At 40.3% G+C, this 144,179-nt stretch overlaps 3 protein-coding genes across 3 annotated transcripts in view; 2 read left to right on the plus strand and 1 right to left on the minus strand.

Annotated features, from left to right (window-relative positions):
- The first annotated feature begins 11,573 nt into the window (after nucleotides 1-11,573).
- Nucleotides 11,574-25,022, plus strand: med1 (mediator complex subunit 1). The gene is made up of 16 exons (XM_036573289.1): nucleotides 11,574-11,680; nucleotides 13,602-13,708; nucleotides 13,819-13,897; nucleotides 14,822-14,876; nucleotides 15,301-15,433; nucleotides 15,553-15,581; nucleotides 15,980-16,051; nucleotides 16,194-16,268; nucleotides 16,365-16,528; nucleotides 17,285-17,396; nucleotides 18,068-18,192; nucleotides 18,292-18,416; nucleotides 18,967-19,168; nucleotides 19,724-19,819; nucleotides 19,973-20,078; nucleotides 20,458-25,022. Exons 1-16 carry the CDS (start codon nucleotides 11,578-11,580, stop codon nucleotides 24,269-24,271), a joined length of 5,397 nt encoding a protein of 1,798 aa, XP_036429182.1. The 5' UTR covers nucleotides 11,574-11,577; the 3' UTR covers nucleotides 24,272-25,022.
- Nucleotides 25,023-41,147: 16,125 nt separating this feature from the next.
- LOC118809743 (SH3 and cysteine-rich domain-containing protein 2-like) lies at nucleotides 41,148-98,030 on the plus strand. The gene is made up of 12 exons (XM_036573290.1): nucleotides 41,148-41,399; nucleotides 44,150-44,261; nucleotides 70,530-70,908; nucleotides 74,364-74,458; nucleotides 82,529-82,613; nucleotides 84,250-84,362; nucleotides 84,653-84,719; nucleotides 84,913-84,968; nucleotides 87,261-87,349; nucleotides 90,887-90,938; nucleotides 95,183-95,320; nucleotides 96,801-98,030. Exons 1-12 carry the CDS (start codon nucleotides 41,389-41,391, stop codon nucleotides 96,897-96,899), a joined length of 1,296 nt encoding a protein of 431 aa, XP_036429183.1. The 5' UTR covers nucleotides 41,148-41,388; the 3' UTR covers nucleotides 96,900-98,030.
- A 43,333-nt stretch (nucleotides 98,031-141,363) lies between these two features.
- The window catches only part of LOC118809744 (60S ribosomal protein L19), a 3,944-nt gene continuing 1,128 nt past the window's right edge, over nucleotides 141,364-144,179 (minus strand). Inside the window, exons 2-6 of the mRNA XM_036573292.1 lie at nucleotides 143,718-143,824; nucleotides 143,472-143,594; nucleotides 142,689-142,809; nucleotides 142,071-142,181; nucleotides 141,364-141,537 (exon numbers count right to left, since the gene is read on the minus strand). Of these exons, the coding sequence (XP_036429185.1) occupies nucleotides 141,414-141,537; nucleotides 142,071-142,181; nucleotides 142,689-142,809; nucleotides 143,472-143,594; nucleotides 143,718-143,824 (586 nt within the window). The 3' untranslated portion in view covers nucleotides 141,364-141,413. The remainder of the gene's footprint in view (nucleotides 141,538-142,070; nucleotides 142,182-142,688; nucleotides 142,810-143,471; nucleotides 143,595-143,717; nucleotides 143,825-144,179) is intronic.

Below are 144,179 nucleotides of genomic sequence, written 5' to 3' on the forward strand. Positions count from 1 at the left end.
TATCACTTTACGTGGGATTAGTTTGGGAACAACACAGGATTGATGACGAGCATATGCTTACGTTTCATGCGTTTCATTCAAAATGACAAAAAAAGACTCGCGTGTGATTCAGGCCTAATTGAGTTTCACTGCACACAAATGTTCTTTCAACATTTTCTAAAAAAGAATCTAAGACAGAAAGTTACGAAGCTGTTTGTTTGCCTATATGAACTATATGAACCATTCTACCAGCTATGCATCATTCAGAGCTCAGATATTTACGGGGATTGTGTTATGATCTATTTAAAATGAAGGAATTAGTAGAGATAGTAATAAGCAAAATATTGCATTGTGAAAATATTTCTTTAAATAATATATTTTTTTTCATTTCTTTCAAAGTTGAACATTTTCGATTTAGCATGAATTTAAATTTTATGTAAAAAGCTTTGTGCAAAAAATGCTGTCCTGGGTTTTCGTCACTATCAAAACATATGGAGTTTTGGTCTGTAGGCGGAGCCTTGTTTTAGCCACGCCCCTGTATTTTAGAGCAGGAAGTGAGGCTGCATCCCTTTCCCTCATGGCCACATGGTGAGCAGTTAGATCCCATAGTTTTGAAGTTAATGTGTCCCAAAGTCTGAAAATCAGTGTGGAATATAAGAATTGTCACTACCGGAACACAGATTTGCACCAGTTAAATGCATTTTTTGTGTTTTGATGAAAAATTTTATGTGTTACAGCTGTTCAAAGCTGTGTTTGCTGGTCATGTACTGGCTAGCATTTTGAGTTCTGCTCAAAATTAGCTAAAATTTTCACTACTGAAACATTTGGTAAAGTTTTGTTTTGGTAGTGACAAAATGGAATGTTAGACAAAGTTATTATTTTTTCAGTGTCATAAAAAGCAGAAAACATAATGGAAAATTACACAATAACTAAATATAATTATCCTTTTTCAGTGTTCAGTGAGTCTCTCTTACCTTTATTCCAGCCTCCATTCTTTTCAGGAGACTCACTTTCAGTTCCTCATAGAATCTGCAGACACACCTCCAAAGTTCAGTCTTAGAAGCTGGTTGATCATTTTCTGAAGTAATCAAACACATTCAGTGGTGTTGAGGTCTGGACTCTGGGGTGGTCAGTCCATCGTTCAGCTTCTTTGTTTGATGTGTCCGTCTCCTTTTCTCAGTGAGGTTCTTCTTGATCAGCTACACATCCTTTCAGACCCACAGCGCTGAGTCGTCTTCTCACAGTGGAAGGATGGACAGAAACACCTGTGGATGTTTTCAGATCTGAAGCAGCTTGATTTTCTCCTCTCTCTCAGAGATGAAAGCTTTAAGTGCTGTTTATCTGATGGGGGCAGTTTTGGGGTCTACCAGGGTCTTCCAGGTGGTTGTTAGGAGCCACATTTTCTCTGTAGCTTTTAAAGACTCAGAGAACCTAAATCTGTCGTTTCGTTCGAATTTGAAAAAGGGTAACACTGCCCTTTTTCTCCCGACCAATCACAAGGCTGTATTTCTTGCCCCACCCACACAGAACAGTTTCAGAATCAGAGACACTTAGTGAGCTACAACTAACCCAACATAACCAAAAGCTACCAAGTTAGACCCCCTGTCTGTAGCTGCCTGTCGCCTGTTCATTCGTTTATCCAAGACCAAAATTTTTCCTCCATTACTTCATTCACGTGTTGCTTCATCTGCCCGTTTGTTCGTCCATCCATCCGTCTGCCTCTTTTTCCATTCAGTTAGTGTCACATAAAAGCTGGATAATGATTTCAGTTCTGTATGAGGGGCGGAGCAGGCTAGGAGTGATGGACAGAGAGCTGTTAATCAAGCTGCTCATTAGCCACGCCCACACAGATATTTTACTCAGCGTTCTCTGGAACTTCAATCAAATTTTTGAACTCCAGTTTTGGAAACTCCTGTTTTTTTCACTTATTTTCCTTTGACTTTCACCTTCATTATGCAATTAGATCACCTTATATCAAATTACCTCTATCTCTTCAATGAATAAATAACTTACTCAACAGCTATTTTATCTGGAGGCTAAATAACAGAAGGGTGGTCTCTGACTTTTGCACAGTACTGTATAGTCATATGCAAAAGTTTGGGCGTCCCTTGTTAAATGACAGGTTTGGCTGATTTTCTATCATTCCTAAAAAAGACACTTCTGCACATTTTAAAGGCCCAAATGCTGCATTTTTTATTCAATTTTATTTTTATCTTTTCCCTCCGGTCCAATTAGGACATTTGCTTTTATGCACCCAAAACCATCATAATACATTTTTAAATAACCATTTTTCAATCTCTCTTTACTGCTTAGAATTGTACAGGATTTTTTTGTTACTGTGCCTTTAAAACTGATAGCTCTGTCCTGATCGGCTGCCCTGTATTGGGCCTCATTCCGAAAGCAGTCCGGGCTGAAACACTCTTTATAACTTCATCACAAAAACACAAATTTAAAATGGGCTGTTCTCACATAGTTTTTCATGTATAGACTCATCGACTGGGGTGTGAATATGTGTTTTTGAAGCTTTAACCATGTTTACATACTACATCAAACACTCTCCAAATCAGTTTCCATGAGATGGGCCCTTTAATGCACAATTACTGCTTATTTCCTGAATTGTTCATGTAAAAAATAAATAAATAAAACACATGGCCTGTACAAAGTTATGGTACATGTTCTATTGTATGTATTATTTTTTATATGTTAAACTCAGCAAATAAATAGAAACTGAAAAACAGAAATATGTCATATTGAATTGTGTTCTAGAGGACGTTTTAACTTTATTTCACTTAGAAAATCAACAATGTACTTAACAGGTAATCTGGCCAGGGGCGCCCAAACTTCTGCACACAACTGTATTTAAGAGAGAATTCTGCAGCTACCCAAAAAAATGACTGTGTGGGTATCCAGACCAGATAGATAAGCCCTGGAATATTCCTTTGACCCCTTAAATGACCAGAGTCCACTGGCAGGCCCACGTTTTATTACACAACCCTCCCTGTAGTTACTGTATAATAAGCCTTATTATGTAATAAGCCTTGGATTTTAAGGAGTTAAACCTTTAAAATAATTTTCAACAAGCCACTGGCCTCTGGTCAGCTACTGGTCACTGACCTGTGCTTATTAATTTGAAAGAGCCACATATCTACGGCCTGTTAGTCCAGCCTTATAGCAGATTAAAAGGTCATGTGGTGGTCAGGAAGATGCCAGTTGGCTATAAACTTGATACTGAATGAAACTATTAAGCAATTAATTTGTTTTGGCACCGTACATAAGAAGCATAAAGCTAAAGAACACGCGAATGCATGCGCTGAGTTCAGCGTACGGCTGCTTTCCACTGAACTACGACCGCGTTTCTGCCACTTTGACCACATTTCAGCTTTTATTTTGAACATTTGACTATGTAGGCTGAGGCCAACGGGCCGTATTCCAGTAAAGCCTGACTGAATCACTTGCTTCTCTGCTTTTCACTATCACAGCAAATAGTGGAGTCAAAAAACCTTCAGCTATTGAGTCCATGAAGGACTCATATGAATAAAACTGCCCCATCTTTGAACTTCTTCTGACCAGCCCTGACCTATGAATCTTTTACAGCAGTGCAATGCATCTATATATGTACTTTCAGCACTGCAGAACTGCATAGAAATCATTCCAGAATATTTATCTATATGTCAATAAACTTGACAGAGGTCCATTTAAGAATCACAGCATTTGGCCTTATTACACTTACACTGCATGTTTCTGAACTGCCACTAATGCAACAGCATTTCAGCTCAACACACCTGGAGGAGAACGCTAACTGCTAATTCTTTTACATAAGCTTAGAGATGCTGCATTGGCTTGCATTGTGCTGAGTGATGGGGGAAGAGGGAGGACCATCCTACACACCCAGAGAAAAACAATGAAACTTTCTTGGACATCTGTCCACGGCTGGCTGTGGCACTGCTGGGGATCGAACTCACAATTTTCCAATGATGGGGCCAAAATGAATGGAAGATCATAGAGCCTACACAAAAGTACATGGACACCTTTCTTTATCATTGAGTTTAGGTGTTTCCACCACACCCGTAACAAACTGAGTTCCAAACTGCCTCTTGGAGCAACATCAGCACGAGAACTCTGTGTTGGGAGCTTCATGAATTGGGTTTCAATGGCTGAGCAGCTGCTCACAAGCCCAAGATCACTATGCGCAATGCCAAGTGTCAGGTGGAGTGGTATAAAGTGCCGCCACTGGATTCTGGAGCAGTGGAAACGGAGTGATGAGTCATGCTTCACTATCTGTCAGTCTGATGGATGAATCTGGGTTTGGTGGATGCCAGGAGAACGTTACCTAACAGAATGCATAGTGCCAACAGTAAAGTTTGGTGGAGGAGGGATGATGAGCTGGGGCTGTTTTTCAGGGTTTGGGCCCCTTAGTTCCAGTGAAGGGTGATGTTAATACGACAGCACACGGCTGGAAAGGCAACAAAGCTACAAAGGCAGCTTAATCAAGTTTTCACTCCTTGCTTTTAAAAACAAAATTCACTGCCCCCATCGTTTCAGTCGTAGACTCGCGAGTGACTGGTGTGAAAAGCTGTGTTCTAGAAACATTCCACTTTATTTGCCACCACTCTGCCTGATTATGAAAGCTTATTTTAGCCTAATCCTTTGATATTTCATGTTTACAGATACACATCAAATATTGCATGTGGGCACTCAAACATACGTGTGTCTAAAATTTCCCAAAAGTGACATTTTTAAGCATAAACGTTGTGCTTTGTTTTCTGTGGGCCTTCATGCTTTCTTAGGATGAAGTGGTGGGCCTTGAGGTGGGAAAAATATTGTACGTTCATATTTTCCACTAAAATGGCTCAATGTATTTTAAAAAGCTGCAACATGACATTTGGGTTTTATGTTATGTTTATGTCGTGTTTTATTCTGTGAGTTTATTGGTTGGTTGTAAAGCAGAAATCAGATTACTGTGTCACTCATGAAGACCCGATTTCCTCTAGGTCTTATTTATTGGTGCTATCACTGCTGCAGCACATCTGGACGCCATTTTCGTGTTGTTTTGGTGTATTGGTGGGTCTTCTTCTGCGTGCAGTCAGAGAGGAATGTACTTTGACTCAGTATTTATTAAATATATGGCAATATATGGATTTTAAATATGATATATATTAGCTTATATGCGTTTCCTTTGTATTCGACCAATCACATATGGACATATATGTGACATATATGCTAACTTATTTGAAATTGGCCATTTTCAAATATGGGACAAATATTTCAGCCATATATCAACATTTCGCTGCTGTCGGAACAAAACCTTGTATCTCCAAATTAGTAACTTTACAGGAGAAGGAAAAAACCTACTTTACCTTTAATGTAAGTCAATGGAACCAGACTTTTTTCCAAGTAATTCTGGGCTGTTTCTTTTAGACCAATCATCCTGAAATTTACACACAATGTAAAGAACAGCAGGCATTTTCAAATTATGTCAAAAACTGAAAAACGACTAAAATGGAGATACAAGGTTTTCTTCCGACAGCAGGGATATACAAACATATATAACATGTAATGTAATGTAACACTTACATTTAACAATATATGATAGTTATCATATATATTCATATATGGGTGGCATATATTACTCATATATCTTAGCTTCAGATTTTAAGGTTTTTATGTATATTTCTTCCACATACTTCCTAATAAAGTGACAATTAGTATAATAGCATCGCAACTAAACTCTAAAACATGCACACTGTCAGCTATGCAATAAAATCATTAAGATATTAAATAAATGAAAATATTGTTCCCCAACACATTTAAATAATTTAAAAGCAAACAAATAACATAGTAAGAATTATAACTGTGCTGGGAGGTACAATTCAACCATGTCTACCTGTATGATCCATATACTGTGCATATATGTCCCATATTTGATACTTACATATATGTACACAACATATATGTACATATATTTTGAAATATAAGCCTGACTCTTTATGATGGATGTACATACACGGCCAAATATCAGATTTCTGTATGAGCCATTGCATTTTTTGGCACCAAATTGGCACTGAAGTACTGGTTCTTGTACTTCAATCTTATAAAAGCAAAGCTATGGCAACGCTAAATGCTAAGTATAGTAGTATATTTATAGTAGCAGTCATCAGTTCTAATTTCTGAACAGCAAATCAGATAATGAAGACCCACAGTCTACTTAAAAACACAATAGCCCAACTTTTTCATGGACATAAAGTCAGCTAAGCAGTGCTAAGTGGCGGCTAAGTAGCATTTTCCCAATGTGGTTGGAAAAAACTTCAATTCCTTCATTTTTGTAACAAGACTCTGCTTAATTAACTCATTTTAGGTTAAAATACTCCAGTGTCTCTCTTGGTAAACCAGTCTTTTAATAGAATGTCATTAATTAGTGACGCTGATGTCTATTAAAATTATCATAAACACAAAACACTGAAGGCAAACAGTTTCCATCAGGTAGAACTGAGTGGCTCTGAAATCACTTTTTACAAACAAGCAAAGTTTCAGTTTAAGATTTATTTGAACTTAGTTACAAGTTTAAGTTTAATAAAAACTTTAAACTCAGATTCACAAATGAGTTTCCTTTACTAAACTGCATCTGTAGGTCTCTGTTCATAAACATAAACTAGCCAAAACTAATTTACTATAAAATGAAATGTGTTTGTATAAATTCAGAAAAAGACACGTCAGTCACAACTGCATATGAGTACATATTTCTATATTGTGGTCTATTTACACAAAGTTAGGTTAGTTCATCATTTATGTTGAATAGACTCTCCCAAAATTTTACGCTGCTGCACTGACGTTGAACCGTGTGCTGCACTGGGTCAGTATGACCAACAGGTCAAAACAAGCTCAAAACAAAGTGCGCGCTGTGCCCTGATTGGTGTTCTTGCTTTGCGCTTCTTTTGTTTTTACATGTTACGTTTTTATACACACATAAACCAAAAGGAACGACAGATTTCTCATAATGTAACGGAGTAAAAAGTGAGATATTTGACTTTGAAATGTAGTGGAGTGAAAGTAAAAAGTCGCCCAAAATGGAAAAACTTCAGTAAAGTACAGATACACGAAAAAACTACTTAAGTACAGCAACGAATTACATTTACTGTCCACCACTGCATATCTGTATAACCTGGCAGGGAAAATTGTAAGTAAACTGACTCAAAAACATTTTACTCACCCACCTACCAACAAGCTTGCACCCTGAACCCAATTCACATTAGACAGAAGACTGGCGGTGGAGCCAAGATGGCGGCTTACGGCGCATGGGTGGTGCCAGCATGCGCTAGACTCAGAACCAAAATGGCGGATCAATGAAGATCTTGATGGCACGGAATGAAAGAGATTGCTGGTTTTTCCGTGCCCACTGTATAACAGGACGGGTGGGGCAGGAGAGGGTTATTTAGCACCACTGAATGTGCCCCTCTAACCCACCCCACGGCCCAATAGGGGGGTCCCTGCTGCCATGGCGGGGTGAAGTACCCTCTGATTGATGGCACGGCTTCAGCTCGAAGCCTCTGTGCCCATGTGCAGTGCCCCCTCCTTCCTTTATTCTACTGATATGCTGGCACTCATGCCAAGCCCATCCCCTGCCAGCTCCCAGCAGACACATCAATTATAGCGGGCAGCTCTTCTATCGCTCTTCTCCCTCCTTTCCTTCCGCACAACCACACACAAACACACCTTTTCAGGCTGTTTCGTGTTTCCTAACTTTGCGTAGGCCGCGTTCTCATTTTCTCATTACCATTTTGAATCACAGCATCACTATATTTAAAAAAATGTCGATGGCTTTTTAAAAGCATATGCTTATTTGTTATCTGATGATCATTTTATGGGATGGTTGTTCTGAAAAAAAAATTCCAAGCTTCTTCATACTCAGGAGCTTCCACTCAACCGTGGCATAACAGTCTGGACATGACTGTCTATGCTGCCCTCTGCTGTTTGAATCATGTTACTACAATATGCAGAACAGAAGGCAGATCAGTCCCCAAATGAAAGACTTTTTCAGATTTATCACTTTTCAACCTTTATCAACATTAAATCTAAACACTCAGAGGACGTGTGTACGTTCACCAGTTATTCTGATAATAAATACAATGGCTATGTTGGTGTTGTAGACGTTGCAACCCCTGGTTTCTATCACCACCACTATAAAGAAACCAGAGGTGGTAGATTTTTCTACAATGCAATTTCACATCGAAACACTTTATGGCTTTGTTTACCTCTTAACTACTGAATTATACCAAAATTCTGAAAAAGTGGTGGAATTTGTAAACCAAATATGCTAACTTGGCTAACAATAATAGAAACCTGTTAGCCATCAGTTAGCATGGTTCCATTTTCATAATGCTAACTGGTATTTGCTTTCATTCACTCTTAGCAAGATTACATTATTTGGACTTTATTTACTTATTACTGAATTATTCCAGCATTCGAAAAATGGTGGAATTTCTCAACCAAATATGCTAACTTGGCTAACAATAATAGAAAGCTGTTAGCCATCCATTAGCATGGTTCCATTTTCATGCTAACTGGTATTTGCTTTCATTCACTGTTTTGTAGTTTTGGGGGTTGAGTGAAGACCGAACATGCTAAGATCTCTTTGTTATGTTACAGACTCTGCATCCAAAATACAACATACAGTCAGGTCCATAAGTATTTGGACAGTGACACAATTTTTGTAATTTTGCCTCTGTGCACCACCACGATGGATTTGAAATGAAGCAGTCAATATGTGATTGAAGTGCAGACACTCAGCTATAATTCAAGGGGGTTAGCAAAAACATTGCATTAACCATTTGGGAATTACAGCCATTTTTACACAGTTCCCTCTTTTTCACCGGCTCAAAAGTAATTGGACAGTTGACTGATAAGCAGTTTCATGGCCTGGAGTTGATTCTGAGTGTTAATGTGGTAGCTGTTCATGGGAACTCAATATGTGGTCCAAAGAGGTGTTGATGCAAATGAAGGGGGGCATCATTAGACTGAAAAAACAAAACAAACCCATCAGAGAGACAGCAGAACTTTAGGAAATCAACAGTCTTAAAAAGGAGGAATGCGCTGGTGAACTCAGCAGCACCAAAAGGCCCGGGAAACCACAGAAGACAACTAAAGTGGTCAGAGAATTCTTTCTGTAGTGAAGAAAAACCTCATCCCAACATCTAGTCAAGTCAAGACTATTCTAGGGGAGGCTGGAGTATCACTGTCAAAGTCTACAATCAAGAGACGCCTTCATGAATGTAAATGCAGAGGGTTTATATCAAGATGCAAACCACAGGTAACACTCAAGCTCAGAAAGGACAGATTGGACTTTGCTAGAAAGTTCTGGGACAAGATTCTTTGGACAGACGAAACCAAGATTAACTTGTTCCAGAATGATGGGAAGAGAAGACTATGGAGAAGGAAAGGAAGGGCTCATGATCCAAAGCATACCACATCATCTGTGAAACATGGTGGAGGTAGTGTTATGGCATGGGCCTGTACGGCTGCCAGTGGAACTGGGTCACTGGTGGTTATTGGTGATGTGGCTGCTGATAGAAGAAGCAGGATGAATTCTTAAGTGTATAAAGCTGAACCTTCTGCTTAGATTCAGTCAAATGCTGCTAAAATTGGTAGGACAGTAGATACCACAAAAGCAACTCAAGAGCTTCTTAAGGCAAAGAAACAGAATGTCCTCAAATGACCAAATCAGTCACCTGACATGAACCCAACTGAGCAGCTTTTCATTTAGTGAAGACAAAACTGAAGGCAGAAAGACCCACAAACAAGCAGCAACTGAAGGCAGCTGCAGTAAAGACGAGGCAAAGCATCTCAAAGGAGAAACTCAGCATTTGGTGATGTCCATAGGTTCCAGATGTCAGGAAGTCATTGACTGCAAAGATGCAGAAAAAGAAGCATCCAAGCATTAAAATTAATCCGTGTATTTATAATTATTAGCATGTCCGAACACTTTTGGGCCTGATTTCTTCTAGCAAGTAATTTTACCACAGATCTAAGCTCAGCTCATTTAATGCAATGTGTTAAGTACAACTCCAATGGTGGTTCCTGATATGATATTATCAAATTATTCCTCTTCCTCAAGCTTTTGTAAGAAAAATAATCTACTTTTTTCCTAAGTTCCATTTCAGTCATTACTGTTCAATACCTCCTTTTTGGTTTAATTTAATTCCCTTGTGTCGCTTCAGCTTCTGCTTTGGTGTTTCTTAAACCTCTGAAATGGAGCTTCAGTGATTTATTTATATATCACTGATTGATATATATATATATATATATATATATATATATATATCTATATAACTAACTTCAGTTCCTATGCTTGAGGAGATTTTGGACACTGTCTGTTGTATCAAATAGCACTAGATTTATACTGCTGCAGCAAAAGAAAATGAAAATAACCATTTTCTGAGCTAACCCAAAGTCCTAATTTGAACATAGTGTTTAATTAGCTAATAGCTTTCTCTCTTAGTTTTTTACAAGTAATAATTAGTGATTGCACATTACAAACATTTTTTGTTTTCCCATTGGAATGAATGGGGTGGAAAAGGTTGCACACCCAGCTTATATCACAATGATACAAGTCCATTAGCAGCACCCTATTAACTGTATGGATATCATAACAACCACCAGCACCCACTTAGCAACACCCTAACAACCACCTTGGATATTATAGCAACTGCCTAGCAACCCCTTGCAACCATCTAGGAAACCAAAGCAACCACCTAGCAACACCTTAGCAACCATCTGGAATACAATAGTAACAACCTAGCAACACCCTAACAACCACCTGGGATGAAATAACAACCACTCAACAACCACTTGAGATACCACAGCAACAACCAAGCAACCATCTGGGATACCATAGCAACCACCTAGTAACACGCTTGCAAATACCTGGGACATCTTAGCAACCACCTAACAACACCCTAACAACCACCTTGGATATTATAGCAACTGCCTAGCAAGCCCTTGCAACCATCTAGGAAACCAAAGCAACCACCTTGCAACACCTTAGCAACCAGCTAGCAACACCCTAACAACCACCTGGAATACCATAACAACTGCTCAACAACTACTTGAGATACCACAGCAACCTTATAGCAACAATCAAGCAACCATCTGGGATACCATAGCAACTACATAGCAACATCTTAGCAAGCTTAAGCTGCGCACGCTGCATTTTCTCCAAAAAAAATGCACTTTTCAAGTTTAGCTATTACAAAATTACTGTTTGAGCTTTCTTCTTTTCTTTTGCGGAAAAACGAACCGTTTTGAACTCAAAGTCACTTTACAGAAGCATCATACACAAAATCAAATAATTAAAAACACAAGGCAACATTTTGCCCCAAATCAACAAAAGGTCCACTCACCTTGATTTACTTACTCACTCTTAGACAATTTAACGAGCTGAGTGACTGAAAACCTTCCCAGGGTGAAAATGAGGGAGAGACTGTCACTCCAGTGCTCCCTTAGTGTGAAATTCGAGACAAGGCCCAACACGGTTTGGTGTGCGATTTGGGACAGAGCCAAACACAGGCGCCCTCGTTGCGTCACATCTGCCGTGAGGGAGCGAAGATGGCGGCGGTGCCGATGGCCGGCTGCAGCCCCGCCGCGGAGCCCGCAAACCCCGCCGCGGTCCCGGGGCCCCCGGACCGACCCAAACTGGAGGAGGGAACCGGTACGTCTGTTCGGCTCACATTGACCCGACTGAACAAAAATAAAAAGCGTTCTTTAGAGCGGTTTTGTGCGCTAAGCTCAGCTCCGTTAGCCGCGTAGCGTCGTTAGCATTAGCTGTTTTTATTGCGACTACATTAGCAGAGCGGCTAGTTAGCGTTAGCTTCTTTAGTTGTAGTTAATCTTCTTTACTTGCTTAATTAAAGTTCACACAACTTTTAATAGTAATGTGTGATCTTTATGAGGGAGTTAGCTACAAGCTAACTTAACGTCAAACTGCTAAGTTGGTAACTGACGGCAAAGTAGAGGCAGCTAACTCGAGTCAAACAGCTAACTGCAATATTACTGGCCAGCACTTTAGTTTATTAGCTTACTGTTATGGTCACTGCTACACTCTTAGAGATGGTTCTTCAACAGTTCTTCAGTAAAGAAAATGGTTCTGTATAGAACCGTGAACATTTAAAGAACACTTCGCATGATTGAGGAGCTGTTTGCATCACGAAATGGTTCTTCAGATAGATGGAGAATGTTCTGTAGATAATTCTATGTAGAACCTTTTTGAAAAGTGTTGTGTGTAGCACCCAGAAAGGGTTCTTCTATTGATACAAGCGTGACATCGTCACAACCCTTTTGGGTGCTGTATAGAACCCTTTTCAAAAAAGTTGTATATAGACCCATTTACAGCACATTCTCCCTCAGTCTGAAGAACCCTTTCATGATGCATAGAACCTTTTTATCATGCAAAGGGTTCTTTGAGTGTTCATGGTTCTGTGTAGATCCATTTTCTTTACTAATGAACCCTTGAAGAACCTTCTTTTTTAATAGTGTGCAGTCTGGCTGCTGGGACTGCATCAGCTGGACAAAGTACAAATTTTGGCATCAGGGCTTTTTCTAGAACTTGAAAGCATCTGGTGCTTTGGACAAAACATCCAGGGCTAGTATGGAGATCTAAAATGGTCCTTTATTACACTTTAATATGTACGAGCAATATTTTTACACCATGGTAAAATCATCATTTAGGACCTATGTCAACCTAGATAACCTAGGCTTGTTTCTTATTACATTATATTACCTAGTAATGTGGGCGTCTGAGACATAACTATAGTCTCACGCTCTACAGGCTGCAATGCACATCAGCTTCATAAACAGAGGATTTCGTCTGCCAAGCACATAAAAAAGTAGCAGAATTTGTGAATGGTATACATTGAATGATATCTAGGAGCAGGATGACGCAATAAGTGTTTTGGAATACATATACATATGTTTAAAATGATGATCATAGGCTCATGTAAATATTAATCCCATCAAAATAACATACCTATTTATTTCTAACATGCACACATACATATACATGACCCTTTCTGGATGGTTCTGTCTCTGCATATCTAATTTCTGTCACTGCTGTGGTCACAATCTGATTTACCTTCTAGAAAACCATGAATAAACATAACTAGTTATAAAGGCAACATTCCCTACTTCATGAGAATGCAGTTTTTGGCATCACTTCCTTTATATTCATGTAATGTTCTTCATTCAGTTAAACTTTTATGTGGTTTCAAAATTGTCACAGTTTATTGTCACCAAAAATCAGACAGAAACATTTGTGTTCAGGAGAGAATGTTTTAACTGTATTCAAATAATCTTCACTTTCTAGTTCACTCAATAACCCTTCCTTATCAGGAAGTGAATAAATAACGACAACCAACATTTCAGTAACAGTAACAGGCAGCTAGTTATAGTCGGTTTATCTGTGGCTTGAAGAGAAACATGAGGCCACTCTGTGAGGTCCAGCCATTCTACTGTGCTCTTGAGTGCAGTTTCAACAGGGTTTTGGAACGACTGACATATGTATGAACATGTTTGGGCACATGTGAGGTCATGTGAAAGACGTCTGTGATGGTTGACGAGATCTTTGTTGTTTTCAGAGGCGGAGAAGCAAAGTCGGGTGGCTGCTCTGTTGGAGAGGCTGCATGCCAAGCACAACGCCTCTCGGCCCTGGCAGGAGACCAGCAAGATCGTCAGGCAGGCCATGGTGAGAGCAGAGAGGCTGAGGGGGCTGGAGTGGTGGGCTACACTGAGCAGACAGTACGGTCTCTTATTCCCTGTCTATTCCTAACTGTCGCTGTTACTCTCTTCGCTCAGGAAAAGCGGGGAGTGATGAATTCAGCCGGACACCAGCTCTTGCTCAACTGCTTAGAGACACTACAGAGGGCACTAAAAGGTAAGGGCTCGAAAGCACCTAGTGGGCATTACATACCATATATACACCGATCAGGCATAACATTATGACCACCTCCTTGTTTCTACGCTCATTGTCCATTTTATCAGCTCCACTTACTATATAGGTGCACTTTGTAGTTCTACAGTTACAGACTGTAGTCCATCTGTTTCTCTGATACTTTGTTAGCCCCCTTTTACCCTGTTCTTCAGTGGTCAGGACCCCCATGGACCCTCACAGAGCAGGTACTATTTGGGTGGTGGATCATTCTCAGCACTGCAGTAACACTGACGAGGTGGTGGTGTGTTAGTGTGTGTTGCCCTGGTCTGAGTGGATCAGACACAGCAGTGCTGCTGGAGTTTTTAAACACCTCAGTGTCGCTGCTGGACTGAGAATAGTCCACCAACCAAAAACATCCAGCCAACAGCGTCCTGTGGGCAGCGTCCTGTGACCACTGACGAAGGACTAGAGGATACAATAGAGTGTCTAATAGAGTGGACAGTGAGTGGACACAGTGTTTAAAAACTCCAGCAGCACTGCTGTGTCTGATCCACTCGTACCAGCACAACACACACTAACACACCACCACCTCGTCAGTGTTACTGCTGAGAATGACCCACCACCCAAATAGTACCTGCTCTGTGAGGGTCCATGGGGGTCCTGACCACTGAAGAACAGGGTAAAAGGGGGCTAACAAAGTATGCAGAGAAACAGATGGACTACAGTCTGTAACTGTAGAACTACAAAGTGAACCTATATAGTAAGTGGAGCTGATAAAATGGACAATGAGCATAGAAACAAGGAGGTGGTCAGAATGTTATGCCTGATCGGTGTACATACATAATATAAAAATATAAACACTGCAAAATATGTGCGAACTTCATATTCATGTTTTCTTCTGTGTCTATTTAATTTCCACTTGGACAGTGTCCTCGCTGGCCTCAATGACCGATCGTCTAGAGTCTATTGCCCGTCAGAACATGTAAGTTTGTCTTTATGCTGTTTGTTTATACGCTGCTTTTTATTTTTCCCTGAAATTGACACCTTCATTAACTTATAGAATTATTAAAAATTATCATTTTTGCTATATGTTTAAAGTTTGGAAGTAAATTTACTTTCTGCATTGTCAGGTTAAACTTTTTTCTGTTTGTTTCAGTTTCAAACAGTGAAAAAGTGGCTAAAATTTAAAGGCTGATTTTCCTTTCCACAATACAAGACTACAAGAACTTCAGTCACAATAAAAATATCTCCTCTTGTACTTAGAAACACAAATGTGGTGTGGATTTAATTCTGCACTTCCACATAATTTCTCTGTTTTAATGAGATGTAGTTAAGCAAACTGCAAGAAGAGGAATTTGGAGGTTTAAGCCTATAAAGGTGCATTTTATCCCCCTCGCCCCCTGCAGGTTAGGCTCTCACCTCAGCCCTTCAGAAACGGAGTGCTACATCACCTCCGACATGTTCTACGTGGAAGTGCAGCTGGACACGACGGGACAGCTGGTGGACGTCAAAGTGGCCCACCATGGCGAAAACCCTGCGGTGAGAGAGAGGCTGACACAGATATACAGAAGTACAGCATGGATTGGATCAGGCAGAATAAAGATATTTTTTGCTTTTTTAGCTTTTATCTTAACATACATTGTTTTTGTTTACTGTAGAGTTGTCCGGAGATGATACAGCACCTAAGGTAAGCAAATTTGGCCTGGATATGCAGACTGGGCAAATAATTGTTTGTCAAAAGTACTTGAAATAATGTGCATAGAGGTTTGATTTATCGTAATTAGTTCTAAACTACACAGTAAAAGTGGTTCTGCTATTTTTGTGTAGCTTTTCAGATGACGGCCCATTATGCAATGATCATATTTTATTAATTTTACAGGATGTTTTTCTCCTGTTCTTTCTAGAATAGACTGTTTTTCAGGCACTGATTGTAAAGAAGTATTTATAGTTTCAAACCTTAGTAAACTAAATGTCACAACACTTAGTGTTTCTTGTATTTTCTATTTTAAATTATGTCTTCAGTTTTGTTATTTTTTGCCATATTGCCCAACTTGACTATGTGGTGATTGTATTGGATTTTCACAGGGAGAAAAAGTTTGAGGAATTCTCCAAACACCTTAAGGGTTTGGTCAACCTGTACAAGCTTCCTGGAGACAAGTAAGTTTATTATTATTAGTATTAATATTATTTATTTATTCATTTATTTTAACTGTTCCATGTTTATTCCATAGTACACTGTTCATTAAGCTCATCACAGTTCAGAAGTGAACCTGCAGACTTTTTTGGTTTTCTTTTCAAGTAAACTGAAGACAAAGATGTACTTGGCCCTCCAGTCTCTTGAGATGGATCTTACTAAGATGAATCACATGTTCAGGTATGTAGAATCCTTTTGGAAATATAGGTAAACTTAATTTAACATATACAGTAAAATTCATATATATTAAATTCTGTAGTTTTATTTTTGCTTCAGGTTGGCCACCAACGCTAACACTGTCGAGACTATACTGCATGGCAGTGTTGGTCTGCTGACTGCGAGGAGTGGTGGTCATCTCCTGTCCCTGCAGTGTTACGTCTCTCCATATGACATCTTTGAGGAGGGCACTGGAACCCAGCTCAGTTTCACAGATTCATCCAGTGAGTAATCCAGTGAGTCATTAGCAGGACAGAACGGTTTGAGTAGGGCTGTTTCCAACTATGGATTATCTTCCAAAAGACCTGATTTTTAAGTCATATGAAACATTGAACTGTAGAATGCGTGGGCAATATGGCAAAAATACCATGACAGTGCAAGACATTTTCACAGTTCCCAGTATGCATCACAATATTTAGTTTTTCAGAGGTTTAATAAGTTGGAACAGGTTATAAAACATGCACTGCACCACGTTTTTAATAAGGCACGCAGCTGTTGCAGTTGTTCAGTGATCTTAAAGTACTAACAAAATCCACTCTGAAAAGCGTATTGTGACATAATGTGGTGTTTATCATGATCATCATATTGCCCACCCCTAGCTTGCACCATAAATGAAAATATTTCCAAATATTTGGGGAAAAAACATCCATCACATTAAGGTACATTCGAAGTTAAGAGCGTCATGTTTTATTATAGTTTACATTCTACATTCTTGGAAGCATCTTCACAAATTTCATATATGCTCCCAAATAGAGGATTTTTCCACATTATAAAAATAAAGCAAATAAATCAGAGTAAATTAATGCAACAGAATCTTTATTGGCCAAAAACATTATGACTGATGAGTCAGCTTAGAGGGAAAAGCCCTACTTTAGAGTGCTGTGGGTTTGAAACTCATCTGGTTGAGCATGGTTATATGAAAAGCTTATTTTGTTTCTTCTTTTTTCCCCCCTTTGTGATTCCTTTCTTCTTCGGTGCAGTCCCTCGTTCACTGGGAGTGAGTGTGTCCGTGACTGTTGAGGGAACGTCATCTGTCTATAAGCTTCCCATCGCTCCTCTCATCACTGGATCACACCCAGTGGACAACAAAGGGTGAGTTACACGACATACTGTTTTACAACACTGCCGAATTTCAATCAGTGACTCTTCTGCAATCTCCATGTTGTCTGAGAGGTATATGTTGTTATCATTGATGCAGATGTTGTGCATTTGATGCAGAAAGGCAGTGTACTGATTGTGGCTCAGGATATGTCTATCCATATGTCTGGGTGTAATTCTGTTTTGTAAAAACTTAGGACAGTTCAGCAAGGGATGAACAAAATTATGGAAACCGTGATTAAGAAATTGTTGTCAGCAACTGGCCATTGGGCAGTTTTAGAGCAACTATAGTCATTTTAGGAAATGCTGTACGTATTATTAACAGTATGGAGAAATTGAGCCGTTCTTGAAGAATAAGTGGCCACCAAGGATATTCACTAATTAAGAGCAAGCACACTTAATATAAACACATTTATAATATCCTTTCATATGCATATTTTTCTTGTGCGAACAGAGACATAAAGAGAGATCCAAGGCAGCTTTTCTTCATTGAAATAGGGCGGCAATTGTTTTGGACAAGTTTGTTTGACGCGTTTGTCAATTTTTTTGTTGTCTGATTGTGCTTTGTTGTCTGCTTGGGCTGGAATTTTTTTTTTTTGTTTCTGAAAGCCTCAAAGGGATAAAAAGTTCTTTTAAAGTTATTTTCCTTGCTGTGTTTCTCTCAGGACTCCAACGTTTTCTCCAGTGACAAACTCAAACTGTGTCGACTTGCCAGCCTGTTTCTTCCTGAAGATGAACTGCCCCATGCCTTTCTCACTGTCTTTCATTCAGAAAATGGGCAACGTTACAGGTAGGAAAGCCAGAAAAAGTTCATTAAACAAATAGGAAGATGTTTGTTCTGTGTAAGTCGATGTGTGTTTTCTCTTTTTGACTATGCGTTATGTCTCAGGTATCCCTGTGTTTGAGGCTGCCCCTACCTTGTCCTCACTTTACGATCTCATAATTAAAAGCCAACTCAATGAAGAAGAGGGAGTCAGTCCTCCAGCTTCTGCCCGATCTATGCGCTTCTATGCAGTAAGTTCTGATCTCTTTATCAGTCTAATGTAAAGGTATTCAAACCTGAATCTCAATTTTTTTTTTTCTTTCATTACTGGAAGTGTTTAGTGCACAATTAATGTAAGGTTAGTGTAATATAGGTTAACTAACTTCAAGGTAGAGCGAGGGTGAATAACGCTTAAGGGCTGTAATTAGGGCAGGACGATGTCTAAAAATAATTATTGCATTTTTTGCTGGGACTATGTTGTTTGCTGTACAGTAGCCTTATAGCTTATTCATTTTCTATGACAGTGCATTATTTTTTATTGTCCTTGGTCAGTAACAGTAAAAGAGAATAAAATGCTACATGTAAATATTATTTAATGAATATGGTGAACAATTTAAATTAAATTATATTAAATCTGGTTATTAGTCATCGCCTGTTCAAAAGATCATCACTCAGTTGCTATGACTTACTCCTGTCTTTTGAGCTGATATGCACCTGTAGAATTTCTGATTTAATGATTCTCCTTTTTGTTCTTTTCGACTCTTTTTTGTATTTATTAATTTAATCTTTGTGCTTTGTAAGTCATTGCCAGGACAACAGCATTGTTACTTCCTGAATGGAGACGCCCCTGTGCAGGATGGGAGATCTCTGCAAGGAGCACTAGTATCCAAAATTCCCTTCAGACACCCCGCTCACGTGCCCCCTCTCTTAGACATCATACGACACCAGGCAGCTTACAACACATTGATTGGCAGCTGTGTCAAAAAGACTTTTATAAAAGAAGGTGGGTGTCCCTGCTTAAAGAATTTGTTGAAAAACTTTGTGTTGGCTAGTTTTGTTGTTGCAGCTCTCATCCAGGTCACTGTACACAACTTAAATTTTAGCTACTAGGAGACAAAACTTAAGTTAAACAAGTAAGCAAAGCAGTGAAAGTACACGGTACAATAACTGGCTACAAGTGGGTGCTCTTTTGAAAAGTACATGCCTAAAATGTAGGTTCTCAGAATTAAGCCCTCCTTCATACTTTCACCTGCCCTTTATGCATATTGCTAAGTGTCCTGTGAACTTTATTTTGCTTGGTTCCAGCCCACAGGTGGGCTACTGCTGTCCATCTCATTTGTAGTAGACTGAGTAGTGTAGTACTTTATTAGGCCCTTGTCTGTTTTGGACTGAAATATTTGTGCAAGATTGACTTTTGGATGCTTTAATGTTTCATTATCATATTCATTCATTACGAAATAAGTGTTATGTAGTTCTATATAAATCTGTTTTACAGTTCCTTAAAAATATGCTGTAGTCATGTATGTGTTACTGTAAATTGTCTTGTTCTTTACTATAGATACCCCAGGGCTTCTGCAGTTTGAGGTCTGCCCACTGACAGACTCCAGTTTCAGTGTGTCCTTCCAACACCCTGTGAATGAGTCACTTGTTTGTGGTGAGAACATGTTTAATCCACTTTATTTCCATAAAAATTTAATCGTCTGATTTTAAATTTACAAAATTAGAGGTAGGTGTGGTACCTCAGATTGGTTGTTCTTATGATCTTTCCATGTCTTTTTCCCTTACTCCCTTCTTCTCCCCGTCTTAGTGGTGATGGAAGTGATTGACTCTAGGCAGGTGGCCTGTAAGCTGTACAAGGGCTTGTCGGATGCTTTGATCTGTACTGATGAATTCATTACTAAGGTGGTTCAGAGGTAAGTACAGCAGTCTGCTTGTGCTGAAGGCTTTCAATTTGCCTTTAACCGTAGAACAGGGGTGTGCAGTTTTACTCTCAAAGGGTCAAAGCAGGAGCACATATGATCAGTTGTTTAAAGACTGACACCAGCTGATTTAACGAGTGGAATCAGGAATGCACCAGCTTGCTAGGAATGAAAACCTGCAGCCGCATTGGTTCTTTGCGATTTGTACACCCCTGCCATAGAATTAGGACAGCTGAGCAGAAAAATTGCTGCAGTGCTTTTGTATGAGTATTAGAGAATTATAAGTGTCTATAGAGAGGTACAAGATAGTGGTAAGGATGTCTGTTTATATGTGTTCAGACATTATTTCCTTCTTTAATTTTTGCCTCCTTAGATGCATGTCCATTCCTGTGACAATGCGAGCTATTCGACGCAAGGCAGAGACCATTCAGGCAGACACCCCTGCTTTGTCCCTGATTGCTGAAACTGTGGAGATAATGGTAAAGAAGAACTTACCTCCTACGGGCAGCCCAGGTTATATGGGAATGGGCCCAGGTCCTGACGGGAATAATCCCATGGGCCTCCCGGGTGTTGGAGGAGGTACTACACCTACAGGAAGCAGCAGTGCTGGAGGTATGGGTGCAGGTGGGACATTCCAAGGCCCAATCACCTCACTGTTCAACATGAGCCGTCAGGGCAGTTCAGTTGTGGATAATATGGGACAAGTGGGAGGTCAACAACAGATGCAGCAGCAGGCATCCCAGCACAGTCATAGTTCAGATGACTTCAGTAAAGTGACTCAGAACCCAATATTGACCAGCCTGTTGCAGATAACAGGAAGTGTGGGCTCTAGTCCCACTCCCCAAGCCCCTGCAGGTTCGCAGCCGCACCAGACACCTCCACCAACCACCTCACCAGCTAGCAACACCAAAAACCATCCCATGCTGATGAACTTGCTGAAGGACAACCCCTCACAAGACTTTGCTGCGTTGTATGGTAGTAGCCCTCTGGAGAGGCAGAATTCTTCTGGGTCTCCTCGCACAGACAGCCAAGGTCAGCCTTGTCCAGTAGGAGGCACTAAGGGCAAGAAAAAGCGTCCAAGGGCCTCAGACAAAGGTGTGATGGGAGGAGGAGGGATAGGGATGAAGCAGCAATCTCAGCAGCAAGTGGGAAGTTTGAGTCAACAGCACCATCACATGCACCACCCTACTGAAGATGACTTCCACCGTGAGCTCTTCTCCATGGATGTTGATGCCTCTCAAAATCCTATCTTCGATGTCAATCTTCCAGGTGACGGACTAGACACTCCTCACAGTATCACACCAGCCCCAAGCCAATGTGGGACCCCACCCTCTGGTCCTGGAATGCCATATCACCCACAGTCTCATGTCCAAGCTCAGACACAAGCTCAGTCCCAGCCACCAGGACCTTTACCTCGCATGGTTCGCCTCTCTAGTTCTGACAGTATTGGGCCTGACATTAATGACATTTTGTCTGATATTCCTGACCAGGCCACTAAAGGAAGCAGTGGCAGCCATGGGCAGCATCACATGGGTGGGGAAGACGGTGGTTCTTTGGGCACCCCATTACGGGATTCATCCAGTTCAGGTCAGGGTAGCGCAGTATTTGAGGCTGACCTGTTTAATGCCAACAGCAATGAGAATCCCTTTGCTGATGCAGCAGATTTAATTGCAGAGGCCACTACTGCAGCAACACCAAATAGTGATGCCTCCTCAAGTAACTTCTTCCCTGACACAGACTTCAATCCAGAGTTGCTTCCTGGACAGGGAACCTTCTCACAGAGCTACTTTGAGGACAGTTCACCCAGCCCAGAACCAGATCTTGACCTTGTCAAAGGCTTTAGTGGGGGAAGTCAACAGAACACTCCTTCAGGCACTCCACAGAATCCCACCTCGCATGGACGTAGCACACCTGATGCCTCGTTAAAAGACCCTTTTGACATGGGCTTGGTTTTCGGTGGGAATAGTGGAGGAGGAAAGCCTCTGCTGGGTCCAGCACCAGACATGGGAGATTCACATTCTTCTCATGGTGGTGGTAGCCAAAGTCCACTCTTGACTGGCTTGGGAGGAGTGGGCACTGACTTCAAGAGTAGTGAAGTAAAAGTCAAACAGCAGCAAATGAGGCCAAAAGAAGATAATGGGGGAGGAAGCTCTGGAATGGTGATGGGAGGAACAGGCTCTTCTGAAGGGAAACAGATGAAGCGCAGCCGCACACCTTCTAGTGAAGGAAAATCAAAAGAGAAACCACCCAAACGTAAGAAGCTGGATCCCGATGGCAAGTCTCCCTCACACAGCTCAGGAGGTAGACCCTATACTCCTCCGAGTGGGAGTGCCAGTTCAGGTGGATCATTGAGTGGAGGGGGATCCAAATCACCAGGAAGCTCTGGTCGTTCTCAGACTCCACCAGGAGGTGCCACACCACCTATACCTAAAATCACAATACAGATCCCCAGGACTTTAACTGGGGGAAAAACATCATCTCACGGAGGTTATACATCAAGCAGCTCAACAAGTGGAAGTACTAGTGGGGCCAGTGGCACAAGTAGCAGCAAAAGCCACCATTCTCACTCCTCCTCGTCCTCGGGAAAGATAAAGAGTAGCAAGATGGAAGGATCCATGGGGCAAGGAAATAGTTCCAAGCCTTCCAGTGGAGGAGGAGGTGGGAGTGGCATGCCTTCTCAGTCAAAAAGCTCTTCCCTAGGCATGGGCTCAGGCAAACCAGGCTCCTCTCCAATTACCAAGCATGGTATGTCAGGTTCAGGTAGTGGTAGTAGTAGTGGATCAGTTAGTGGGAATAAAATGAAGCCCCAAGGAGGCAAACCTCCTGGATCAATGATGAACCCGAATATTAAGCCTAACATCTCTCCTTCACACTCTCGATCTGGTAGCTCTGACAAACTTTCCTCCCCAATGAAACTTCAGCAGGGTCAGGTGCCTGGGACACCACCATCCTCAAAAGCTAAGTCACCAATTGGTTCTGGAAGTGGGAGTTCAGGGGGGTCCAAGTCCTCTTCCAGTGGTGGGATGAGTTCCCAAAAGCAGTTAGGAGGTGGGTCTTCCTCTGGCTCTTCCTCATCCTCCTCTTCTGCTAGCTCCTCCTCTTCCTCAGGTTCCATGTCTTTTTCCTCCAGTGGCCAGTCCCAATACGGAGGCAGTTCAGGTAGTGGTGGAGGTGGCGGGGGTGGTGGAGGAGGAGGGGGTGGAAACAACCCTAATGCCAAGGGTAAGTCCCCAAGTCGAAACAAAAAGCCCTCTTTGACTGCTGTCATAGACAAGCTGAAAAGTGTAGGTAGTGGTGGCATTGGAGGTGAAGAGTGTGAAGGAGGCGGAGGGGGTGGCAGTGGCGGCAATGCTGGGAGTGGAAGTGGGGGAGTACCTCCAAATGCTGGCTCTGCTTCCTCCAAGGGAGGAGAGTACCTAAGCAAGCGAGAAAAGGTAGAGAAAGAAGGCAAGTCTAAAGTGTCTGTTTCAGGGGGCTCGGGTGAGAAAAAGATGATGGACCCAAAGGGTAGTGGGGTGAGTAGCACTGGCGTGGCTAAGATTATCATCAGCAAGCCAGACGGAGGTTCTCCAAGCATCAAGTCCAAAGTAACCCTCCAGAAACCTGGAGAAGGGGCAGGAGAAGGATCAATGCGCCCCCAGCATTCAGGCCTAAAAGCGTCACCTCTTTTCAGTGGTTCAACCCCGAAACATGACCGCAGTTCCCCAAGCCATAGTCGCTCCCCAGGGTGCACCCCTCTGAACCAAGACAGCGAAAGTGAATCGGGCAGCAGTTCCGTTGCAGAGAAGTCCCATCAGAATAGCCCCAGCTCGGACGATGATCAGACCATGAGGCCACTCCAGCCACCGCAAGACTACATGAGCTCCATGTCCGTCAGCCAGGGTGAGAAACACAAGAAGCACAAAAAAGAGAAGAAAAAGCAGAAGGACAAGGAACGGGAAAGGGATCGGGACCGAGACCGAGAAAGGGATCGGGAGAAGGAGAAGAAGAAATTGATGTCCTGCGGACCCTCCTCTCACCCAATGAAGGCAGATAGCTGGTCCAGATCCCCCATGTCTTCCTCAGAACCCTCCATGTCTATGCTGGGCTCCGAGCGCCCCTCACGGCCGAGTCCTATGTATATGCACACAGAGGATGATGATCTCATGGATTCAGCCCTAACTGGCAACCTTGAACCGTTCAAATAGACAGAACTGTTACCATGTGGCTCACATGGGCCATGAACGTTTACCATCGTTGTGTTATTTTGTTTGTTCTTTGCGTTAAGAATTTCTGAAACTCAAAGAAGATTTTAATGTTACACTCGCCGCTTTTTTATGTATACTAAATGTAAGTTTCCCATTTTTTAAGAGGGGAGGTTTTTAATGCTCTGAAATGGAAAGAATTTCAAAACCACTGGAAAATATGATGTAAGATTTTGAATCGCCATTAGCTTTTTTTCGTTCTGACTCTGTCAGCCTCTGCCAATGATTATCGAAACTCAGATGAACGTCCTGAACCTGTTAATCAAAACATACACTGTGAAATTGGGCCTGATTGGGCTGTCTGTCTAAAATGATCTAAATTATTCGTAATGACTGGTTCGCATGTTGGTTGAACTAGCTTTTTTGTTTTTATTGTAATCTGTTAACTTTTTAATCTGAAGAAGAAAGTCCATGTATTTTTAAAAGAGACTGTAAAGGAGCTGCCTTGTCACTTCAAATGCTCTCCAAGTGTTGAAACAATTTCTTTTATACTATTAGGCCTAATTGCCTTAAATTTTGTTAAAGTATTTTAATACATTCTTTATTCATTTCACCATGTTTATTTAACAGTGTAATTTTACATGTAGCTTTAGGTGTGTAGAGGAGCATCGTACATTAGACGATTGTTTTCCTTCTTGTGTAAATAGGCCGATAATTTTACAGGATTGAAATAAACATTTCTGAGAAATGTAAATCTTTTTTGGAAGTGCTTTACTGAACACAGCCTACCAGCAGGTGTCACTGTTGAATCACTGAAAAAAAGACAGCCCAGTTGAGGCTGGTGTGATGACAATATGAAAGCGCGTTCTGATGACACATTACCCTGGAGTTGCAAGCTCATGCATATCAAGCACATCCCAGCTGAAGACTGCAAGTGCAGAATCAGTTTCCTTGCAAATGGAATCGCAGTAACGGTATGAAAACGAAATAACTGATACTTATAATCTCTGGTCAGTTTGTCTTTGTCTACTAATAACTTACACCAATCAGGCATAGCATTATGACCACCTCCTCGTTTCTACACTCATTGTCCATTTTATCAGCTCCACTTACTATATAGGTGCACTTTGTAGTTCTACAGTTACAGACTGTAGTCCATCTGTTTCTCTGCATACTTTGTTAGCCCCCTTTTACCCTGTTCTTCAGTGGTCAGGACCCCCATGGACCCTCACAGAGCAGGTACTATTTAGGTAGTGGGTCATTCTCAGCACTGCAGTGACACTGATGTGGTGGTGGTGTATTATTGTGTGGTGCACTGGTGCGAGTGGATCAGTGACAGCAGAGCTGCTGGAGGTTTTAAACCCCTCAATGTCACTGCTGGACAGAATAGTCCACCAACCAAAAACACCCAGCCAACAGCGTCCTGTGGGCAGCGTCCTGTGACCACTGATGAAGGACTAGAGGATGACCAACACAAACTGTGCAGCAGCAGATGAGCTGTCGTCTCTGACTTTACATCTACAAGATGGACTGACAAGGTAGGAGTGTCTAATAGAGTGGACAGTGAGTGGACACAGTTTTTAAAACCTCCGGCAGCACTGCTGTGTCTGATCCACTCCATGGAGTCCCATGGAGCACAGTGTAAAATGTTCAGCATGTTTATATGATACTAAAATTAAGTGTTGTATTAAAAAATCAGGAATGTAAAATATACAAATAGACAAATATAATAAAACACAGCTTAAAACACGCTGATCAGTTCTAAGAACTGTGGGTGTGGCCTAATATTCTGTTGAGCTCGTGTAACTGACAGCCCTCCGTCCAACCACACTGAAGCAGTACTAAACAACACAAGTGAAGAGAAATGAGTGAAACAGGCCCATATATACATATATGTGTACATAGACAGGTATTGACTGTCCCCTCGCTGCGTCCATGGCTCACTAAAAACAATGCTCTACTTTTTACATGGTGGTGTCTTGAAGTTCTAATTGACTTTACTGCTAGACGTGCATCCAGGGAATGCTGGCGTAGCTGTTTGAACGAACGGACAGACACTACAGAAACATGTCGGTATAAAAAATTTAAATCTGTGTAAAACAGCAATGCATTTATATGTTTTACATTTAAATTTCCTGCACAAATATTGAGCTCAAAATGAAAATTCTGATTCAATACTACAATTAAGATTCACTAATATTTAAATGCATGCAGGTTTAAACGTTACACTGTTAGTAATGAAGGTCCTGTGCTGGTACATTTTTCGTTCATCAAGGTACAAACAGTGTAAATGTTCCCTCAAAGCTACAACAGTGGTTTTAAGGTCTGATTGTGAACCTTAAATAAGTTTCTCCAGGTGAAAAGTTCGTATTTGTACCTTTTCATAACCGAATGTTTTGAAACAGAACAGTAAAATAAAAGCCTGGAGACGAGACGGGGTGTGTGGAGTCAGTACAGCTTAGAACATATCATTTCAGTGGATTATGGTTCAGTTATGTTCCCTGACTAAAGGTACTGAGATGTACCCTTGACGGAACCACCCCAGTGACAGTCTAGTACCTTTAATTCTGAGAGTGTAGGTTGTGAAAAGGTACAAATACGTTCTTTTTAAAACTTGTTTGAGGTTCACAACTGGACCTTAAAATCACTGTTGTAGCTTTGAGGGAACATTTACATTGTTTGTACCTTGATGAATGAAAAATGTACCACCACAGAACCTTTATTAACAGTGTACAGTGTTCCTGACCTAAAGGTACTGAAGGTACCACCCCAGTGACATAATATGGCTGTTTTTGTTAAGTGCTCTTTAAAACAGGTACTAAATTTTGTTGATTGAGACGTCCCTTCATTTTCAAGGTGTATAAACGTTGCTGCCATGGAAAATCACTGCATTTTAGTTTTCATGCATTCAAATATGTTGATAATAATCATGATGAAGTGACATAAATAGTGAAGTGAATAACTTCTATACTCTGTTTTCTTTTGTCCTGTTTGTGTTGATGTGTCAGAGGCAGCTGTTCAGATTTCTCTGAGCAAAAGCAGAGGTTTTTGTGTTTTAAGCCTTTTTTTGGATCAAACATGGTCTGTTTTTAGAACCTTCCTGTTTCTTTCATTTTTGCTTCCTTTTCAGCTCCTTTGAGCTGAAAATAAGCTATTTTAACACATGCCAACTCCACAGAGGGCGAAGACCATGACATTTAATAGTGAGATTTTATTTTAGCCCTGTGGGAAAGTAAGTGTGACATTTTTGTGGCAGCATTTTTGGTGCTGTTGTATTCATGTCACCAATAATGACGAATTGTTTCTGATCTTCAGTATTATTGTGCTGATCATATAATCATTTCTACACTCTTAAAAAGCTGGTTCTTCAAACGTTCTTTAGTAAAGAACTGTCTAGATAGAACCAGGAACACTCAAAAGAACCCTTTGCATGATTAAGTGGTTCTTTGCATGGTGAAATGATTCTTGTGAGTGGTGGAGAGTGTGTTGGATATGGTTCTATATAGAACCTTTTTGAAAGGGGTTCTGCTATTGTTGCGATGTCAAACTTGTCACAGCACACTCTTAAAAACGATGGTTCTTCAAGGGTTCTTTAGTAAAGAAAATGGTTCTATATAGAACAATGAATGCTCCACGAACCCTTCATCATGAAGTGGTTCTTCAGATTGATGGAGAATGTGCTGTAGATGGTTGTATCTAGAATCTTTCTGGAAACAGTTCTGCTCTTTTAACAACGTCAAGCTTGTAACAATAGAAGAACCCTTTTCAAAAAGGTTCTTTATAGAACCACATCATGATGCAAAGAACCCTTTAATCATGCAAACATGAATGTTTGTGGTTCTATATAGAACCATTTTCTTTACTAGAAAACCTTGATGAGCCATATTTTAAGTGTGTAGAAGAACACTTTTCAAAAAGGTTCTATATAGAACCATCATTTACATCAACCTTTCGTCATGCAAAGAACGCTTTAATCATGCAAAGGCTTCTTTGTTTATGTTTCTCTATCGAACCACTTTCTTTACTAAAGAACCCTTGAAGAACCATATTTTTAAAGAGTGTAGGCCAGCTGTAACTTCTGGGGGAAATAATTGGAAGTGTCAAATGTAAGTTTGTGTCGTTTTAACTCAGGATAAGGTTTCTGTTTTCAGTTTATTAGAAACAAATGCTGTGATGTCCTGATAGAGTGTTTGGGCCATAAGCTAACATGTAGCTAGTCATGATGTTAAAATACAATACGATACGCTGTGTTTTATCCAGAGACCCAGACTTAACCGAACACGCTATTCATTGGCTACAAATTCAGACCTGCTCACCAAAACCATTTACGAATGTATGTCATATTTTGTTGTTGAGGCTTTGTGCAGATTTCTGTAAAATATGTTTTCTGTTTTTTTCTGATAACTCTGAAAAATGAATAACTTGTACTTAATGCACATTGTGACTGGAAATTATATAAATGAAGGGGGGTCTCTGACTTCAGCACAGTACATTATTGCTAAGGACATTTTTCCTTCTAAAGTTGCCAACTTGGAGACATAGATGTTTTGTACCGATAGGATTGATAAATAATCTATCTTTTTACTCAAGCACACATTTGTGAACACATCATGTTGTTTAAGCCTCTTGTGTCTCGTAAACTGACTTGCAGTTCTTGTTTCTTATTGCTCTGCAATAACAGTTGAGGTTAATTAAGCTTTTCTCTGTCTATAAATCAATTTATTGATCTATCTATCTACGTAGAAATGGCTGATGAAGCACCTCTGGGCCAATTCGTCTCCCATCCTCCTCCTTAAACCCTCAGCCTTCTTCCGCACCTCTCACTTTTGGCCATCTTCTGGCTTTGGTCCACTCTTTTAATTAGTTCACACCCCCCCACCCTCCCTGCTATGTATTTTCCTCTCTCCTTGCCGTCCTTTCTTCTGGGTGGCTGCTTTCTCTGCCTCCGCTCTGCTCGCAGTGCCTGGGGCTGGTTGTGGTTGAGTGGGACTCCGCCTGGCTGGCTGCTCGTCTGCTGGAGCTTTGATAAGCCGCTCTGTCCTCAATCCTAGCAAAGGCCTGGCAGAGCCCATGGCCATCCTTACGTGGCCTTTAAATCTCGTCTGCATGTGTTTCGCCCTGTATTTTCAAGCCTGTCAAAAACGATGGAGAATAATGGCATAACAGCCAATCTAAAGCCTGAATTGTTGCACTTTTGATCACTACTGACAATTTAATGGCCTAAAAGACACAACAAGGCTGCTTATTGAAGATTTTAACACCACTTACAGGTACAGATCCAGTGTGTTCAACTTACCTGTCTATTCTCTATGGTCTCCCATAGCAACTGTTGTGAGGAACACTAGTAAAACAAAACATTCAACCTAATAAGAAACTGTGGCACAACTGAAACGCGTTATGAATTTCAAATGAAACTGTTGACACAAAGTTGGACGCATATAATCGTCGACAATGTATACTGTAGCATTAACATTACCCTACACTAAAACCTTTAAAGACAGCCCCAGCCCATTATCCCTCCTCATCCAAACTTTACTGTCAGAACTATGCATTCCGGTAGGCAGCGTTTTCCTGGCATCCACCAAACACAGATTCATCCATCAGACTGACAGATAGAGAAGCTGATTCATCACTCCAGAGAACACGTTTCCACTGCTCCAGAGTCCAGTGGCGGCGCTTTACACCACTCCAGCCGACACTTGGCATTGTGCATTGTGATCTTAGGCCTTTGTGCAGCTGCTCGGCCATTCGTGAAGCTCCTAACACACAGTTCTTGTGCTGATGTTGCTTCCAGAGGCAGTTTGGAACTGTTTTTGCTCCTAGACACTTCCAGTAATAGCACTTACAGTTGTCTGGGGCAGATCTAGCATGGCAGAAACTTCACTAATTAACTAGAGGTAAAGGTGGCATCCTATGACAGTGCCGCATATAAAATCAGCTGTTCAGTACGATCCATTTACTGTCAGTGTTTGTCTACGGAGACTGTAATTAGGAAGGGTGTCCACATACTTTTGGCCATATGGTGTATAGCAGTAAAGTCAAGGTAGTAGGGGTGGGAATCTTTAGGCACCTCACGATTCGATTCGATTACGATTCAGAGGGCTGCGATGCGATTATAAAACGATTATCAATGCATCTCGATGCATCTTTTTTCTCTATGCAGGATTTCTGTCTTCCTACTGTCTGAGGACTTGGTAGTTTTTAATGATCCATAATGTAAATGCATTATGGATCATTACAAATACTTTGCATTAAATATCTAAAATATCTTTAATTAATAAATCAAATGGAAGTGATGTGGCAAGTGAACTAGAAGGCTCTCATTCAGAGACGCTGCTGCCACTCATCTGCGATAAAATGCACTGTTACCCTGAAATAAGATCCAGTGGTGATGGGTGTCCACGCAGCGCTACAGCCGTCCTTCCCGTTTTCTTTAGTGATCTTATAACTTCGGTATTTTCGAGACTGGACGCTGAATCTCAGCTCAAAAGTGTGCAGCATAGCGCGAAAGCCCTGGTTCTCAACGACCGAAAACAGACCGCAGACAGCAGGTCACACAGCACCGAGGTCTGGCCTTGCCAGTAGCGAACGAAAAAACAGAGATCAAGACGAACATTTGGAGGACTTATTCGCATTTATAAGCAGCGCGGTTGGTTAAATCTGCAATGAGAGTTAAAAAAAAGTTGCGAAAATGAACTCGCTTCTCTTTCGAATTTTCCCGTTCCACCTTAAATGGTGCAGCAGTTACATTCGGCGCCTAAGGCAGAATTTAAGGTGGAACGGGAAAATGGGAACGAGAAGCTGGCGAATGAAAAGCAACTTCAGCCTCGTAAAACAGCCGGACGCTGAGACGTTTTACAAGAAACTCTTCTAGTTTTGAAGAAAAGTTTTCTGGCGGAGATGGGAGGAAAGCGGCTAAAGCTGAAGCTTAAAGCAGAGCGGAGTAAATCTGCGCTCTCGTTTATATTGTTTAGCCCATACTAGGACATTAACACGTACTGGACATTAAATGTTGTGGCTCCCAAGCTGGTTTGACTTTGTTGAAAGGCAAAATGTCTCTTCTTATCATTTGTGTTGTGACTCCTGACCTAACCTGGCTTTTAATGCAGAGGGAGCCGGTCGGATTTCTCACTCATCCAGTTGTGTTTTTGTTATGTACCGTCACAGACTGCCCGGGCGCCGCACTTTCAAGCTCCGCCTTTTGCGTTCCGCCAACATTACGTTATAAATTACATATTTAGAAAATCAATTTTTGACATTTGTGAATCGATTCAGAATCGTCCACGTCCGCATCGCGATGCATCTAAGAATCGAGTTTTTCCCGCACCCCTACAAGGTAGAGAGATGAAATCAAAACATCCCAATGAAAACACAATAAAGTCAGAAGATGGTTTAGTCACAGATGCTCAACAAGCTACACCACATCTAATTTAACTTAATAACAGACTCTAAATTGAATTTGACAAACTGCAGTTTCTCGTTAGGTTTAAAGGGATTTTTGCCAGCGTTCTGTCCAACCTCACAACAGTCGCTTGGAAAGAATGCGTTTGTGGGCGGAGCCTGGACAAATCAGTTGTCTTTAGTCAGCTAGGTTGTGTCAGCAGCATGGATATAAAAAGACTCTCTAACAGGCACACTGAGGAAGCAGATTTGCATGTCAAATAAAGTGCTGAAGTGCACCAAAACAGCGTAGTGTTTACTGCGAGAGATTTACGCTGGCAGCAGTGATCAACTCCGCAGCAAAGGATTGCTACAGTGGCAGATTAACCTGCGCGTGCTGAACAGACGCATTTCAAACGCCTCACTGTGGCTCTACGGCCTCTCGCTAATGAGCTGTTTGGTACGAAAATAACTTCCGTGCACCCACAGTTGGCTTAGAGCAGGAATAACGAAGCAGTCTGCCAGGTAAGCTTGAGGCTACAGAGAACTGTCTTCAGGGAGGAGGAAGAGTGAGGATGGTATTTTTGTCCCTGCGTTGAGGAGAAATCGTTAAGAATGTTGGGACACACAGAGGCTCAGTTGCCTGTTTATTAGCAAGAGGACTGACATTTTATAGTGAGACTTAATTTGGAGTGCAGCGAGAGTGTAAGCATACAGACAGGTGACGAAATCTGTGCCACGTTCTGAAGGCCTTCTAATTTGAAATAAATATTTCTGAGGTTTGTACATTAGAGCAATTCGTTCAATTCAAATAGTATTTTTTTGCAATTAGGCGGTTATTTTCTACTCTACTACATTACAGTATGACTTGCTTCAACATTATTATGCAGTGCTCTGCGCAGAACATCACAGATTCCTTTCAAATTCCTCACGCACTTGGCGTCAACGCTACAACCTACAATCAAGGACACAACACAATCTGTGGCATTTAGCTGGAGATGACAGACACTTTTCAGACATGAAGGACCTTTTACTGGGTGCAGTGAAGAATTTGACTCCTACAGCTCACACCTTTAGCTAAAAGCGTGTGAAATGTGTTTAAAATAGAAGCAGAGTAGCTGAAGCGAAGCTTAAATGAAGCTGTGACTCTATGATGCTAACATGACCTTAAATGTGACCTCCACAGACAAAGCACAAACCCTTAAACCACCTCCTTGTTTCTATGCTCATTGTCCATTTTATCAGCTCCACTTACTATATAGGTGCACTTTGTAGTTCTACAGTTACAGACTGTAGTCCATCTGTTTCTCTGATACTTTGTTAGCCCCCTTTTACCCTGTTCTTCAGTAGTCAGGACCCCCATGGACCCTCACAGAGCAGGTACTATTTGGGTAGTGGGTCATTCTCAGCACTGCAGTAACACTGACGTGGTGGTGGTATGTTAGTGTGTGTTGTGCTGGTACAAGTGGATCAGACACAGCAGTGCTACTGGAGTTTTTAAACACCGTGTCCACTCACTGTCCACTCTATTAGACACTCCTACCTTGTCAGTCCACCTTGTAGATGTAAAGTCAGAGACGATAGCTCATCTGCTGCTGCACAGTTTGTGTTGGTCATCCTCTAGTCCTTCATCAGTGGTCACAGGACGCTGTTGGCTGGATATGTTTGGTTGGTGGACTATTCTCAGTCCAGCAGCGACACTGAGGTGTTTAAAAACTCCAGTAGCACTGCTGTGTCTGATCCACTCAGACCAGCGCAACACACACTAACACACCACCACCACGTCAGTGTCACTGCAGTGCTGAGAATGATCCACCACCCAAATAGTACCTGCTCTGTGAGGGTCCATGGGGGTCCTGACCACTGAAGAACAGGGTAAAAGGGGGCTAACAAAGTATCAGAGAAACAGATGGACTACAGTCTGTAACTGTAGAACTACAAAGTGCACCTATATAGTAAGTGGAGCTGATAAAATGGACACTGAGTGTAGAAACAAGGAGGTGGTCAGAATGTTATGCCTGATTGGTGTATAGTTTCTAAATTCTTTCATTTAGGCCTTGTTGACCATGCTGGTAGTAGCTCACCAGTACAGAATAAATATCTTTCTCACACAAACACAAAACCCACCTTTTCTGCACACCAACTGCAGCACACTGTTCATCTCCGCTCAGCAGTAGAAATGGGCCACACAGTCCCATGTGAAAGGCCCCAGAAGATGAAAAATTCTTCAAAGCTGTAAATAAAAAATCTGCACGCTCTGCTATTTTGTACAGCGCGTTGTTTTATAAATGAGGCTTGAGTGCTTTTTTCCACTTTTCTTTCATGTACTGGAATGTACTGAATTGACCGGGGAGAAAGCAATTACTTACCACACGCAGATTTAATGAGGAATTCAGTGGCGCAGAAGCTGAAGCTCAATAGCTTTGACTTTTGATGTGGTTCCTTCTGGTTCCTCTCCGTGGAGCTTGGACATGATTTTTAGCTTTTAACTTTATGAAGTCCTTCACCTTCAGTATGACTGCTACTTGTTGCGGAAATCCCCTCAACCAATGGCAGTAGTTTTCTGCTCATTTGTTCAAAAGACTTGTGTAAATATGAAGTGGACATACGTCAATTCTCCTACAGTCCCACAGTAAAAAAACAACCTTAGATATTTACAAGGATAGTGTTATGATCTGTTTAATGGCATTGATAGAGATAATAATAAGACTAAATATATACAAAATGATCATTTATAGGGTACTTTCTATTCAGAGGTACTAAATTTCAACTAAAAATAATATTTTTGTTTCTTTGGATTTATTATTATTTTTTTAATGTTTTTTATTTAAATAATTTCTTATAAAGTTAAAAGATTTAGATCTATAATTAAAAATAAAAAATTTTAAATGCGGTCCCATGTTTTCATGTCACTACCGAAACACAGCGAGTCTTATTTTAGCCACACCCCTGCATTTTAGAGCAGGAAGTGAGGCTGCATCCCTGTGTCTAATGGCCACATGGTGAGCAGTTAAATCCCATTGTATTGCAGTAAATGTGTCCCAAAGTCTAAAAACCAGTGTGGAACATTAAGAATTGTCACTACCGAAACACAGATTTTGTGTAATTAAGTCAATCTTTTTGTGTTTTATATGATTTTATGTGTGTACAACTGTTCAAAGCTGTGTTTGTTAGTCATGTAACGGCTAGCATTTTGAGTTTTGCTCAAAATGAGTTAAAATTGTCACTACCGAAACGGTCACTACTGAAACATCTGGTTTTGTTTTGGTAGTGACAAAATGGAATGTGCAATCGCTTGTTTTAATAAAGTAAACACAATTAAGTTATAGAGTCACTCAAAGCAAAGCACTTAAGTCTAAAATCTAGGTCAGTTAAAAGTCCAAAATGTAGTTTCAGTACTGACTTTGAACCAGTTCAGTAGAATATGCACTATAAATCCTAACTGCACATGGAATATATATTCAAATGGGACACAGATTAGTAGAAGCCGTGTGGTTATAAATAAAGAATAATACATGCACGGGGAAAAAAAAGGATGTGCAGGAGGGCCGGGAAAACAATGCAGATGGAAAAAGGTGAATTAATTCAAGTGATATGGGTATAAAAGACCATTAGGTAATAGAGGTTCAGAGATAAAGAAGGGATTCAGAAAAAAATTAGGGCAATGCAGGGACAGAACAGCGGAGACTGACAAAGGAAAAGGCACAAATAAATATGGAAATCAGACGCCAACAAAAAAGGAGGACGTGCGAGTTTGGAGCGAGAGTGAGCGACTGAGAGAAAACGAAAAGGTGATGGAAGAGCAAGAGATGGAGCAGAAAGAGGGGAGCGAAGAAGAAGAGAGGGTGGAGAGCGAGCGAGAGAGTAAAGCATGTATGCAAATTCAGCAGGGAAGAGGATCAGGTGTTTTCAAAGGTTCAGCAGGATGCTCCTGCTCCGTGAGCTGAGAGTCTAATCCCGCATCTCTTCCCACTGCGACGCCACACATCCGAAAACGCCCAGTCCACATCCTCTGACACATACAAATGCACACTCTAACTGCTCGACAGCACATGCAAGACTTTCCATTGCCTTTTCTCTCGCTAAGCTGATCAACACTCAGCTTAGAGAGAGAGAGAGAGACATAGACGGTAGGCAACAACGAAGAAGGTGAAAAATGACAGTTAAATAGAACCACAAATGATATCTGTCGAGCAGAAGTGGGATTTGTTCACTGTTTTTGCAAGCAAGGCGCCAGAGCTGCAGCCTTTCTGCAGTCGAGTAGGTTGCAGGGAAGCACAACTTGAGTTTCACCTCTAGAAAAACGCAAAATGATCCTACACTAATCTGTTATCAAGCACATAGCCGTGCAATCTCCATCTAACCTCTCATACTGGCAGTAGAACGGATCGTACTGAAGAGCTTAGTGACTTAAAACATGGTGCTGTCATAGGATGACACAAGTCAGTTAATAATATTTCTGCCCCGCTAGATCTGCCCCAGACAACTGTAAGTGCTGATATTGGAAGTGTCTAGGAGCAACAACAGCTCAGACCATGGAAACGCACAGGCTGTCGTAAAATCACCTAACTTCTGGTGGATCACTCACTACAGAGTTCCAAACTGCCTCTGGAAGCAACATCAGCACAAGAACTGTGTGTCTGGATCTTCATGAAATGGGTTTCTATGACTGAGCAGCTGCACACAAGCCTAAGATCACTATGCGCAATGGCTGGAGTGGTGTAAAGCGCCTCCACTGGACTCTGGAGTCATGAATCAGCTTCATTATCTGTCAGTCTGATGGATCAATCTGTGTTTGGTGGATGCCAGGAGACACTACCTACCGGAATACACAGTGCCAACAGTGAGGTTTGGTGGAGGAGGGATGATGGGCTGGAGCTGTTTTTCAGGGTTTGGACCCCTTAGTTCCAGTGAAGTGTGATGTTAATGCTACAACATACAAAGACATTTTAGACAATTACATGCCCCAACAGTTTAGGGGGTTTGGTGTGGAGGAACTCCAGTGGCCTGCACAGAGCCTTGACCTCAACTCCACTGAACACCTTCTGAATGAATTGCAAGCCAGGCCTTTTTGTGCAACATCAGTACCTGACATTAAAAATGCTTTTTTTGATTGAATGTAAGCAAATTCCCAGACAAACTCCAAAATACTGTGGAAAGCCTTTTGTAACCAGAAAATGGGGAGGCGACCAAAGCCATGTTAATGCCCATGTCCAACAAGCTCTTATAGGTGTGATGGTCAGGGGTCCACATACGTTTGGCCATATAGTGTATGTCTCAGCCATGTTAATGCTATGTAAACAAGAGTTTTGAGTTTGAGTTATTAAGCACACTCTTTTTAACGTATCCATATATTTGTGCATAATCTATATATCTATATCTGTATAAGTTGTTTACTATATATTTTGTATCTGTTGTATGTTAAAAATTAAAAATTCACATTTTATTAGCCATTATGTTTACAGCATACTTGATGCCTCGCAAATCCTGTCGTAGATGCAGATCGCAGACCGTGTTTCAAACTCCTCTTCTTTAATAATTTTCATCTTTTGAAATCCCAAATAAATCTGAGCTGTAAAATTAGAGGCAATCAAATCTAGAAAATGAAGCTAGCAATGTGGCTGGCTAAAGCATTAGCTGAATAATAAACAAAGCTGGTTACAGAAACATTGGACTGGCTTTACACAGCAAAGCTTTCACGCAACTAGTTGTTGCATGTTGGGAGTTGCCTGAAACATCATTTCCATGCAACTTGACAGTTACACAAGCAACAATTTTACAACAAAGTCAACAATACATTTGTTACTCCACTCGATAGTCAAATTACTTTAAGTACTTTTTGGTGTACCGTATCATTTTCACAATATAAACTCATCCACATCCAAATTTACATATTTGCAGTGTTTTTAAAGCCTTCACCTAACGCTGATTTTTTCAGTTCTGACTGCTCTGTGTACGTTAAGCCTTTGAAAACTGACATTCAAAGAGCCATTATGGTTCTTGATCGAGAGTGGAGTGAATGAATCTAGACACGTAGATCAGGATAACAGCAGCCTAAGAAAAAATAGAGACATAATCCGCCATTTAACCAGCTGTTAGCATTAGCTGGCTAGCTAAAGCAGCTGGTTACAGAAACGTTAGTTGCGAGAAACTCACATTTGTAGTTGTGGCTCAGGAAAAAAAACAACCAATCTTGGGTCTGTCCTGAGGGTCTGCCTTTCAACCGGCCCAAAAAGGCAAATCAATGGTTGAAAGTATGTCATTTGATGTATTCATGTGATACATTTTTGTCATTTTAGTTGGCTGTTTCAGAAACTTTTTCCATGAAGTGAAGATGCTTGCCACTGTTTCAGCTGAGTTTCAAATGAGTTGCAGTGTGCTTTACATAATGCGTCACAAGTACGATGTTGTTTCATGTAAGGTTGCATGACATAAAAAGTCATTCAGAGTGCTTTGACCATGAGAAATGATACAGAAACATCCCGAGTCAGAATTATTCCCAACTGTGATCATATGAACCAGATGTCTGAAGACGTGTAAATGCATTAAAAGCTGCCTCACTGAAAGGTGCAACATGAAATGGTTTCGAACTGAATTGTGCAAAAATCTTCTTAAAAAATGAATGAATTTAGATTCCCCTCTAAAGCTATTCTACTGTAGATGACCTCTGTATGACCTTTCACCCAGACTGTACTGAACTGCTTTAACATTAGCCATCATGGCAGGATAGCCAAGAGTTCACCATCAGTCCAGTCATCAGTCCAAGCCAACCCCGCTAGCACATTAGCGGTTTCAGCGGATTAGAATAGCCTATAAATAAACGAGTTTCTCAAAAGAGCCGTTATCCAAGAAGTGGCCCTCTGGGGACTTCATACAAAGCACCACTCTCTTCCTTCTATTGTCGTAAAGGACAAACTGATACAAAAAGCATTTTAAATCCACGCAGCATGTTGACAGAAGAAAAGCTTGATGTGTTTGCTCCAAAATTAGCTTGGGACGTTTGCCAACGAGCTAATTTTAAACCTTAAGTAAAGGAGGACAGGTGACGGTGGACACATCGGGATCTATAACGAGAACTGCACACTCTTGATCTTTTGTAATCCCTGGTTAAGCCTACAACACATAGTGTTCTGGAGAAAGTCCTATATCTGATTATAGCAGTCTGATCTGCCTCCATTAGAGCAAATCCAGACACGCCACCCTTCCCAAAGCCTCCTATACCTTAATACATTCACTTCCACTCAAGCATATTTGTAGGGAAAGTAATCTGCTTCCTCGGTTCCATTTCAGCCCCTGGCGCTTAGTTTCTAAGTCTCTTTTTTGGGTTTTGTTTCATTCTGCTCTGTTGGTAACAGCACCTTGGTTGCTATGCTGTTGCTCACACCTCACATGTTGGAGCTTTGGCATTTTATTTTATACCAAAATGATCCAAAAGGAAGAACAGAGCCCAAAACACTTCAGTTCATACGCTGATAGATGCTCAATGTACAAAAGACGGGTTCTTCAAGGGTTCTTTAGTAAAGACCATGGTTCAGTATAGAACCATGAACACTCAAATAACCATTTGCATGCATAAAGAGTTCTTTGCATGGGGAAATGGTTCTTCAGATTGATGAAAACTGTGTTGTATATGGTTCTGCACAGAAATGGTTCTGCTATGGTTACGATGTCAAGCTTGTTGCCATAGTGGAACCCTTTTTTGCGGCTATACTGAACCATTTATAAAAGATGCATCTCATTCCATCGTAAAGAAAAACTTGTAACCATGCAAAGAACCGTTTACGCATTCAAATGGTTCTTTGAGTTGTCACGGTTCTGTATAACCACTGCCTTTACTAAGCAACATTTGACGAAGCCCTTTTTTAAGGGTGTAAAGAAAGTGATCCTATATAGAACCATGAACACTCTTGCATGATTCAAGGTTCTTTGCATCATGACAGGGTTCTTCAGACTGATTGAGAATGTGCTGTTCATGGTTCTATGTAGAACCTTTTTGAAAAAAAGGGGTTCGCTAGTGCTTCGATGTCAAGCTTGTAAGAATAGAAGAAGAAGAACCCTTTTTGGTCCTATATAGAACCCTTTTCAAAAAGGTTCTATATAGAACCATCTACAGCACAAAAAAAAACAGTCAGTGGTGATACTGAGATAGAAACGTACAAACTTAAAAATGGTTTTTCAAGGGTTCTTTAGTAAAGGCAATGGTTCTATTTAGAATAATGAGTCATATACAGAAACATTTCATGCTTTAACGGTTCTTTGCATGGTGTATTGATGGAGATTGATGGTAGATTGATGGAGAATTTGAAAATGGTTCTATATAGTACAATGTCAAGCTTGTAATGACAGAAGAACTCTTTTTGGTGCTAAATGGAACCATTTTTAAAAAGGAGGAATGTACTCCACCGGCTGAGGGGTTTTAAAGGAGACCATCAAGCGGAGAACCGAATTTCATGGTTAAATCTCATTTTTCCTTTCTAAAGAGCCCATTTTGGAGGCGTTTTCGGCTGACCTTTTTGACGCCTCCCTGACAGGACGCGCAAGCTAGTGGAGTGGCCGCTGGTGCAGTAAATGCTGATAAGGTAAATGTTGGCCCTGCTGAAATAACAATAGGCGCTATTAAGTGTTTCAAGGGTTCTTTAGTAAAGGCAATGGTTCTATTTAGAACAATGAGTTATTTATAAAAGCATTTCATGCTTTAATGGTTCTTTGCATGGTGTAATGGTTCTTCAGGTTGATGTAGAATTTGAAAATGGTTCTATATAGTACCAAATACAGCACATTCTCCATCAATCTGGAGAACTATTTCACCATGCAAAGAACCATTTAAGCATGCAGATGGTTCTAGATAGATTTCATGGTTGTAGAACAATTACCTTTACTAAAAACCCATAAAGAGCCATGTTTTAAAGGATGTGTAGTGATGCTGTAAGAAACTACACGATTTATACTTTTATAAAAATACATCATGTATTCGTCTCTGTACTGTACAGTAATGATCTACACGGTTACTATAAGGTTCTAATAGGAACCCTACAGAAATGTCTGTGATATTATTTGTAAGGGAGGCTTTGGCTTTGAAGATTGTAGCTACTGAATCATGACGTGCGTAAAAAGACACACAAACACGAAATTAAAGTGTCATTTACTGAGCTCGGGTGCAGAAATGATATATAAAGTGTGTAAAGCAACATTAGACTCACTCACAGCGCGACAGAGCACATAAACAGTAATTTAATAAGCACATAAACAGGAATTCAATAGAGTTAACGCAGCCCGGATTAAGAAACGCGCAGCCGTTGACAACTGATTTCTTTGCGTCATCCCAAAACAAAGTGCGCAATGATCCCGCCCCTTCTGGGTACGTCACCGGCCTGGACCAATCCGATCACAGCGCTCCAGCGACGCGGTGGAGCTCCGTCCAATCAGAGCCGAGGTCTCGGGCAAATCAAAGTTCTGAGAGCGCGAGAGCGAGGCAGTGCGGTGTAGCAGTGGGGCTGAGAGCGCGCACCGTAACGGTAAATAACGGTCGCTGAGAGCTCGCGTTTTAAACGAGCGGATGGAAGGGAAGTACTCGACCGGCTGAGGGGCTTTAAAGGAGACCACCGAAGGGAGAACCGAATTTCACTGTTAAATCGGATTTCTGTTCTCTAAAGAGCCCGTTTTGGAGGCGTTTTCAGCGGACTTTTTGGCGCCACCCTGACAGGACGCGCGAGCTGGTGGAGTGGCCGCTGGTGCAGTAAATGCTGATAAGGTGAATGTTGGCCCTGCTGAAAAACCCAGTAGGCACTGATAAGTATTTCTGTTGGTCCCTACAGGTTTTGTAAGGCTGTTTTAATGGGTCGATATCACCGTGTAAAGGATCTTAATGGTTTAACAGGTGACCGGTGGCTGATTCTAAATGCATTTGATGGTTTCCTAATGGGATCTAAAGGTGCTCTACAGGAAACTAGTGGTCTCTGTTGGAAGCCATTAAGCCAATTCCCATTAGAAAGCAAAGCCATTAGGTTTTAATGGCAGTTGTTTTCTAATGGTCCTTTTTCAGCAGGGAGGTAATGTTAAATACTGAATGGAGTAAATGTTGGTAACGTAAATGTAGGTGAGATAAATGTTGGTGAAGTAAATTATGATGGTGAGGTAAATGTAGGTGAGATAAATGTTGGTGAAGTAAATTATGATGGTGAGGTAAATGTAGGTGAGATAAATGTTGGTGTTGGTGAGGTAAATGGTGTTGATGAGGTAAATGTTGGTGATGGTGAGGTAAATGTTGGTGATAGTGAGATAAGTGTTGGTGATGGTGAGATAAATGTTGGTGATGGTGAGGTAAATGGTGTTGGTGAGGTAAATGTTGGTGATGGTGAGGTAAATGGTGATAGTGAGATAAATGTTGGTGTTGTTGAGGTAAATGTTGGTGATAGTGAGATAAGTGTTGGTGTTGGTGAGGTAAATGTTGGTGATGGTGAGATAAATGGTGTTGGTGAGGTAAATGTTGGTGATGGTGAGATAAATGGTGTTGGTGAGGTAAATGTTGGTGATGGTGAGGTAAATGGTGTTGGTGAGGTAAATGGTGTTGAGGTAAATGTTGGTGATGGTGAGATAAATGGTGTTGGTGAGGTAAATGTTGGTGATGGTGAGGTAAATGTTGGTGATAGGTAAATGTTGGTGTTGGTGAGGTAAATGGTGTTGGTGAGGTAAATGTTGGTGATGGTGAGGTAAATGGTGTTGGTGAGGTAAATGTTGGTGATGGTGAGGTAAATGGTGATAGTGAGATAAATGTTGGTGTTGTTGAGGTAAATGTTGGTGATAGTGAGATAAGTGTTGGTGTTGGTGAGGTAAATGTTGGTGATGGTGAGATAAATGGTGTTGGTGAGGTAAATGTTGGTGATGGTGAGATAAATGGTGTTGGTGAGGTAAATGTTGGTGATGGTGAGGTAAATGGTGTTGGTGAGGTAAATGGTGTTGAGGTAAATGTTGGTGATGGTGAGATAAATGGTGTTGGTGAGGTAAATGTTGGTGATGGTGAGGTAAATGTTGGTGATAGGTAAATGTTGGTGTTGGTGAGGTAAATGGTGTTGGTGAGGTAAATGTTGGTGATGGTGAGGTAAATGTTGGTGAGATAAATGTTGGTGTTGGTGAGGTTAATGTAGGTGAGATAATTGTTGGTGTTGTTGAGGTTAATGTTGGTGTTGGTGAGGTAAATGTAGGTGAGATAAATGTTGGTGAGATAAATTATGATAGTGAGGTAAATGTAGGTGAGATAAATATTGGTGTTGGTGAGATAAATGTAGGTGAGATAAATGTTGGTGAGATAAATTATGATAGTGAGGTAAATGTAGGTGAGATAAATATTGGTGTTGGTGAGGTAAATGTAGGTGAGATAAATGTTGGTGAGATAAATGTAGGTGAGGTAAATGGCGATGGTGAGGTAAATGTAGGTGGGATAAATGGTGGTGTCGGTGAGGTAAATATGAGGTAAATGTTGGTGAGATAAGTGTTGGTGAGGTTAATGTAGGTGAGATAATGTTGGTGATGGTGAGGTAAATGTAGGTGAGATAAATGTTGGTGAGATAAATTATGATAGTGAGGTAAATGTAGGTGAGATAAATATTGGTGTTGGTGAGGTAAATGTAGGTGAGATAAATGTTGGTGATGGTGAGGTAAATGTTGGTGAGGTTAATGTTGGTGTTGGTGAGGTAAATGTAGGTGAGATAAATGTTGGTGAGATAAATGTAGGTGAGGTAAATGGCGATGGTGAGGTAAATGTAGGTGGGATAAATGGCGATGGTGAGGTAAATGTAGGTGGGATAAATGGTGGTGTCGGTAAGGTAAATATGAGGTAAATGTTGGTGTTGGTGAGGTAAATGTAGGTACGTTAACCGTTGGTGAGGTAAACGTTAAAAGCGAATTCCACCGCCACTGATTTTTCAGAATGTCTGCATAATTACATGGTTAACACGTCAACAAAGTCATTCAGAGTGGTTTGGTGTGAAATGATCTGTTTTAGAGAAACTTACAGTCAGAATTTATCACAGTGGTGGTGACAGGAACCAAACGTCCACCTCTGAAAACTCCCTCTGATTTGAGTCTAAAACATATTTTATTCAGTTTATTTTAATCCATTCTTGGTGGAAGGATACAATAAGGGTAGTCTAAGGCAAATAGCCCCCACTTTTCAGATTTTCCACTATTATCAGGAGGCACGTGTAGGTTCACTGGTGGCTCTGGATAGTAAATAAAATGGCTATATATATATATGTTTGTAATCATCGAGACTCCTGGTTTCTATCGCCAAATCTAAGTCAGTAAGTTTGTCTATAATAAACCATTTCACATTAAACCACTCTGAATGCCTTTGTTTACATCTCAACCACTGAATTATGCAGAAATGTTGAACAATCGGCAGAATTCCTTCAATGGTAATGAAGTGAGGTAACCATTGGTGAGGTGAGGTAACCGTTGGTGAGGTAACTGCTGATGACTTAACTGTTTCTTTATCAAACACAGCCTGTCTGATTTGGAGAAAATGACGGAAATCAGTGAGAAGGAGAATGAACCTCAGAACCAGCGAGACTTCCAGCGCTCCCCTGGGACTGTCACCGGCCAGCCTGAGTCTAAGGTGAGCCAGAGCCATCAGACTCACAAAACGCTGCTTACACAGTGAGTGGGGTGAGCACTGCTGTAAAAATGGTGAAAATCTGTGACTTTATTCCCATTGGTTACTTTAGGGAAGTCGATAGTGCATGATTTGCCTCGCTGGCAGACGAGCGACTGATAATCAATGGCTGTGGTCCGTGCACTGTGAATATCTGCAGAAATGAAAGTGTTGAAGAGCTCTGTAAGTCTGAAACGTGGGCATGAAGAGAGGAAGCAGTAATGGAGTCCTGGCTATTGTAAGAGTTCATGATAGATAAACTACAAAGCTGAAACTTACACAATACAACAGAGTAGAACAGAATGAAGTGAACAGAATAGTTTAAAATATAATATAATATATTTTATACAACAGTGGGTTCCGGCCACGCAAGCTGATTGGTTGAGAAGTGTTCTAACCGTGCTGTTATTTCACCATAACGTCACAGGTTTTTCACAAACACTGTATCACTCTGCTGAGACGCCAACGCAACGACTCTGACAGCTGTAGGAGACGCTCGAGCCATTTGAACGTTTTTACTTCTTACTTTGCCACAAACAGAAAATGGACACTTTTAAGATCACATTTGACCGACAGCCGATTTGGTCAGACTCTGAAGATGAGACGACACTAAATTCCCAAACTGTCATCACCACTGAGCAGCTTTTCAGTCGGCAGCTGTGACAGAAGAACAGCTAAACAACCTGGAATCACCAGAAATGAACCCAAAACCATTCGCCAAACTAAATGGGCTGTAAGATGCTTTACAGACTGGCTGGAATAAAACAACACTAATATTGATCAGCAAAAATTGACAAAACTGAGCTAAACTTGATATTGCGGCAGTTTTATGGCTCAGTCCGATTTGGTCAGACTCTGAAGATCAGACTACACATTTGGCGAATGGTATTCGGTTCATTTCTGGCTGATTATTTCTGACATTATGATGTTCCGGACCTTTGCTTGAGATTTTCACTAATTGGTCCTTATTGAATTTTAATTAAATCATTTAATTGAATTGGATAGCTCAAAATGACAGAACCGAATTGAAAGGGGGGTAAGATAGAATGGAGTAGAATTTAGTATGATTGGATAATAATCAGTGAAACAACAGAATAGAACAGAATGGGATAGAATAAAACAGAATCAAATGGGATAAGATAGAATTAAGTAGAACTGCATAGTATACACTTTAAAAAGACTTTGAGGGATCTTTAGTAAGGAAAATAGTTCTATATAGAACCATGAACACTCAAAGAACCTTTTGCATGATTAAAGTGTTCTTTGCATCATGAAAGTGTTCTTCAGATTGATGGAGAACGCGCAATAATTGATTCTTTATAGAACTTTCTTGAAGATGGTTCTATATAGCACCCAAAAGTGTTCTTCTATTGTTACGATGTCAAGCTTCTAACAATAGAAGAACCCTTTTGGGTGCTATATAGAACCTTATTAATATAGATTCTGTATAGAACCATCTATAGCACATTCATGGACATTTTCCATCAATCTGAAGAACGTTTTCATGATGCAAAGAACACTTTAATCACATAAAGGGTTCTTTGAGTGTTTATCATTCTATAAAGAACCATTTTCTTTACTAAAGAACACTTGAAGAACCATCTATTTTAAGATTGTAGAATAATAGATCTGAATAGATTGGCGTAGAATAGAGCAGATTAAAATATGTAACTTAATAACTAAATATGTAATGGAACAGTATGAAATACAGCGCCTTCTAGACTTATCAGCCTTGAAAAAAGTGCAGGAATGCCAATAATTGAGATGTGTTTTTGAGAAAATGTTCATTTTTATATATAGATTTTTTTTTATTTGAATAAACTTAACTCAGTTTTCGTCAAGCTGATGAAATACATTTCTTTGTAAGATATTTGCCTCGAGGGTGCTAATAATTGTGGAGGGCACTGCAGAATATCATATAATAGACCCCAAAGTGCAGTAATGCCATAAAACCCGTCAGGGGTTTCAGTTCGTTATTCTGACCCTGAGTCTTTAGCCATCAATCCCAGTCTCAGTGTGACAGTTCTATCAGCCTGTAACACTGGAAGACCGATACGCTGCTATGCCTCATGGCTTCTTACGTAACAGGGCATATCTGCTGATGGTAGGGATGCAGAGAGAAGGGTTAGGGCCAGAGCTCTGTGGCTTCTTGTGGAGAAGTTGGCCTAAAACTGTTTGCATGTTCATTGTCGGCTGCTCTGCGTTAAACTTACCAGTTTATTAGTTACGTCTGCTTTGTACTCTCATGTACACATTTTGTCAGAATCACCTGTCATATAGTTGCACTTTGTAGGTATTAAATTAAGAACTCTTTTAGCCACCTCCTTCTTTCTTGTCCACGAATAGAATGGACCACCATATGACCACCACTGACCAGACATTGTGAGTGGTTGACCACTCACAGCACAGCAGTAATACAAATATGGCAGTGACATATCAGAGGGTCAGTGAGTGAATATGGTAGGTTTACCAAAAAAACAGTAGCTATGTTTATTAATTGCACAGTCAGAATAGAATATGTTCATGTATACACTTGAATCAGACTGGACTAGTCCAATTGAGGCCATTCCGAATACGGTTTCTATGGGATTGAACAAGATGGGTAATCTTGTAAAATAATCAGTTAAATACACTTCTCAGAAATAAAGGTACTAATCTGTCACTGGGGTGGAACCCTCAAGGGTACATCTCAGTACCTTTAGTCAGGGAACATAATATCATAATCTATAACCCCGTCTCGTCTCCAGGCTTTTTATTTTACTGTTCTGATTTATAACATTTGGTTATGAAAAGGTACAAATCCGTACTTTTCACCTGGAAAAACTTGAGGGAACATTTACATTGTTTGTACCATGATGAACAAAAAATGTACCCGAACAGAACCTTTATTTCTAACAGTGTAGAAGAATAATATCCTAAATGCCTGTATCTGATTACATTCCCAATCGGAAAGTTTAAGTCCGTTCTGATCATGTTCGTCGCATCATAGTGAAAGTTTATACCGTTCAACATGGCGGAGCAGAAACTGGTCTGCAGAGGAGACGAAGTTTATGCTCTGATCTTTAAAAGACGGCGGTGGGACGGACGTCCAGCTTATGTGTCTCAGAACACGACGTCTTCCTCTCGGCCTTCTTTAATAAGGACATGTGAAGGACGTTTTTCCTGAGTCTGACATCATTTTAAAGTCATTAAAAACACAAGCACTGCTCACTGCTGCTCGTCTCACTCTGACTGGACTCACGTGATGCTGGTTGTCATGGTAACATCTATGCTGAGTGGTTCTCTACTCATGTTTGTAATTTGCCCTTCGCATATGTATGTAGTTAACTTTTTAACTCAGCTAACATTACTTACTACCTACTACACTTAAAAAAGATGGTGCTTAAAGGGTTCTTTAGCAAGGAAAATGGTTCTATGTAGAAGCATGAACACTCAAAGAACCCTTTGCATGATTAAAGAGTTCTTTGGTTTGGTGGAAAATGTGCATGAATGTGCTATAAATAGTTCTTTATAGAACCTTTTAAAAAGGGTTCTATATATCACCCAAAAGCGTTCTTTTACCATTACGATGCCAAGCCATTTTCAAAATGGTTCTATATAAAACCATCCACACTCTTTAATCATGCAGATGCTTCTGTGAGTGTTCATGGTTCTATATAGAACCATTTTCTTTACTAAAGAACCCTTGAAGCACCATCTTTTTTTAAAAGTTACACCGTATCTTTACTCTGTAACTTTTTTCGGTTTGTGAAGAATTAACCGACACCAAACCTGACAAATTCATGAAATGATGCTGAAAGTTTAACTTCATCAAATCTATATGAGTGTAAAATGTAAATTGCCGCTCTCGCTCTGAGGCGTTCTATCAGGTGTAGCTGCGCTATGTACTATCTGCTTCACTACACACCTGGAACAGCAAGTGCCAGCGTCAGCACATTTAGGAGAACTAACTCTTTTTACCCCGGAGATGATAGACAGTACGCTTTAATTTCTGAAGCTTGTGTCGAACACCTTGTTTGTTTATGCATGTTTGTCTCCGAAACTGATTACGCTGTAATGTCTGTGCGTTCGTTTGTGTATCTGTCTGTGTGAATCGATGTCTGTGTGTGGGGTTCAGAAGCACATGGTAAGATGGATGACTCTATCAGGTAACAGATGCTGTGCCTCTCTTCCCAGCGGCTGCGCTATAACTCAGAGACACTTAGAAAGCAGCAGTCAGGCCAAAACAAAATGCAGGCCCTGTCTTCACGCAGGTACTCTCACCAGGAGAGCTTACACATCTCCCGCTGAACTACTGCTGACGCACTTTGAGGAGCCTTCTATAAATCTTAAAAGAAAGGCCACTGAAAGACACCACTTCTTTATCTGTAGGCGTATTTTGATTGCTTTAGTACGACGGCTGAATGTTAAAAGGATACAATACTGAATGTGTTCATTAGCAGCTATAAGGGGAATCTTATGTCTTGTGCATTTACTATGATGTAGACAGCTGCACACAATTGGAAAGCTGTAGAAGGCAGAGTGAAAAGGTAAATCTTGGCATTGGTTTTGTTTTCGTGGTTAAAAATGCAGCCTTGTCAAAGCTTTGACAGTTCTGGGGCCCAGCCGCTGTGTGTAGTTTGGAGTAGATGTATTAGCAGTACCCACTTGTGGTTCTTGAAGAAAGAGCTCTTGGAAAACGTTTAAAGATCAATCTTTCGGCCACAACACACCCACCTAAACACCAGCAGTCAGTTTGATTCACAAAACTAGGTCAATGATCCGGCATTCTCACAATACTTTGAGCAAAATTAGAACGATGACTGAACTTCAGGTTGTTGCACAAATTACTAAAAACAGTAGAGCTGAGACAGGAGGAGTCCTGAGTGAGTTCCTGATTGGTGCTGATTACTTCAGATTATACAGTCGCATTAGATGCCGTACACTCTACACCATGCACACCGTCACAGTTCAGCACCAACTGAGGGAAGAACACTTTAGAACAGTGTGAATGAGGAAAGAAGGCTCTACAGCATCCATTCTGAAAGGGGTCTGTGGTTTATCGAGGGGTGTAACGGTACACAGAAGTCACGGTTCGGTTCGCACCGCAGTTTGGACATCACAGTTCGGTACGAGTTTGGTACACTGGGAAAATATATGCCCTGTCCCATTTCTTATGTTTACCCCTGCCCCTTGTTTTTGAGTGTCGTCTTGCCTCTTGGACCTGAGTTACAAGAGGTAGTGGTTAAAATCTTCCCCTTTGAAATCTCCCACTCCTGATTCTTCACTGAAGTCAGCTATTCGCCAGCTTCTTGTTTGAATTTTCCCGTTCCACCTTAAGTGGTGCAGCAGTTCTGACACCTGAGGTGCCAGAATGTAACTGGTGCACCATTTAAGGTAGAACGGGAAATTTAGCCAGCTAGCTACCGAGATGTCAGCAAACCACTAGTGATGTTTTATGCTTTGTACTGTTACAGCCCTACTCGGTAGCATTGTGCTACATAGGAGCTATTTAGTTAACTAAAACACATGAATCAGTAAAAGGATATAGACACTTCATCATCAACCTGCACCAGTATTCAGTATTCAACAGTGACATAAACAAACTTTAGCTCTGGAGTAAGTCTGAAGTTGGCTTCTTATAGCCATAAACATGGCTTAACTTTCTTAAAATGTGCAGAAAACAAGGACCAGGGGAAAAGTACAACACTTGGCTAGGATTGACATTTGATTAATGGAATTAAAGGAATGCGATTGTGGAAACTTGAACGTTTGTAATTCTGTGTTTTTGCTATATTAGCTAAATTGCTATATTAGCTATGTTAGATTTGAATTATAATAAAAGTTTGACATTTCTTACAGCCAGAGAGTCGAGAGAATCTGCTACCGTTTGTTCACCATTAGATAGCATCCTTATGTCCGTTGCTTAGTAACAAAGGACGCTCAATGCACTTTGGTATGCATTCAGCTGCTATAGTGATCTTTAATGTCCTATATTTACAAGTGCATTGTGGAAACTGTAGCATCCTTAAGGCTTTATAGCCAATGTACATAATCCTGAAATACAAATAGGGATCCATTTCAGTCACAGCCTACATCTTCGTCCTTTTTAACTTGTTAAAATTTGTCCCAGGCTAGTTAGCATGTTAGCGTGTATAGCAGCAGGCAAACTCGTTAAGAGTCTTTGATTTGAATTATAGCGAATTATGACATTTTTTGTGACTGTCGAGAGAGTCTGCTACCGTTTGCTCACTGTTTACTCACCATTTGCGTTGGATAACATCCCTGTTTCTGTTGCTTAGTAACAAAGGACGCACAATGCACTTTGTTATGCATTCAGCTGATGTAATCTTTAATGTTCACTATTTACAATGCATTGTGAAAATTGTAGTATCGTTAAAATCACTCTAGAAATCCATTTCATCTTTAATTCAGACACTAAGAAAAAAATGTATGTAATCTTAAAATGCAAATAGGGATCCATTTCAGTCACAGCCTACATCTTTGTCCTTTTTAACTCGTTAAAATTTGTCCCAGACTAGTTGGTGTCTACGCTTGTCCAGATTGGCCATAGTAAAGTGGACCTGCTGCTTGTGATAGAGTGAGCGTCCACCCACATTGACAGAATTCAGATCACAAAAAAGACTTATTATTGATAACAATAAAAGGCAACTGAAGTTTTTTTTGAAGTAATTTTTACTCAAAATGATAAAATGTTTTAAATAAAATGTAAAAAATTTACAGCGTAAAACCACATGTGGTTACAACATTGAGAAATCACGTGATTAAACGAGAACAGCAGATAAAAAAGGCAGAAATATCTATGACTTAAAAGCGTTAAAGGACGAGTATCAGCAAGGCCTACCGAGACCTAATGTCTTTGTCCATTATTAGAGCTTTGACACATTAAGCACTTTAGATAATTAAGGTAGTGGCAGGTAGATAATTAGATAATAACAACTGAATTACGGCCTGGATACAGAGCGCTGGATTAATGATGTAGGCGACGCAGAGATTACTGTACCAAATGACCCAGTCATTAAACAGGAACCTTCAAAAGTGTCAAGCATACAGCTAAATAACCTGCACATGCACTTTTACTGTGGGACACATGGGTAACAACAGAGCAAGACCACACAGGCTGTACAAGCTACAGCTGTGAGAAATCTCTGTTCTGACACCGCCTGTGTGTCCTCCAGCGCACCAGCAGGAAATTCAGCACGAGGTGAGAGAGGGAGTTTGGCAAACGCTCAGGCTGACGGAGCAAGAAACTATAGACTGGGAGACGTGGATGATTTATTCTGTACTTTTGTGGCCTAATCTGAGAGCAACACCTGTTACTGAATAAACTTAAACACTAATATGATTGTTCTCACAAAATGAAGTCACATATTACATTACTGTATGTAGTAGGTGACCAATCTTAAGTGAAAGTGATTTTTTAGTTTAGAGTTAGTCAGCATTAGGGGTGGGGCAAAAAATCAATTCTTAGATCCATCACGATGCGGACGTGGACGAATCTGAATCGATTCACAAATGTCAAAAATCGATTTTCTAAATATTTAATTTATAACGTAATGTTGACGGAACGCAAAAGGCGGAACTTGGAACTGCGGAAGTGCAGCGCCCGGACAGTCTGTGAAACATAACAAAAACACAACTGGATGAGCGAGAAATCCGACCGACACCCTCTGCATTGAAAGCTCCGCACATCAGGAGTCACAACCCAAATGATAAGAAGAGCCATTTTGTCCTTTCAGCAAAACTCAAACCACCTTGGGAGCCACAACACTTAATGTCCAGTAACATTATGTCTCAGTATGTGATAATGTCCTAGTATAGGTTAAAATATAAACGAAAACGCAGACTTACTTTGCTTTGCTTTAAGCTTCCTCAAAAGTTGAATAGTTTCTTGTAAAATGTCTCTCAATGTTCGTCTGTTTTACGAAGCTGAAGTCGCTTCTTATTCGCCAGCTTCTTGTTCGAATTTTTTGTTCCACCTTAAATTCCGCCTGGAGCGCCAGAATGTCACTGCTGCACCATTTAAGGTGGACCGGGAGAATTCGAAAGAGAAGCTTCATCTTTGCAACTTTTTAGTGTTGCAGATTTAACATACCAGGAAACCAACTGCGCTGCTTATACATGCGAATAAGTCCATTCGTCTCCAAATGTTCTCTCTTTGCCTTTTCGTTCGCTATCAGCTAAGCGAGACTGTCTGAGTTGCTCTGTGACCTGCAGTCTGCACGCCAGGGGAAAAGGGACCTGGGTAAGAGCCATACTATATGCAAGTTGTGTCACATTAAACTAAAATATTTTGGAAACGACACACATGAGAAACCAAATCACGTTTCCATCCGTTTACCTACCAGTTGTACTTGCTGACAACCAGAGGACCATCGAGCAAGCGATGTCAAAACTTCCACCCAACTCGGAAGCGAATTACAAACTCTATCACAACTTTTATTGCCAAGAATCCCCCCCTCTCTACAACGAGACCAGAACCGAGCATGTGCTGCGTGGACACCCATTGCCACAGAGTCTTATGTTACCGTAACTGCAATTTATCACAGATGAGTGGCAGCAGCGTCTCATGTGCTCCAAACAAGAGCAGTGAAAGAGAGTCTGCTAGTTCACTTGCCAAACCACTTCCATTTGTTTTATTAATAAAAGATATTGGAAGTAAATTCATTATGGATCATTACAAATATTTTGCTTTAAAAGTACCAAGTCCTCACACAATGAGAAAAAAGAAATCCTGTATAGAAAAAAAAGATGCATCAAGATGCATCGATAATCGTTTTATAATCGCATCGCAGCTTCTGAATCATAATCAAATCCAAGTACCAGGAGATTCCCACCCCTAGTCAGCATCTTGTTTTAAAATATTCATTGACATTTAATGCATTTCACACTTTTTGATTAGATTTTGTAGACGCCCAGTGTGTGTCAGATAATTTATACAAAAGCAGAGCACATAAAACAGCCTAGTAATTTGTAGGTTAGATGTAAGTAGAGTGGTGAGATTGACTGCTTTCACATTAAAAATAAAAATGCACTCAGTTTATTGTTACTCCAACATGAAAGAACACAGTTTGAATCATTGATAGGTTTGCTAATGTTTAGAGTTAGTCACCATCTTATCGTTTTAAAATATTCATCACCATTTAATGTTTTGTAATTTTTTACATTTCTGCTGTTTCTTACAGCACTCAGCAACCGTTAAGAAGAGCCATTTTGTCCTTTCAACAAAAATCAAACCACCTTGGGAGCCACAACATTTAATGTCCATTTTACCATCTTGGCTGTAAATATGTCTCAGTGTGTGCTGATGTACTAGTGTAGGATAAAAATGTAATATAAACAAAAACTCAGACTTACTTTGCTCTGCTTAAAGCTTTAGCTCAGCTATAGCTGCTTTTCTCACATCTCCAGCAGGAAACTTTTCCTCAAAAGTAGAAAAGCTTGTAAAATGTTTCCTAATGTTAGACTTTTTACAAGGCTGAAGTCGCTTCTCATTCGGCAGTTTCTTGTTTGAATTTTCCTGTTCCACCTTAAACGGTGCCTGAGGCGCCAGAATGTAACTGCTGCACCATTTAAGGTGGAACGGGAGAATTTGAGCAAGCTGATGAATGAGAAACTGACTTCAGCCTCACAACTTTTTAGTGTTTGTCAGTTTCTCGTTGCAGATTAAACGTATCAGGAAACCAGCTGGAGTGATTATAAACGTAAATAAGTCAGTTAGTCTCCAAATTATTGACGTTCGTCTTAAATCTCTCTCTTTGCCGTTTCGTTAGCTACAAGCTAGGCAGGACCGCTGTCTGCGTTGCTGTGGTGACCGGCAGTCTGCGCTGATCTTCAGGGTTAAAGGGTGAATTAGCAGTTCTACATTAACTCCAGAGTTTAAGACCATTTATTGTTAAACTGTGTTGAACGATCAGCAGAGCTTTATTTTACTGTAAAGGAGGATTATTTTATTTTTACCTACTAATCTGATTCTGCTGTGGAGCCGCAACAGGGCAGTAAAAGAGCCACTCCACTGCCGCATGTTGCCGACCCCTGCTCCAACATGAAAGAACACAGAAAGACCACAACACAGAGATTGCTCTAGTAACGTTTGCTAACGTTTAGTAACGTTTCCCATAGCCTGCTCAGAGCAGACGACTGGATCACGCTGAAGCAATTTTGGCCTTCCAACTCCTCAGCTCTTCATTTCACTATCCATCTTTAATAAAATCAGTTTCATGCTACCAAACAATAGCAGTAAAAAATAATGAAGTAATCTCTGTGTTTGGGGCTTCTTGAGTAGCTTGAAGGTTTTTGGTAAGACTACAGTTCTGAATCCAGTTGGCAGCGAGGAAAATGGAAAAGAATAGCCTTTTAAAACCATTCTGTCTCTGTGGCCTTGGCACCGTGCTGGCTGTTTGAGCGTCTGAGCAGCTTTAGCAGCACTCAGGACAATAAGAGGACGCGAATAGAGAGAGATTCGCTGCCGCCTTCTCCTCCTCTGGACATGTGACGTTTCTGCTTTTTTTCTTTTCTTCCCTATTTTCCCTCCATTTCACACTCTTCCTCTTTCAGAGAATCTGATTTCAGTGATGGAGATGGGATTGGAATAAGAGCTCCAGGGATGCTATCAAGTGGCTCTGCAAATCGAATGCTTTACAGGTTGCTGATGAGAGCTTTACTCATTCCATTATGTATGTATCTCAGTTGCGGATCTATTTTCAGCACTGTTAATGCAATAAATTGTCATTTTCTGAGAAGAGAGTGGATGCAGTTGCAAAAATCTGATGCTGCGACCAAAACCTGGTTTCTGTCGCAGATCTCAGAAATTTGTTTGTGACTAGAAGATGGTGGATAAAGTCACTTAGCTTTAGGGACGCTGGCTAAATTCTTCCAGACTGTCCTAAGTAAGTCCGTAAATTTTAAGCACTTTACAATAAAACACTACTGTACAGTAACACAGCGTACAGTCCTCAATCCACAGTTCAGGAGTTTAACAGCTGCTGAAAGCTAATCAAAAAGGATGTGTTTTAAGCTTGGTTTTAAAAACAGTCACCTATGAGTCTGTTCCAAAGTCTTGGCATGACGACAGCGAAAGCACAATCCTCTTTTCGTTTAAGACGTGACCGTGGAACAGTTAAAAGTCACTGGGACACATTTGAGGGCGCATACATACAAACATGTCCACAACATATCGCTGTTATTGGAAGAAAAACTCGTATCTCCAAAACTTTACAGAAGAAGGAAAAAACCTACTTTACTTTTAATGTAAATCAATGGAGCCAGACTTTTTTCCGAGTCATTTTGGGCCGTTTCCTTTGGTCCAGTCCTCCTGAAATGTACACACAATGTAAAGGGTAACAGGCATTTTCAGATTATGTAAAAAAACTGAAAAACGACAAAAATGGAGATACAAGGTTTTCTTCCGACAGCAATGATATGCGGGTGCCTGACCATTCAAGGTGTCACGCATCCCTCTGGCTCCAGCTCACCATTGGACTCCATGTCCCAGAATCCCGTGGGAGATCACGTGACTGTTGGACAATCATCCAATCACCATTCGTAATCACCAGAATACTGATGTGTTGCACCTGTCATATGACCAGCCTTAGTTCAGTTTAAAAGCCCAGGCTTTAGATTAGTTTAGTTGTGAGGTTTTGCTTCTCCTAGTAGAGCTACTGAACCTTTTCGGACTTAGTTGCCATTGTTGTGTTTGTTCTTTTTGGTCTTCTGGCTCTTTTGGATTTGACCCACACCTGTTCACCGACTACGATTCTTGTGAAACCCTTCACAAGTAAAGCTTCATTTCTGCAACACTGTGGAGTCAATCAGATTTTTAAAGGTGCTTGCTGTGGAGCGTTTCCTTCTCCTGTGTTTTTATTTATATGGTCATCAGCGATTAGTCGACTCGACTTTCATCACCGAATTATTGACTTTAAAAATGTTGAATTGTGCAACTCCTAATTCATAGCAAACAAAGATTTACACCCTTAAAAAAGATGGTTCTCCAAGGGTTCTTTAGTAAAGAGAATAGTTCTATATAGAACCATAAACACTCAAAGAACCTTTTGCATGATTAAAGGGTTCTTTGATCATGAAAGCATCTTCAGTCTTCAGATTGATGGAAAATGTGCTGTAGATGGTTCTGTAGGGGACCTTTTTGAAAATGGTTCTATATAGCACCAAAAAAGTTTTTTCTACTGTGACAAGCTTGACATCATAACAATAGCAGAACCCTTTTTGGTGCTATATAGAACCCTTTTTGAAAAAGGTCCAATATAGAACCATATAAAACACATTCTAAATCAATCTGAAGAACCTTTTCACCATGCAAAGAACTCTTTAATCATGCAGAGGGTTCTTTGAGTGCTCATGGTTTTATATAGAGCCATTTTCTTTACTGAAGAACCCTTGAAGAACCATCTTTTTTAGGGGTGTAGTTAACTGTAATGTTTTGACTGAGTGCAAAAACACAAAAACTAAAATAATTAGGTTTTTATTCTGGAAATATTGTTTCTGTCTGCTTAACATCTACAGTACCATGTAAGGTTCACTTTGGTGTCCTTTCAAGAGTAGAAAACAGAACAAAATAATTTAAAATCTCAATTTCAATATTGTCTGATACGATGATGCAGTGATCTATATTCATAGCTTTTATGAATGTTGCCAGATTCATTTTGGACCATTTTGGTTGGTCCATTTGTCATGAAATGTGTTAAAAATGTGTGTTCAAAGTGTTAAAGGCAACCTCCATTTTCAATCTGTGTATTTGTGTGTGGAGTAACGAAGTTTTGATATGAGAGTGAAGATATGTAAACCATTATTGTGATGAAGGTCACTTGGTACCGAGGTGCCTAGAATCTAGTCCTGAGGATTTTATTTCAACCTGTTTAACTCTGAACAACTTTAATTCACATGAGGGTGTGGAGAACGATGTGAATGGAGACATTACAGTACGTGTTGTGCAATACAGCGTGATTCAAAACGATTCATCTGATTTCAAAGCGCCAAATTTTTTACAACCGTGAGGCGCCTAGGAACCAATCACATACCAGTTGAAAGAGGGGGTCACAGAGTTTCTGACTGTCAGTGGAAGATGGCTCCCTTCAGTCTGAGAGGAGATGAGACCCCTGAGCAGAAAGCATTCTGCGTTCTCCACCTCAATAAGAGTGAATCCGTCATAACTGTGATGTGATTTTCGTGGGCAGTGAAGCTCCAACAGCTCAGAGCGTTCGTCGTTGGTTCCACAACACTGGATGATCTCCGAAATCGCACTGAAAGAGCCGTAAGTGCAGCGACACCCGACATGCTCAATCCAGTATGGGATGAATTTGACTATGGCGTTGTTGTTGTCTGTACAGCTGGAGGAGGTTCATACTGAGACCTTGTACAATTACATAATAAACTTTATGCTCATTTAAACCATTTACAGTTCACTGCATTGATCTGTAATGATTTACAAGGGAAATAAATCATTTTGAAATCGGATGAATCTTTTTGAATCACTCTGTATTGTGGGAAACATTCAAAATGATGTGTAATATAGTGCAAGTAGGAGGGTGGGAATTTCTTTCCGTGTGAAAAAGGCTAGTCTGTAGTGGTGGAAAACTATAGGAGTGAAGTTAAGTAAAGCAGCAGGTCTCGCTGTTGAAATTCATTCAAAAGCTGCAGTGGGTTCTAGCTAAGGAAGGTCATTTAACACAGTAGTGTTAGCTTATGCATTGTCTTTGTCACAGTGTGTAAAAAGAAAGAAGCATTTCTCTGTTGGCCTGGTGACTCACACATAACATGACTTGAAGAAATGGATCTGAATGCTAATCCATAGCTGTCCCTGGGTGTAATCTCAGCGAGTGAGATCTCAGTGAGTGGATTCAGTGAATAGGATACGGATGTCCTGCACCTTTATTGTTCAGACTAATGGCGCCTCAGTTTTTCTCTCAAAGTACATTAAATAAGTGTGATATTGTCTCAGATTCAATTTCACATGGTCTCTGACATCACATCTCACACACATTGAATTACACAGGGTCACTGTGGTGATGCAGGGCTTGCATTAAACTAAAATTACCTCGTGGTGAAGCAGTATAGAGAGGAACGTGACAAAATGGGTGTGAGTTCTTATATTTAGTATATCATCACTTGAAATTTGGTCTTAAATTGCATTTGAATTGACTTTTAAATGTCTTAAAATATTGTTTTTTAACTTGAAGATACCCAGAAAACTATGGATTTTTTACAAAATCAACACCTTTTTAATCAAATAACAGTTTATTTTAACCTTGCACATGTATTGCACATTCAGGGCCTAATATATATATTTTTTTTGTATTTCTTGTTTTTTATATATTTTTCTCATTTTTACTTTTACTTTTTAACTAAAACTGCTGAAATAACATTCAGTAAGAACCAGAATAGATTAGGTCATAAATGAAATTTAGATCATAAATGAAATTAATGAACTTCTCACTCATGTTTAGCAGGCTAAATATTCTCCACAAGGGGGTTGCGATTAGAAATAAACTTTACTTTTGGGTACGTCATTGAAAGAGATAAAACACCATGAACCCAGAACCTAGCAGAATATCACGCCTGCTGGTGGTTTCAGTCAGTTTCTGTTGCTGTTTCAGTGTCTCCCATTACTTAGTGTGTTTACATGCACATAATAATCCGAAAACTGCAGAAAATCAGATTTTATCAGTAACACGTTCATCGGATTTACATGCACTTGAGTAATCAGATAATGAGAAAACTCCAGATCTACATGAGTCAGACGGTAATCAGATTTCTGCTTTACAACCAGCCAATAAACTCACAGAATAAAACTTGATGTAAACGTAACGTAAAACTCAAACTTCATGCCGTGGCTTTACCTGAAAATATGAACATCCATCATCTAGAAGATGAAGAACATTTTTATTTTGTGTGGTTTCAGTGTCGCTCCAAAAGTGTTTTGCTGCGTCTCGCGGCAACGCTGCTCACTTATTTCTGGTACCGCTGTCTGTTCTCGCACATGCTCAGACTGAGAAATCCGAAAGAAATCAGAGTAAGAGTTTACATGCACTGAGAAATCTGATTACTGAGCTAAAATCCAGATCTCTTCATCAGATTTCTAGATCGGAGTATGGTGTTTACATGACCATTTGATCAATCGAATAACTGACCCATGAGCCTTTACTGATGTGCAGGGTCTCCGGTGGGTTCAGTCAGATTCTGATTCACTCTGGGACTGTATGAAGCACACGGCTGAATTTACACTGTATTTAAATACATTGTACTCAATGCTGCTGCTATTGCAGTACGACTGTTCACTTGTATGAGAAACGTTTACTCGCCCGGAGGAGCAGAACTTAGCTAGACTAAAGAAAGGCAAAAACACACCAGTGGTGTCTCCCATCAGTGACGTTACATATTCATACATATTCACATCCACATACATATTGTTCCTTCGACCCCTATTAGACCTTCAGCTTAAATTTGAAAGGCAGTGCTTTTCTCTAGTTGGACAGTGATAAGTTTGAGGTGGCAGGTTGAAGGTGCTTAAGGACAAACTAAAGATAGGGCTCACTCTCTTTTTCACACAAACACACACACACTGGTTTCTGCTCCTGCCAGCCTGAATGAGCTTAACTGATGCTGACCTTTCAGTCAAGCTGGAGCCTTTACTGGGAATAAATGAACAGAGTAAGCATAACGAGAGAGAGAGAGAAAGGAAGGTAGGCAAAGCAAGAACAGTGTCAAACCAGCCTTTTCCTATTAGGAGTGTGAATCTCTGACCTCACAGCAATTCAGTTCACTTAGACTACGTTTACACAGCAGGTTAAATCTGATTTTCTTGCCAAATCCGATTTTTTTGTTTGGCTGTTCACAAGATCTTTTAAATGTGATCTGTGTGCGACATCAGTCTGAACAGATCAGCTCCTAAACTGACCCACATGCGCAAAAGGACAGAGCTTGCTCATCACTGCCAACGAACACCAGTCGCTCCCGGAGGATCAGCTTCATCTTCACCAGCATCACAGGAGCCATCATGAAGCTTCACTGACTGACAGCTGGGCTCATCACCCAGAATGTGTTTGAGCCGCAGTCGCTTCTTTGGTTCGCGTCCTCGGATTCTTTAAACTTTGCTTTCAGATTTTTCACGCTGCAGCCTCGGTCTCTTACGGCCGCGTTCGGTCATTTCTTTAGAAATCTCTTCAAACACGGAGGGTTTTGGATGAGTCGCATTGCTGCATGTCAGATACGTATCAGATTTCAGTACCGCATATGAAAGCGTTTCAAATCGGAATTGAAAATGTCAGATTCAGTGTGTTTATCTGTTCACACTGACACACAGATACACAGCTGTGTCACATATGGAGAAAAAGATCGGATTTGGGCCACTTTTACCTGCTGTGTGAACAAAACCTTACAGATTCTTACAATTTAGTGTGTCTTACCTTTCACCGCAGATTTGATTATTGTGGAATAATTCAGGGATATTTTTTTTAAAAATGCACTCAATGCACATGTCACTGCTGTCGGAACAAAACCTCGTATCTCCAAAAGGGTAACTTCGTAAGAGACGGAAAAAAACATAACTTTAAATGGAAGTTAATGGAGCTAGATTATTTTGAAGAAATTTTGGAGCTTTTGTTTTCGGTCCGTTCATTTTGAAAAGTTAACCCCATGTAAAGGCCAGTTGGCACTTTCAAATTCTGTAAAAAAAGTACAAAACGACAAAAATGGAGGTACAAGGTTTTGTTCTGACCGCAGCGATATATAACTTGAGAAACTATTCACACAGCAGTGAAATATATACTGTATGACGAGGAAAGTAATTTTTAATTTAGCCAAACAGTATTATTTTGGCCAAAAAATGAGAGCATATTCTGTTGAGTATTATTGTAACGTTCCAAAATCGAACCTTCAGATTAGTGTATCATGTTGCATTATTGTATTTGTGCATCACTATTTTCTAAGGACTAATTGTGCAGCTCATTTAATGCTTGCACAACCGATGGGTTTGGCATATTTTATTATTTGAAGTGTATGTGAATAGAAATAGTTTTGTTTGTTTGTCTTTTTTTGGCAAGCAATGCAGCTTGCTTTCGACTACACTGCAAAAAATGGTGTCTTGTCAAGTGAAATGATCTTAAATCTAGTCGATATATCTAATATTTCCCATTTTTGAGATGCTTGTGCACTTATTATAAGATTATCTAGCTTATTTCTAGATATTTCTCACTTTTTTTCAGTCAGTTTATTAATTAAAATTATTTCACTGCACTGGCACATAATTTTGCTGGTTTCAAGCTCATTTCTTACAACAAGCAAAGTTTTCTTCCAATACCGTCAGATCATTTTACTTAATAGAAATACTTAAAACGAGAGAAAACGTCTAGAAATAAGGTAAATAATCTTAAATTAAGCTTACAGCAATCTGAACAGGAGAAATATTAGATTTCTTTTTTATAATATAAGATAATTTTACTTGAAAAGATGCCATTTTCTGCAGAGTATGACACGTGTCGCTTGATTTATAGGGAATCTGTTATCTACAGGATCGAGCACACATGCACACAGACGCACTTTCAGGTGGCACGTTCATGTTTACGTGGCACGTCGAGATGTGATGACAGGATTAGTGGAGCCGCCAGTTTATTTCATCTGATTATTATCGTTACATTGTGCGCATGTTCTAAAAACAACCTTGATGAGTAGAAGTGTCTACCTTTATCATTAATTTATCCGCGCATCTCTAACGCACTATTTTTAGACACATCTTCAAACGCAGTCGTAAGAAGGCCACCGCATCTGAGAGCGTGTACAGGGACACATTTTCAGCTCATTTTTCACTCTCAAATCTCTCTGTCTTACCTCTTTCACTCTCTCTCTCTCTCTCTGTCACTCCTCTGTGCTCTGAGAGTACCGTCAGTCTTTAAGAGGGGTCCTTGGCTCGTTGTCTAATAATAGCCACCAGTGTTCTTGAGGGACGTACACAGACGCACAAGTGTAGCACTGCAGTCAGTCTGGATCTTTATCCCCCGGACATTGTCCTCTCCAGATTTCTGTTTCAGGACGCTGCCACGTTTAACACTCTCTCTATCTCTCTTTATCTCTCTATTTCACGCATGGCAGTCCAGCCTGGTCAGTGTGACAGAATGCAGAACGAGCAGTTCCTTGATTCTTGATTTGTTCGTGAGTTGTGTTCACAGGTTTAGTTTACTTGGCAACAGTAGTAGGTTATTTGCTTTTAGCTGTGATTAGAGCTTAGCTGCTACATTTCAGCAACGTTGCAGTAGAGCTTAAAATATGGAGTGCGTTTAAGTGCACTTAATAATCCGGTAACTGCAGAAAATCAGATTTTGTCAGTAATCCGATAAACCCGTTTACATGCGCTTGAGTAATCAGATAATGGGGAAACTCTGTGTCTGCATGAGTCAGACAGTAATCAGATTTCTGCTTTACAACCAGCCAATAAACTCACAGAAGACGACGTGACGTAAACGTAACGTAAAACTCGAACTTCATGTTTCGCAGCTTTTTTAGACATCTTGTCACTTTACCTGAAAATATGAACAAACATCGTCTAGAAGGTGAAGAATATTTAAATCCTTTATTTCGCCAAGCATGTATTTGGTTTCAGTGTTGCTCCAAAAGTGTTTTGCTGTGTCTCGCGGCGACGCTGCTTGCTTATTTCCGGTACCACCATATGTTTTCACACATGCTCAGATGGAGAAATCCGAAAGAAATCAGAGTAAGTTAATTAGTTAACTAAGTTAGCTAATTAGGTTAAAACGTTATTCTGTATATTTCAGAGTGCACTAGTTCATATATAAAATGTCCCTGAATTCCAGTCAGTGAGGACAAAAATTGATTTAAAAAAATGATTTACTGCATTATTTAATACCATTAGTAAAGCTGACTAGTGTCAAACACCAGACCACTGCTGGACACTCAGAAGGCCTTGTGGGCGTTCGCTGCTAGTTGGTTGAATAAGTGTGAACAGAGTTACGTGGACTGATATCTTGCTCACGCAGTGTGGGGTATCTAGAGAGATACTAGTCTGACAGGAACAGGGCAACAGGAGAAGAATGCTTGAATTAAACTCAGTTCAGCGGTTCTTAAACCTGGGAACTTCATGTTTGGCACATTTTTAGCTGATCAGTTGTTTTAGATTAAAAACCAGAGAAATGTGCAGAGTTGTGTGTTGGAATTACTGAGATAATTTAAGCACCTACAGCTCAAACCTTTATAGTGGCCTCTCATAGTGTGCAAAATACCCTAAAACAAAGATTTCCAGAGCTGTGTTATTATTCTCAGTCTTACATAAAGCCCCTTATTACACCTTCATTGTATCACCTTCAGCTGCCACAGTGCCTTGGATGAAGGCCTGTGGGAAAATGCTTTATTGCATTGGTACAGAATATCACAAGGAGAAAAATATTTGTGGTGTTCAAGGTTGAGGGAGATCAGGGGCCGTATTACAGAAACTTCTCAAGTCTGAAATCTTATCTGCTTAATCACCATGACAACTTCCGTTAGGACTGAATTTAGGACAGAAGCTATTACAGAACAACAGTTCCTAACTTCATAATCTCACCATTAACTCCAGATAAGAGAACAGCATCACACAAACATCCTATCTAGACTAAACCTCCTAAATCCTGTCCTAACTTTAGCATGAACCCCAACAGGGTCCTCACTTCTGTTTAAGGTCCGTTTCTATTGTTTTATGCAGTGTCAGGCAGCATAGTTCACCATAACTGGCATAATGACGCTACATTTATCTAAACTGAAAACAGTGTTGTGACTTGTGAGGGTTTTTTTCTAACAGCGTTTTAAAACCGCAGACGCTGCAAACTCGATCTCCACCGTCCCTCTGATTACCTTCGTGTGTTAATGTTGATGATGAAATATTACAGTGATGGTGGTGAATAATGAGGAGTCGGAGCTGAACGTGTCTGTTTATTAGGAGGAGTAACGTTAGCGCGCTCTGCTAAAGCGTTTGGGAAATGGAGACTGAAACTGAGGTGCGGCGACGCTCTGATAAACAGCACAAAGTGCTGACACAATATGATTAACTTCAAGTTTTGTTTGACGTTTTTAGATCAGTAACGGTAGCTAACGTTAGCTGTCTGGCTAAGTAGCTTGATTACTTTGATTACGTGTTTGCGTTTCTGCTGTGCGCGTATGGCCGGTTGCTAAGTAACAGACGTGACAGTTGATTGTCGACTTTGACTAACTATGTGTTTCATTACAAAGTGAACACAGTTAAGCTGTTTAAGTGGATATAGTGCAGTGCAGTGAACACTGAATAAAAATCATTGTAGGTTGTAGTTGTAGGTTTATTATTATTATTATTACTATTATTATGGTATTTTCTATCTGTGTCACTAAAGGTTCTATTTGGTCTGTTCCAGCTTATAAAATATCAGAAAAAGTAAATAGTGATGCAGTGATGCATATCACATGTCATGAGAGTGTTCTGAGTTATTATGATACCCTACTCTAGAGATGAAATGATATTAAAATTTCATATCACGATTATCATGACCAAAATTATCACGATTATCGGTATTATCGCGATATGGTTCAAATGTGTTGAAAAGTAAAATAAATTAAAAAATAAATACTGATACACAAACTGAAACTCGTTTCACCAACTTTTATATTAACACAAATAGAATTGGCAGCAATATGCACTTTGCATAAACATTAAAAAATATAGTCAATACATTTTTAGTATTACGTTTGTATTACTTACAATACTTGTAATACTCTGTAAACAAAAGAATAGCAAATGTGGTGGTCGTGAAGATGACTCGTAAGGTTTGATGTGTTGCCCCCTTTCACCGCTATTTTCTTTCGGCCTGTTCTGCAGACAGGGTGGTCATCTTCAATTAGCTTTCCTTCTGCATCTTTATAAAACCCAAAATATGACCAAACGTCAGACTTGGTCTTCTTAGAAGGCAGAAATATCTCAGAATCTCCGTTTTTTTCACACCGCGGTAATCGACCGCGGTTTTAACGATACTTTAAAGTTCAAACGGTACTACTAACCGTTAATTTTACCGTGGTTTACCGTGAAACCGGTAACCGTTTCATCTCTACCCTACTCTATAGTAAATTTAGGCCCTTCACTGTTTTTTTGAATGCATTGAAAATCCCAAACCCAGTTGTTCTACTAGAGATTTGACATGTGTCAGTGACACCACGGATGAATATTGAGAGCTGTGCTGTGTCGGTATTGTCTGTGCTCTCATCCAAAGCAACAGAAAAATACGTGAGGTCATTTATTTTGCTTTTTAACTGGCTGTATGAATTACTGGCCACATCAAAAATGCATTGCTGAATGGTTGTTCTTGAGAGACTAATGTGTTTAAAAGCATTTTTGACTTCTGGGCGAAGTACATCACAGACCTCCATCATACAGTCCTTAGCAAATTCGCAACGAAGGGGTGAGCAGATTTTGCGACGAGTTTAGCAATCCTGTAGCTAGCAATGCTACATGCATCAGACTGCTTTCGTCTCTTTTCGAACGCACCTTCAATCTTTTGTTTTCTCTCCTCACCTTGTAAATCGCTGAGTTTTGGGTGTTTTGTCTCGTAATGTCTCCGTAAATTATATTCCTTTGCCACGGCCACGCATTCCAAACACACCAGACATGAGAAAACGCCATGGTTTGCTTCATAAAAGAAGTACTTCGATGTCCGTTATGGGTTCAATTTCCTATGTTTGAGATCAACTTTTCTTTTTTTACCCATACTTGGTTTTGACAAAGACATGTTGCTGCTGAAGTAACTTGGATTAACCTATTTATTGCTGTAGGTTTTGTTTTTGTTGCTGCAGTTTTTGACAATAGTTTACCAAAACAAAATATAGAATCACGTTCATTACATGACCGTACTTTATGACTATGGGCGGGAGAATGAGTCAGATGTTTGAAAGTAAACACTAGGGGGCAGTGTTTCACATTTTCATGAAACTGCCCAGTGAATTTGACGTGCCAGCTATATTTATTTAAAAATGCGTCAGTACTTTCTTTGGCGGGCCGGAGAGAGTGTCTTGCCAGGCCATATCTTGTGCACCCCTGTGATATTACCTGTGGTAATATTTTTGCCATATCACCCGCTGGATGATATATATTGTCTATACTGTTGTATTGACATTGGTGTCACAGGACAATACTGGTTTTGAATCTCTCAGAGCAGAGCGTCTCTCTGTAGTCTGTGAGAGTGAAATACAGCTATTTATTATGTTTGAAGAATGCCAGGACACCAGTGTTTACAAACTGCAGCTCAGAAATGATGACCGCTTCATGCATAAACATGTGCTCATATGTACATGCATGAAATAAAACTCATGCTTTGCAGCAGCCGCCTCAGTGGAGTCCAGTCCAATCCAGACAGTATACAGGCGTGATGGCTCACTCCTCATAGGCGCACATCATTTTAAACAAGATAGTGAGTGTGTTTAGATGCACTTAATAATCCAATAACCGCAGAAAATCAGATTTTGTAAGTAATCTGATCAGCGCGTTTACATGCGCTTGAGTAATCAGATAATGGGGAAACTCCAGGTCTACATGAGTCAAACAGTAATCAGATTTCTGCTTTACAACCAGCCAATAAACTCACAGAAGAAGACGTGATGTAAACGTAACGTAAACTCAAACTTCAGGCTGCAGCTTTTTTTTTTTAACGTCGCTTTACCTGAAAATATAAACATACATCATCTAGAAGATGAAGAATATTTAAATCCTTCATTTCGTCAAGCATGTATTTGGTCGCTTTAAAGGTGCTTTGCTGTGTCTCGCGGCGACACTGCTCGCTTATTTTCCGGTACCACAGTCTGATCTCGCACATGTGCAGACTGAGAAATCTGAAAGAAATCAGAGTAAGAGTTCACATGCACTGAGAAATCTGATTACTGAGCTAAAACCCAGCCTCTTTATCAGATTTCTTAATCGGATTTCTAGATCGGAGTATGGTGTTTACATGACCATTTGAATAATCGGATAACTGCAGAAATCAGATTATGATTGGAATATTGAGTCCATGTGAACACACTCAGTGATTATTTAGTCTCTCAGTCAATGTTTAGTTACCACTCAAGGTGGAAAGCAATGGATTCACATTGACTTTTGATTAAATATTGAATTTTATGTTGATTAGCTGGGAAAATCAGATGCACATCTCTCAGTAAATAATAACCATCAAGTATTTATTCAGACAAGCGAGAGTATAAACAGTATTTTATATGTGAAAATGTATAAAAGAAAATCTGGGGGAGCCAGTTTGAGTGGGCCTGATGCAGCTGATAAAATGAAAAATAATATTATCTGTAATTTTTCAGATGGTGTGCTTAAGTTTGTCAGCATTTATGTTAATGTTAATATTCACTTCTATTGAAAATATTCTATTCAATTAATATTGTTTGTTCAGTACAGATCTACTTTTTCTTACAGTGACAGATGGAGCTCTTTTAAAGGAGGGTGGATTGCAGTGGGAGCTCTGGTGTGTCAGGTGTGACTGTGTGGCTATTGCAAATGGTTTACATGACTCAAGGTTCAAATAGTAGGGCCCCTTTACAGGGGGGAGGTCAGGACCGACTCTGCGTTTAGAACAAAAAGTTTTGCAGTGACGAACCATTTGGTATCTTTATCATTGACCTGTCGTTTTGTATTGTTTAGAAAAAAAGGTTTTGAACTAAGCCATTATTTCCATCGAGTAAGTACAACTAACAACTAGGTCACGGATGCCTGTCATATCACTGGGATTTGAGCTCACATCCCAGTAGTGAAACTCTTTATTTATTTAAAGCCTTCGCTGGTTGAGTTACGCTGTACAGCAGCCCTGAATGGTTGCGTTAGGCTATGATTGGTAGAAAAAAGCTTCAGACCCCGAAACTTCACAGATCAGTCAGGGGATCTGCAAGGAAGTGGACTGACAGGCCTGCATGACTGAAATACTGAACCATCACTTTAATTGGAGACACCGACTAGAAACATAGAGGAAAATATCAAATCCTTTCCACCCATACCCTTTAGTATTAAATGGCCCCTATCCTACATTTCAGTTTTATTTTATTTTATTTTTTCCCTGAGGAAAAACTTAGGGCTTATGGATTTGTGTATCAAACACAGTCATAACTCATTTTTACATTCTGTTCCAGGTAATTCTTAGTTGTTACTGTGCGTCAAAGACTGCAAATGACCTCTGTTCTGATTGGGTGCACTGTTCCTCGCTCAAAAAAGCAGTCCAAGCTGTAACACCCCCAGCGTGTGTGGGTGGGGCTAAACCGAATAAACTGAATGGGTGGATAAATGTAAATGTGTTTCATACAAACACCATGAATTTAATATGGGCTGCTTTTGTAGCTTAATTTTCATACCTGGACTGTATGAGTGAATGGTTCGTTTTGAAACTTGTTTTCATACCACATCAATGTTTTCTGTAAAAATCAAGGAAAATTCAGTTTTCTATGATATTAGCCCTTCAACATCAACATTAAACTTAATTTGTAGGCACATAATTGATGACAGAAGCATCTTTGTGCTCTAAAGCGTGTATCTGCCCTGAAAGGGTGCATGTTGGCAAAGAGTGAAAAAGTAACCACAGATGAATTTTAAACAGTAATGAACGAGATCATGACTTTCAGAGCCAAAGGAATATAAGAGGAGGAGCGTATAAAAAGAGAGAGAGAGAGAGAAAGACAAAGAGAGGAGATGAAAGAGTATTCTTTTCTTTCATGTTGTTATGCATAGGCTATGCTCCTCGTTCCATGTGCATGTGTTATTGACAAAAAGGATCTGAGGATCCATTAAAGGTTCTACATGTGATATTTGAAACATTAATATAATAGCAAACAGCTATTGTCTGTGTAAAGGTATAGTGGAGTGATGGCATCCTGAGCAGTGAATAATATCACTCTGCCTCTGTGTGTGTTGGAATCTGCGCTTCTCTGTTTTTTTGTTGTCATAGCTGGGCCGGCCATGCGTGCATGTTAGTCCCACCCTGTGAATAACATTGGCCCTCCCCACGTTTTGCTTTGCCCACCCCAGACACCTTCCAAATATTCCATATATGAATATTCCTCGAAGTTGACATGGTTTTCAAATATTCTTCCAGCAGATATTTCTCAAAGTTGACGAGGACTTTAAAAATTCCTCCACCGAATTTTCCTCGAAGTTGATGAGGCTGAAGTTGGCTACCCATTCGCATTTTCCCAGTCCACCTTAGATCGTGCAGCAGTTCCATTCTACACTTAAGGTGCCTGAATGTAACTGCCGCACCATTTAAGGTGGAACAGGGAAATTAAAATCATCGAGAGAGTTGGAACAGCATGAAAAGGGATGAGGAGGTTGCCCTGTTTCTGTGGGCAATGTTAACTTATTTGTGCTGGTTTACAGAGCGACTAGGTCAGTATTGTTCTGTGCTGTTTGCTAATGTTTGTGATAGCAACTGGTTAGCTTGATAGCAACAGTTTGCTAACCCACAACCTAGCTAACATTAGGTACATTACTTGCTGCATTTGTTCGGTCTAACATTGTATCATGGTATTTGTCCGTACAGTGTTTGTGAAGGGATTTATGGCCATGAAGACCTAAAAAAACAAGTTTGCTAGCCCAGTGTCATTCACCTTGGCAATGCACCTCCACGATTTTGGGGGGCGGGGCTTCTGAAGCAGCACTGAAGGGAAGGGTATATTTTTTTTTTGTTATCGAGTTAAAATATCAACAGTCGTTCAACAGAATCGTATAGTGCACCTTTAAGTGTAAATGACAGGAGAAGTTTCACTCTCGTTTACTGTCTGTGATGCATTGCAGTGGATTTTCCTCTTCTTGAACCCCACAAACTCTAAACACATTTGTGTTTGTCAGTAGAAGAGGATACATTTTATAATGTTTTGAATTTAGTGAAAAGTTATTGCTGTGTTTACAGTCTTGTTTGTACAAAAATATAAAAACAATTATTTACCTTTTTCTTTTTTTTCGTCATAGTTTCACATGAAAACAAACAGGAAATAAAACAACAGTGCAGACTCAAACCTGTCAATACAGGTTGTGAACAAAATATAATTGTATTTCATCATATTATGCAATTATGTAATTAATTATATAACTATGCAGTCATGTATAACTGATCAGGTAATGTTAATAGAATGGTTTGCAAAACACCACCAACAGACTTCTGAGGGTTAAAGTTATTGCTGAGATGGATTAATAATCCCCTCTTCTGCCTTGTTCTCTCTCTTTTTCTCTCCCAGCTGCAGAAACTGAAGCGCTCCCTTTCCTTCAAGTCTGTCATGCGGAGTAAAAGCGTCGATAACTTCTTCCAGCGAACGAACTTTGAGGCTCCGCCTCCCCCTGACCTCATCGCTGAGTCTCCGCCCCCTGTGATGGAGTCCCCCTCTCCACCACTCTTTCAGGAGCGCCCTTTGACTTTTGACCGGTCGCCATCTTTGTCGCCGTCCATCAGTCCGAACCCCTCGCTGTCTTCTCGTTCACCTTCAGTGAGCCCCTCCATCTCCATCAACTCGAAAGCCCCGCCCCAGTCGCAGCCCCACCCACAGAAAACACACTGTTTCCAGGAATACGTGTTTCGCCGACCGACCGTCTGCCAGCAGTGCAAGCAGGTGATCACAGGTATACACACCCATACACACACATGTGCAGTGTGAACTGAGCGTGTTTTATAAAGTCCTAAAATCTGATTGGCTGAGCTGCGTTCAAAGCCACTGTGAAATCCACGATATATGCACACCTGTGACCGCCTCACAGCAACTGGACTCTGTATCACTGAGCCACAGCACAAAAAACACTTGTGCTGTTAATGGAATAATCTTTCATGCTGCTCACCTGGAGCACCGAGTATATTGATGAAGTAAGAACCCGTTTTCTGTTTAAACTGAGCGGCTGAGAACCTGTATTCTTAACTAGAACTATGCTGGTCAGCTAGCTAACAGGCTAAAAGAGCCAACGGCCTAAACAGCTCCATCATTAGTATCACAGGCTTGAATTAAAGCACTTACGGTTTGATTAACTACAAAACTGCAGTATAAAAGTCTAAAAACGTCACTTGAATGTCTCACACACTTCGAATGTTTGTGTTTCAGTCAGAAGTTGCGTCAAACCCAGGCTGAATCCCAAACGGCTCTGTACTCCCTAAATAGTGTTCTAGCTATGAAAGTTTACAAATTCTAGCCTCTACAGCCAAACAGTGCATCATTTATCAAGTGTGGATGAGTCTGAGTCCCAAATGACTGTTTCTTAGCTGTATTTTGCTCTGTTGTGCTGCAGGATCCAGTATTTAAACTCCTACATAGTGCACTATGTAGGGAGCAGGGAGCCGTTTGAGACTCAGCCCCAGTGTGAGAAGAGGGGCGCCGCTGGATTGGTGCTAAATAAGACTCGTGGTGCTAATTTGTGACCAAAAAGTACTTGTAAAGCGAAAGTTTCTGCATTAAGCAGTGCTGTGTTATCATATGTTCGTTGTTATATTACAAAAGTTATTAAATTCATGAAATGACCGCAGTGTACAGCGATGGGCGACCAAACGTTCTCCTCATACTGTGGTCCATGGTTGCTTGGCAACAGTACACTAAAGGAACTACATTTCTTAGTGAAATGCTTGTTTTATGTCAATTATTATTAATGAAAGCTTAGATCATTTTTGGAAAAATTGTGTATTTCATCATATTTTATGTTGGCTGCCGTTTTCTGAAAGCAAAAAGCCACTTGAGGCTGTGTGGTTTTTCTGCTTCACTTCATGCCTAAGAACACCGTTCCCGTGATATTATTGCTTTATTAGGCTCTGTAGAGCTGGATTAGTTTTCCCAGAGGAGGCTGTGTAATGTAATTTGGGTTTGATTGGCTAGTTGGTTTGGTTAGTATCTGTGTCATTTCCCCAAATTAAAAGGTCATTGCATGTTTTACGTCAGCATTACGCCACAGGACACACTCAGTAACAATGTTGCACATCCCTGTCTGCTATCTGGTAGTTATTCCATTAGTGTGAGATGGACTGGAACAGACTGTAAAAACTACAAACAGTGTAGATTCATACTGGATTCAAATCACTGATCTCGGTAGTCTTGTAAATTACAGAAATTCCCTAGCTAATTCAGCTCAGATAAATATTTATTTAGTTTAATCTCTTAAGTCTTCTCTTGCTGGACAGTCTTGAACACTGGTTTAAGTTATCTGGATTGCTGAAAAATACCCTCAGCCGGGACTGGGCCACTAAATGAACAAACTCTTCTACATAATTATGTGTTCATTACTAGAGGGGAACTAATTAATTGTGCAGCAACATATGGGCTACAGTAGGCCAGCAACGGAATCCTCTTATTCGGATAACTCTATTTTTCCCTTTGCTTTACCTTTTATTCGACAAAGACAAGCTTCATAAGAGTTTCTAATAAAATGGCCAGGTGAGTTAATAACAGATGAGACATGTAGCTACAGGTAGCATAAATACCACAAAATAGTTTTATACGCTTAAAAAATAGTTGAATGTAAATAGATGTAAATAAAAACAGAATGCAATGATTAGCAAATTTCATAGACATATATTTTATTCACAAGAGAACACTGAACACGTATCAGATGTTGAAAATGAGTCATTTTACCATTTCATGAAAAACATTAACTCATTTAGAACTTTATGGCAGCAACACATCTCAAAAAAGTTGGGACAGGGGCAACAAAATGCTGGAAAAGTAAGTGTTACTAATAAAAAACAGCTGGAGGAGCAATTTGCAACTAACTCACATGATTGAGTATAAAAAGAGTATTTTAGAGAGGCGGAGTCTCTCAGAAGCAAAGATGGGCAGAGTTTCACCAATCTGCGAAAAATTGCATCTAAAAATTGTGGAACAGTTTCAGAAAAATGTTACGTAAAATTGCGAATGCTTTGGATATTTCACCATCTACAGTACATAATATCATCAAAAGTTTCAGAAAATCTGGAGAAACCCCTTTACGCAAGGGGTAAGGTCAAGATTGGATGCTCATGATCTGTGAACACAGTTCGCTGTGCAATCCACAAGTGCAAATTAAAGCTGTATCATGCAAAGAGGAAGCCATATGTCAACACGATCCAGAAACGCTGCCTTCTTCTCTGGGCCAAAGCTCGATTTGAAATGGACTGAGGCAAAACGGAAAACTGTTCTGTCAGATGAATCAAAATTTGAAATTCTTTTTGGAAACCACGGACGTCGTGTCCTGCGGACGCAAGAGGAGATGGAGCATCCAGCTTGTTATCAGCGCACAGTTAAAAAGCCTGCGTCTCTGATGGTCTGGGGTTGCATTAGTGCCTATGGTGTGGGCAGCTTACACATCTGGAAAGGCACTATCAATGCTGCACAGTATATGGAGGCTTTAGAACATCCAGACAGCATCTCTTACAGGGAGGGTCTTGCATATTTCAGCAAGACAAACCACATACTGTATCCATCACAGCAGCATGGCTTCACAGAAGAAGAGTCCGGGTGCTAAACTGACCAGCCTGCAGTCCAGACCTTTCACTAATAGAAAACATTTGGCGCTTCATGAAATGAAAAATCTGGCAAAGAAGACTCAGGACTTTTGAGCAGTGAGAATCCTACATCAGACAAGAGTGGGACAACATTCCTCTCCTAAAACTCCAGCAATTGGTCTCCTCACTTCTCAGACGTTCACAGACTGTTGTTAAAAGAATAGGAGATGCTACACAACGGTAGACACGGCCCTGTCCCAACTTTATTTAGATGTGTTGCTGCCATCAAGTTCTAAATGAGTTAATATTTTTCATGTAATGGTAAAATGTCTCACTTTCAGCATCTGATATGTGTTCTGTGTTCTATTGTGAATAAAATATGGGTCTATAAGAAAAAATCATTGCATTCTGTTTTATTTACATTTATTTACATTTTACACAGCATCCCAAATTTTTTGGAACTGGGGTTGTACATTCAAACTAACACAGCAGAGTCAGCATATTTTGACTTTGTTAACTCAGCATAAACGCAACAGCAATTAATGTTGACGTATCTTCAGTTCAAATAAATAAATAAACCTCCTTTTTTGTGTTTATTCTCTCTTTCTCACTCTCTCTGTAGGGAACTCGAAGCAGGGTTTGCGCTGCAAGACATGTAAACTGGGAGCTCATCTTTGGTGTTCTTCTGAGCTTTCCCAGCAAGTTTGCAATGGCAAGGTGAGTCTCTCTTTCTCTCTCTGTCTTACTTTCTCTCTCTCTCTCTCACTCTCTCTTTCTCTCTCTCTCATACACACTTACGCACAAACAGAACTGTGACCTTATCAGCTTCTCCTGTTCTGAGCTCACACAGTGAAACAAAACATCCGCTATAGTGTCTTGCTCATACCACTGCATACACGCTCACTCAGACATAATGAAGTCTATTTTTACGCTCTGTTCTCCGGATCTCCATGTTGATATTCCAGCTTTTTCCAGAAATAGCCCAATTAATACCACCAGTCAGTTGGGTGCTGCCTTCTGCATCCCACTGTTAGTTGACCGCAGTAGTGTTTTAGGTGTCATCAGGCTGACAGTGCCTGAGAGAGATAATAATAATGAGCGTGTGAGTCAGCGAAGAGCCGGCGTTTGGTCCTCACTGACTGAACAGCCTCTTCTTCACCATTATCTCACTTTAGTAAACTGGGTCAACGAGGCCGCCGGCGTTTAGCCTGAGAAAAAGAGAAGAAAAACAATGTTTAGGCGAGTGAAAACGTCAAAAGTGTATTCTATGTATCTGATATTTCTCGTTATGGAATTGTTGTGAGAATATTATAAGATTATTCAATCTATTTCCAGACATTTTACTTATATGAAGTGATTTTATCAGGTCAGATTATCTGACTGCGCAAGAAATAGGCTGAATAATATTGCCTACTTTGGATATCTTGCCTATATTTATATTAGATATTTTGCTTGAGATAACATTTTTTTCCAGGCTGCGCATAACAGAGTTCAAACAAGGAGAGTGACTTAAGAAGATCTCCCAGAAGGAGGGAGGGCAGAGGATGGGAAAGAGAGAGAGCAGAAGAGATAAGAAGGGATAAATGATCCCAGATGAGTCTGAATTAGTGATATAGGAGTAGCAGGCAGGTTCTGTCAATGGAGGGCGGCCGATAATGTTACTGAGTATCCCTCTCTGCATCTCTCTGTCTCTGTCAGTCTTTCTGTCTCTCTCTTACCCTCTCTTTCTTTGTCGCTCTTGCTGTCTGCAGTCTTTTATCAGCCCTGTCGTTTTTTTCTCTCGCTCTCTGTCCTCCTTCTCCTTGTGTCTCCAACCTTGCTGCACACCTAAAAGTCAGTAAGTGAATCAATATCTTGTCAGAGCAGACGGTGTGTCCAATACTGCGTGTAATTCAGAGAGAGCAGGAGGCGTCCATGGCCAGCGTCCAGAGAGGCAGCTGAGCCGTGTGCTCGGACAAACCGCATTCATAAATGAACATGTTGGTCAGTTTGTGTTGTATAATGCCATGAGTTTCAGCACCTTATGAAAGTTTTGCCTGGAGAACTTAATAACATGTCCAATGGAAATTTTCCATTAAAAAGCTGTTATAATCCAGGGCTGGGCTTTACCTGGGCCTGAGTAATTTAAAGGGCCTTTTTTGCTGTAGGCTGTAAAAAATGTTATAGGTCGATATGAAAATGAATTATGGGAAGCAGTTGCATTGTTTTTTTGTGTTTTCATGAAACCAGTGCATTTACATCTGCTTATTTAGCCTAAAGCCATTCAGCCCTGCCCATTTTCACTGTAGTTATAAGGAGGCATTCAGCTTATACTACTTTTCGAATGAGGTCAAATACAGGACAGCCAATCAGACCACATAACATTTACATATGGCTATTGTCGGAAGAAAACCTCATATCTCCATTTTTGACATTTTTCAGCTTTTGACATAATTTAAAAATGCCTGTTAACCTTTACGTACTGTATGTAAATTTCATGATGAATGGACCAAAAGAAACGGCCCAGAATTACTTGGAAAAAAGTCTGGTTCCATTGACTTACATTCAAAGTAAAGTATGTGTTTTCTTTCTCCTGTAAAGTTACCATTTTAGAGATATGAGGATTTCTTCTGACAACAGAGAAATATCAGCCTTAAATCGAGTAACAAAAAACAGCAAGTTCAATTCTGAAAGATAAAGAGATGTTAAAAATGAAATGTTCTGGTAAATAAACCCAGATAATCTCCCCTTTAATGCTACAAAGTCTTCACATACAGCTTCCAGAATTATGGACACCCTTTCTATAGGTCAGGGGTCGGCACCATGCGGCTGTTTTACTGCCCTGTTGTGGCTCCACAGCAGAATCAGATTTGTAGGTAAAAATAAAATAATCCTCCTTTACAGTAAAATAAAGCTCTGCTGATCGTTCAACACAGTTTAACAATAAACGGTCTTAAATGTTGGGGTTAATGTAGAACTGCTAATTCACCCTTTAACCCTGAAGATCAGCACAGACTGCTGATCACCATAGCAACACAGACAACAATCTGGGCAAGCTAAAAGATAATGAAACGGCAAAGAGAAAGATTTAAGATGAACACTGATTATTTGGTGACAAATGGACTCATTTGCATTTATAATCACTCCAGCTGATTTCCTGATACGTTTAATCTGCAACAAGAAACTCTCAAACACTAAAGAGTCACAAAGCTTAAGTCAGATTCTCGTTTGCCAGCTTCTTAGCCGTTCCACCTTAAATGGTGCAGCAGTTACATTCTGGGGCCTCAGATACTATTTAACGTGGAATGGGAAAATTCAAACCAGAAGCTGGCAAATGAGAAGCGACTTCAGCCTCATAAAAAGTCAAACGCTGAGAGACATTTTACAAGAAACTGTTCTACTTTTGAGGAAAAGTTTCCTGCCAGAGATGTGAGAAAAGCGGCTATAGCTGAGCTAAAGCTTAAAGCAGAGTAAGTCTGTGTTTTCGTTTATATTATATTTTTAGTCTATACTAGTACATCAGCACATACTGAGACATATTTACAGCCATGATGGTAAAATGGACATATTGTGGCTCCCAAGGTGGTTTACATTTTGCTGAAAGGACAAAATGGTTCTACATAACATTTCGGTTGCTGACCCCTGGTATAAGCCAAGGGGAAAAACAAACCTTTGTTGATTATGAATCTGATCTCACAACGAAAATAGATGGAATTCAAACTGTTCAGCAAACGATATTGTGTGTGGTGCAGTCGTTTTACACAAGTCTGTGTCACATAGGTTGAGAGTGGATCATCACTCAAAAATATCCAGCCAGGAGCAGCTCTGTGGTCATAACTGACCACTGATGAAGGGCTAGCAAATGTGCACAAATAGATACAATTCAGAAGTGCGCTGATAAGCGTTGTTTTAACCTATATGTAATGTAAATGGACCTGCTTGCCTTCAAATTTTGACTTTGTTCAAGTAATAAGTTGACAGAATATCATACAGGTTACTCTTCTGCAAACTTACTATGAGAAGTTCAGTTAAAACAGAAAATTTTAAGGCAGCCCAGGAACTTACTTTAAGTTACCTAAAGGGTCTCTAATGAAGTGGACAGGGAGTTAATGGTGCTGCATGTTGATAATCAGCATTGAAAATGGTCAAGATGAAGACGCTAGAAATGTAATACTCTGTGGTTTTTGTTGCAGGAGCTCGGGTGAGATGGCTCGAGCTTGTTCTCTCAGAAGTGTGGCGTTCTCTGCCAATTTGAATCAATTATTTAGAGCTTTCAGTGTGAATTCTGCACTTGCTCTTGTTCAGGCTCTCAGTGGAGCAGTGCCTGTGTGTGTGTGTGTGTGTGTGTGTGTGTGTGTGTGTGTGTGTGTGTGTGTGTGTGTGTGAGAGAGAGATATAATGAGCCAGTTAAGAAAAACTTCCAGTTCACCTCCCGGAGCCAAGATCTCTCTCTCTCTGGGGCTCCGGCTGCTGATTCGTCGTCTGCTTTTGTGTCAGTATCAGCAATTATGAGACCTTCGCGTTCTCAGGGTCCGGTACTGCTGACCTCCACTTTTGACACCATGCATTTTTCTGAGGTCCCTTATGGCCATGTTGGCCATTTGTTAAGTAAGATATTTGGAAAGAATAGCAACTTGAGGACAAGTGCAACATCCTCGGTTATTGACCTTCTGTAAAGGCTGTAGGTCATCATATTGTTTCCCTCTCTCCTTTCTTTGCTGGCTGTGCCACTCTCCAATAGATTTGTTTACATAAATATATATTTTTACAATGTCGTTCCTTATATATTTTATTGCTTATATAAGGTAATGTTCATATTTATTTAAAAAAAATATATATATATACAACCGCATTTCCAAAAAAGTTGGGATGCTGTGCTGAATGTAAATAAAAATAGAATGCAATGATATGTAAATCATCTAAACCATATTTTTTAAGGAAAATAGTTTTTTGACAAATATATGCCCATTTTGAATTTGATGCCAACAACACGTACCAAAAAAGTTGGGATGGGGGCCTGTTTACCACTGTGTTTCATCACCTCTTCTTTTAACAACACTCTGTAAGCGTTCGGGAACTGAGGAGACACTGCTGTAGTTTTGAAAGTGAAAAGTTTTCCCGTTCTTGTTTGATACAGGATTTCAGCTGCTCGACAGTTTGGGGGCTCATTTGTTGTATTTTTCATTTCATAATGCGCCAAATGTTCTCAATGGTAACAGTTTAGCACCCAAACTCTTTTAGTACGGAGCCATGCTGCTGTAATATGTGCAGAATGTGGTTTGACCTTGTCTTGCTGAAATAATCAAGGCCTTCCCTGAAAAAGACTGGATGGCAGCATATGTTGCTAAAACGTATACATCGTTATATCATATATAGCATTAATGGTGCTTTCACAGATATGCACGTCATTCATGCCATGTGCACTAATGCACCCCCAGACCAACATGAATACTGCCTTTTGAACTGTACACTGATAATAAGCTGAGTGGTCTTTAGCCCAGAGGACACAGTGTCCATGATTTCCAAAAAGAATTTCAAATTTTGATTTGTCGACCACAGGACACTTTTCCACTTCACCTCAGTCCATTTTAAATGAGCTCAGGCCCAGAGAAGGTGCCAGTGTTTCTGAATCCTGTTTATGTACAGTTTCTTCTTTGCACTTTAGAGTTTTAACTTGCTTTTGTGGCTGCAGTGATGAACTGTTTTCACAGACAGTGGTTTTCAGAAGTGTTTCTGAGCCCATGCAGTGATTTCCACTACAGAACCATGTCTGTTTTTAATGCAGTGCTGTCCCCAAAGATCATGGCCAGCTAACATTGCTTTTCAGCCTTGTCCTTTGCATACAGAGATTTCTCTGGATTCTCTGAATCTTTTGATGTTATTATGTACCGTAGATGATGAAAAGCAAAAGTTCTTTGCTATTTTACGTTGAGAAACATTATTCTTGAATTGTTGCACTATTTGACGGTGCAGTCTTTCACAGAGTGGTGAACCCCTCCCCCCAGGTGTTTAGCATTACCCAACTTAACCAGCCTTTTGTTCCCCCTTTTTTGTAACATGTTGTTGGCATCAAATTCAAAATGGGCAAATATTTTTCAAAAAACAATAAAATTTTCTCAGTTTCAACATTTGATATGTTGTCTTTGTACTATTTTTAATGAAATATGGGGTTTGAATAAATTGCCCATCATTGTATTTTGTTTTTATTTACATTTTGCACAGCATCCCAACTTAATTAGGGAAATAGGGTTGTACATCTCTTTTAAAAAAATATTTTTTATATTATCTCTCACTTTGTCTCCAGTATATTTTTACATTTTCTGTTTGGAAAACACAGGTTTTTGTATTTCTATACACAGATTTTTGTGTATATATTGTTTAAATTTACAAAACACCAAACCATTTTTTTACTGTGCTCACAAAAATATCCATCTGTGATGTTTATCCACCCCGAGCTGCCACATTGTCTTGTGAGTCGACAGCTTTTGACTCAGCAGCACCTAATAGGTGCAATTATATTAGACTGTGTGAGTAGAGAGAGGAGGCAGCAGTGCTCGAGTCAGACGCGCTCAGCAGAGGTAATGAGCAGTGAAATTACTCCTATAACTCACATACAGCATCACACGCATGCGCTCAGGAAATAGAAAGCCTTCATTTATTGACCACCCCCTGCTTTTGGCAGGGAGATGCGGCAGCGATGAGTGGATGAAAAGTGATGCAATTATGCTGTTCTTCTCCCTTCAAATCACAACTGGGTTTAGCCAGCATGGATCATATGTCACAGGATAACAATAGCGCATTTTCTTTCTTCCATTTCTTTTCTTAGAAGAGTTTAAACAGAACGAATCTGCTTAAAATGCCCAGCACATACACTCACCATCCACTTTATTAGAAACCCCTGTCTTCTATGTACCTCACAGGCCACTTTATGAGCTCCATCTGTCTTACAGATCTGCTTTTATAGGTGCAGTTATGGACTGTAGCCCATCTGGTGCTGCAGAATTTATCAACCCCCTCTAAACTGTCACTCCAGGCTTTTTATTTTACTGTTCTGTTTTAAAACATTAGATTATGAAAAGGTACAAATATGAACTTTTCACCTGGAAAAACAGAACCTTTATTTCTAATAGCGTAGACTACTTTTCGAAAGAGGTAAAATACAGGACAGCCAGTCAGATCACAGAACATTTACATATATCAGCCTTAAATGAACAGTAACAGAAACAGCCTGTCGAATTCAGAAGGACAAAGAGACATTCAAGATGAACTAGTTCATTAGTGTATCCAGTTCACTAGATATTGTTTGGGTGGTGGATCATTCTCAGCAAAGCAGTGACACTCAGCAATGTGATCATTATCTGATTTCATGATTTATCAGATTGTTATTGGATTTCAAGAAACGTGGCACATGTATACCGTTAATCTTATATTCTCAGTTTTACAAATTCTGCCCATCTGTAGAGATGAGATGTCTGCCCAGATAGAGATGAGATGCAAAATCTGATTTTTTTAAGTTATTAGATCATTAGATTATGTATATGTAAACATACTCATTGAAATGGTAGTGGCATGGCAGTGCGTGTGATCAGCCTGGACGATAGAGCAGTGTAATTGGATATCTGCAATAACTGAAAAGTAAGCCCATGACGATGCTTTGAAGGCTGTAACGTTTATTCTCTTTTATTTTTAAAACAATGCATTATTATGGAGGACTAATAAGCAGTTATGCTGTGATATAGTAAATTGTCCACTGTCTCTTCTGGCAGTGTCCCAGAATGCACCTTCCCATCTGAGCATTCTGAGCATTTTCAGTAAAGATTAAGTTTTAATGTTATGAAACTAATATGTCATTGTTTCCCACAGGCATCTAGAGCCGAATATCAGAGCAATTCCATTATAACAGCATAAAATGCCTCGATTCTTTAATATGTAAAGCACATAGACGTGTCTTTGGACCTCGATCATTTACAGCATGTGCTTCAGTCTGACGTTTTTGAGGCCACTCTATAAACACATGAGCTTTTGCTAGTAATAATTTTCAGAACGAGAGATCAAGGAATAATCAAAAAATGGTTTGTGACTTAATATTATTAAATGTGTGTTTTCATTAAAGATTTTCGTAAAATCAGTTAATGTAAAAAAGCATATGAGCAAAAAATATAATAGAAACTAGACAAGAGCTGCAGCTGATTGTGTGTGTATTTGTTGGAGGTGGAGTGTGGGGCGATATTAACAAGAAAATATTGTACTAATTATTTTTAGATAGTGCCCAGGCCCAGTGTTCGGCACTGCCAGCTGAGAGTTGCTGTTCCACTCTTTTCTCTAAATTTAGAGCCAAGACACACACACGCCATCCAGTAATACAGTTCATAGGCGCGAGGCACAAACACGCAGTCTGCTCGGCGTTTAGCATGAAGACGCCGTGAAACACACAAACAGAAACGCACACTTTCTCAGTGGACGGGTCTTAAAATAGACTCCAGCCGCAGCACTTTTCACCTTTAAGCTTGAGTAACAATGACATTCTAACGGGCATCTATTTCTGAATCCCTCTCTATCTCCTTCTCTCTCTCTCTCTCTCTCTCTCCCTTTTATCATTGTGTCATTCCTTCGACACCCCCCAGTCTCTCCATTCCTCACTGCTGTTTCTCTTTTTCCCCGTCTCATTATTACTGCCGCTATTTTTGGCTTTGCTCGATTCTCACTGTTACATTTCTTGTTGACTTGTAACTCTGCTGCTTGTCCCTCTTCTCTCTCCCCCTTCCGTCTTCTCTTTACCCTTCTACCTTCTCTCCTGTCATCTGCCAGTCGGGGGCATTCAAACGGAACTTCAGCTCACCTCTGCTCACCAATGACCTGTTTACAACTGTAAAGGAGGCTCCACCTCCCCAAGGTGAGAATAGAACCTGTGCTGCTTTCTTTGCTGACATTTCAGACTTTTATGACTTCTCCTTTACAAGAAAGGTAAGGATTTCCTTCAGGCGCCAGAGGAGATGGTCACCTGTCTTTTGTGTTGTTGCAAAATGTTCTACACTAGCCGTCCACTTTATTAGAAATCTGTATCATGTGTAAACCCAAGTCCACAAACGTTATAACAGTAGATGGAATACAGATAAAAACAGAAAGCAGTGATTAGAAAGTTCTGTTTGATTTATATTAAATTATTATTGGGTTTTTTTTGTAAATATATGCTTATTCCAAATATGATGCCTGCAACACATTCCCAAAAAGTTGGGACAGGAGCGTGTTTACCACTGTGTTACATCCTCGTTCCTTTAAACAACAAAGGAAATGTTTGGGGACTGAAGACCACTATTGATCCAGTTTGGGATCTTCAGCTGCCCAATCATTTGGGGCCTTCATTGCTGTATTTTGCACTTCATAATGTACCATGTTGTCAATAGGAGACAGGCAAATCTAGCACTCTCTGATGGCTCAACCATGCTTTTGTAACGCATGCAGAATGTTTCTTGCCATTGTTATGTTGAAATAAGCATGGACATCCCTGAAACACACAACGTCTAAAAGGCAGCCAATGCTGTTCCGAAAAGTGTACATATCTTTAACCATAAATGGTGCTTTTACAGAAGTGCAGGTTTCCCAATAATAAACCCCTCATACCATCCCGGACCCTGACTTTTGAACTTTACGCTAGTAACAATCTGGATGGTTCTTTCATTCTTTGGTGCGATGCAAAGTGTGCATCAGATTTCAGATGAGCTTAAGCCCAGAGAACTCGGCGGCGTTTCTTGATGTTGTTAACACATGGCTTCCACTGTGCATAGTACAGCCTTAATTTGCATTTATGGATGCAGCAACAAACATTGTTTAAAAAGAATGGTTTATCAAAGTATTGCTGAGCTTGTGTGGTGACATCCATCACAGAACCATGCCGGTTTTTAATGCAGTGCCATCTGGGGGCATTTAATTCAGTTTCCAGGCCTTGCTTTTTATTTGCTTTTCACATACTGTCCCAACTTATTTGGAACTGGGTGTGTACTTCCACTTGCTGGCTACCTTTTTTTAGAAATCCTGACCCAGTACTCCCATTTTTTGGCCACTTTACAAGCTCCACCTACCTTACAGGTTGACAACAGACTGGCAGATGACAACAGAAGTCTTTAACAGAACACCAGTATTTATTTCTAATAAAGTGGCCAGCAAGTGTGCATTGATTGCAGGCAAACTCACTCCTATCATAGCCTATAATTTGCAGGCACCTACACACATTATCCACAACCTGCTGTGAGATATGTTTTTTTAGAACTATAAAATAGTACCAGATTTAAAACACTATAACATGGTTATTTTTCAAAAAAAATGTAGTCCAAAAAACATCAGCATGTTGCCCTTTAGTTAACCCTCTTTGTTTAAGCTGCTCTTTATACTTTTGAACTTGACCCTGTTTTGCCTTAAATTAGTCGGACTCTTGTTTTGACCCTCTGTCTGACCCTTGCCTGCTTTATTTAATATCAGTTTCATGTTCCAGCACTGCACACAAGTATAGTAATACATTGTTGTGTGTGTAGAGCACGGAAGAGGGACTGTGGACCCCATATATGAAGCCTTGAAATATGGAACGTCTCTCGCACACATGAGCCGCTCCAGTTTTGGCAGCATCTCGGAATCGCCGTGCCACCAGGTAACCCAGCAGAAACCTCATTCAGAATGACTGTGGTGTTCGTATGTTATTGCAGCTGTGACGGTTGATGATTAGAAGACATAAACATCTCTCAGTGATGACATAAACCCTTTAAACTCTGTGGTCAGTGAGTTGAAGTAAGGCTTTCTAATAAATTTGTGTAATGGTCACTTTTTAGACTAGACTAGCATCTCTTACAAGCCTGCAAGACTTAAACTCCGCCATTATCAGTTATATATTTTTCCAATTAATTACACTGTCTCTTTCTCACTCTCTGTCTCTCTCTCTAGAGTAACGGTGGAGAGGAGAAGTTAGAGAGCCAACCGATTGCTGAAGAGTCTGTACATGAGTCTGAAGGTAAGCCTTTCCCAAAGTAGCCCTCTAATAACACTGCATGCCTATGAATTACATCAAGATCCTAAACTGTAATCATTTCTTTCTTAAATTATGACATGAAATATTGGGAGAAAAAAGAGCTGCTCTTTCTCCTCAGATGTGACCTTCTGCCTGTTTTTAGCTGCTAAAACATTTCCTCGCTCCCTCTCTCTAGTGGCTTCTCTGGCTGACAGTGAAAAGGGTGAGGCAGAGGACAGGGTCAGTTTAAAGGTGAGAGATTAATGGATATTTATGAATGTATTCATGTTTGTACTTATTTACCAACTCCCATGGCCATACCCTCAGCATCTGAAGAGAAACCTCTACCTGAACTTTCACTCACTGGCCACTTTATTAGAAGCCCCTACTTAGTAGTTGCACTCACTGGACACTTGATTAGGAACCCCTGCTTTGCATTTTCATTCACTGGCCACTTTTTTAGAAAGGAAAGGATCCATTATGTAGAAGTACAGTTACAGACTTTTGCTCATCTGTTGCTGCACAGTCAGTCAGCCTGCCTCTACCTCATTCATCAATGGTCACTTTCTGGCCACAGAATATTATGTGGGTGGTGGACCATTCAGACACAACACAGTGCATCTGGCACAGCAGTGTTCTTGGGCTTTTACCTACATCGGTGTCACTGCTAGGTGGTCCAAAGAGTCCAGCCAAGAGCAGCTCTGTGATAGAGGTCTGCAGGGGCATGAAATTGAAACCCAAATCCAAATCCGTACCCACCACTTTGAGACCAGACCCAAGCCAGGCATGACTGGTGCTGCTAAATTTCAAACCTGAACCCAACCCAAACCCACTCGCACGTGCTAACAGAGAAAGATTATCACAGACATGGTTTTTGGTGGTTTGCTTTGTTGCTAAGCACTCGAGTTGACAGAAAATGCAGTACTCACTCATAAATAAAGGTACTAAACTGTCACTGAGGCAGGTCGCCTCTTGTCACTGGGGTGGTACCCTCAAGGGTACATCTCAGTACCTTTAGTCAGGGAACATAACTGTACCATAATCCACTGAAATGATATGTTCTAAGCTGTACTGACTCCACACACCCCGTCTCGCCTCCAGGCTTTTATTTTACTGTTCTGATTTAAAACATTCGGTTATGAAAAGGTACAAATACGAACTTTTCACCTGGAAAAACTTATTTAAGGTTCACAATCAGACCTTAAAACCACTGTTGGAGCTTTGAGGGAACATTTACACTGTTTGTACCTTGATGAACGAGAAATATACCTGAACAGAACCTTTATTTCTAACAGTGTAGTGGGATAAACTAGTATTTTACACATCTGTAATGCACCAACAGTCTTTATCATCAGTGTATTTTTGTGGATTTGCAGATTGAACCTGGTAGAGAACTACTCTCTTTCCTCTGAACATGTCTTTGCCCTGCATTTAGCTACCGCTGCTACTTGCAAAAATGCTTAACACACCTCAGGTGCGCTTAACAATCAAGGAGAAAGATCTGCTGTGGTCTTAATACAAAACCAACCTCACGGTTGTAAAAAGATGGTGCTTTGAAATCGGATTAATCTTTTTGATTAATGATACAATTCAAGGCAGTACATTGACTTTGGTGTAAGGTTAGACCGTCCAAAATTAGACCTGATTTGGACTCTACATGCGCTAGGTGCACGCAAGACCCTGCAAGTTTACTACATATGTTTTGGACATACCCAACATTATCTCACTTTTGGAAATCTATTTTTTATATTTCATATAAAATAAGCTACTCTCCCTATGTTGCATTATTTGGTGTTGCACAGCCAGATGTCAAAATAAATAATTATAAATGCAACATATTGGCGACCTGTCCAGGGTGTATCCTGCCTTACGCCCAATGACAGCTGGGATAGGCTCCAGCACCCCACCGCGACCCAGAAGGATAAGCGGTTTAGATGATGGATGGATGGATGGATACTTCAGTTTGTAGGTCTGGAGGGTGGGTGGGTTTTGAGAAATGGGACTGTTTGTTTTTTGTATATTATGATATCTTTAATAAAAAGACCTTGATCAAAAAAAGAAAACAAGCCCAAGCTGAGCCCTGTAAGTGTTCAGTGCACGAACACACATTTCAAAATAAACTGCGTCCTATTTTTGTGGTTCTTGTAGGCACGTCATGGTAAAGTCAGGCTGAGGACTGCTTTTTTGTACCCCTTATCCTTTTTTCTGCCTTTCTCATTTTGTCCCTCTTACACCTCTTATTCCTTTTTATCTTCAACTTTGTTTCTCAGTCCATCCTCTGCCGTCCTCCCCTGCAATATCTCTCTCTATCAGCACCGTCTCTCACCCTCCATGCTTTCTTGCACTGATAGTGCTGAGAGTATCATGGATTAACCTTTTAAGACTCGGTCATTTATTACAGTCGTACTGCAGGAGGTTAGAAAACTCACTGTCACATATTCCCAACAAATAATATCTCACATCATCTGTGTCTGTCCAGGTCCAGATTGACATTATTCAATAGAAGTTTCCATAACACTTGTGTATGTGTGTGTGTGTTTTTAGGCCCCAAGGCGCATTGAAGTTCACTCCATTCACACATACGTAGCGCTGTACAAGTTCCTCCCTCAGGAGAAAAATGACTTGGAACTACAGTAAGTGACACACTCGTCCATCTGTGTGTGCGCTTGTTTGTTTCTTTGTCCTTGTATGTCTAATTTACTCTCTTACATACACACACACACACACACACACACTCAGTCCTCCCTGAGACATCATCACTTCCCACTGCAGAATGAAATTCTGATGAGGAAGCAGAAACTGACACCAAACTCTAATCCCAGCGGATCTTGCAGGTTTTTTCCAAAGCCCCGTGTCTCAAGAGCAGTCCAATGTCAGCGCCTCCCTGCACCGAGGCAGCGAACCACTCAGGCTTATGTTTCAGAACGAATTACTCGTTTTCTCAAGATAGCTCGAGCCATTCAAGCTGTTTAATTAACAGCAGCCAGAATGATTTGATCCAGAATGTACTGATTCCAACTTAGTCAGTTTTCTTTAAGCTGTTATGGTGCATAGAGGTTCAAAACTGGACCTCAAATCCAAATCTAGTCATAGATTGATTTAACAGTTAAAAAAGCTTTTTTGGTTCATGAGCTTAACTTTAAATTCATGAATAGGATATACTTTACACCTGTTTGCCTACAAAAGATGTTTCCAGACAGATCAAATTTGTGCTTTAAATGTAAAACTGAAAAAGGAACGTTCTTTCATGCCTTTTGGCAATGTAAAAAAATTGGCACGTTATAGGACGGAGTACAGATTAGGTAGAAAATATTTTTCAAACAGGATTTCAGAAGTCCCCTGCCCTGCATCTTTTGGGAATAGGAGCAGAACATATTTTTGATACTGATGGCAAATTTTTGTTTCTAATATTTTCATTTCTGGCAAAACAATGTCTCCTAATTCGATGAGCCAGCCCCACTTCACCAACTGTTGAGTAGTGGCTTTCCCAAGCTGCAGCTCTGCTTCCCTTGGAAAAACTGACCTACGACCTGCGTCACCAAATGGACAAATTCTTGAGAAAAACTTTCTTGTGGGATTTAAATTATGATTGTTAATACTGAATAGGGTGCAATTAAAAAAAAATCATACGGCTGAGATGTTTCCCTGTTTTTAGATAAGAATAGAAAGACTGTTGAAATAAAACTCACATATAATAGAAGTCCATTGGCTGAATTCCTATAGCACTAATTTTAAGATTGAATGATACAGATTTTCAATTTAATTAATACAAACTTAAGAAATATCTTTGTCTTATTCATGGCAATGTTCTTCAAAAATGAATGTTTACTGACCAAATTCATCCACCCATTGGATCCTGTTATAGGTGTTTATCAGGTCTGCAGGTTTTCTGTTCATCTCCAGAGAAACAAGCCTGAATTATTGTATTATTGGAAGTTGCCCATACGATACAAACGCAGCAGAGAGAGATTAGGTTGAAGAGTGCAGACGTTTTCATTTAATGGACTCCTTTTCATGACTTCTGTGTAAACAAAGCGTGGCAAATCTGTAACACCTAGACTTCAGAGGCTATGTTTTGAATATTGTGCAAATGGTTTATTGTCCTAGCTTGCGCTGGCTTTGTCTCTCCCAGTTTTGATATTGTTTTGGCAGACGAGGGGATTCAGCGTGCTCAAGTGAACTGTGCTGAACTAACAGTCTGTGTGCGGAGCATTAATATGCATGGAAAAGGCAGCTTTGCACTGGACAAGCTGAAGGGAAAATCAAGAAAGGACAGGAAAAAGTGCAAGATAAAGAGGAAAGATGAAAAAAGAAGGCTGGATTTGTGATTAGTGGAAAGGTGGTGGATGAGGGGAGTGTGAAGGGGCTACACCCTTAAAAGAGAGAGAGAGATGAAAGGAAGAGAGTGGAGTAAAGACAAAGAAGCATTGTGGCGAAAAGCTCCCTTTCACCATCTGCTGTGACTGCGGGGGGTGGAGAGGGGTGTCATGCTGTTCAGATGCAGCGGGGTCCGCAACACAGTGTGAGTCGATGCAGAATAATAAAACACAGTGCAGTACAGCGGACCAGCGCACTAGGCTTCTGCAGCAAGGCAAAACTAGGCTGCTTGACTTTTATTATTTTACTGAATACTCACACAAAATTTCTCACAAAAAAGTTTTCTGATGATCAAGATTCTGTAGACAGACTAACCGGCTGTGTGTCAGATATTTCTCAGTGGACGCTGCAAAATTTTCTACAATTAAATCTCGAAAAAAATCACGAGAAATACTGATCATTGGTATAAAAACTCAGAGAAAAACGTTTTATGAGAAACTTGGTTCTTTAGCTTCATATACCCAACCTGCAGTAGGAAACCTGGGTGTGATCTTCGACTCTGAGCTCTGTTTTATCTATATGTAAACACAGTCACTAAAGTAGCATATCATCATTTGAGAAATATAACTGAAGTTCAGCCTTTTCTCTCTCAGAGCAACGCAGAGAAACTTCATGTGTTTGTTACAAGCTGAGTTGATCACTGTAATGATCTTCCTACTGGACATCGTAAGAAAACAATACATCCTTTACAACTCATACGACATGTGGCAGCATCCTAACAAAAACTAAACAGAGAGATCAGATCAGTCCCGCTTTAAAAGAGCTGCACTGGCTGCCTGTTTCGTTCAGGATAGATTTTAAAGCTCTGCTACTATTTTTTAAGGCTCTAAATGACCTTAAAGCTCTGCTTACGTCACAGAGCGTCTGTCTGTTTATGATCTTAGATCTGCAGATTCTGACCTTCTGCAAACACCTTGTGTAAAATACAGAGAACATAGAGAGACTCGTTCAGTTATTCTGCTTCTAAACTGTGGAGCTCAGTTCACCTTTTGTTAGACAGTCAAGCTCAGAGCTCACTTTTAATAAACATCTGAAAACGCAGCTCTTTAACTCAGCACTTCATTAAAACTCTACGTTTATTTTTTAATTTGATCTGTCTCATTTTCTTATGTGATTCTAAATTATTACTCGTAATTTCTTGTATAACTGTTTTTTTACCACCTGTAAAGCACTTTGAGCTGCCACCGGCATGAAAAGTGCTACATAAATAAAAATTATTATTATCATTATTATTATTGAAAAAGAAACCGTGATAACACTTACAGTTGGCCCACCCACACTTCACCCACAAATGCCTTTATTTTAAGCTACTGATACAGAACATAACTCCCTTTCGACCTAGTGAGAAATTGAAGTGCACAAGTTTTTGTCCAAATAATTCTAATTTAAAAAAAGCTTTATTTTTATGCATGTGAAACACTTAACTTTTTGGTTTTATTTGGAGAGGAACATCTGTCAGATATTCTGACAGCTAAAAACGTTAATGGTTATGTTATTGTAACTCAAACACAGCTAATATTGAAGCACATATACCACATGGATAGGTTCGTTTTACTCCAGGCTCACTGCTTTTCTAAGCTTCACACTTTCTTCACACATTTATTCTGTTACTCTGCATCTTCTTTCTCATCCAGTGCCTCCTGTATGAATGTAACTGCTAAGATGACCAGTCTGAATGTAGTTACCCTGATTTATTTGTTTGAAGGGTAAAGTTGGCATGTCCTAAAGACATGATTATGAGGACATTACAGTACAACTGCCATCTTATTTCTCTCTGGCTTCTCCTGTGGCAGGCCGGGTGACCGTGTGCAGGTGATGGATGACTCAAACGAGGACTGGTGGAAGGTGAGTGCAGTGCCTTACTAACAAAAATGAACATAAATTAATGACACAGGTGTCTCGTTGTAGCAGGGTGTATATAATGTACTATTACAGGTGTAACAGTTCAAATTTTGATTAAAGTAGCGATTTGTACATGATTTCTTTGGTTTTTGATTTTGTTTTTAATACACTCACTTAACAAAACATAACAAAATGCTAAAAATGATGATCAAGGAACCCAAAAGTGAGATAACACAGCCTATTACATATGCCGTGTTTAAGAGCCTCAAGGCTAAAGCTTTAGCGTTAGCATTAACTGTTGCTAAGTCAGTCTAGTTAACTGATAACCGATATCTTTAATCCTCTTTGGACTGAGCACCCAACAACAGGACCTGCATTTTCTGAAAGGAAAAACTTGTGGTCTTGTTTTCTCTTTCGAAGGTCAAAATCAGACACTCCTTTTGAATGATTTTTTACAGAGACCCACTGGTGACATCCTGTATAAATAAAAATAATGCATGGCCATGACTTAGTAAGGCGTGATCTCGTTCCCATGCCTTACTAAGTTGTGGCCATGCATTAGGATCTTGACCACGTGTTATTTTTATTTATATGGGACGTCACCAGCAGGGCTCCGTAATTTTCAAATTTAATTCAAGACTATACACCCCTATAAACTCCTAACCTGCTTCTGGAAATTGTAATCCTGCCTTACACTCATAGTGAACTACTTTCCCCCAAAGTTCTCTTATCTACCACCCTCATTCCATTGCTCAAAAAAATAGTGGATAGTGAAAAATTTATTAATTTCTAATGTAGCATCTTTATTAATGTGTAAAGTTTTTGAAAGGAGTGGGATTCTAGTGGGCTGGTTGTCATTTGCATTAAGCTAAACTTTGATCAGATTTGTATGTCATCTCAGTTGACCACGTCACAAAACTCGTGGTTTTAGCTGAAGTACCTGTAGTTTTATATTCGTGTTGGAAAGCCAGTAGCTTCATCTTTCCATCATGTTTTGAAACACACAGTCAGACTGAACACATACATCACTGGCTACCTTCATATCAATATTCTATATAACGCTGTTGTCGGAAGAAATCCTTGTATCTCCAAAATGGTAACTTTACAGGAGAAGGAAAAACCTACTTTACCAGACGTCTTTCCAAGTCATTTTGGGCCGTTTCTTTGGGTCCATTCATCAAGAAATTTACACACGATGTAAAGGGCAGCAGACATTTTCAAATTATGTCAAAAACTGAAATATGACAAAAATGGAGATACAAGGTTTTTCCCGACAGCTGCGATAAGCTATATTAGTGTATTAATCTCTGTGTAGTAATTAGTCTGTCTCTGACCTCACAGCGTTTCAATTTAAGTACATTCTCAGTTCTTTACAAAACAACCCAGTGCAACATAAAATCTCACATTTTTCCATGATTTGCTTTGATTAAATTCGACACAGGTCAGAATTATTTTTTGAAATATACTGGATGTACAAATGTGACTGAAGAAACTACACAGTAATGGAACGTAGACACTAAAAACATTACCCCAAGCCTTTTTTCACATTTGGAAATAGTCTTATAATTTTATTTTGGTCAAAACTTAACGCATATTGAATATCAGTATAATCAGTTCTAACACTTTCTTCACATTTTCAATCTCTGCTACTGCTACTATTCCACTTTTTCCATAACATCATGTAGATACTGTGTGCGCAACTGGAGTCTGCTCTGGATCTCCAAAGAGTCTCTGCAGTGAGATGAAGCTGTATGGTTTTGGGGCCATTTTTATTCCTTCTGCATCGCTGTATCCCAGTATCACCCAAGAAGACTGTAGATCTAACACCACAGATCCAATACACAAGTGTATCTGCTTCTCAGAGTGATGGGAAAAAATGGACTGAATGTGCTTCAGGGTCATTCTACAGAAACGTCCACTTTTCTGTCTCTCCATAGGAGTCAATGGTGTTACTGATCCTCATTGGTGTTACACATGAGAGAGGTAACACCCAAGACAGTTTAATCAAAAATGCATTTTACAAAATGGCTGAAACAGAGCATCAAACCACATGTTGTCAATCATGGAATATCCACTAAAATATGACCTCTACTAAAAGCTTCATATGAAATCATGAGCTAAATGAGGAGATCTCTGATAACTGAAAGACACAGTGGACTCACCATGTGCTTTTCTTCATAGATCCTCAGAAAACAGGTAAAAGGAAGGCAAGTGATGTCATCAGTGTGACTTTTATTTCAAAATAAGAGATTTTTCGTTACGCAGTAACACCAGAGACACGACTCCTGGGGACCTTTCATTATATATTTATAATATTTATTTGGCATTTTTTTTCTTTATGTCATTTAATTCATATATTTCAGAGTCATGTATAGATTATTGTGGTTAAAAATGTCAAAAACATGCTCTTTACCTCAAAATATGGCCTCAGCCTTTACACATGACTGTGGGGACGAGCTCTTCTGTGGTGCTTGGAATTCTATATGATTGATTTAAAAACCAATATTGCTAAATTGAGGCTCAAGAAGGTGATTGTTTTATTTTAAAATATAAATAAATTGTAACCCTAATGTGTTTTTCAAGTGTAATATATCTGTAAACACTATGGACACAAAAATGGACGTTTCCATAGAATGACTCTTCAGCAAAAGTAGCCATATTCTCACAGCTTTACTTTCTCAATCACTGCCTTCTCTCATCTCTCCTCTCTTTCCTTTCACTTATCACCCCACCTTCCATTTGAAGCCCACTGCTCTGAGTCCTGATCGAACACAGGCTGAAGCCAGTGTGAAGCCCCATTTTTCATTCTTCGGGACTGAAGCGCTCGCTGCTGCTATTCATAGAGTCCTCGTCCACAATAAGAGAGCGTAATGGCTTTGGTGGAGGGCTTTGACAAGGAGGAAACAGCGCTTAATGAAAAATTAATAAGCTTTCCTTTCCCTAATGGAAGAGAGGCCCTGAACGAGCGCAAAGCGAAATGCCAACTCACCCTGGAATAAACAAAAACGCACGTAGGCCAACGCACGCATAAGTGATATGGCCTTGTGGACACACACAGCCGTCGTTTACTTTCTCCCTCTGCTGCAGTCTCTTAAGACCTTACTAAGGCTCAGTCCCATACTTAACATCTTGTAAAGTTTTGCTGCACTGACCGTCACTCGGTTTTAGTTTGAAAGAAAATGATTTACATACATTTGGGAAAAACAGACCAGAATTAGGACTTGCTTTTAAAACACCCATATCCTAAATATTTTGAGCATTTTATGTTTTGCCTGAAGTCCATATATATAGGTTTACAGTTTTACCATTTTCCAACCTTTCTTTATCTCTTAGAATTAATCAGGCTCTTCTTGTTCACAGTACCTTTAACCCTTGTGTGGTGTTCAGGTCTGTGGGACCCATTTTCAATGTTTACCAAAAGAAAAAACAACAAACACTTCAACACCACACAAGGGGTAAGACTGTTTTATGTAAATGAGCTCTGTTCTGATTGGCTGCCCTGTCTCATTCAAGAAGCAGTCCATGCATTATAACATCTGCATGAATGAGTGGGGCTAAACGGCTGAAGGCTGAATAGGTAGATAGATGAAAATGTGTGGTGAAAATAAAAACAGGTTCTATGTGCCACTGAGTCCATACAGTCCATATATGGAAACTAAGCTGCAAAACAGCCCATTTTGAATGAACTGCTTTTGGGAATATCACAAAAAACAACACATTTTCATCCATCTCCCTATTCAGCTACAGCAGTTTAGCCCCATTCATTCAAGAAGCAGTCCATGCTAAAACACTCTTTATAACATCTACATGAATGAGTGGGGACATTGTACTCTGGGCCCTTCAGTGCATTCATTTACAATACTCTAAATGAAAGCTGAATGAGTGTCAAATCATCATGTCAAGAAAAGTTATGAATCAGAATTACTGCAAAACAAGCCTTGGACAAACTCTGAAGGACAACTTCAGTCAGGCGTAACCCGTACAAAAGAACGTAATAATAATAATAAAATAAAGGACTTGACGATGTAATCACAGTGTAATGTAAGCAGTAATAATCAGCGATCTCTTCATGACCCTTTGATGCATATTTCATTTGACAGAGTGTGTTTTATGAGTCATACAAATCAAAAGGCCCCAAGAGAAAAATCTCAGAGAATTTTGGTTGGGGTTGCTATGGAGACTGACTCTGTGTGTGTGTGTGTGTGTGTGTGTCTGTCTGTCTGTCTGTCTGTCTGTCTGTCTTTCAGGGGAAGAGTCGTGATAAAGTTGGCTTTTTCCCAGCAAACTTCGTACAGAGGGTGCGTCCCGGGGAGAGAGTGTGGAGAGTCACTCAGGGCTACCACGGCAACCGCGAGAAAGGTCAAATGACCGTGAAAGAGTTGCAGGTAAGTTGATGCATTGACGCGCACACACAGAGGAAAATATGACTCATGCAGACTCGACAGGACTGAGCTGTATTTAATTTTCCATTCTTTAAAGCCTCCATTTCTGTTCTTCAATTAAGGCTTCTAGATCCTCCACGGTGTTTATGCAGTACTTCTGCTTACATTTTGTTTATTTCTCTCATAACTGAGAAATCTTATCAAATGTTCAGATTCTAAACTGTATACCAGGGGTCGCAACCCAAATGTTAAGAAGAGCCATTTTGTCCTTTCAGCTAAAATCAAACCACCTTGGGAGCCACAACGTTTTATGTCCATTTTACCATCTTGGCTGTAAATATGTCTCAGTATGTGCTGATGAACTAGTATAGACTAAAAAATATAAATGAAAACACAGACTCACTTTGTTCTGCTTTAAGCTTTAGCTCAGCTATAGCCGCTTTTCTCACATCTCTGGCAGAAAACTTTTCCACGCAAGTAAAATAGTTTCTTGTAAAATGTCTCTGTGTTCCACTTTTTACGATCTCATTTGCCAGCTTCTCATTCAAATTTTCCCGTTCCACCTTAAATGGTGCCCCAGGCACCCGAATGTAACTGCTGCACAATTTAAGGTGGAACGGGAAAATTCGAACAAGAAGCTGGCGAATAGGAAACTGACTTCAGCTTTGTGACTTTTTAGTGTTCGTCTTAAATCTCTCTCTTTGCCGTTTCGTTAGCTACTAGCTAGGTAAGATTGTTGTCTGTGTTGCTATGGTGACCAGCAGTCTGCGCTGATCTTCAGGGTTAAAGGGTGAATTAGCAGTTCTACATTAACTCCAGAGTTTAAGACCATTTATAGTTAAACTGTGTTGAATGATCAGCAGAGCTTTATTTTACTGTAAAGGAGGATTATTTTATTTTTACCTACAAATCTGATTCTGCTGTGGAGCCACAACAGGGACAGTAAAAGAGCCGCATGTTGCCGACCCTGATCTATACCATATTTGTGTTTGAAAGCAGAAGAGAAGATATTTTACTGTGATTTGATTTGAAGTGTTCTACAGTTGTTTGTGGAAGAAATCATCGAAACAATCAGGAAAAAAGTGCAGACAGAATATAATCAATTGTATATGTGATCCGTGCGATTAATTATGCAATTACACTGAAATTATGCACAAACATATTCAGACTCATCTACACAGCATACTTCTTGTTGTAGGAAGCACTTTAACAGGTTTCATTTCATTCAGATAAAATTAAATTACATAAATGATTAATATTAACAAAGCAGAATAACAGTTCAGATGTAGAAAAGCAACGTTCCTCATCAATCCAAACCTTCTCTTCAGATCAGCCTCTGCCCTGTTCCTGTTTTTGTAGCATATAACAAAACAATTGTAATGGCACTTGAAATTTAATTGTTAAAATTTTCAGCAGTGTAATTTTTCTTCTACTTCTCTCTCTCTCTCTCTCTCTCTCTCTCTCTCTCTCTCTCTCGTCTCAGATTTGTGTGGGTAAAGGGGAAGAGACGGACGGTTTTCTGAAGCTGACCAGCGGAAAAAAGCGCGGCCTCGTGCCCTTGATGTGTTTGGTGGAGATATGAACCATACTCTTTTTCCTCCACCCAGACTGGGGAACGTCCTCACCTCTCACACCCCAACGGCAGGGACGCACCACACATGCATACACACACACACTTACCTGTGCACACACACAGACATATATACCGAAGAGAGGGAGCACATGGATGTTGCTCAGTAGAGGACCCACCTCAGCCTCCAGTGGACAGTATGGAGATTTTGTTGTTTGTAGAAGCAACGGAGAGATGAAGTGGATAGATGAGGCTTTCAGGAGGCTGAAGTATTGGCGTTTAACCGGCTGCTCTGACCTCTGACCTCTCTCACCAACGGAATAACCTCTGTTGGACCAGTTGCACTGTATCTACTGATCTGCTGTATGTGTGTTGGGCGACCCATTATAGTAGCAGAATAACTGTAGATGACCTTTGTCTATGTTTTTAGTCTTATACCACTGTCCATCGTGCAAATGGACGTTTGGCTGTGCTGTCTTCTGTACTGATGTTAATGTGGCTGTTAAGGAACGACGTCTAGAGGGAAATGGTTTGCGTGATGTCATTTCCATGATGGTTTTGTTTATGAATAGCTTTTTTGGATGATGCTGAAGGCTGACAAAAGGAACGAAAGGGTTGTGAGTATATAAAACTATATATGACTCCTCAAAGTGATATGAATTGTACATGTAGGACGGCGAGCAGAAAGCTGTTTCTTTGTGAATTCAGTGTCTCAGCCTGTGATGAACTAGGTTCACATGATCCAAACAGTAATTTCTAAATATTTTCACCATATTGGGCTGTGGTCATATGTCAACTCAAGTCTTCTCTCTTAAGTCTCTTTGTCTGTATGTAGTTCTGCCTAAAAGGGCTTTTGCACTTACCACAGTAATCAGTTTTTTCCCTGAAGCATTACCAAGGCATCTTTTTTGCCACTACATTAGACTCTCTCTCCATCTGTCAGTTTTCTTTATACTTCCCACTTCTCCTGCTCTCCAAATCTTATCCAGTTCTTGAAGCCCATTTCTTTCACACAGAATATGATGATAGTCCAAGATGACCTTCCAAACATCCCAGAGATTCTGACTGAATCTTCTTCCCTGTGGAGTATTGTAGTGGAACAAGCCAGAGCTAGAAGGAGCAAGGTACAGTTTCAGCAGAATTAGTAGTGTACAAAAATGTGCTGCATTTACCCTGTATGTTCAAAAGAGAAGTGCATTAGCGTTCATTTATTTATTTATACATATACATACATCATCTAAACCGCTTATCCTTCTGGGTCACGGTGGAGTGCTGGAGCCTATCCCAGCTGTCATTGGGCGGAAGGCAGGATACACCCTGGACAGGTCGCCAGTCCATCGCAGGGCAGACAGACAGACATACACATTCACACCTAGGGGCAATTTAGCATGTCCAATCAGCCTGACTGCATGTTTTTGGACTGTGGGAGGAAACCCACACAGACACGGGGAGAACAGGCAAACTCCACACAGAAATGACCCTGGTCGCCCGGCCGGGAATCGAACCCAGGCCATTCTCGCTGTGAGGCGACAGCGCTACCCACTGCGCCACCGTGCTGCCCTTTTATTTATTTATTATTTTATTTTATTTAACAGCACATTAGCTAATCACTGGAGATTCTCTGCAATTCACTGTTTGTATTATAGCAAGTAGACCTACCTACATATTTGTTCTTCACTCCATAATTAATTACATTATCATCCACTCAGCCATTAACTTAAGAGGGAAATCAGATCATGAAGGTAACTCTATAATTGTGGAGTAGGAAAACAACATACACTCCACAATGGCCACCAACTATTTTGCAAACTGTAGCCTGGTTATTAAAAACACAGTTATACTTGATAGCCAAAAGTATGTGGACACCCAAACATTCCATCCACATGTGCTTGTTGAAGATCTCATTCCAAAACAGTGGGCATTGATGTGGCCAACACTGTTCTGGGAAAGCTTTTCATTTGGTTTCAGAACATACTTCCATTCAGGCACAAGAGCAGAAGTGAGGCTGAGCACTGATGTTGGGCCCACAATCATCTGTAAGACTGCCTGATGGTGAAGCATGATTCATCACTCCATTCACTCTCAGAAATAAAGGTAGTAAACTGTCACTGTGCCTCTCTTGGCACTGGGGTGGTACCTTCAAAGGTACATCTCAGTACCTTTAGTCAGGGAACATAACTGAACCATAAATCCACTTAAATGATATGTTCTAAGCTGTACTGACTCCACACACCCCGTCTCGTCTCCAGGCTTTTATTTTACTGTTCTGTTTTGAAACATGAAATATGAACTTTTCACCTGGAAAAAACGTTTTTAAGGTGCACAGTTGGACCTTAAAACCACTGTTGTACCTTTGAGGGAACATTTACATTATTTGTAGCTTGATGAACGAAAAATGTACCTGAACAGAACCTTTATTTCTAACAGTGTAGAAGTCCAGTGGCAGTGTGCTTTACACCACTCCAGCTGACACTTTGCATTGCACATGGTGATCTTAGGCCTGTGTGCAAATGCCCAATCTGTGAAGCTCTCGACTAACAGTTGTTGTTAGCCCTGCTTCCATAGACAGTTTGGAACTTGTTAGTGGGTGTTACAACAGTATTTATGCTCTATGTGCTTCAGTAATCTGCAGTTCTGTTCTGCATCTTGTCGTTGTTCCCAGATGTTTCCACTTAAGAGCCACAGTGCTCACACTTGTCTGGGGCAGCGAGGGCAAGAAAGAAATTGGTTGAAAGCTACATTATTAGAAAGGTGGTATCTTATGAGAGTACTATGTGGAAAACCACTGTGCTGGCAGTGTTTGTCTATAGAGATTTCTCGGCTGCTTGATTGATTTTATGAACCCTTTATCGTCAAACCCATTATTTGGAAATGGTGTCCACATACTTTTGGCCATATATCTTTTTTGTATAGGACAGTTCATATAAGAAGTTACCCTATTTACTAACATAAATGTGTCACAGTGGTTATCAGTAGAGTTGGGCCAAAAACAATGCTGAACCAGTGTCCCAGATTCCAACCCTAAAATCTGATGTGCAGTTTTGGAATAGCTTCAGCTGAATGGACAGTCAATCAAGAGCTTCTGGTTGCCTTTTTTTAATTCAGAAAGAACTTTATTAGTAGTCCCTGCAGCCCTTCTGAACAGTTCAGCCAACAGTCGGCACAAATTATCGTGTAAACGAGCAGCTGGAGCAGGAACAAAACAACAGTTTCAAGTGTCAATTCTTCAAAGCCTGAATATGCATGATAAAACCTGCACACGACTGGCAAAGTACATGAGAAATGTACCCACCAACTTCAGAAACTATCAAAGATGAAACAAAACTAGAGCAGAGAGCACAAAAATGCAACTGTAGAGAGAGAAAACAACTTCTACATTAATGGATAACGCCAAGCATGGCTTTGGCCTTCGCAGCATGAGAAATCCACAACTCATATTATTAGTGAGCTTACGAAAGCCTTAAGGCAGCTGCCAAATGTCATGAATGAGTGATTGTCATTAGGAGGTTTTTAACAGCTGAATCATGCATGCACTGAAAAGCGAAGAGGAATGATTCTCTCTTTGGGAGAAAATGCAAAACGCTTTGGGACCAGATGGCGTAAAATGGAAGCGAATCTCCCCGCCACGCTTACTCTTCGTTCTTTGTCTGTTTTGACTTTTCATTTGTCTAGTATAGTTTGTTACTCTTACAAAACATGTATATTTATTCGAGCACACCTATATTCAACGGCATACGATACTCTTCCTGAAACTTAGCAATAATCCTTTTCTCTTTGCTCTGGAAGAAGCCAGTCTATTGTAAAAAGCTAAAAATTCAGTCACTGTGGATTTTTACGCCACTGGTTTACCAGAGAAACCGTTACGTACACCACAGCCTCATGGCACCTTTATTAAATACATATTCGTGTTAAAATTATGAAGCACACGATTTAAAATGTTCCCATGTGGGAAGCACTCTGTGATAATTGCTAAGCTTTGAGTGGGATAGTCACAGTACTGATCTAGTTTAGAAATGTAGCATTGCACAGGGTGAATGAGAACAGCCAATGTTCTGAAAAGCTGATTTACATGACCTTCATGACAGAAATCAAGGTTTTGCTTTTTCTGATTCCCACGTCTGTGGCTAGAGATCCAGGTCAGAAGCTACTGATACCTCATAATATACAGGCTTGGGTATATCAAATCCGTAATCAAACACCAACAAATCCAGGCACAGCACTCGCCCTCCCCTGTGCGCATGTAAACATCCTGAATCCTGATATGTTTCAATAAATATGCAGGAAAGAAGCTGGATGTTGCGTCTTCTCTGTCTCCGCAGTGTCGTGTTGGTCAGTCAATTTCAATCAGTCCACAGTCACACTCTGTACTACGCTGAACATTTTGTGGATCGTTTATTTCACGCTTTAGCCACTTTCAAACATGCTCTTGGAAATACAGGCAAGGAATGTTACCATCACAAGAACGTCAGCGACTGCCTGTCCCACGAAAATTAGATGCCTCTCCAATCACTCACAGTCTTGAATGTTGCTCATTTTTGATAAATTTGGAAATATATCACATAAATATCAAGAAGCGTGGTGTCTATGGTGTACATGTCACTCCTTAGACATATTCTAATCCTTCAGTGTCTTTGTTTTGGGAGAGTGAATTTAATGTTAAACCTAGTTGGGTTACGGTGTGGAAGGATTGCTTCATTACTTCAAAAAGCCCAGCACACCAAATGATTCAAGTTCATAAAAAAGCATATCGCTGCTGTCAGAAAAAAACCTCTTATCTTCAAAAAACTTTACAGGAGAAGGAAAAAGTTTACTCCTAATGTAAGTCAGTGAAACCAGAATTTTTTCCGCGTCATTCTGGGCCGTTTCTTGCGTTCCATTCTTCATTAAATTTACATACAATGTAATGTATTTTGGGAAAATCTGTACACAAAGATCCTTGTACTTTCCTTTTACTTGATGGCTCTGCAGAATTGTTTTCTACTCATCAGAAAACAATTTTTTTAGCCAGCCTCACAGCAGCCAGAAAGACAATATTGAAAATATGGTTCGAACCCTACATTCCTGCGCATCTTCTTTGCCTTACTTATTTTCGGGACTTTACTCTTTTGGAATGTACAACAGCGAGAATAAATAAGCCCAAAATAAGAACAGTTGTGTTCTGGTCAAATACTGAGAAGGAACGGTTAAAAGTAATGGAAGTATAGTGACCTTTGTTAACTGATTTGAGTGTGAAACTCCACACTGAGTTCATTCATTCATTCATTTACTTTCATATGTATGTCTGCTCCTCTCATGTGAGTATAACACTGACCAACACTACTATCATCATTAATATTACTATAATTGGTATCTAACAGTAACTATTAACTCTATACTATATCTATAAGCACACTTGGCCAGCAAAACTGATTCCGATTGTATTGTGAAGAACTCTATGGGCATATCTTGGGCTTTTTGAATACAGTTCTTATGTTCTATATGTTATTATTTTACAAAAATATCCAGGTATATGTATTTCATATTCAAATATGTTTGTCAGGTGGGAGAAAAAATGACAAAGAAACTAAATGAAATCAAACCACCATGAAACGCTGTTCTATATATGCTTAAAACGAGCTCAGTGTATGTCTTTCTGATACACAGCACCGCTACAGGCCCAGTCTAGGCAAACATGCAAAATATGGACCAATCAAGCTCTAAATACCGTGCCGTTCTGACCAAAAAGATGTCTTTTGCTTTGAAACATTCTCCGTTTGAAGTAAACTGCCAGCTTAGAAGTCTAATTTTTTGTTTTTCAGAAGAATGACAGAGAAGGTGAACCAAAACATTTGGACTATGAGGTTTCCTTTTCACAGTGACACTGAACTTGGTGGCAACGTATTGGCGTTCATTGAAAGCCATCAGCGTTGTGAAGATGCTGGGTTCTGACATGCGTTCAAGCTTGTTAGCCTATGTTGCCCAGAAGTGCCTCAACCCAGTCTTTGTTTTATTTGGTGGAGTTGATCTCTTGTGCTAATCAGAAAGCATGCAGATGCTGCAGATGATGTCCAATGATGTGTTGAAGTAACCTCCACCTAAGCATATTCCGAAGCTCAAAGATCAGTGCGTCCTCACTGTCTCTGTTTTTAGCCATTGGAACTGTCACCTTCAGATGGTTCCTCTAAAGTACTCTGTGAAGGGGCCTAAATGAATGGCGCTCTACGATACTCAGTCCCACTATTATGGACTACTTGGAGAAAGCGATGATGTCTTGTGTCAATAACACTGAGTGCGTTTACATGCACTTAATAATCTGATAACTGCAGAAAATCAGATTTTGACAGTAATACGATCAACGCGTTTACATGCACTTGAGTAATCAGATAATGGGGAAACTCTGGGTCTTCATGAGTCAGACAGTAATCAGATTTCTGCTTTGCAACCAGCCAATAAACTCACAGAAGACGACGTGACATAAACGTAATGTAAAGCTCAAACTTCATGTCGCGACTATTTTTAAAACATTGTGCCGCTTTACCTGAAAATATGAACATACATCATCTAGAATATGAAGAATATTTAAATCTTGTATTTCGTGTTTGGTTTCAGCGCCGCTCCAAAAGTGTTTTGCTGCTTCACGTGGCAACGCTGCTCGCTTATTTCAGGTACCGTCGTCTCCCAGGTTTCTCAGTTCTCGCGCACGTGCAGACTGAGAAATCCAAAAGAAATCAGAGTAAGAGTTCACATGCACTGAGAAATCTGATTGCTGAGCAAACATCCAGCTCCCTTTATAGGATTTCTTAATCAAATTTCTAGATTTTACATGACCATTTGAATAATCAGATAACTCAGTGTTGCTGGCTGCTTTTAGGACTGCATTTTTGGCCCAAGGTGGCATGAAGATATGGCCTCTCAGGTCGCTGCCCATTGGGAACAGACATTGTGTCCTTGAGCAAGGTAGATAACCAAGCATCACCCCATGTACCTTTGCGCAGGATGTACTTACAAAAGACGAAGCCCTTGCCTTGTTTCTGCTGATAGCACAATATCCATGTGTCATTTGTAATAAAGAGAATAAAATCTATTTTAGTAAGCAGCACAACCTCGAGCGCCACTGTCCAAGACCAGAAAACAACACAGCTCACTACCCGCCACCGTCGCAAACTGTCCTAGCCTCCTGGGCCTGGCAAAAGGCACCGCAACATCAAAACATTGACCACCAGATGTAAAAATAGCTACTACCCCGAGCAGTCTGCCTCATAAATAAAACCCGACTGACTCGTATAAAAACACAGGCACACAAGGAGAGACGCATCAACTGAAGCACAAACAAACTGTTCCAGAAGCAGCACGACTGCCTAGTGAAGATGTTTTACATTCTGTTTTTCTGAAAAATGGACAGATAAAGAGAGGAGGGGAAATGGAGCTACCTAAGTATCAAAGATGCAAAATTACAAACAGCATTCAGCCATTCAGACAGTATTACAATAGGCCAAGATTGTGCATATCATCGCTGTTGGGACAAAACTTTTCTCTCCATCTTCGGCATTTGTTATTTTTTGACATGAAGATGAATGGACTGACAGAAATGGGCCAAAATAGCTCTGAATCAATCATTCGTGCATTAACGTCCACTGAAAGCTATGAAAAATTTTTTTCTTTCTCCTCTAAAATTCACATTTTAGAGAAATATTTGACCATTTATTTATACATATATGAGCTGTTAAGGGTCACAAATATTCCAGAAAATGAATCTTACACGTTGATATCAGAGATGTGGAAAGAGCTTCGTTAGAAATCAAACTAAAAATTAAATCCAGTCACGTTTAATGTCACATTACATTCACAAAGGTGAAAATCTTAGGTGTGTAGTCTTCTTGTAGTACTAAAAAAAAATGTACACATTAAACTCTAAATATACACATTAATATACATCAGTATTGCACCATTTCCAATGTACAGTTATTGTAACAGCAATATAGGTAATGAAGTAAAAGCTATGATATGTACAATTGTACACATTTCCATGTAAACAGTCAGTGAGTCTGAGGTAGATAAATGAGGTGCAGGTACACAGGGGATAGAATACTGATATGAAAAAAGTAGGAACAGGGCAACCGATGGACCTTTGTCCATTTTCCATAGTGCCCAGTGTAAAAGTACTTGTGATAAATGTACATTGATAAGCTGATCTCTGAAACCAAGTAAACATAATGTAGTTATGTTATAACTGAAGTTTGGGGGGAGGAGCATGGCTGAAACCCCTCCTTCTTCCAATCTAACACCCTATAAATTCACATTCTCACCTTCCTTTCCCGTGATGAAGCGCTCGCAGTCCCCACCGCCACCCCCACCATCTCCTCCCTGCTCGTCAGTCCTACATCAGTTCTACTGCAGCTATGAGGGGGTCCGGCCTTCTAGCTACAGGCAGAAGGCCCCCCTCCCTCAATCAGTCTTCCCTCATACTACCACCACCATGTTGCAGGCACAGTCTGAACTCACTTTTTCTTACATAAGTGTTGTCTGTTTGTTGATGAATAGGTGACCAAAACCACTGCAGTCCAAAAAGCAATGAATAAAATTTATATTGTGTTCATATATTACGAAGATTATTGGACATTAGGCTTCTATGCTTTTATGCTGGAGTAAATAAATGATGCAGTGTGATTCTAAAGGGCTCATATCCTTCATTTTTCTTGTATTTTTCTGTGTTTTCTCCTGAGGTCCACTTATAATGTTTATGTGAATATATGTACCAAAATGGTCATTAAGTTTTACAATTTACAACTTAAACAGGCTGCCACTGAGACCTATGTATCATCGTTGCCCGAAGAAAAACAAGTATCTCCCAAATGGCAGCTTTACAGGGGAGCGCAAGAACGTTCTTTACTTTAAATGTTAATTATTGGAAAGAGATTTTATTCCAATAAAACCAGTATTCCAGTATAACCCATGGCCTGCCTATATGAGATATCTTTATTGTTAACATTGTGCACTGAAAAAAAGTGATGCATTTAATTTACTTGATACAAATAAACCATTTCCTCATAAATTACTAAAATATTGTGGCATCAGTAGTAGTGCTGTTTTATTAAACACCGGCAGAAAAGGCACATACAAAGCCCTGAACTCACCACCAGCCATAGGCTTCCACTCCATGCTGACCGACTCCCAACACAAAACACCCACAGAATAACACAAAGAACACATACGCAAAGCTTTAAACTAACCAACGGCCACATTACCAACATAATTGTCCCTTTTTATGGGGAGCGTGCACCTCCCATGAGCCTCTTCACATGGCCCTCTGCATGGCCCCACCTCCTGAGCTGCTCATGGCCATGCTTGGTCAGTAATGGGACGATACAATGTGTTACAGCACAGCTTTAGCTTTCAGTTCAGCAGTATTGTATTGTATTGATGTATTATTTTATTAATGTGGAAATGATGGACAGATCTAGTTACAGAGAAAAAACCAGTGCATCACTTTTTTTGTCATTTTAATATAGTGATACTATTTTTATTCAGTTTTTTTCATAGCAGTGTGCCACCCCAATAAAATCTCTAGGTCTTATCTGCCCCCCATTCTAAAAGTTCTAGCTATGTCCCTGCTTTCCAAAGCAGCTTGAGTAAAAGTACAAAAGTACCAGCTAAAAAAATGCTTTAGTACTGAATAATTTACAGGACTGCAGTGAAACATCAGTGCTTCCAGCATCTGTCAGTATCAGGAAGCGAAGTTTATTAGGCTCTATTCTTCTCTAAAATCTCCAAAATGAAGACGATAAAACTCAAAAGTCAGAGGTGTGACCAGTCACAAATCAGTATGGCTACTGTGACCAACTTAACATAATGAAATTGAGCAGAAAAGGAATTAGTAGCTGCATGTTGATGACTAAAAAAACAATTTAAATCAGTTAAAGAGGCTGATTTTAAAAAAAAATCCTAAATTTAAATGTTTCATTCATTCAGAGTGGTTTGAAGCTGTTCTAGTGAAACTTAGCGAGTCAGAATTGTTCTCAGAGGTGGTGACTGGAACCAGGACCTTAAGAAGGACCTTAAATATATACGTAGAATAAAAAAGAGTTGAGAGACAATATTATTCTTAAAAAACAACTTAAGAACTTTCTTCATTTCTCTCTTAACTAGTTGATGTGAAATGGTTCACTGTAAAGAAAGACTGGGCTTTCTTTACAGTGGTGGTGAATGGAACCAGGTGTCACCATCTCTACAACACAAATATATTCATTTTATTTACTATCCAGAACCACCAGTGAACCTAGTTTTCATATGGAATGTTGATGATAAAATAATAAGTCTTAAAAAATAGTTTTCTTTGCCTTACAATGCACCTCTTCACCATACATGGCTAAAAAAACAAATTTCAGGCCAAAACTTCATCAAAAAACTGTCGTGAAACATCTCAGACATCAGGCAGTGAATTCAAAACCATTTCCTGTAGTAACTTTCTGTGAGGGAGCTTTTAGAGGAGGACGTCTGGTTCCTATCACCACCACTGTGAACAGTTCTGACTCTGTATGTTTATCTAGAACAGAGCGTTTCACACCAAACCAGTCTGAATGACTCAGTTTACATCTTACTAAATTAATCATGCACAAATTTTGAACAATCTGTGTAATTCAGCTTTAAAATATGACTTGAGTTCATGTAACTCAGTAAATGTATCTGTGCTCTATGCTGAGGAAGGTTTGTGTGAAAGGTTTAACTTGATTTTTCACCTCAAACAGCAACAACAAAGGAACCTCACCTACACACCGCATGACAGCACCGTCACAGGTCGTTTCCACGGGGTCTCAATTAGAGCAAGGTGACACAGCTGAGCTGAAGTTTGGTCTGTCTTAATGAACCTTAATTAAACCATTAGTCCTTAATTACACAAACTGGCTCTGAAGAAGCTGGAGGCAAACGGAGCACTGAGGACACTTACACAGACCACAGGGACCGTTTCCCCTTCAGCTGCTCGGGAATTCAGCAGGATTCCCAACCATCCTGCCAGCGCCCTGCATTCTCACAGTCGGACCACTCTGCAAATAGAGGAGCACAAGTGGCTGATATTTACACCGATCAGCATAACATTCTGACCACCTCCTTATTTCTACACTCATTGTCCATTTTATCAGCTCCACTTACTATATAGGTGCACTTTGTAGTTCTACAGTTACAGACTGTAGTCCATCTGTTTCTCTGCATACTCTGTTCGCCCCTTTTACCCTGTTCTTCAGTGGTCAGGACCCCCATGGACCCTCACAGAGCAGGTACTATTTGGGTGGTGGATCATTCTCAGCACTGCAGTAACACTGACGTGGTGGTGGTGTGTTAGTGTGTGTTGTGCTGGTCTGAGTGGATCAGACACAGCAGTGCTGCTGGAGTTTTTAAACACCTCAGTGTCACTGCTGGACTGAGAATAGTCCACCAACCAAAAATATCCAGCCAACAGCGTCCTGTGGGCAGCGTCCTGTGACCACTGATGAAGGACTAGAGGATGACCAACACAAACTGTGCAGCAGCAGATGAGCTATCGTCTCTGACTTTACATCTACAAGGTGGACCGACAAGGTAGGAGTGTCTAAGAGAGTGGACAGTGAGTGGACAGTGTTTAAAAACTCCAGCAGCACTGCTGTGTCTGATCCACTCATACCAGCACAACACACACTAACACACCACCACCACATCAGTGTCACTGCAGTGCTGAGAATGATCCACCACCCAAATAGTACCTGCTCTGTGAGGGTCCATGGGGGTCCTGACCACTGAAGAACAGGGTAAAAGGGGCGAACAGAGTATGCAGAGAAACAGATGGACTACAGTCTGTAACTGTAGAACTACAAAGTGCACCTATATAGTAAGTGGAGCTGATAAAATGGACAATGAGTGTAGAAACAAGGATCACCTGCTCCAAATTTAATCCCACCCGACTGAAACCGAACAAGAGAAAAAGGCCGAAAAAGATCATTTCAAAAACCTCTCAATGGAAAAGACCAACAGTGTTCTTTCTTCACCAGTTCTTAGTAAAAACATCATAAAAACTACAGCTACTAGAAGAAAAGCATGAAAATGAACAGACGGGCTTTAAAACCGGTCAGTTTCTTAGTAAGTACATTTAAAGTAAGGGGAAAACTGATTTTCACTGAACTGTCACTTCAACACAACTTCTGCCCTCAGGTCCTCATGTCATGTTGGCTGTAGCTCATCAGCACAGCGGTGAAGATGATATTCATGTATTCCATTTTCCTCAACTCTATCCACTCAATCTCTCGACCTCTAACCCAAAGCTCACATACAATATGTATGTCTCATTCATCATGACTCTCTCTCCTTCTCTTCTCCCTCTCTCTCTCTCTCCCTCTCTCTCTATTGTAGTGCAGATGAAAGGCCGCCCCTTGTAAACCAGCTCCAGTTATCAGTTCATTTCCATACTCTTGACAGGACAGATCAGTCTGCGGTGTAGAGGTCAGCGAGGTCTTTCTTTCCGTCCATTTCAGCCATTTAAACTGCAGATTTGTGCGAGAGAACGAGCCGCTCTTTCTCTCGCCTCCAGAGAGCGCGGGCCACCGCCGGCGCAAAATGTCAGATACGGAATATTTCCCTTCGGTCTCTCTGTTCAAATGTCAAATAAAACATTATCAGAGCTGAAACAAGGAAAGCTGTTCTACATCCCGGGCGACTGCGGCGCGTCCTTTGTGTCTTTTTCACTCCCTCCAGCTCCAGTCGGTGGGGTTCCTGTAGGGGTCTCATTGTTTTGAAACGGTGCAGTCTACATTACCAATCTGATAACTGTGCTGGGAAAGCAAGCATAACGTGTCAAAGCAAAGGATGAATATGGAACTCATAGGCGCATGAACAGTGGAGTAATAGTGTAATATGGAGTGATACGCCTGTCCCACCACTGTAACCAGGGCAGGATCGAATATACACTATTTTCTCCCCCATTTTTAGAAAGAAACACGGACTTTAATTAGGCAGTAGAACACAGAGGGAGTGTGTTATGGTGAAATAACATCACGGCTGTGATTTGGTCATCGTAGATCATCACAGCCGTGATGTTACTGGCGATAACACACTCCTCGAGTGTTCTACTGCTTTAATACAACAGTTAAATAAATAAAGTAATAAATTAATAAACTGGGCCGTGAACGCGGCGTTTAATATGTTTTAATGTTCGCAGTTCCTTCACCAATTATAGTTCCTTAACAAGCAGCTTGTTGCTACGTCAGAGTAACGAGCTCCGCCCACTCGCTGCACAGCCGGCAGTTCGTTCTCCAGCTCCACACACTAAACTCCCAAACTGTCATCACCACTGAGCAGCTTTTCAGTCGGCAGCTGTGACAGAAGAACAGCTAAACAACCTGGAATCAGCCAGAAATGAACCCAACACCATTCGCCAAACTAAATGGGCTGTAAGATGCTTTACAGACTGGCTGGACCAAAACAACATTAATACTGATCTGGCAAAAACTGACAAAACTGAGCTGAACTTGATATTGTGGCAGTTTTATGGCTCAGTCTGATTTGATCAGACTCTGAAGATCAGACTACACGTTTGGCGAATGGTGTTGGGTTCATTTCTGGCTGATTCCAGGTTGTTTAGCTGTTCTTCTGTCACAGCTGCCGACTGAAAAGCTGCTCAGTGGTGATGACAGTTTGGGAATTTAGTGTCGTCTCATCTTCAGAGTCTGACCAAATCGGCTGTCGGTCAAATGTGATCTTAAAAGTGTCCATTTTCTGTTTGTGGCAAAGTAAGAAGTAAAAACGTTCAAATGTCTTGAGCGTCTCCTACAGCTGTCAAAGTCGTTGCTTAGCAACGGCATCTCAGCGGAGTGATACAGTGTTTGTGAAAAACCTGTGATGTTATGGTGAAATAACAGCACAGTTAGAACGCTGCTCAACCAATCAGCTTGCGTGGCCGGAACTGACTGTATAATTGTATATAATTGCACTAGAATAAGTTTAACTAAATTATATTTGTATTTTTTAATCAAATAACCCTGTCAGTTAAGAATGAGGGCAGAGACGCCTCAGTACTTGCTGTAAGAGTTGATTCTAAGCTAAATGTCTATAATGACTCAGAGCAAAACCAAGTCTTTATAAGAGAGTCTCTTCACTCAGCAGACATGCTTCACTGCTAGCAGCTATTTCCAGCCATACAAGACCAGATTCCTCTCTCAAAAGGTCAAATTACCATTTAAAAAACACTTGAAATCACCAGTAAAATCGGACAAAAACTTCATAAATATTTTGTAGCGTTTAAATCTATAACACAAAAAACATGATTTTTCAGGTTGTTCTGCCCACGACTGCCCCCTACCAGCTACGCTAGCAAGTTAACTACACTTTGTTTGCTCGCTAACCAGAAACAGGGACAATTTATAAGCCTAAATAAAAAAAAACACTAGGATCATTCTACATTCCACTTTTCTATCTCTCCATAGGAGTCACTGGTGTTACTGATCCTCATTGGTGTTACACATAATAAAGGAAACACCAGAGACATTTTAATGAACAATGTGTTTTACAAAATGGCTGCTACAGAACATCAAACCACATGTGGTCAATCATGGAATATCCACCAAAATATGTAATTTAATCCATTTGTGTTCTATTTTTTCACAATCACAATAAAGTCGGTCACACCAGTGACTTCAGCTAAAAGCTTCATATGAAATCATGAGCTGAATGAGAAAATCTCTGATAACTGAAAGACACAGTGGACTCACCATGTGCTCTTCTTCATAGATCCTCAGAAAACAGGTAAAAGGGAGTCGAAGTGATGTCATCAGTGTGGTTCTTATCTCTAAATTTTTTGTTACACAGTAACACCAGTGACACGACTCCTGGGGAACTTTCATTATATATTTTATAATATTTATTTGCCATTTGTTTTCTTTATGTCATTTCAATTAATCTATTCACAGTAATGTACAGATTATTGCCATTAAAATTGCAGAAAAACATGTTTTTAACCTCAAAATATGGCTCTTCACACATGACTGTGGGGACGAGCTCTTCTGTGGTGCCTGGAATTCTATATGATTGATTTAAAACCAATATTGTTCAATTGATGGATCAATAAGGTGAAATTGTTAAAATAACTTGTTTTATTTTAAAATATAAATAAATTCTAACATGTTTTTCAAGTGTAATATATCTGTAAACGCTAGGGACACGAAAATGGACGTTTCTGTAGAATGACCCACTAGTTAACTGTCAATTATTGATATTCTTGCTCAGCAGGTCTTCCTCAGTAAACACTGACTCCTCCACTTCTACACAGAAACCCAGGCATTCTTAAACTCATTTCAGCTTCATTAACAGCTCTTAATCCTGAGGGAAAAGGCCTGGTGCCTTTTAATGGTTGAGGGGATCTTCAGTCACCGGCCCTCTGCTGTTGGACCGTATTGCAGTTGACATGTTGAAGCGTTCAGCATGCTAACGCCAGCGCATGCAGTCTAAATACAGCCAGCATGCTGTAGGTGAAGGACCTGACACTTGTCAGATCTACTAAGCGACTGAACGAGGAGCTCCAGGCAGCTCAAGCGCTCGAGTCACATTCATGGGGCGTCACTCGTCTTGCAGTTTTTAGATTTTTTTCCTTGTTTCTCAAGCTCCTCCGTCTCGGTCCCCCCGTCGTTTGACTCAGCCACGTGTCGCTCCCTGCTGCTTTTGATCAAAGGCAAATATTAGCAGAGTGAAGGAGAGGAGGGTAGAGGAGGAAATGACAGGTTCTCCAGGGCTGCTGTGGGGGACATATGTTTCCTGTTCAAAGACACAGAAGTTTGCACGAGTTGTTCAGTGTAGATGCATTGCTCATCAGTACTTCTACACCAAGTGTGTCAGGCTCCAGTCCTCGTGGGCCAAAACACTGCAGACTTCAGCTCACTGCCTCATTAAACACACCTGATTCAGCTCTTCAGCTAATCAGCAAGGCCTTCATGAACTGAAGAGTGTTAGATGAGGGTAAACGCTGATCTCTGCAGCACTTTGGCCTGGAAAGTCCCCAGTTTGACACGCCTGTTCTAGAACATGCTACGAGACCCACTGTAGGGAGCCTCCAATCAGTTTCATAATGCTTTCTGTTACAGTTCCTTAAGTCCTGTGAATTATCTGGGTAAGAGTGAAGTACAAGCTCCGAAGTACTAGATACTAATTAAAACCTAAATGGCTTCTCATTGCATAACATTAACCAGTGCTGAACCATTGCTATTAGAGCTAGGCTTCAATTTGGGCCACTAATGTCAAAACATGAGGAAAAAACCCACCTCTACGATAATGCTAACTTCTGCTAGCATCCCTATGAGATTTCAGTAGTTTGTTAGCACTAAGCTAATGACAGCAAATATTTTTTGGCAGTTCTAAGCTAAGCACAGACATTTTTCCCATTTCTATCAACCCATTTTTAGGCTGCTTATTCTTAACTTATAGGATTGAGGAATGGAAGCTTGGTGGATTTCATTATTATTATTTGTCTTAATTAAATTAACAGCAAAATTAGCAGCTGGATGGTGGAATTTAACATATCTAGGAGACATCGAAGAGACATCTGGAACTAAATCTGTATTGTTCAAACTTGCTCACAAGATAGTTTTTTAGAAAACAAGAAATTCATGTTAAATGTTACTGTTTTTGTTTGTTTATGCTAATATTACACTGTGTTTTAATGTAAAGCAGAGTTGATGTCTGGATAAATGGTTTTCAACAATTTCCTTGGGTGTCTATGGCCCAATCCCATTTTACTCATCGCCCCTACCACTACTTCTCCATTTTACGCATTCACGTCTAGGGGTAGGGTGTCCTGGTTTTTGTTGAGGTAGAAGGGTAGGGTGAAGTGTTAGAGCTACATGACCCTCCAAACAGAGGTTTTCAGAGGCCAAACAGAGAGTTATGAGAAAAACAGAAAAACAGGCAAGATGGCTGAACAGGAGACAAAAGAAGCTCACAAATGTGAGAATTTTCTCTGTTAAAAATTACGATAACCACTGTATTATCTTAGTTTAATGTCGTTTCAATGTATTTTGGTTCTTTCGTTATAACAAACATAAAGAATCGCTAATAGTATGCTAATGTCTCGGTAGCTGGCTAAATTTCCTGTTCCACCTTAAATGGTGCAGCATTTACTTTCTTGCACTTCAGAGCATCATCAGAACTGCTGCTCCATTTAAGGTGGAACAGGAAAATTAGAAAGAGAAGCTGGTGAATATCTGACTTCAGCTTCATATCACTGAAGAATTAGGGGTGATAATAAATAATTGCCCCCCTCTTTAAAGTCATATGATGCCCTAAATGTAACTAAAGCCCAGCAGTGAGGAGCTGAACTTTACCCTCCTCTGCTATCACTGCAGACTGGCAGAGTCGCCTACAGAGCAGCACTAGTAGCTGTTAATGAAGTGATGCTCTTTTTATTTGAGGGTCCCATTTCAGAGGGAAGATTTCAACCACTACCCCTTGTAGCTCAGTTCCAAGAGGTAAGGAACTGGTATCCCCCTGCCTGAGTAGCCAGGTTTGAGTCCTAGTTTTGCCATATGCACCCATTAAGATCCTTGTAACTAATAGAGATGTGAGCTAGCTTAACTGATAGTGTTTACATGTAAGCTGCATGATATAACAGTGTAACTGCAAATGGCTCTTACTTACCTCGTGTCTGTACATGTGGTTTTTGTGCACTGGAGGAAAAACACTGATGTGTGTGCAAACCTTTGTCACACCAAAGCAGTGGTGCTGCTGTGCGATAGTGATAAAGGTGGTTATTTGCATGCCAAAGTGAGAGAAAAGAAGAAAAAAACGAATAAACATTAAAAAAAAAAAGTGTCAGGCAAGTTGAACTGAGATTGGATTAACCTGAGGCTAAGCTGGTTCAGTAAACACAGCACAGTTGTTTAGCTTGAGTCCTTTTAAAGGGTAAATTATGCAGATGAATTCAAAAGATGACAGGACAGATCTAGCGGAAGTTTAAGTGTCTAGAAGAAGGTCTTCTTGAGATGATCTGATCACTGGGTGATGTCACTCATTTTCAGGGTGGGCTTACTCAGCCCAGGCCTGTCACTGCGAATAAGCCCACACTGCAGAGCAATGCAGCCATGGAGTCCAGCATAGAATATTCCAGGCTCTTCATTAGCTCTACATTTGATCCAAACTGAGGGGAGGAGGTAAGCCATGAGCGTTAGCATCAAAGCTCCGACTTGGACACATCTGAAGGTTCAGACTTTATACTTAATAATTTCTGCATGTTTCACCAATCATTTCTATCACAGGACAAACTGAAGACCCACCTTATTTACTTATATTCTTAACCCTCCATTCACTGAGCAACGGTATCTTACAGAACTGCAGTGAAACGTAAAGTTTGTACGGCTCTGTTCTTCTCTTTTTGGGATTATTTTGGTCAAAAATAAAATGCTAAAGTGAGAGTTGTGGCCAATCATAAAGCAAAGCTTTGCAGATGTTGTCACCAGCAAAACAATAAAGTTGACCACAAAAAAATAAATGGCAACTAAGTATGAACTGCTGAAATGAGTAAAAAGTAGATTCCTTTACTCACTGAGTACTAAAAGTATCATGATTTGAGAGAACAAATCCAACAGTATATATTTAAGTACATGTGCTTGCGTAAATGTAACTAGTTACTACCTACTTCTGTTAATGTCCCTCGTAGAAACCGTGAAAAAAAGGCACATGTGACTGATGTTTTTACTGTTTAAACTGTTTAGCATGTCTGTGGTGAAAAGTGCAGGAGAACAAAGGGAACAAACAGAGTTTTTAATCACTAATTTCATTTCCAGCAGTGTCCGAATAATTGCAGAAGTTTTAGACAATTGATTTTCGCCTATATTATCTTTAGGCTTTTCTTAGCCAAAATTTTTGCAGTTTTTCTCTTTGTGACAAAAAAAAAGTGCCATTTTCACCTGAAATGTCATAAAACTGGGGTTTCTCCACACAAAAGTGGTCAAATCATGTCTTTACGGAGCTGCTTTGTGCACAGGGGCTCAGTCATGCTGGAACAGGAAAGGCTCTTCCCCAAACTGCTGACACAAAAGCTGGAAGCATGTGACTGTATGAAATGTCTTTGTGAGCTGTAGCTTTAACACCACCCTTCATTGGAACTAAGGAGCCCATACCCTGAAAAACAGCCCCAGCCCATCATCCCTCCTCCACCAAACTTTACTGTGGGCACTGTGCATTTCGGTAGGTAAGGTTCTCCTGGCATCCACCAAACCCAGATTTGTCCAGCAGACTAGTGAAGCGATTCATCACGTCAGAGAACACGTTTCCACTGCTCCGGAGTCCAGTGGCGGCACTTTACACCACTCCAGCCGACACTTGGCATTGCGCATAGTGATCTTAGGACTGTGTGCAGCTGCTCATCTAAGTAAACCCATTTTATGAAGCTCCTGATGCTCAGTTCTTGTGCTGATGTTGCTTCCAGAGGCAGTTTGGAACTCTTTGGTGAATGATTTAACAGAGGATAGGAGATTATTGCACACTTCAGTGCTCAGAGGCCTCGCTCTGTGAGTCTGCATGGTCTACTGCTGTTGCTCTCTGATGCTTCCATTTCACAGTACTTACAGCTCATCTAACATGGCAGAAATTTCATGAATTGATGAAAAGTCACTGAGCTCTTCAGTACGACCCATTCTACTGCTAGAGTTTGTCTATGGAGACTGCAGGGCTATGTGATTGATTTTATACACCTGTTAGCAATGATTGTGGCTGAAACACCTGAACTCAATCATTTAGAGGGGTGTCCACATACTTATGGCCATATAGTGTAGACATATTATACAAAACGTGTGAAGGTATTATTAAATTCCTTTGCTTTCAAGAAGGCAGTGTCTACTGACAGCAGGGGACAAAGACCAGAGACGTGGGTTTTACCTGCAGCTTCTTTGTGTCTGATCAATTTTTAATGACCCTCAACAAACAGAATGAGCTCAAAAATGCACAGATACATCAGCTCAGCCTTGACTTTGTGGGTGAATTCGTATAGACCATGAAGAGAGAGCAATGACATCACATTCAGGCCTTCAGAATGTAGCCTAGATTGTGCTGACAGTGGTACCAGGGTAAAAATGAAGTGATGCTCATCTGGCTGACGAGCCATTTTGTCCTTTCAACAAAAATCAATCCGCCTTGGGGAGCCACAACGTTTTATGTCCATGGCTGTAAATATGTCTCAGTATGTCCTATTGTACTAGTATAGGCTAAAAATATAATATAAATGAAAACTCAGACTTACTTTGCTCTGCTTTAAGCTTTTGCTCAGCTATAGCTGCTTTTCTCGCATCTCTGGCAGGAAACTTTTTCTCAAAAGTAGAATAGTTTCTTGTAAAATGTCTCTCAACGTTTGACTTTTTACCAGGCTGGAGTCGCTTCACGTTCACCAGCTTTGTGTTTGAATGTAACTGCTTCGCCATTTAAGGTGGAACGGCAAAATTCGAACGAGAAGCTGACTTTAGCCTCATGACTTTTTAGTGTTTGCCAGTTTCTCGTTGCAGATTAAACATATCAGGAAACCAGCTGGAGTGGTTCTAAATGCAAATAAGTTCATTCGTCTCCAAATCATCAATGTTCATCTTAAATCTCTCTGCCGTTTCGTTAGCTACTAGAGATCTAATAGAGATTATTTAACTTATTTCAAGATAACGTTTATGGCTATAATTTTCTGGATTGTTATCTTGAGATCTCAAAATAACTACGTCAATAAAAGTAAATTATAGCCATAAAAGTTATCTTGAAATAAATTTTAATATTTAAAAATAATTAAATTTTTTCAATAAATAAAGTTATAGCCATTGTCTTGAAACAATTTTTACAACAGATATTAGAGCAACAGGCTAACCTTCTTAGCATTAGCGCAGACGTATTCAACTTGGCACTGGACTTGTCTCGTATGGAATCTATCCTACATCAATAAACCCAAACATACTCAACATTTTGGCTCTTTTAGGCAATTTCTAAGCATTTTTGCCTTATAATGAACACATTTATTATGACAGCAATGCTAACTTATAAGCGATAGCGCCAAGTTAAGCTAAATTTCGCTTTTTCCCAAGTTAAATTTCTCTTATTCAGCTTGGCACTGGACTTGTCTCATATGACCACTTACAAACCACAAGGTCATTTTTTGTTTCACCCTGATTCAACTCGCCCGCAGTTAGCGGTTAGCGAAGGAGTCTGATATGACGATGTTTTGCAGTCTGCTCTAATAGGCTGGGATGAAAAGCCAAGAATTCATATCGAATATAAAAGCCCCCTTTTATTCCTCACATCTCTGAATGGCTTCTTCAGCCCTGGCTGGAATGCTGATAGCGCTAATATGCTTTCGCTACCAGTCGCTTAGCCTGTAGCGTCCATGGAGGTCTGCCCTGCTTTAAAGGAGCACTCCACGCAAAATCCTCTAATTTAATGTGTTACACTGAGTGCGAGTTCAGTTCAGAGGGATTAGGCTCACATTCCCCAGGCTGGAAACTGAAAGCCGGACAAAAACGCAGTGAATTACTGATCACATGATCTCAAGCTGTTTTCATGGTGAGTGATCGCATATTAAATTAGCGGAGGTTGCGTGATACGCTTCGCTAACAGACAGATATCTCCCAGGAGCCTCGTAGCGGCCTTCGGCAGTCTGGTGCTCTGTGGAGGAAGGAACTTGAGGTTGTGCTGGTTTAATTAGTTCAGCCTTTCTTCCCATTAACCTCCGGATTAATCCCTATCACTGCACCCCGCAGAACCCAGCTAATGGAATGAGACTGTGAGACTGCACTGGTTCCAAAGGCTCTTGATCTTTTCTTTCCTTCGCTACACTGCGAATGTTCTTTGAAGCAGTTGGTGGTTTGGGTTCTGTGTTAATAAGCTGTAGAAACAGATTCCGACTACAGGCTATGCTGTATTCATGCCCCAGTTAGGAGGTGGAATTGGCAGCTCAAGCATAATCGGCAGGTCAGTTTATAAAGTAGCAACTTAACAGGACTATATTAGCCATGCTTTCTGTTAGCAAGAGCTAATCCTGTTTCAGGAAGTCAGAAAACAGGCTCACTGCAGTGTGTTGGCGTCATTGGTGGCCTAGTAGTTATAGTTGCTGTCATATCAAAACCAATGGAAGTGGTCCAAAAAAAATCTTGTCACATTAACCTGTTTATTTTTCCTTTTTATGTAACGCTGCCATTTCTAAGATACAAAGTTTTGCTACAACAGCAGAACTGTGTACATTAAAGGGACACTTTGGCCAAAACGAGAAATGTAACCATGACCACGTGTTGTAAACATTCTTACTCCCCCATAGACCCTCACAGAGCAGGTACTATTTGGGTGGTGGATCATTCTCAGCACTGCAGTAACACTGACGTGGTGGTGGTGGTGTGTTAGTGTGTGTTGTGCTGGTCTGAGTGGATCAGACACAGCAGCAATATATATATATATATATATATATATATATATATACACATACATATACATATATATATATATATATATATATATACACATACGACATACTGTATACACAGAGAGTAGTGCACTACACATGAAAAGAAAGTACTACTGATCTTAATTTAAAAATATATATTTGAAGATTTTTGGAAACATTGGACACCCAGGATTAAAATAAGAACTAGTCTTATTATAAAAGAAGAACTCTTCCTATTCAAAGAGAGGAGTCTGGTCTTGTACGGCTGGAACTGCCTAGTAACAGTTCAAAGATGGCCGCTGAGTGAACAGACTCTCCTATAGGTCAGGGGTCGCAACCCAAATGTTAAGAAGAGCCATTTTGTCCTTTCAACAAAAATCAAACCACCTTGGGAGCCACAACGTTTAATGTCCATTTTACCATCTTGGCTGTAAATCTGTCTTAGTATGTGCTGATGTACTAGTGTAGGATAAAAATAATGCAGACTTTGCTCTGCTTTAAGCTTTAGCTCAACTTTTCTCACATCTCCAGCAGGAAACTTTTTTTGGCAAATGTAGAACAGTTTCTTGTAAAATGTCTCTCAACATTGCTACTAGCTAGGTGAGATTGTGTTGCTATGGTGACCAGCAGTCTGAGCTGATCTTCAGGGTTAAAGGGTGAATCAGCAGTTCTACATTAACTCCAGAGTTTAAGACCATTTACTGTTAAACTGTGTTGAACGATCAGCAGAGCTTTATTTTACTGTAAAGGAGGATTATTTTATTATTACCTACAAATCTGATTCTGCTGTGGAGCCACAACAGGACAGTAAAAAAGCCGCATGTGGCCCCAGAGCTGCATGTTGCTGACCCCTGCTATAGAGACTTTGATATTAAAATTTTGCAATCTGTCAAATGGATCCCAAACTAAGGGATATAATGCTGCACTCAGTGTACAATATTGCATAAAATGACAGATAATATAAACTCTAGTTTCAGGCTGAAATGCCACGTTAAAAGAAGTGGTACTGTTTATTAAAATATAGTGTGACCCTTAAGCCATTTTATTACGGGTACCACCGTGATTTGATTGCTTCTACAGATGATGAACATGAAACAGCCACTGAATTTGGGAACTTGTCCGGTTGTCCAGTGGTATTTCTGGTTGCCCCTCTGACAAAGTGCTTTTGCTGCTGCAGTGATTGCTTTTTCCTTCAGGTGGGATATTTTCCCCCTTCTGTTCCCCACTCTAACCTCTCTGCCATAAATCCATTAGAATTCAATGTGGTTATAAAAATCTTGAAAGCGGAGTTGGAATCCATTAGAGTGGCAGAGGGAAGGATCTTAAATCCACGGGACAAGTTCTTTTGGCTCTCTGCAGCTCATGTCACGCTAGATTTGAGCATCCTGGCATATTAATTTTTCAGCTGCCATCAGCCCTCCTTTCAGCTTTACTTCTCCGGCTTTACCCGTGCATCTCGCTCGCTCACTCGCTCCCTCTCCCTCTCTCCCGATCCTTCTCTCTGCGACTGCATGTACAGAGTGATGTCAGTAATCTGTACTTTTTGTGCTGTTTCGTTCTGTTAGACAGGAAGAAAAGGAGTTTGAGGAGACGGGACGATGAAGGTCAAGGTTTCCTGCATCACCGTTAAATTGTTGCAATGCTCCGCTTACTCTTGCCTTAAAAGACTATAAGCTTTGCACAAAATTAGGCCCAGGTGGATTAGACTTTGAAGCCACGCTGGCTGTGGGAGATATCCTTGAGGTCATGTGTTCTAGTTTTGCCACGTTGCCAAGGAAGTGAGAAGGCAGAGATAGCACAGCTTTACATTAATAGCTAGCTATTTTAGCTAATGTTAGCAAGGCCCAGAAACTATTACTGTGTTCGAAATAGCCTAATAGCCTTCAGAATAGCTCATCGTACTCATTCGGCCCAAAATTAGTAAGCAGTATGTGACTAACATGAATTTCTCCAGTATGCCCGGATGACGTACTACTCCGGCAAAATTTCCCAGTATGCTGCCAGAGCTGTCTCCGTGATATACTGCATCCCAAAATGCAGTGCTGCCATTTCAGGGGGATGTAACCACTGACATAACGGCCTGGATATTTTAGTAGCTCTGGTTTCAGTCTTTGTTCTATACATTAAAGAAAGCAAACAAAGAAATCTGACCAAATGCTGCTGCTAACTTCGTGCATAACGTGGATAAAACAGGTACATACAACACTATTAAAACTGGTATGCTAATATAGAAGTGCTCTTAGTATTGCGCCCTGAGGAACACCCACTTCTCACACAAAGAATTTTACATTCCCACCATATTAAGGTGTATTCAACATTATCTCTGGGGCAGTTATGATGGTGGCAGACTTACAGCTGAACAGTCCACTCAGTTTTGGCTTTCTTTAGGCTCTCGTGTGGAGTTGCTTACTATTCTGTCAGACTAGCTGATATTACCCATTACGAGTGAAACAACAGTGAAATGACTCGCAAACAGAGAAAAACAGATGTGTTTGGAAACCACACAGGTTTTACCACACTGACTAATCCAATCCAAAGTTTATTTGTGGCTTTGAAGACGAGTAGAAAGTCACACAAGTTCATCTCCCGACCAAAATATAAACGTACACACTGTAAATACACACAGCTAGTCGCGCCCCTTGTGAACCGTCTGGGGATCCCAGAGCACCAGTCTGAGAACGACTGATATAAAGAGTGATGGTAGCTCAGTGTTTAGACCAGTAGTTTACAAACCAGTCCTCAGGGAACCCCAGACAGTCCACATCTTTGCTCCAAAAAATTACAAAGAGATAGATCAAAAATGTGGACTGCCTGGGAGCCTCTGAGGTCCACTGGGTTAGACCATTTTAGCAGCAATTATTCAAAAAGTCATAGGTTTTATTCTAGTTGTACTTCTACCCTGAATAGCTCCAGATGGAGTGTTTAATTGTATGCAAACTGCACAATACAGAATTTTGATATACAGTGTGAACAGAGGATATGACTACAATGTAGTGTCACCTAAACACAAGCAGAATATTCTCAGTATTCCCAGTATTGTTCACATACAACACTATTAAACCTGGTGTGATAATGTAGAATTGGTCCTAGTATTGCGCCCTGAGGAACACCCACTTCTATCTCAAGGAATTTTACATTCCCACCACTTTAAGTTGTATTCAACAGTATCTCTGGGGTTATGATGGTGGCAGACTCACAGCATGGGGACGTTCCTCACTTTGCAGTGACTACAGTCTTTTGAGTAAAATGAAACTGAGCCAATAAAACTGAGGAACTCGCTTCACCCTCCTTAAAAATTCCAGCTTCGTATATATAAGACACCCCTGCAATGCAAGTGTGGTATCAGACTACTGAACAGCTAGCTAAAAACAGACAAATCCCTGTTGCACTCTAATTCACCATCCATGCCAGGACTGTAATTAACTCCAATGCTACGCTAACCAAACTGTACACCAGAGACGCCTCGTCCACTCATGCGTCCAAAATCAGGCTCTACTCCTAAGCGATTCAATATTTTCAAACCTCTTACTCTTTATAATCTTAGCCTCATTGATTTCAGTTCACCTCAAGGGAGAGAGACTTTTGAGGGCTAGCGGCAGACAATGTGCTGACCTTCAGGAGGAGTCAATTTCAGGGCAGTGCCTTTTCTCCTGCGAGAGGCTTTCAAGAACAAAATTACTTGATATACAGGCAGAAAGAAGAGGAAGGAGTGGCCAATGGGCCACATATTATACTGCTAACTTACCTATTGTCCTATTACTGTCCTCACCCAGCCAGCTCACCAAGGCATCACTGCAGAAGAGACCATCATTTCTGACTTCTACAGAGTTGGCTGGTTTCACACTGCGGATTAGAACATCTTGCTGACTTGCCTTGAGTGGGACACATTGCGTAACACTGCAGGTGGGGGTGCTAGATCTTCTCCTTCTGCTACAGAAGAGAAGCGCACTGCTACTGTAGGTTATACAGAGCAAAGGGAAAGGGTTACTATTGCATACAGAAAAGCAAGCTGCCACAAACCATCCCAGAACCTGAAAAGGCGCTAATACAGACTCCCACAAAGCCACATCTGCTCTATCTGACTCTTACATAAGATGCCGGTCTGTGGTGAAACACCGAACCCGCAGTAACCCTTCCCTTCGTCTCCATTAGGGACTGAAGTCTCGAAAATTAATTTCCTTCTCCTCATCTCTCCCCCATCACGAAGGAGACACTGGAGTATGATCAGCACTGTGTGAGCAGACCCATTACGTTTTAATAGATATTGATTCTGCTTGACTTCACTGATCACTTATCAGTCTGGTTGCAAAGATTAAAGGAACACTTCAGCGTCTTTCAACCTCATCTCTATGTGCCGCGTCTGTGGTCTATGTTTGATTACCATGGACAGTAGCTTTGACTCATCTCTCTATGCTTAGTAAACAGAGTTGGGGGTAATGTGGTACAAAATAACAGGCTAGAGTTACATAATTTTAAAAAAAAGTGTATTTTTGCACTTTAAAATAGCACAATTGCACTTCAAATAGTATTTTGTAAAATGACTACATACATTTATACATACAGTTTGAAGAACAGAATATCTGCTGTTACGTTTAATTAAAAAAGACAGACTATGTTGAATTTGTAGATGCCATTGTAGAAAACCAGTGAAGCAAAAGTGAGTACACCTGCAATGCCATTTCCAATTAAGACTAATTATTTAAGCCCTGTTATACCAACATATTTATGGCTGCTTGACTGTTTTTCTCTTTGCTAGACAAAACCAGCTGTTAACACCAGACATTTTCTTAATTTTGGTCTCTTATGTGCTGTATGTAATCCATCATAGCTCCACATGGCAAGGAATTGTCCAAAAAAGTAATAAACCAGACAGGAAAACTTCACACAGATGGAAAGAACATTGGTAAACCACTAAAAAAGGCTGAAACCCAGCTGCAGCAGTTATAAGGAAGTATCAGCAGAGCTGCAGAACATTTGCAAATTAACATAAAAAGAAGCCGGTTGAATATCGGCAGCACATTGTTAGATCAGATCCTTGTTTGGATCAAATGGGTTTCAGCATGTTTGGCACCAACCGTGAGACATGGTGGAGGTAGTGTGTTAATATAAGGCTGCATGGGTTAAGCAACTTTTATAGATAACGTAATGAACACACTAAAATATTGAATAAAAAGGTGATTCGTGCTCTCAACATGCTTGACAGGAAAGGTTCCAACACAACAGTGATCCCAAAGACATTGCAAAAAGCCCACAAGAGTTTTTATAGAAGAGTATTTCACCTGACCTGAATCATTTTATTATCTAAATAAAAACTAATTGTATTTAAAATCATTTGTAATGTATCAAACATTTAAGTGATACTGAGCAGGGTGTCTTTTTGTTGTACACTGTATGTCTCTAAGAAAACAGTCCTAATTCCATATATATTCCACATTATATCCACATATAGTTCTATATATGTTATCTGTGGTGGTCCTTGTACAAAATTTGTGCACAACTGTATAAAACACTGTACCACTGTAAACTCAATGATCAATTGGTCAAATCATTTAGTTGAACCAATATGAAACTGATGGACAAGGAATGTGCTGAGGAAGAGCTCCAACCTCACAGAATCAGACCAGGCTCGATTATCCTGTAGGAATAGTTCAGTAAGCTTCACAATTTATTCATTAAGATTAAACAGTCCAGGTTAAAGCATTATTTATAACTTCAGAAGGAATAGGTGGGGCTAAACTGGTGTAGTCCGAAAAGCTGTGAAAAGAGTGAACAGAACATTTTTGAAAGTTTAACAATGTTTAAACACTACATAAAAAAAACATGAAGAAAAATAAGTTTTTCTGCAGTTATCTGAGTATTCAAATGGTTGTGTAAACAGCATACTCTGATTTCTTAGATCAGCGTAAGGTCTAGAAATCCGATTAAGAAATCCGATAAAGAGGCTGGATTTTAGCTCAGTAATTAGATTTCTCAGTGCATGTGAACTCTTACTCTGATTTCTTTCATTTCTCTCAGTCTGCGCGAAAACAGACAGCAGTACCGGAAATAAGCGAGCAGTGTTGCTGCGAGACACAGCAAAACACTTTTGGAGCGACAATGAAACCAAATACATGCTTGACGAAATGAAGGATTTAAATATTCTTCAACTTCTAGATGATGTATGTTCATATTTTTCAGGTAAAGTGGCGCCATGTTTTTAAAAAAATGCGGCATGAAGTTTACGTTTACATCACACCTTCTTCTGTGAATTAATTGGCTGGTTGTAAAGCAGAAATCTGATTATGTCTGACTCACGTAGACCGGGAGTTTCCCCATTATCTGATCACTTGTACAAGTGCATGTAAATGTGTTGATCGGATTACTGACAAAATCTGATTTTCTGCAGTTACCGGATTATTAAGTGCATGTAAACAAACTCAATGTTAGAACAGATTTGTTCACTCAAAACACTCTTATTTATTCGTATTATTGTCTTGGCTAATAAACCAGATGTTACAGACAGAGATCAGGCAGAAAAACACTGGAATATCCCTTAAAAGCTTCAACACCATCTAACACTTTCCACTCTCATCCATTCTCAGCCTGAGATCTGAGATCTTTCACTTTTGTAAATGTGCTCAAACAGGCCTTCAAGAAAATCGCTAATGGAAAAGCTATGCCATTACATAACGCCAAAGAGGGAAACTGTGTAGATAAAATCTGATGTAAGATTTGACGTGATTGTTATTCAATCGCTCTCCACCTCCGAAAAAGACAGTGGTAGAGACAGATGGGGGGCCAGATTACTCTTTTAGACAGCAGGACTGAGGACATTAGGGAAGGCAGTAGGAGTTAAAGTAAGTTACCGCACAGCTCGGCCAGGGGGGCTTTTAAACCTGCCTCACCACAAATGAAGAAACAGAGCAAAACAAAACAGCTGGAGGTAGATTACAAACAGCGGGGAACACGGTCAATGAAGCAGCAAGACCAGAGTCCTTCTATCTACCTATCTTCATCAAATCCCCCTGAATTAGTGCTGCACAGTGAAGCAGGTTCAATACTTTTTCAGTATATAGCAACCAATTCAGTACTGTATGTAAATGTTCTAATGTTATGTTGACACTGTATTCTGCCTATAGGCTATTCCATAAGTGCATGCTAATTTAATGAGCAGAAATAAGCTCATTAGCATATGTAAAACAGTTTTATTCAGTAACATATTTAATCAACATAAGGTTTAGCCTATTTTTACAGGCTCCTGATACTCGTTGATGATTCTGAATGAGGACTCGTTCTTAGCACAACAATATTTACAATATGCAATCAACCATAATTAATTCATTAACCATAAAGAGTTTAACGATATTCGAATTGACACAACACATATTGTCATTTTTGTATCACGATACAATGAACTGTCAATACAGAATTAAAGCAGAAATGCTAATATCACCATGCACAGTGCCAAGTGTCGGCTGGAGTGGTGTAAAGCATGCTGCCACTCTGATGGATGAATCTGGGTTTGGTGGATACCAGGACAACGCTACCTACCAAAATGCTTAGTAACAGTAAAGTTTGGTGGAGGAGGGATAATGAGCTTGGGCTGTTTTTCAGAGGGTCCTATGTTGGCTGGCTGCCCCCATAGCGATGCTAATGCTGGCGTGTCGTGGGAAATTGGGTGAGTTTTCAGGTTTACAGATACACTACAGCGTATTGAGAGGTATCCTGGGCATAGTTATGGTTGCTAGGCTGTGAAGGACCAACTGGGTGAACTAATTTGCAACAGTGCCACCCTGAGGCAGAGCAATGCTGCAGCTCTAGTTAGTTAAGAGACAGAAGCTTATTGATTGTGGGTGAAGCAGCTAAATAATGACAGTGTAATATCATAATAAGTTTATTTTCAGAGACCCCTCAGGATTTTGATTTTGAGACATGCACAGGGTCCAAGAGGTTAATCAGGGGGGCCTGGACCCCCCAGGACACCCTATCTTTTGCACCTCAGTCTGTGGGCTATTTTTCAAAGTTTGGGCCCCTTAGTTTCAGTGAAGGGTGATGTTAATGCTACAGCACAAAGACATTTTATACAGTTATCTGCTTCCAGCTTTGTGGGAGCAACCCTTTCCTGTTCCACCATGACTGAGTCCCTGTGCACAAAGCAGCTCCATAAAGACATGGTTTAACCAGTTTGGTGTGGAGGAACTCCAGTGGCCTGCACAGAGCCCTGACCTCAACCCCACTGAACACCTTTGGGATGAAGTGGGACATCGATTGTGAGCCAGAACATCAGTGCCTGACCTCACAAATGCTCTTTTGACTGAATGAGCAGAAACTCCCACAGACACTCTCCAGAATCTTGTGGAACGCCTTCCCAGAAGAGTGGTGAGGCGTCCACATACTTTTGTCACTATAGTGCATGTCAAGATTCATATTCTGCTATAACTGCTAAGCCATTTCACTTCATCCTTTTCATGACGAAACCACGCGTAATCCTCTCACCTGATCTTCCCACAGAGGGACTGAAGATGAGCGAGATAATCTCTCATCCAGTCTGACTGGCTGTTTTGACACTCCTTCCATCCCTCGTGCTGCCGGTTCCTTCTGTCTGTATATCAGGTAATCTCATTAAAAAGAGAATGGGGTGCGTAGAGAATTACGCACAGAGGAAAAGATGGGCCGGGAGGGTGTGCCAGTGCTTTGAGTGGGGGTCAGAGGTTAAATGGGATAACAGTGAAGATTCAGTGAGCATGGGTTTACACACACGCAGAGCTGAGGTCGTGCACCTTTCAGCCTGAAGCAATCCTATTAGCGAAGGCTTACACCTCACAGAGCAAGTCAAAGGGCTGAGATTAGAGGGCTGTTTAATTAATTCGGTAACATGGCGAAGGCACAGGCTCTGACGCTGTGCTCTTATTTACCCTCACGCTGCCTTCATCTACTTTCACCTATATTTGGTGAAGCATTCACAGGCCTAGCTTTGCTTTGATGTCCCAACATGGAGCACATCTGAGTTTAACACAGCTACAATCAAGCTTTCACAAATGGATTATGCACCAGGCTTTATTAATCCACTGAGCTTTAGGGGACTGCAGCCCAGGGCCTGGGGGCCTTGCGAGCATGACTGCAAAAGGCATGATGGTAGAAGCAACTGGAATATATCACTGTTGTCGGAAGAAAACCTCATATCTCCAATATGATTACTTTACAGGAGAAGGAAAAAAAACTACTTTACTTTTAATGTAAGTCAATGGAACCAGACTTTTTTCCGAGTCATTTTGGGCCGTTTCCTTTGGTCCATTCATCATGAAATTTACACACAATGTAAAGGGCAACAGGTAAATACAAGGTTTAATTCTGACAGCAGTGATATTCTTATGTGGATAGAGATTTGTCTTTTTAGTAGTTTGTCAGCTTTTAACCTCACTTTCAGATTTTAATACAATGGCAGACAAAGGCAGCTACCATCAGTCAACTTTAAACCATGATCATTTTATTTGCACTTCAGGCTGTTAAGTGTTTATATTTATGCAGATTTTTTGAACGACAGTAAATTAATTCAAGCATGTGTATGACTGATGACACCAAACTCATTTCTTCTGAAATGCGTGATTATTTTACTCACCCTCTGTTCAATTTTTGTGAGCTTTTATCAGTGACTTGGACTCCCAGACCAATCACGGTCGTCTCTGGTGTTGGCATGCCGAAGATCAAGACGACAAATTGCAACTGTCGCAAATGCCAAAACTACCAGAATCACCAAAAGCAGCTCAAACAGAGCTTAAACATCTGAGTTTAATGTGAAATTTTTAGCTTCCAAATAAAGTGAAGCGAAACCCACGCAGACACGTGGAGAACATACAAACTCCACACAGAAAGGACGCTGGTCGCCCGGCCAGGGGAATCAAACCCAGCAGCACTGTGCTGCCCCTGAATTTCAGTAGATTAAATTAAGTACATTTTCAGTGCAATGTTAACTTTGAGAAAAACATTTCAGATGGGCCATAGAAGTTATTAATTTAGGCTGCCCTCACTACATCATGCATAATGATTAATAATGATGATTAAAACCTAGCGAGACAGCACTGTGTAAGTTAACCTACAACACATGCATGTATTTAACTGTAAAAAGTAATTAGCATTATAAATGATTGTGAGTGGTTAATTAATAGTTAATTAATCTTACCATTGAATAGCATACTTCATAATGCAGCTATGCTGCATAATGAGCTGCACCTGCCTGTTTGCTCAGGAAATTAGCCTATCACAGCAACTTATCGCTGTTGTTGGAAGAAAACCTTGTATCCCCAAAATGGTAATTTTACAGGAGGAGGAAAAAACCTACTTTACTTTTAATGTAAGTCAATCGAATTTTGACTTACATTAAAGTAAGAATCCAAAATTTTTTCCAAGTGATTTTGAGCAGTTTGTTTTGGTCCAATCATCATTAAATTTACATACAGTGTAAAGAGCAACAGGCATTTTCAAATTATGTCAAAAACTGAAAAATGACAAAAATGGAGATACAAGGTTTTCTTTCGAAAGCAGCGATATGCTAATTATTAAACGCAGCATAATCAGACTCTTATATCTGATTGGTATCCTGATGGCAGATATTCACCACAAAGCATAACTGATGCTTCATTAATGAAGGCTAACTGTGGCAGAAGTTTGGTCATACTCCATTCTAAGATGGCTACCCCTTAGCTATGCCTCTGGTAAACGGGGCCTCAATCCGCTCCTGGCCCCAGAATTCCTTAATACGACCTTTACGATCCTGATACATAAGTCAACAGAGCATTAATAAAAAATAAATGTGTACAAAATATAAAAGATTTATAAGTTTGCTGAATTCATTGCGGCCTCATAAATCTGCAGCGTCCGGGAGGCTCTATGAGTTCCTCCATGAGGAAGAGCAGACGGTCTGAAACATGTCTGGAGCTGACAGGAGAACGAGGCGTCTACAGGAGCTCGGCGGCTCCGTGCTGCTGTCCAGACGTCAGAGCCTGCCTGATCCCATTAGGGAAAATACTGGAAAAATGCAGTGAGGGTGGCTCGAGCTGGGGCAACATGGAATACTGCGATTTCGGCATCCAAAAACTAGAGCCCCGTCAGACGCTGTGGTGGTCAGAACAGTCATTTTAAAGTGAAAATATATATGATTTGAGAGTGTATTTGAAAATATTTTAAATATTTGGAAACTGTCAACTTTATTAGAAACTCTTACCTCTTGCTTCTAGACACTTTATGAGCTCCACCTACCTTACAGGTCCACTATAGGGACCATTCTACTGAATTAGTTCAAACTACTGTACAAAACTATTTAAAAAGATCATGTTATGATCTGTTTCAACCCAAAGCTTTAACTGGGATAGTAATAAGCTTAATATGAACAAAATCATCATTTATAGTGTACTTTCTTTTGGGAGGTGTCCCAAAAACCCTAAACCCTAAATTTACACTTGTGAAAATGATATTTACAATTTTTTGTACCTTTTTTTAAATTTTCACGATCTGATTTCTTTTAAAGCGAAGTTGAGCAATTTAGATTTAGTATGAGCTTAATTTTTAAACTACTGAAATGCAAAGTTTTAGTCAGTAGGCGGAGTCTTATTTTAGCCACGCCCCTACATTTTAGAGCGGGAAGTGAGGCTGCATCCCTGTCCCTCATGGCCACATGGTGAGCAATTTTATCCCATTGTTTTGAAGTAAATGTGTCCCAAAGTCTGAAAATCAGTGTGGAACATTACGAATTGTCACTACCGAAACTGATTTTCCGCAATTAGGTAAACTTGTTTGTGTTTTAATGAAAAATATTATGATTTTATGTGTTTGCTAGTCACATGCTGGCTAGCATTTTGGGTTCTGCTCAAAATGAGATGAATTGTCATCACCGAAACAGTGACTACTGAAACATTTGGTGGCGCTTTAGTAGTGTTATGATTGTTTTGTTTTGCAAGTGACAAAATAATAATTCAATAAAATAAACATAATTGAGATATAGATTCATGCGAAGCCAAAGAGTTTTAGCCTAAAATCCAATTCAGTTAAAAGTTTGAAATGTTTTTAACTCTGACTTTGAACCAGTTCAGTAGAGTCATCCAGATGTTGTATATCTCCACTGTTGTCAGTGTTTCTTTTCCAATAGTGAGCCAGTCCAGTCCGTTATCTGATCAACTACACTGAAGACTCAGCTGATAACAGCAACAGACCAATAGGCCAGTGGCTGAAATCAAAAACCAGTGACAGCTAATCCAAATACAGAAGAGTTTTTCTCTCGTGTTTATCAGCTGTATGCTCAATAAAACCAAGGACATAGTGACTCGAGTCCTACCAAGACAACCTGAGTTTGTGGGTTGAGAAATTGTAATTCAGCTCTTTTGAATCTGCCTTCATTGTCAGAAAATCCTTGAACATCTACAAGTTTCTCATAGTCCACATGCAGCCTAAACATGCTGCAGTGATCACGTTCGGTTTGGCCGTAAACAAAGAGCTATGAATACGTTTATATGAGTGTATTCAGGCCTGATTGCTGCTGCGGTGATGACGCTGCCGGACGCACCTGCGGCCTCGCAGGATGAATAGATTATGAGCTTGTGGCGACGTGCCTCGTGTTTCTGCAGCCAGCAGATTCTCTCTCTTTCCCTTCAATACACATCAGAGGCAGATTAAAAATGTCAGCGGCCGGGAGACGACTGCTCGGCCGAAAGGCAAATGAATCGATTAGTCTTCAGCAGGGGACGGCACGTACGCACTCAGGTTCACTCACATATTGTTGTGGGTTTAAGAAAACCTTCTATGCCTGGAATACAGGAGAAAACAAGATTTGAATTTTAAACCTTATCTACACTATATGGCCAAAAGTATGTGGACACCTGACCATCACACTTATATAAGCTTGTCGGATATCCCATTTCAAAACCATAGGCATTAACATGGATTTGGCCCCTCTGTTACTACAACAGCCTCCACTCTTCTGGGAAGCTTTATACAAGATTTTGCAGTGTGTCTGTGGGAATTTGTGTCGATTCAGTCAAAAGAGTATTTGTGAGGTCAGACACTGATGTCGGACGAAGCCCTGGCTCACAATCGACCTTCCAGTTCATCTCAAGGTTGAAATATCTGGAGTTGTGGTCACGCTCAGTCACGCTGGAGCAGGAGAGGGTCTTCCCCAAACTACTGCCACAAAGCTGGAAGTATATAATTGTGTAAAATGTCTTTGTGAGCTGTAGTATTAACATCACCCCTCACTGGAACTAAGGGGTCCAAACCCTGAAAAACAGCCCCAGCTCATCATCCCTCCTTCACCAAACTTTACTGTTGGCACTATGCATTCCAGAAGGTGGCATTCTCCTGGCATCCATCAAACCCAGATTCATCCATCCACGTTTCCACTGCTCCAGAGTCCAGTGGCGGTGCTTTACACCACTCCAGCTGATGCTTGGCATTGCACATAGGCTTGTGTGCAGCTGCTCAGCCATGGAAACCCATTTCTTGAAGCTTCCAATGCACAGGTCAGGTGCTGATGTTGCTTTCAGAGGCACAACTCACAACTGTGTTGAGTGATTCATCAGAGGACAGGCCATTTTTTATGTGCTTAAGCACTCTGTGAGTTTGCGTGGGCTACCGCTTCACAGCTGAGCTGTTGTTGCTCCTGGACGCTTCCATTTCACAGTAATAGCACTTACAGTTGTCTGGGGCAGATCTAGCAGGGCAGAAGTTTTATGAACTGACTTGTGGCAATGGAGCCACATTTAAAGTCATTGAGCTCAACAGTCTAACCCATTCTACTGCCAGTGTTTGTCTATGGAGACTGCATGGCTATGTGCTTGATTTTATACACCTGTTAGGAATAGGTGTGGCTGAAACACCTGAAATCAATAATTGTACTTTTGCTGATTTTGTTATTGCAAATTCAGAAAAAGGCATATGTCCATAAGAACTGGGGGGTGTGGCAGGTACATCTAGCAAGTAGGGTTGCAATGATTGGCTGACTAAGCCTATTAGTTGTTGATGATGTCAGTTATAGAAGAAAGTCACTAGTGAACGTAAAAGTTAATATAATGACTACACACCATGATCAGATTGACAGATACAGTGGGTGATTTGGCTCCTACTGTTTTACTGCACCATAAAAGAAGAACAAAATCAGAGAAAACCTCAGAAAGGATAACTCAGTTAGTTTACTAATGAGTTATATAAATAATATTAAGTTGACGTTCTAGTGAAACACTGCAGGACATCCAGTCCACTCTAGTAGCACTCTAGACACACAGTCCTCTAGTAGCAAATGCTTTTCTTGGAGCCCCTGTCCAATAAAACAACACTGTATTTCAGGTCAGGTCTTCAAAAAGGTGCAAGTGACCAAGGTTCTGACTCTGAACCTCTGAAGATCCTGTCCATTTTATTACAAACCCATACCATGTACTTCCACTCAGTGGCCACTTTATGGGCTCCACCTTCCTTACAGGCCCATGACTTAGGTGTGCAATTACAGACTGTTGTCCATCTGTTCCTGTGCAGTTTTTCAGCCCCCCTCTACCAAATTCATCAGTTTCTGACCACAGGACCACTGTTGACCAGATATTATTTGGAAGGCGGATAACTTTCAACATTCAAGACATCACATTAAAAAATCCCTCACTTCATGACCTCTGCTTATCTCTGTTTAGTATGACTCGGCTATCTCGTACAGGAATCCCTGGGTGATGCACAGCAGCACAAATTCTCCTTTTGATCTCTTTTTATAAAAACGCACCACAGTGCAAAACATCATCCTCAACCATCCTTCACAAATCCCACCTGCAGGCAACATGTTGCTGCTTCTTTTTTAAGAACAGCCTTGCTTCAAACTTTTGGACTTAGCGACTCCGTGTTCCATACAGACGTTCTTCCCCCTCCGTTCTTCGTGTGCTGTTACGTAAGGCGGCTGACTCATGCCGGTGACTTCAGAGCAGAACAGTTTCTTTCAAATGCTCGTCTGTGCTCGGCTTAGAAGTCAAGGTCATGCAGGATTCTCAGTAACGTTTCTTTGTCACTTTGTGTCATTTGTTGGCATTATGAAGTTGGAAGGTGCTCCTCCACGCACGCATACAAAAAACAGCATCTTATGCATTTGTACATAGTTTCATAGCAACTGCTTCCATTTTAAATATTTCAAATAAATGTCATCGTCACACAGATAACATTCAGCCATCGTGACAAAGAATAAAACACTGTTAGAAATAAAGGTGCTGTGCAGGTGGGTCATTCTACAGAAACGTCCACTTTTCTATCTGTCCATAGGAGTCACTGGTGTTACCGATCCTCATTGGTGTTCCACATAATAAAGGGAACACCAGAGACATTTTAATGAACAATGCATTTTAAAGAACGGCTGCTACAGAGCATCAAACCACATGTTGTCAATCATGGAATATCCACTAAAATATGGAATTTAATCCATTTGTATTCTATTTTTTCACAGTTACCTCAGAATAAAGTCGGTCACACCAGTGACTTCAGCTAAAAGCTTCATATGAAATCATGAGCTAAATGAGAAAATCTCTGATAACTGAAAGACACAGTGGACTCACCATGAGCTTTTCTTCATAGATCCTCAGAAAACAGGTAAAAGGGAGTCGAGTGATGTCATCAGTGTGACTTTTATTTCAAAATAAGAGATTTTTTGTTACGCAGTAACACCAGAGACACGACTCCTGGGGACCTTTCATTATATATTTATAATATTTATTTACCATTTGTTTTCTTTATGTCATTTAAATCACATATTTCATAGTCATGTATAGATTATTGTAGTTAAAATGTAGAAAAACGTTGTTTTACCTCAAAATATGGCCTCAGCCTTCACACATGACTGTGGGGACGAGCTCTTCTGTGGTGCTTGGAATTCTATATGATTGATTTAAAAACCAATATTGTTAAAGTGGCTCAAGAAGGTGAAATTGTTCAAATAACATTGTTTTATTTAAAAATATTTATTTAAAATAAATTGTAATCCTAACGTTTTTCAAGTGTAATATATCTGTAAACGCTAGGGACATAAAAATTAAAGTTACCATAGAATTACTAATTTTTTCTTCATCAAGGTACAAACAATGTAAAACAGTAATTTTAAGGTCTGATTGTGAACCTTAAATAAGTTTTTCCAGGTGAAAAGTTCGTATTTGTACCTTTTCATAACCGAATGTTTTAAACAGAACAGTAAAATAAAGTCCTGGAGACGAGACGGGGTGTGTGGAGTCAGTACAGCTTAGAACATATCATTTCAGTGGATTATGGTTCAGTTATGTTCCCTGACTAAAGGTACTGAGATGGACCCTTGAGGGTTCCACCCCAGTGACAAGAGGGGAACTGCCCCAGTGACAGTTTAGTACCTTTATTTCTGAGAGTGAATGATGCTGCATGTTCTCCCACAACCTTTGACCTGGCGTATCCATGAAAATGTGTTGAGTGTAACCAGGAAAGTGGGTGTAATGTAAGAATGGAAATGGGCGTCGTGTAACAGAGAAATTAGTGTAGTGTAAAATAATGACTATAGTAATAATAATATTGGATCTAGTATAAAAAGGTCAATGGGTGTGGCAAAACCATAGAAAATAGATGTAGCGTAATTGTGAAAAAATGGTGTGTAGTGTAACAATGGAAACATGATTAGCATGACCATGAAAGTGGGTGTAGTTTAACAGTAGAAATAAGTGTAGTTTAACAGTGGAAATGGGTTTAGTGTAACAGTGGAAATGAGTGTAGTTTAACAGTGGAAATGGGTTCAGTGTAACAGTGGAAATGAGTGTAGTTTAACAGTGGAAATGGGTTTAGTGTAACAATGGAAATGAGTGTAGTTTAACAGTGGAAATGAGTGTAGTTTAACAGTGGAAATGGGTTTAGTGTAACAATGGAAATGCGTGTAGTTTAACAGTGGAAATGAATGTAATCACTATTCAGATGAGTGTAGTCTGATATTGTCTGTATTTAGGCTGATGTATAGACAAACTCCTACACGATCATAATCAGGTCTGGACATTGTACACCTGCCTTACACTGTACTGAGCTCCTTACCTCCATGTTCATGTTAGCATTTTTCCATAGCTAACATTATATTTACTTCAACTGCTAGTCCACCAGATCTAACGGTGTAGACCTCTGATCCGTGTGTTGTACTTCAGATGGCTTTTCATCAATCAGACATGTTATGAATGTATTTTTATCATCCTGATTACGACGGCTGGGCAGTAAGAGTGGACCTGACTGATTTAAAGCTTTCCTCAGTTTCTAACCACCAGTATCACCCACCTATTTACAGCCATCAGAACAACTTAAGTCAACCATTTTTGACCATCTTATTACACAGAGATCCAAGGATTCATATCGAAGTCTTTCTAGGTGAGCACTGCGATTCCAAGGCAGTTCGATCTGAAAATTCCAGCAGCCTCATTATTAGCAGTGAAGCTGGAGAGCGAGTTGGAGAGGAAGGCTTAGCTGTTTTCCGCAACGGCAGCAGAAATTCAGGCTGGCTGCTGCGGAGCGAAACCAGCAAGGCTTAAACGAAAGCAGCCGCACAATTGGTGTAAAGATCGCACGAGCGTAAGGTTTGAGGTCAGGGCCTTTTATTGGAGAAGTGATGAGATGGTGGCCTGAGGAGCCAGAGAACAGCCTTATCTTCACTCCACAGGCCCTGCCTTACGGAGGGATGAACCGTAACACACACACACACACACACACACACACACACACACACACACACTTCCACTGCTACTGGCTCGGACACGCTGATGATTTATTACACCTCACTTAAAGCCTCAATCAGCAAGTTTTTACTGCTAAAATTACTGACCGATTTTAACCCACTCCATTTATAAAAGGCCCCACATGTAACATGGAGGATGAAATCATGAAATCAACAGCTGCTCTAAAATTTCGGATAAAAAAATCACACAAGAGAGCGTAATAGTCCTCCCTCTCCCCCCATCATTAAGCGCGACTCCAGCCTATGTGGGCGTCCATTAGCTGACATGTGCTGGGTCCAATGACGTTGTGTTAGCGTCAGTTTGAAAAGACGTGGTGCAGCTTCACGTATCTCAGAGGAAGCAGGTGCTAGTCATTGTCCTCACAGCTTGCTAGCTTCATGTCATGGGGAGACCTAGCTAGCAGGTGTGAATTGGCCATGACTAAATTGGGGGAAAATTGGAGGGAACAAAAATTAAAGAGAAAGAAAGAAAGAAGTGCTGCTTTGATGCGATGCCAAGTTTGGAAAATCTGGATAATCTCCTATATATAAGGAGCAAGATGGCAGGTACAGCTAGTAAGTAGGGCCGACGCAATTGGTTGACTACGTCTATTAGTGATCGATGGTGTGAGTTACTGAAAAGTAACTGAAAGTAAAAGTTATAACAGTAAATACGACCTATAATCCACTATAATGTATATACAGATTGATAGATTGCAGTATATTACAGCTGGTCTATGCTGGTCCAGTGCTGGTTTAACTGCTTACCCAGTCACCCAGTATGGCCATGCTGGTTGACCAGAATACCAGCATCCAAAGTACATATCATCACTGTCCAAAATGTTAACTTTACAGAAGGAAAATCTTCTTAATTTATGAAAGTTAATGCTAATAAAATATAATAAAAGATGCCTTTTTTCCACATAATTTTAGACAATTTCTATTGGTCCATTCATCATGAAATTTTAACCCCGTGCAAACAGTTCCTGGAATTTTCAAATAATGCAAAAAAAAGGAAAAATATTTATAAGATATGAGGTTAGACGTTTTTACGCCACAGAGACAATATGCTGGTCTATGCCGGTTTTTCTAGCAGGGTTCTTCATGGCATCACTCAGCATTATGCTAGACAATGCAGACGTCTGTTAGCCTAGCTGACATGAGAGAATTGGCAGTTAGCATTCTCCTGCAAGCGTGCTGAACTGTGCAGCTTTAAAATGCGGTAACTGACCTCAGAGGAGGAAAATACTTGAGTAATTGTTCATGTTTAAGTATTATTTTGGAAGATTTGTACTTTACTTAAGTTCTTCAGTACAACTGAAACTGAGTTCTTGTACTTTTACTCAATTACATTTCCAAGAAAAAAAAAACCTTCAAAGCTCTTGTTGCGAATCTCAAAGGCCAGGAGAAGCCTGGCTGTGCTAGCCAATGTAGACAACTCAATTAGCAGATTTGAGCTGTCCAGTAATGTTGCGTTAGTGGCAGTTCAGAAAGATGCGGCGGCGCTTCACACGTCTCAGAGAAACCCCATGCTTGCCTTCACCTCCCAGCTCAGCAGCATGATGTGATAGAGGAAGCGCTGGGATAAAATCTCTGCAGTGAGTCATGCAACAAGGATAGTTTCTGCACTTCAACACTCGGCAGCCCCACTCTGTGAGTTTGTGTGGTCTACCGCTTCGTGGCTGAGCTGTTGTTGCTCCTAGATGCTTCCATTTCACAATAACAGCACTTACAGTTGTCTGGGGCAGATCTAGCAGGGATAAAATTCCATCAACTTGCTTGTGGCAGAGGTGCCATCCTATAACAGCGCCAGTGTAAAGTCACTGAGCTCTTCATTACGACCCATTCTATACATTCTATACACACTTTTGCTGATTTTGTTATTCTGAGTTTGGAAAACTTCATATGTCCACAAGAATCAGGGGAGCATGATCACAGGCACCTCTAGCAAGTAGGGGCAAAACGATGTGGCACAGCTGGAATTCAAACCTCAGCTGCAATCACACCTCTGTGCACAGACAACCAATTAGGAATCTTGATGCTACATGATCAAACGCATGTTAATTTTACCAAAAAATGTAAAATCCTTACCTTCATTTTTCCTGAAATGGGCAGCATCAAACAAATGAAATGTATAAACAAAGGGACTTTTGATTATGCAGGGCCACTAAGAAATCACAAGACTTTTGTGATGTGGTGCCATCTAGTGTCTCCATCCTGTAACAAAGGGAAGGGTTGGAACTCTGCTGCCATCCACAGGCTGCCAGTGAGGTACACGTAAGGGTGGAAAAGCAGCTGTTTCCTCCAGATTCCTGGCTTTGCTCACATTTCCACAAATCATGGATTAACGCAGGGGAGCCCAATCCTGGTCCTGGAGATCTACATCCCTGCAAAGTTTAGTTCCAACCCTAATCTAACGCACCTGATCCAGGTAATGAAGGATTCAGGGGCGTCTAAACATCAGAACCAGGTGTGTTGGATCCGAACAGGGTGGCAGATCTCCAGGACCAGGACAGAACACCTGAGCATTAAAAGAATAACTTATGCAATGTCATGTTTCTAAATTTCTGCAAAATGAAATGACTGATGAAGAGTAATTCAGTGTGGATTGATGTGAAATGCTCCACTGTAGCTCTGGGATAAATGTCTAGCCTGAAAAGTGCAATTTCTTTCAGATGTATTACTATTTTAACTTTATTAACATCCCACATAAAACCTCAGATTTGCACAGGTTCACTGGGATCACCCTCCCTTTAGAGACAGGTGAGGAACTGAGAGCCAGAGTCCAGCACAGTTTAGTGAATCCCTGCTCACACCGACTAAACCTACACTCTGTGGGGTGGAACCCTCAAAGGTACATCTCAGTACCTTCAGTCAGGGAACATAACTGAACCATAATCCACTGAAATGATATGTTCTAAGCTGTACTGACTCCACACACCCCGTCTCGTCTCCAGGCTTTTATTTTACTGTTCTGTTTAAAACATTCGGTTATGAAAAGGTACAAATACGAACTTTTCACCTGGAAAAACTTATTTAAGGTTCACAATCAGACCTTAAAACCACTGTTGGAACATTTACTTTGATGAACGAAAAACGTACCTGAACAGAACCTTTATTTCCAACAGTGTAGTATTTAGCTGTGCAGGAACTGTGGGTTCCCTACCCTTGCTTTGGAGACGGTTCTCATACTTTTTTTCAAGGACCACCAAACGGTCCATATTATTGCTCATCTTCTGGGTTGTGAATTGGGATCAATTTGTCCGATGCCTTGAACAGGGGTGCTCAGTCAGCTGTGCTTCTGCTGCTTTGGAATGAAAACCTGAAGCCACTCAAACCCTCTGCAGGTAGGAGTGAGCACTTCTGTTCCAAAGCATCATCCTGTCAAACTGATCCTTCACAAACCACGGAGACGGAGCAAAAATAAAGGGGTTCCCCAAAGCTTTTAATAAATGATTCTTTAAATAACCTGTTTGGTAAATGAGATGCAAAAGTGAGGATACTTCTACAAGTACATAAAGGCTCTATACTATGGAGGACCAGATCTGCCTCAAAAACAAATTAAAAAAATAAAAAATAAACAAATCAGTAAATTAATATATGAATTAGAATTACAAAGAATAATGATAAATCTAGAAATAAATATATTAATAAACCCTTACATAAATGTCTGCATTTACATGTAGTCTATTTAGTAATTTCCATTCCTAATTTATGTATTTATTTTGTAGTTCCTTGAACATTTAATTTTTTTGTTTATAATAGTTTTTCCATAACTATTAAGTTGTTTATTTCTGTATTTTCTTGTTCTTATGATAATACAGGGGCTGTCGATCAATGACATTATAGTGTCTTAATATTCCTACTGGTTGACCAATTGTACAAATCTTGCTCTGTCAGCACCAACTAAGGACAGGACAGTACAATAATGGCTGCTTACAGATACAGAAAATAATATATAAAATTGAACATAGGCATTAAAAAAACAACAAACAATACAGAAATAAATCAGAATATAACTGCAGAAAAATGAAGTGTATAATTACAATCAAAATAAGCAATACATGCTTTATTTTTATTTATTGATGCATTTACTGAGTTATTTATATTTTTTCATTTTTGCACATCTGGCCTTCCATACTACACTAATTATTGAGTACAGAACTAATTAGGAACCTTGATTTTAGAGACTAGTGTCTGATTGGAAGCTGCTTTACCCTCAACAGCAGTTGGCAGAGGAAAACTCATTTTTAGACTCAGCTTTATTTAACTTAAAATCCCTTTGAGGTAATAATGTCACTGATGTTACTGTGCTGCTCCTGTAAAGCTACTTTGGAGATCTGTTGGCACTACTTGTATTTTTAAGGATAAAACAAGACGAGACAAGCTGACTTTTGTGTGTGTTTTATTATAACTGAAAGAGGGGCACTTTAAAGGCTCATTTCTTGGTCTCCTCCTCCTTTGACAGGTTTTTGATGATTTCTTCTTTCTTGGCCTGCAGACGCTCCTCGCGACGCTTACGGGCCTCACGGGTCTTAGAGCGGCGAGCCTCAGCCTGGTCACTGTAGAGAAACAGAGGTGATTGTTAAACCTATGACAGTTTTCAACATCAGCGGTTTAAATATAATTCTGTGTGAAGTTCTTGCTAAAACTAATCGAGTTTATCAAAGAAAATGTGGTTCATCAAATTAAGTGACGTTTCTGTGGCGTTTTGGATGCTGTGCAATCAAAACATACCTGCTATAATAACAGTTTACAGTCGAGTATTAGAGTCTGAGTGGACACTGAAGAGATGCTTGAAAACAAGCATGTCCTGTATGTTCATATACGGGACATTCAGCTCGCTTTATATCTGAGCGTCTCTGACAATTCAGACAATAAGTGGTCCGTCTCAGACTAGTCAAGTTATGGACATCCACCTTATGAACTCTGTCCACTTAGTCAGGACAGGAAATTGTGTAGATTCTGAGGCTCAGTTTACCTACAGAGCTACATGTGAAGCCTTAATTCTAACACTAATAATGCAGAACTTCATATAAAGCCTGAGACACAAATGGATGGGATAAAATGACACAAACTTGACAGTTTGACTTACGATAGGAGCTTCTTGCGAGCCCTGTCGGCCTTCAGTTTGTGGATGTGCTCCATGAGGATACGCTTGTTCTTGAAGACGTTACCCTTGGCCCGGAGGTACAGGCTGTGGTACCTAGGGGGCAAAAAAAAGCCCAGCTTTAATGACGGTAACAGTACTGAAATTAAATCGTCTCTTAAAATCCTATTGCATAAAACATCAATACATCATGAAGTGTATGTATAGCTTCTTTGTGAGGTTTGTGAACAAGGCAGAACTGAAAATGCACAAGCAAAACACTACGCTTTGAAACACCATGAAAAACACTTAGAAAATTTAATTAAGTAATAGGAAGACAAAATCTGGTAAAAATAAACAATGAGCTCATTCAATAGACTATGCAGCTGTACACTGTTTACAGGTTCCCTAATAATTGGTCTAAATCTGTTATAAAACATACAGCTCAGTGTTCTAGACTCTAATGAAAGTGTACTGACAACTACCGATCGCTTATCATGACAAACTGTTAAGGTGCTGCGAGCATCAACATCATGAAGGACTCATCTGTAGTATTTTCTAATTGACATCCCCAAAAAAACAGCTAAGATTCTAATCACACATCTGTATGGTGACACTTCTTACATGTGCCTGTCGATCTTCTTGGACTCCCTGTAACGCCGGAGCAGGCGACGCAGAATTCGCATGCGGCGCATCCAGCACAGCTTCTCTGGCATACGGGCGTTCGCCGTACCCTTCCTCTTACCTGCGCAGAGGCAAAAAGATGGCAAGAATGTCAGAGACTGTCATCCTATCATCTGCAGGCCAAGGGGAAAAAGTTCATGCGAGACAATGATTGAAGACAAGCTTAGATTATAAGAGTGCATTGCTTGACTTAAAGTGTAGAGCAGAAACATTCATGACAAAGACATTCAAAGTTTGTTCTTATTCCTGACATTTGAGTAAAATGAGACTCGCCCCATTGAAGTGTTCAACGATTTAAACTGTTTGCTTCAAGTTTTAATGCGCCATAGGAAGACTCCATGTCAAACTAATTTTGTTCAAATTAGAGCTGGGCAATATGGCAAAATGTAATTTCATGCTACTTTAGGGAGTTTAATAATACAGTGTCAGTTTTTTCCGACATCCAGTAAGTCTGAACAGACAAAGTAGTGTCACATTTTAAAAACACTCCCAAAAACTAGGAATCCAATTATTTGCATTCATCATTTCCATAAATCCAAGTAAACAGGTCTAATTATGGTCTTTCTAAATCAAACACTGAGTTGGGGATGTATAAGTACTAATTATATCCATCCTATACTCAAAAAGGCATAGAGACATTCTCATGATAATCATATTGCCCACCACTAGCTTAAATGGAATCCCATTTTCACCAACAGTGTGGAAATTATTCCAAATACGCACCGACACCCATATGGCGACCCTTGCGGCGCGCCATTGTGTTTTTGCGGCAGCGGGCGCGGGAGTGCACCGTGACGGGCTTCTTGATGATCAGACCATCCTTCACCAGTTTGCGGATCTGCTGGCCTGGAAAATAAAAGTATACAAGTTCAAAAATGTATCTGTGTGAATGAAGCTGACGTTCTTATGAACAGCAAACTGAGCTCTTTTAAAATTCCTAAACCTAAAGTTAGAAGGGAAAAGTCTTACGGGAGTTGGCGTTAGCAATCTCATTGGTTTCATTGGGGTCCAGCCAGACCTTCTTCTTGCCACAGCGCAAGACGCTGGACGCCAAGCGCTTTTGGAGCCTGAGCATGCTGAAACAAGAAAAAACGCACAAGATCATTATTAAAATTAAGAAACTAAAATAAAGGCACTAAATGAACAGCACACAGTCTGATACAACCTGAACTGAGAAACAGAAAACCATGGACTGGTGATTCACTGAAGGCTTGTCTCAATTATCTGAACTATATTATGCTTAAGACTATCCACTACAGGAGACTGGTGTTGTACTCTGAATCTGTCCTTATACATTAAAAAGGGAACTCCACCAGTTTTTCAAAATTTCTGCATGATCAAATGGTTGACATGTCAACAAAGCCATTCAGAGTGGTTTGGTGTGAAATGCTCAGTTCTAGAGAAACTCAGTCAGAACTGTTGACAGTGGTG

The sequence above is a fragment of the Colossoma macropomum genome, unplaced genomic scaffold, assembly GCF_904425465.1.
Source record: "Colossoma macropomum unplaced genomic scaffold, Colossoma_macropomum, whole genome shotgun sequence".
Classification (NCBI taxonomy): Eukaryota; Metazoa; Chordata; class Actinopteri; order Characiformes; family Serrasalmidae; genus Colossoma; species Colossoma macropomum.

Bases quoted from the DNA above. Each gene is read 5' to 3' on its own strand.
- med1 (XM_036573289.1), top strand. From the start codon at position 11,578: ATGGCGGCGGTGCCGATGGCCGGCTGCAGCCCCGCCGCGGAGCCCGCA. The intron at 15,434-15,552 runs GTGAGAGAGAGG...TGTTTACTGTAG, and splicing joins ACCATGGCGAAAACCCTGCG to AGTTGTCCGGAGATGATACA. The intron at 18,193-18,291 runs GTAGGAAAGCCA...GTTATGTCTCAG, and splicing joins GAAAATGGGCAACGTTACAG to GTATCCCTGTGTTTGAGGCT.
- LOC118809743 (XM_036573290.1), top strand. The intron at 74,459-82,528 runs GTGAGTCTCTCT...GTCATCTGCCAG, and splicing joins AGCAAGTTTGCAATGGCAAG to TCGGGGGCATTCAAACGGAA. The intron at 84,363-84,652 runs GTAACCCAGCAG...CTCTCTCTCTAG, and splicing joins CGGAATCGCCGTGCCACCAG to AGTAACGGTGGAGAGGAGAA.